At 34.5% G+C, this 121,896-nt stretch overlaps 1 protein-coding gene across 3 annotated transcripts; it reads left to right on the top strand.

Annotated features, from left to right (window-relative positions):
- Positions 1–535: 535 nt before the first annotated feature.
- Positions 536–117,004, top strand: LOC127857773 (F-box only protein 9-like). 3 transcript variants are annotated; one of them, XR_008038624.1, is made up of 16 exons: positions 536–676; positions 8,091–8,212; positions 9,364–9,445; positions 10,193–10,250; positions 11,010–11,121; positions 13,324–13,420; positions 14,163–14,264; positions 18,410–18,471; positions 19,442–19,527; positions 20,040–20,153; positions 20,792–20,910; positions 23,179–23,289; positions 25,253–25,332; positions 34,574–34,691; positions 36,278–39,503; positions 116,945–117,004. XR_008038624.1 is itself a non-coding variant. In XM_052394430.1 (15 exons), the coding sequence occupies exons 1-14, from the start codon at positions 674–676 to the stop codon at positions 34,689–34,691; spliced, it is 1,266 nt and encodes a 421-aa protein (XP_052250390.1). In that variant the 5' UTR covers positions 536–673; the 3' UTR covers positions 36,278–40,242. The 3 variants fall into 3 exon arrangements, 1 of the variants encoding a protein (XP_052250390.1); XR_008038625.1 differs by lacking the exon at positions 116,945–117,004 and adding an exon at positions 110,794–110,830 and having other exon boundaries at positions 36,278–36,399; XM_052394430.1 differs by lacking the exon at positions 116,945–117,004 and having other exon boundaries at positions 36,278–40,242.
- The last annotated feature ends 4,892 nt before the right edge of the window (positions 117,005–121,896 follow it).

Below are 121,896 nucleotides of genomic sequence, written 5' to 3'. Positions count from 1 at the left end.
GTCTTTCAACGGTGTTATTCCTGTTCTCTCTTTTCTTAGTGATTTAATATATATCCAGAATCTGTTTTGTTTACTTGGCTGGCTTACATATCTGAATCTTCAATCTCTATTATGTTATTTATATATGCCCAGTATGATTGTCTTTCCACTTCCTGGGCTTGTCTTTTTGATTCTTTATACTTTCTTAGGTCACTGAGATCATGATTATCTATCAAATACTATTATAAGAATAAACAGATTTCGATTGTGTACTTGAAGTTTATGAACATAAGAAAACACGACAACAAGTAATTGATATCCAACGTGGTTGAAAACATTATAATACATAATAAATAACACATTTAACAAAGGAAACAAAAACTTTATGACTTTCGCATTGTGTCTTTTATTGTCATAATATATATTATATGAAAGATTTGACAAATAAGTATACATTTTGACTGAACTTAATTGGGCCCGATGATTTCCGTTAAACGTTGCGGCATCGGGCAATAAACATACCCTGCGCTGGTGACCGACTAACAAAATCCAAACACACGGAGCAGGGAACCATCTATCAAATTTCATAACAAAATGGCAGCTGTCAGACGAGCCTTGATTTTTGGTTCTGTTATTTTGTATACTTTCCGTGAACTAGCCATCTGATTGACTGCTGGACAATCTCAGTTTTAAGATGGTACTACAATTCTTCATTCTGCGTTAAATTTTGTATGAAAAGTATAAAGTTTAAATGGTTTTTGGTTAGTTTGCAATAATGCAACTCCCTGCCAGTGCAACAGCCTGAACAGGGAAGAAAAACTCTACGACTACATATACTATAACAGTATACAAGAGATAGATACAACTATCCAAAGATCTATTAATAGATCTTTGAACTATCGAATTTCCTGCACAACATCACGGTCTTAACAAAAGCAAAAAATCGCTTCCAAAAGCATTGATTACACCAAATAAACGGTATCCTCTATTCCTTTAACTTCGTGCAGCCCTATAAGATCGTGTACCTTTTTATGACATAAACTTATGAGCAACATTCGAACGCACGTGCCCGAAAACTGTTCACTTTTGTAACGTGAGAATTTCCACAGCCGATAAGACAACAATCATGATTAAAAAAAAACAATAAATATGATATAAATTATCCGTTTGTCTGACCTCGTTCCAAAGAAATAGCCTAAACAATGTTTAAAATCTGCACATTTCCTTCACAAGACGGCTATGTTTGTCAATGTTTTGATCGTAAAATGTTGTAAGAGTAGTTTCCCTTGGAGGCCCGTCTCGAATTTGTATTTTGCTCTCTGTATTTTGCAAAACAATACGATTAAAGTATGCTGTGTATGCGGAAAATTTTACCCACACATGATGACACGAGACCATACGTTTTATCGTGTCCGGCCTATTGCGATAAAGGTTCTCACTGCGTTAATTTGGGATTTTGTCACAAAACAACTGCCGTTAGAAGAGGTGACAGCCTTTTATGCCCCCATTGTGAATAGAATTTTATTTAGCTATTTTCCGTTAGTAAATACATTTTATCTAGACCTCTGAATACAGTTTTCACAATTCATATTTCGTTTTTATGAAGACCAGTTTTGTTTAAACCATTATTTTCAATACAGTTTATTCACGAAATTCATCTAAAACAACACATATTAAATACAAATTAATACATATTCACAAAAACATATATCGGCTATTATAAACACATCCCAGGGCCTCGCTGTGATGTCATCAAAATCGGTGCACGATCTTATAGGGTAATTCTGTGTGACGCAGACTACCATATACATGAATGTTTAAAGGTACGTAACTCCATTATTATTATCTGTCAACCAACATATTTCACTCGTTATTTGTTAAACAAAAGATAAATCATCAAGTATATATCAAGTTTAGTTATTGTCTAATAATTTTTCATGAAAGATATGCTATTGAAATTTAAGGTGCACGAACTTATAGGTTTAGAGGCTAGTCGGTATAGACGAGTTAATTGTTATTGTTTACATTCGTGATTTTCCGTGCATGCGCACTGACTGGTTGGCAAAAAACACTGGTAACAGTAACGTAAAATATGTATAAAGGGCTTTTGTTTAGTGAATAAATTTGATAATAGTGCAAATATATCATATTTGGTACCAAATAAATGTATATTCACAAATAAAATGTCATCTTCATAAAAATACCAAGTAGTTATAATTAAGCAAAAAGAGTAACCGTGTTCGGAAGACTAAATACTGACAATTCCACAAGACAAAACAATAAATTAGCTGTATTCTTCCTGATAATAAGACTTGAATTAATTATATTTTAACACTAATAAAACATATATTAATTTTATTATAATTATATGTGGTGTGGAAAGTGTTAATTTTCATCAGCGATCGATAGTGTAAGAGGCGCATTTGATCAATTATAAAACAAAGTCCTAAAAAGGGGAATACATTGCTTTTTTAAAATATTGTGGTAATTTTATTTAACATTGAATGAATTTTTGTTTCGTTTACATTGAATGACAATATAAATACAATTTAGCATACAAATGGAAAAACCCTGCATAATAATTATGCAAATTGAACTGTCTTTGCATGTATATATTGAAATCCCTTTAATAAAAATAAATTAAGGAGTGATAACAAATGTAACATTTTATGATAAATGCGTATATTTAATTTATTTAATGAAAGTAGTTTTTACCTTATTGTGATTGCTTGTGTTCATGATAGTGTTTCGTAGACTCCAGAAATGAAGAAACTTTACACGTAATAGCAGAGTTTACTTTTGTCGGTACCCGTTAAATACCTGAAATGTGTAGCAGTAAAATTTAACAATATTTAAAATGTATAGTTATTTAACAATGTATTATTATGATTAAACTGGCTAATCGATATAAACACTAGTTCCTGTTAATCCATTTCCCAATAATGTCTCCATTTTTGTTAATGTTAAAAATATTTTCATTGAAGCAACTGATCAGTATTTTTTAGCTTTAAAATTTGACTTAAATGATTGCTCAATGTGCCAAGAGATGACATGGAGGTATCGTAACTTATGTTTACTGACCCGACACTCGTCTGCAACATGTGGTTTATGCAGAGACCCAAGTATAGGTCCCAGGGTTTATGACACCATGTTTTGTTTGTAATTGTCTGGACAGTATCCGATCATAACGAGATAATCGGTTTGTGATAACAAAGGTGCAATTAAACACCGGGATATAAATGCTTCAACGAAGAGTGTTACAATTAGTGTGAACAATTTAATAAAACAATTTCATTGAACAAGAGAATTTATTTAATGTGTAAGGAGGTAAGTTGTTTAGACACATAAAGGTTCAATTCAGTTACACTATGTCGCGTACATTAAATCGACCTATTGGTTGTTTATTTTCATCCTTATTTGTCTCAGTTTAGTAAATTTAATTTATTCTGAAAGAATTTAAATTTCTGAGAATTTATTTAACTAAAATGGTCGCGAAGAAGTGCCAATTAGAGAGATTTTTGTGTAACCACATACCGAGCTCTTAGATTGTGTTCCACTACCGAGTTCGTTGTTAGTAAAAACAAATAATAATAACAATATAATTGGATCCAAAGATGCATTTCCTTGCATGCTAATGTTTTATTCAGACATAATTATAAAAATTATATTTGATATTGTGCATGATTATCATTTAAAACGCTGATTTTGTAAACCTTCTCTATATGCCCTTATAATATGAATTGCACCTCATTTTGCCATCCAGTGGGCGTAGTCTAAACTTTGCAGGTGCGTGTGACATCACTCGTTAACTCGTCTATACCAACAGCCAAGACATTAATCTTTCAGAAAATAATAAACTATTGCAATAAAAAGTATTGAACAAAGCTCTGAAAGTGTTTCTCATTTGTGTTTATGCATAAATTACTGGTCTAACCCCATTAACACATCAATAGTTTGAATAGGGTACGAGTTAACTTGGATACGAGTTGACTTCCATGCGAGTTTACCAAACAACGTGTACCGTGCGACTTGACTTAGGTACAAGTTGACTGTAAACCACGATCATTCATTAAATTAAAACAAAACCTTTTATTCAAAAAAGCTAAAAAAATCTGTACTTGGACAAAGGTGCATGCCGTAACTGAAATCTGATAATTCTAGTTGTTATTTCCATATTCCTGTGAAATAAACCTCTTTTGAAGGTGCATATTTATTACTGGCTAGTTTCTTTTCATAGTTTAATATTGCATAATTACAATTAAATGTGATTGTTTGCTCGAAATTCGTATAAAACTGCTTCAATGCTACGATAAGAATTGTTTACTTTCATTTTGGATGATACACTACATGTATTTCAAACATGCAATTTGATCGGGTAATTCTCCACTGCAGTAAACAGCTAGTTGCCAATCACTCGCGTTCCATGTTACATTACTTAACATATTGCATACACATGCTTGAAAATTGTAGATAATGTAAACAATTTAATATTTACGGCGTTTTTACACTTATGCAGTATTATTAAATTATGGATCAAAATGTGTCCATTTGGTTGTGCACACCTGTGTCCGCGTTCGCAAATTTTTACATTTTTTCGTGAAACTTCTGTTTCAAACAAAACTATTAACGAATTTACTGCCATAAATATAGTTTTATTTGGAAAGATAAATGTCTTGGCTGTTGTTATACAGTTTATTTGGTGCAATTATTGCTTTTGGAAGCGAACATTTTGCTTTTGTTCAGACCATGGTGTTGTGCAGGAAATTTGACAATTGTATCCCTTGTATATATTTGTAGTATGTAGAGTATTTTTCTTAAATGTCCCTGTGGCTAGTGCAAATGACCAGCAAATAACAACCATGAACCATCATATTTCAAAAGCACTGCAAATAATCAAAAAATTGCTAATGTGCTGTTATTATTACTCCACTTCGACACTATCATTATTGTTATTATCAGTACTGATATAGGGATTGACTGTTCAGAATGCACATGGTAGGTTCTTGTTGAGTCGTGGGTTCATTTTGGCTCGTGGTTATAGAGCTTGCATGAAATCACGTGATATAACGTTCCTAAATGATGCAGTAGTTACGGAAAAAAGTTTAGACCAGGTCACCATCCTTTTGCTGTTTAAAAAAGCGAGAAAAAAAGGTCAATATTGTAATTCGTCAGAACTCTTCATCAAATATTTCCTATTTTTTGGATTGTTCTAACAGTTTTCCTAAGTAACACACTATTTTTCATTTATGAGTATTTTTCATACTACATCGTCTGTTGACATTTTTTCACAAGAAATTAACCTCCTCTTCAATGTCAGTATAAAGGCTATTTACAATATGCAAATCTTGAAAATGTTATTGCCAGTCAGAAAACACGGCTCAACAAGAAACTGTTTTCAAGATGGTGAAAAGAAACTATCAACCTAATTGATTATTTATTTTTTTAATTACAGACAATAAACATTTGAAAAAAACAACAAATATAAAGACCAAAGGTTAATAATTATGTTTATAATGATTCATAGTCATACCGGTATTTCAAAAATATTGGTGATGTAACAACGTTATGAAAATTACCCACGATCTAACAAGCATACATGTATAGCGTACTTTGCTTGATCAGGACTTATTTCATCTCGGAACAGGGCTCTATGTACTTGCCCTGACCTAAAATTAACTTGCCAGTGCATGTTATAGCCTATCAGGGTTTTTTATTAACCAGGTTTTCCGAAGGAAAAAACTGGTTATTAGATTGGCGAATGCGGGCGGGCTGGCTGGCGGGCTGGCGGGCTGGCGGAATAAGCTTGTCCGGGCCATAACTATGTCGTTCATTGTCAGATTTTAAAATCATTTGGCACATTTGTTCACCATCATTGGACGGTGTGTCGCGCAAAATAATTACGTCGATATCTCCAAGGTCAAGGTCACACTTTGAGTTCAAAGGTCAAAAATGGCCATAAATGAGCTTGTCCGAGCCATAACTATGTCGTTCATCGTCAGATTTTAAAATCATTTGGCACATTTGTTCACCATCATTGGACGGTGTGTCGCGCGAAATAATTACGTCGATATCTCCAAGGTCAAGGTCACACTTTGAGTTCAAAGGTCAAAAATGGCCATAAATGAGCTTGTCCTGGCCATAACTATGTCATTCATTGTGAGATTTTAAAATCATTTGGCACATTCGTTCACCATCATGGGACGGTGTGTCCCACGAAAGAATCACGTCAATATCTCCAATGTCAAGGTCGCCACGACTAAAAATAGATTTAAAAAAAAAAAAAAACTTACAAAGGGGGTTAATTTTTTTTGGTCATTTCAAAAGTTCAGTTTGAGTGTTCTCCCTTTATCAGATTTTTTTTTCACAATGAAAACCTGGTTTTGTGACAATTTTGTCCCTTGTTATTTGATTTTTGGGGAAAGGGCCTGGCCTTTTTTGAGGGGAAAAAAAATGCGCGAAATGCTGGATTTTGGGGAAAAAAATGGGCCTAAACGCAGGATTTTGGGGAAAATAAGTAAAGTCTTAAATAATAAATTTAACATATTTTACTTGTTTTTAAAACAAATTTAAGGCAACAGATAATTTAATTATGCAATATGTTCTATTTTCTACACTGGATCAGGTTAACTTATGTATTTAAAGTGTAAAAAAATATTACAAAAAAAAAAAACAAATTAGGGGGGGGGGAAGAAATAAAATCTGGGGAAAATTTACTTGCTGAGGGGAAAAAAATCTGAGGAGAAAGGGCATTTCACAAAGAAGGAAAAAAAACCTGCCTTTTCATTATTATTGGAATCTTCGTTGAGCAGTGGCCAACTTGACCTCTCAATAGATTTTATGTCTTTTTTCTGATGCATAAATCCTAGGCACCAGTTTCATATGAGCGTCTTGTAATTAGCATCCCCTGCAAAATCCAATAATCCATTCACAGATAGTAATTTTCTGACGGTCATTTTTTTTAGGTCACTAGGTCAAAGGTCAAGGTCACGGTGACCCAAAATAGTAAAATGGTTTCCGGATGATAACTTAAGAACACCTATGCCTAGGATCATGAAACTTCATACATGTAGGTACATTGATCATGACTCGCAGATGACCCCTATTGATTTTCAGGTCACTAGGTCAAAGGTCAAGGTAACGGTGACCCGAAATAGTAAAATGGTTTCTGGATGATTACTCAAGAAAGCTTATGCCTAGGATCATGAAACTTCATAGGTACATTGATCATGACTTCCAGATGACCCCTATTGATTTTCAGGTCAATGGTCAAGGTCACGGTGACTCAACTTAGAAAAATGGTTTCCGGATGATAACTCAAGAACGCTTACGCCTAGGATCATGAAACTTCATAGGTACATTGATCATGACTCGCAGATGACCCCTATTGACTTTCAGGTCACTAGGACAAAGGTCAAGGTCACGGTGACTTGACACAGTAAAATGGTTTCCGGATGATAACTCAAGAAAGCTTACGCCTAGGATCATGAAACTTCATAGGTACATTGATCATAACTCGCAGATGACCCCTATTGATTTTCAGGTCACTAGGTCAAAGGTCAAGGTCACAGTGCCAAAAAACGTATTCACACAATGGCTGCCACTACAACTGACAGCCCATATGGGGGGCATGCATGGTTTACAAACAGCCCTTGTTATTTATATATCAGATTAACGAGAATACAATTTTCTTTATTATAATTTTTATTTTGTCAAAATATATCAAGGATTAGTGCTATAAATCGTTGTCTTATTATTGAACAATGCAGATTATCGCTATTTTCACACGTCTTCATTATGGCGGACACAGTCTGGTGTCGGTGGGTATTTTCAAAGACCTATAAAATACAATTTTTATAGGTCTTTGGTATTTTTCACAGGTTTTGTATTAACGTATATCCTAAAGAATATTTATGAAATTAAATAAACCAATCAGATGATAAAATCACCTTCATGATGATGCAACAGTGGAATATCATGGGTACACTGTAGCTTGAGATTAATGTCATTATTATCATGGGGACAATAAGATTAAAAATATACCATACCTGGTCACAGTGGTGCTAATGTTACTGTGATTTCTCAAAGACTGGATTCATTATTGACCACTGCAGGAAAGCAAGACTGTTCCAAGCCTGCTGGAAGTGGGTGGGGAAGCTGAACCCCCAGATATTGAGAGACTGGACAATGATGATGTTGAGTATGAAGACGTGGAGGAACAATTGGAAAAGTTTAGGTGAATGTCTGGTTGTTGAGTTTTCATCTATAAATTGCTCTGACATTTGAGTTTTAACCCTTTGAGCGCTGGAACCGCATTTTGAAGGCCTTTGCAAACAGTTTGGATCCAGATGAGACACCACAGAAAGTGGCGTCTCATTAGGATCCAAACTGTTTGCTATTCTGATAGTATTCTTTGAAAAAAAATCGAAGAAAATGCTAATTTTAGAAATTTAGCAGACGACATTTTAGCAGAAGACAAATTTCCTAGCATGCAAAGGGTTAAAAAGGAACCAAGATGTGTAATTAGTAACTAGAAATGTATTTGATTAGATCAACTGCATCAAAAGCCTCACACTTATTGAAATACAAGAGTCTCCATCTCCTGGGTGAAACCAGTACTCTGGGTGTCTTTAGGGGAGATCTCAAGAATATCCCAATGTTAACCCTTTGCATGCTGGGAAATTTGTCGTCTGCTAAAATGTCGTCTGCTGAATTTGTAAAATAAGCATTTTCTTCATTTTTTTCAAAGAATACTATCAGAATAGCAAACAGTTTGGATCCAGATGAGACGCCACGTTCTGTGGCGTCTCATCTGGATCCAAACTGTTTGCAAAGGCCTTTAAAATTCGGTTCCCGCACTGAACGGGTTAAGATTGCACCCATGACCTCTGGGTTGTTAGACGGACACTGTATCCACTCTTCTATGTCCACCTCAGTACATTCAATAATAAGTAAGTCATGGAGTATTGCTTAACACATTAACTCTTACAGTGCTGGAACTGAATTTTGAAGGCCTTTGCAAACAGTTTGGATCCAGATGAGACACCATCGAACGTGGCGTCTAATCAGGATCCAAACTGTTTGCTATTCTGATAGTATTCTTTGAAAATAATTTAAGAAAATGCTAATTTTAGAAATTCAGCCGACAACATTTTAGGAAACGACAAATTTCCCAGCATGCAAAGGGTTAACCAGTTTATCTAAATTATGTTGACATATTTGGAGTATTTAAATTTGAATGAATAAAAAAACGGAATGTAAAGCATATTGGGGATGGTATTGTTTTCAGAAACCAAATTTCCATATAGCACACATGCTGCAAAGCGAGGTAATATACCTCATGTTGAAATCAACTCTTCTTGTAAATGTCACTCAATTTAATTGCAGGAGACAATGGAAAGAAGAGCTCACAGGCCATCAATCAGGCCAGACTGTCAGTGAGAAGGTAGCAGACGATGATGAGAAGGAGGTATGAATTGTGATATGGCTTAACTTTATAAGGGACCACTAGATCACTCTTCCATCTTACCCAATTTCGGAAAGATCCAATGTAGGCACAGATATTTGTTAGTTTTACTGTCTGCTTAAACTTCCTGTTCTTCATAAAAGTGCCTAAAATACGACACTGTTGAATGAGGATATCATTCATTCAAAGTGAAGAACCTCTACAAATTTTATGTCTTAGCCAAGGGGAGGTCTATTACAATAATTTGAAGAATTGTATCTGAGTAAATATTTGTATTGGGAAATTACTGAAAAGGAGCTATAATTAGAAAAAAATAATTGTAGTAGCCAATGTAATTGGTTTCGCCATAAATTCCTCAGAAAAATGTTAAAGGATGTACGGTATGCTTTACTGTAAATTACAGTTACTTTAGAAAGGTTATATAATTAATGTGGCAGCTGGCAATATAGTCTACCAGTAATGCTTGTGTTTGTATTTTATACAATATTATACAAAATATTCTAAATATATGATAACAGTCCCTATATATTTTTTATAGTAACTTCCTCTAATTTTGTAGTAAGCTCTTAAAATAAGCAACATATCTTTAAAAAAGAATGCTATTTTAAAGGCCTAATTAGTGAACCTGTTTAGGTAGTTTGTGGTATTTAGATTTGTGTGCTTTTATCTGAATTGTTAATATTTTTTATGTAACTTCTCGTGTTTGGCTTAAATTGATTTCTTTGAAGATATTAAACACATTTTTAAAAGGCTGCAGCATTATTCCTGATGGGGTCAAAGCTGGAGCAAGAGGGTGCTTTATATGAAGGTATGGTAGCACACATACGATACCCGTTCATGACATAAAATAGTATGACCAACATAAAAACATGTTAACAACCTGTAAATTTGAAGCATAATGATGTAAAAATATACATACATTTATGTTTGACATTGGGCCTTAATAATGATTAGAACAGGGAATATTATACCATAAATCTATATGGGTCAGAATTTGTGTCATCACATATGTTTGGAAATGTTCATTTATCCAACAGTACAATTAACCTGATGCCTCGGGCCTGGGATATCCTATCCAGAATCAAACATTTTAAAGCATGGGCATACAGTTTTGTCCCAGATAAGCCTGTACAGTCAACACTGTGTAATCAGGGACAACACTTTCCGCTTTTATGGAATTTTTCATTCGAAGGATGACTATTGTTAGCAAAAATCCTGTTAAGGCGGAGAGTGATGTCCCTGATAAGCCTAATCTTGGACAACACTCTACGCATATGCATAAGCCCTTTACCACTTGGATACGTATTTTGACGCATTTGTAGTCCCATTAAAAGTTAAATTATTAAAAACCTTTCTTACTAAATTCAAGTTTAAAGGCTTCATTTCCAACTATTAGATACTGATGAGCAGCAAACAGCATAAAACCTGAACAAACTGTGAGTTACTCGCAGGCTGTTCTGGTTTTATGCTGTTTGCACATAGCCATTTTCACTTTGCCACTGAGTGGGAAAGGGTTAAGCCCAGTTTTCCCAGGTTGACACTCATGTAAAACATCTTGTTTTTTCAGCGGTGAGTTTCTACCGGCGGGCCATGCAGCTGGTACCTGACATAGAGATGAGGGTGAACTTTCCAATGAAAAGTCCTCGTGAGCGACAGGAGAGTGAAAGCTCTGTCGACAGGTGTGTGCTGCAGTTGCTTTTGATTATGATGTAATTTTAATGTTTGTAATTCAACTATGAGCAGTTCAACTTTATTCAAAATCGAACATTATGCAGTTGATGAAATGTCTTATTGTCTGGTATGATCAGTATATATGATTGTTAGTTGTAATTATCTTAAACTTCAGGGGGTTTAATTAAGACCCTGGAGGTGGATAAATAATCCTGCCATTTTTATTAACATATTTAAAATACCTGGCTTCTTTGTGAAGCTTTACTGAATATTTAATTAACCCCGATCATTTTGGAAGTGTCGGCAATTTTTAAAACTTAATGAAACCCCTGAAACTATGTCAAAGTGGCTTTCATATCAGTTTGTAAACATCTACCGTTAAAATGCTGTAAACGTTTAGTAATGAAATGCCTCTTTTATTTGTAATTAATTTATTAAAGAGCGGCACACATAATGTTGACATCTTGTGCAAAGAATTGCCAAAACTGGGGCTTAAAGCATATGTGTTAAATGTCGTCCCAGTTTGGCATGTGCAGTCTGCATAGGCTAATCAAGAACTACACTTTCTGTCTAAACTGGGTATTTACTTAGAAATAAATACTATAAAAGTGGAAAGGGTTGTCTCTGATAAGCTTTAGCAGACAGCACAGGCTTATATGGGACAACACTTTATGCAACACTTTTAATCCGCTACTGTGCTACCGTTTGCGCTCTGTGCGGCAGTCAGTCTGTCTGTCACACTTTTCTGGATCCTGCGATAACTTTAAAAGTTCTTCATATTTTTAAACTTAAAACATGGACAGATGGCAATATGCACATGGAGATTATGCACGTCATTTCATTTTGTTCCTAGGTCAAGAATTCCGGTTGCTATGGCAAAAAAAAAAAAAAAAAAAAAAATCTGAAAATAGTGGAGTTTCACTGGTAGGGGGCATCATTTCTTGGCAATAGTCTTGTTAAATCCGTTTTCTGATAGCGAGGCTCCTATGGCCAACTGTCAATCAGATTCCTATCTAAATATCGATCAACTAATCCGCGATAAACGGTGCGCGCTGGTTGCTATTGACCTGTCCGGCATTTTCTAGACAATCCGAATACCTAGTTCTCATCTATTCAACAAGTTTCATTTGTTTTGTTCGAAAAAATAGGAAATGAAATATAAAGAAAAGGTGTAAATAAGGTATATGTAACAGTCGGTATCCAGATAGATAAATTTGAGGAATTTAATGCATACAATTTCCAAAAGCAGAAATGTGGTCTTGATAAGTGAGAGTAGAAGGTTTGATGTGTAGAATTACCAAAATCACCCTTATAGAAAATTTATTTATTTCAGAAACTGAAAATGTTATATAAGCAATATTAAGTATGAATTATATCACGTACATATTTAAACTAATAGGGAATATTGGTATTTGCAAAACTTAACAAAATCAACGATAAAAATCGCTTTTCATGTCAGAAACAAGTGAAAACTATTTTATGTTACTATTTTTTGATAAAAAACGTACAGATGCAACAGTTTTATTGTTCTGAACTTTATATTTATATATTATAAATATTGATTAACGCCAATAAGCAATGTTTAATATTATTATTATCACTTTTATAGGTAATAACATGGGGGATTTCGGTTCCCACTCAGTGTAAAAAAGCGTGTAAAACTTTAACGAAAATCCAGTTATTAAAGCGCTATTTGTGTCAAATACATGTGGACAAAATGTTTCGTTAGTATTTTTGTAAATAAAATGGTAAATTACAGTGTAGAGTTGTTAATTTATTCCTAATATCACCATTAAACGTAGTAACAGGATAGATTTCTAAGCGCACAAGCGTTAAGGAGAGTGTTTAAAGTACCAAAATACTTTTATACATAGCTAATGTTCTTTATAAACTAATATTTGTTGGCATTTTCATAATGAATATATGAAACAGATGTTATAAGGGGTGGAAAAAGTCCATAAAAATCATCCGGAATATCGCGTAATCTATAGGTGATCTATTGGCAAAGAAGCCACTTTGGTGTTAGCTTGTCTAGGTTTCCTAACTGCTAAGCCACGTGACTTAGTGGGGGGAGCGATCATCGTCCAGGCGAGATGTCAATTACCTCATAACTGGTTGTATGAACCCATTTTTATAACTGGTTGTATGAACCCATTTTTATAACTGGTGGTGTGAACCCATTTTTACTGGTTGTATGAACCCATTTACAGTTTTGATGTTGAGGATAGAGAGGCTGATCTAGTGATGAAATTCCACCATATGCAGCTAGAAGAGAAACGACTCTGCTACCCAGAGTATCAGCAAAGGGTAGGGCTGGGTTTTTTATGTGAACATTTATGTGTGATGGTACTTTAATGGAGCTATTTCAAGCAATAATGTACCTGATATTACCAATTATTGGCAATTTAGTGTCTTAAAGGCAATGGTTAAGAATGTGGTAGGGAAATGTATGGTATCTATTTGCCAGAGACCAGGGTTTTTTTCCTTTTTATAGAATGGTCGTTTTTCACAAATTTGAGAAGTGCACGACTGTAATTTTCACAATTTCAAGAAGTTCGGGACTTTTCCAAATTCACTGATATTTTTCCCACAATTTCGAACAGTTTATGACTCATTTTTTCTAAATTTGGATGGTTTACAGCTCATTTTTTAACAAGATAAGGGCGCCAAGGCTGCTTCACAAAGATGTAGAAAAAGCCTTCGAGACTGAATATTCCAACTGCAAGGACACAAAGCCCTGTTTCTACCCAGAGATGTTTCTCAAGAAACCTCAGTCTTTTATGACATTCAAGTTTTGTTTGTGTAACACTCAGTGATCAATCATTAACACAATCAAGATGGAACAATTGCAATAAAAACCTTGCAAAAAATGTAAGCAATTATATATAGAACATTTAAATCACTTTTAGTTTTGCTGTTATAGAAAAATAAAGCCAAATACTTAAAAAAAAATATTTGGAAAAATAAAAATTTTGATAAATTTAAGCCATTCACTTATCTCAATAATTGAAGATGATGCCGTGATTTTTTCATGTTCTATTTCCATCAGGCCACGCACATTTCCGCTCTGCCAGTTGAGGTGCTGATATACATCTTCAAGTGGGTGATATCCAGTCAGCTGGACATGAGGTCACTGGAGAGTATCTCCATGGTAACACAGCTTACAGTTAACTTACAGGGTTATAGACATTAGAGCTGTAACGATTCACCCATCGTTCGATTCAATTCGATTTCGATACCAAATGGTCCGATTCGAATATTTTCGATTCGATTCAAATTTAACTATTTGCTGCTTATTTTGCAAACTATTTCATCATTTATTTTCACGTTTTGTATGTCCAGGGCATGAATTAATATGTTTGGTATTTGTTACTAACTTTTTATGTTGTACATTTAAAGTGTTTATTTTTTTTAAACAATTTAAAAACGCAACATTGTTTTATAAGTAACAAATTTATTGAACGAAACTTCTTGATGAGTTATTCTTAAATAACATAAAATGCACAATGTATCACATGTGTTTATCAGAAAAAAATCATCGTGGGAGATGAAGATTTTACATCTGAAATATCAACCGAGTGTATTCTCTTTAAGTGTTGTCTCAAATTTATAGTGCTTCCAGATTTAGGGTAATTAACGTCAACACAACACGTTTTGCAAGTTGCCTTTAAATCAGAACCTTCCCGAAACCCGAAGTGTTCCCATACTTTTGATTTTAATTTTGACGGTGCGTCTTTCAGCGTGGTTGAAGAAGCCATTTTACCGGCTGATGTAGTGCTCAGCATGTTATTAATTCATTCATTGGATGCCATATTGGCTATTGACCAATCACAAGACAAATTACAAATGACAAGAAAGTTTAGACGACGGATTTGGAAAGTAAGGTTTAAAATGCGGATCAATCGGGATTGCAGTGAATCGAATAGAAATCGGCCGTATTGGTATCGAAATCGAATTGGCGGCGTTGAACCGGTTTTTCGATGCATCGAACCGAATCGTTACAGCTCTAATAGACATCATTGAGCCTCTAATTAATAAAAAATTGAGGTAATGCACATAGTGTTGTCCCAGATTAGCCTGTGCTGACTGCATAGGCTAATCTGGGACAACACTTGATGCACATGCCTTAGACCCCATATTCACAGAGCGAGGCTAATATTATTTTTAGCTCACTTGTCACAAAGTGACATGGTGAGCTTATGTGACTGTGTGATGTCCGGCGTCCGTTTTGCGTGCGTGTGTGCGTGCGTCCATCAACAATTTGTTTGTGTAGACAGTGGAGGTCACAGTTTATGAAATTTGGTCAGAATGTTTATCTTGATGAAAATCTGGGTTGGGATTACATTTGGGTCATCTGGGGTAAAAAACTAGGTCACTTGGTCAAATAATAGAAAAACCGTCAACAATTTGTTTGTGTAGACAGTGGAGGTCACAGTTTTCATCCAATCTTTATGAAATTTGGTCAGAAGAATGTTTATCTTGATGAAATCTGGGTTGAGACTGTATTTGGGTCATCTGGGGTCAAAAACTAGGTCACTAGGTCAAAAACTAGGTCACTAGGTCAAATAATAGAAAAACCTTGTGTAGACAATAGAGGTCGCAGTTTTCATCCAATCTTTATGAAATTTATTCAGAATGTTTATCTTGATGAAATCTGGGTTGGGATTGTATTTGGGTCATCTGGGGTCAAAAACTAGGTCACTAGGTCAAATAATAGAAAAACCTTGTGTAGACACTAGAGGTCACAGTTTTCATCAAATCTTTATGAAATTTGGTCAGAATGTTTGTCTTGATTAAATCTGGGTTGATATTGTATTTGGGTCATCTGGGGTCAAAAACAAGGTCACTAGGTCAAATAATAGAAAAACCTTGTGTAGACAATAGAGGTCACAGTTTTCATCCAATCTTTATGAAATTTGATCAGAATGTTTATCTTGATGAAATCTGGGTTGGGATTGTATTTGGGTCACCTTGGGTCAAAAACTCGGTCAATATGTCAAATATTAGAAAAACCTTGTGTAGACAATAGAGGTCGCAGTTTTCATCCAATGTTTATGAAATTTGGTCCTTATGTTTATCTTGATGAAATCTGGGTTTGGATTGTCTTTGGGTCATCTTTGGTAAAAAACTAGGTCACTAGGTCAAATCATAGAAAAACCTTATGTAGACAATAGAGGTCATAGTTTTCATCTGATCTTAATGATAATATCTGATTTTGGATCGTATATGGGTCATATGGGGTCAAAAATTGGGTCACCGGGCCAATTCGAGTAAAACCTTGTGTAGATGAAAGAGGTCACAGTTTTCATCATGTCTTTAGAATATTTTGTCAGAATGTATTAATTAATTAAATCTTTCCTGGGATTGTATATGGGTCTGATAGAATTTAAGTTGATGTAGCAAGGTTAGTCAGGTGAGCGATTCAGGGCCATCATGGCCCTCTTGTAATATACATTAGGCCACATTTGTGCTTTTAAGACTTTTCGCTTTAAGGATGTATCATAGGAGATTTCTCAGAAAATCAAAGGCTTTACACATTTTTTTTACAGCATTTGGGCTTGTTAGGTTCCTGCAAATATTTAAGCTTATGGTCTTATTACAAATTTGTGGAAGTTTTTGAAAAATAGAATCCACATTTTATGAAGATGAATTTGTTGGAGTCCACATTCATTTAATTATGCCCCCCTTTGAAGAAGAGGGGGTATATTGCTTTGCACCTGTCGGTCGGTCGGTCTGTCGGTCCGTCCACCAGGTGGTTTCCGGATGATAACTCAAGAACGCTTGGGCCTAGGATCATGAAACTTCATAGGTACATTGATCATGACTCGCAGATGACCCCTATTTATTTTTAGGTCACTAGGTCAAAGGTCAAGGTCACGGTGACCCGAAATAGTAAAATGGTTTGCGGATGATAACTCAAGAACACTTAGGCCTAGGATCATGAAACTTGATAGATACATTGATAATGACTCGCAGATGACCCCTGTTGATTTTGAGGTCACTAGGTCAAAGGTCAAGGTCACGGTGACCCGAAATAGTAAAATGTTTTCCGGATGATAACTCAAGAACGCTTAGGCCTAGGATCATGAAACTTGATAGGTAGATTGATCATGACTCGCAGATGACCCCTACTGATTTTCAGGTCACTAGGTCAAAGGTCAAGGTCACAGTGACCCGAAATAGTAAAATGGTTTCCGGATGATAACTCAAGAACGCTTAGGCCTAGGATCATGAAACTTCATAGGTAGATTGATAATGGCTGGCAGATGACCCCTATTGATTTTCAGGTCACTAGGTCAAAGGTCAAGGTCATGGTGACCCGAAATAGTAAAATGGTTTCCGGATGATAATTCAAGAACGCTTATGCCTAGGATCATGAAACTTCATTGGTACATTGATCATGATTTGCAGATGACCCCTATTGATTTTCAGGACACAAGGTCAAAGGTCAAGGTCACGGTGACCTGAAATAGTAAAATGGTTTCCGGATGATAACTCAAGAACGCTTATGCCTAGGATCATGAAACTTGATAGGTAGATTGATCATGACTCGCAGTTGACCCCTATTGATTTTCAGGTCACTATATCAAAGGTCAAGGTCACGGTTACCTGAAATAGTAAAATGGTTTCCGGATGATAACTCAAGAATGCTTATGGCTACGATCATAAAACTTCATAGGTACATTGATCATGACTCGCAGATGACCCCTCCTGATTTTGTGGTCACTAGGTCAAAGGTCAAGCACATGGTGACCCGAAATAGTAAAATGGTTTCCGGATGATAACTCAAGAACACTTATGCCTAGGATCATGAAACTTCATAGGTACATTGATCATGACTCGCAGATGACCCCTATCGATTTTGAGGTCACTAGGTCAAAGGTCAAGTTGAAGGTGACCCGAAATAGTAAAATGGTTTCCGGATGATAACTGAAGAACGCTTATTCCTAGGATCATGAAACTTGATAGGTAGATTGATCATGACTCGCAGATGACCCCTATTGATTTTTAGGTCACTAGGTCAAAGGTCAAGGTCACGGTGACCCGAAATAGTAAAATGGTTTCTGGATGATAACTCAAGAACGCTTATGGCTAGGATCATGAAACTTCATAGGTACATTGATCATGACTGGCAGATGACCCCTATTGATTTTCAGGTCACTAGGTCAAAGGTCAAGGTCACAGTGACAAAAAAGATATTCACATAATGGCTGTCACTACAATGGAGAGCCCATATGGGGGGCATGCATGTTTTACAAACAGCCCTTGTTGTACTTAATCTTGTCTCTTATCCAGGTCTGTAGAGGATTTTATATCTGTGCTAGAGACGAAGAGTTTTGGAAACTGGCCTGTCAAAGGTAAAATAAATAAAACATCTTTTACAAAACTTTCTTAGGCTTGTGTTAACAATCTTTTTTGGGTATAATTTTTAGCGAGGCTGTTTTCGGAGAAAACCCGAGCTATTGTCATAGCCAGCTCGTCCGCCGTAGACGTCGTGCTAAAACCTTAACATTGGCTCTAAAATCAAAGTGCTTCCACCTACAACTTTGAAACTTCATATGTAGATGCACCTTGATGAGTTCTACATGCCACACCTATTTTTGGGTCACAAGGTCAAAGGTCAAGGTTACTGTGACGTCTAATATCAAACTTTAACAAAAACCTTAACATTGCCTCTAAAATCAAAGTGCTTCCACCTACAACTTTGAAACTTCATATGTAGATGCACCTTGATGAGTTCTACACGCCACACCCATTTTGGGTCACTAGGTCAAAGGTCAAGGTCACTGTGACCTCTAAAAAAAAATTCTGACAAGCTTTCGCAGCCGAGCGTGGCACCAATTATGCGGTGCTCTTGTTACTTTTGTTGTAAATTGTATTGATTGAAAATGTCAGATGATATTTTCAAGTTAAAGTGGTATGTTTACTGCATACATACTTTCAATCACCTTAGCAATATCTTCTAGCTTTAAAAACATTTTACTTAAATATTCCAAAATGTGAACTAGGGTTAGAATTCAACATAAAATTTGTAATAAAATTATGAAGAGAAAATCGGGACCTTAAAAAACTTTGAAATGATTAGGAATTTGGAATAAAGATGTTAAAAATAACATTGATCCACTGTCACAAACACACAGTATTTAAACATGCAGAGTTTTGGTAAACCCAGTATTAAAAGGGGCTAGTGTAATTTCTACCAATTAAGTGTATCATAATTACACCCCTAAGTCAGTCACACCTGTTTCATTGTAATTTATCAAAATGTAAGGAAAAAACATATAAAAAAGTTAATAGGTGAATTGATAAATTGTTCATGTGTTGCAGGTTATGGGGCAGCAACATTGGCAAGGTAAAGAAGTACGGTACCTACAGAACTATGTACCTAGAGAGGCCCCATCTACAGTATGTAGGTGAGAGTAATTAAACATACATATTGTAACTGATTTTAGTGCTCCTTTTGGGTCATTTTCCAACTGGCAAACTTTTTTTTTTCAAATTTAGTTATAAAAGTCCAAATAATTGTTTGATGGAAGCTCATGATGTAGGGTCATTAGTTCATACTCATAACTTTGATCTGTGATGTAACAGACTTATGCCCTTTTTGTTCTTAGACAATTCAGGTTCCGGTTTGTGTGCAACAAGCTCATAACTTCTACAGATATTAAATTGAAACACACCTCATATAGGAAGGTCACTGAACAATGGCCATTCCTCAATCTTGCAATTTAGCATAAATATCATACTATTTCTACTTGTTTATGGGAAAAACTGTTTTATCCTGATTGGGTAAATTTCCAAGTTACAAGATACTGTTGCTTGCAGACAATTAGATTTCTGCAATAAACATGTCCATAGACAAGAAATAAATTCCCATATTTTCACTCTGTTGATATCAATATATCAAGGCTGATTGTTCCTGCAGGCTGCTACATCAGCAAGATGTCGTACATTCGTCAAGGGGAGAACAGTGTGGATGGTTTCTACAGCCCCTGGCATCAGATAGAGTACTACCGATACATCAGGTTCTTCTCAGAAGGTCTGTGATGTCTTCTTCATAGAAAAGTATTGTTGATTTTACTTTTTCACCAATGTTCAGGTGCTGTGATTCTACTAATTTATGTCTTAAAATAAAGTCAGGCATGTATTCAAATTAGTACATGTATGTTAACCTCACACATGAAGGTGAGCTCTATGTCTTCAGCCAATGAGTCTGATACACAAACTAACTGGTATACATTCTTTTTGCTTGTCAATTTGAAACCAGGAATATGTACTTTTGGTTTAAAAAGGTCAGAAAAGGGTCTGGGTCAGGATAAATTTTATTTTAAATTGTAAAGTAAAGACTGAATTTTTAGTTTAAAACAAACACACATTTATCTGTAATATGTTTCCAAAAAATAAAACGTTTGAAACAGTGAACGCAATAAATAGAATAACTGAGAGGTTAAACAATAGGTTTGTTCCTAATGATAATACTTCTTCAAAAATTGCATTGTAATTTATTTTTTTTGCACAGTGTTCGAGAAGACATGGTTTTTGAATCACAGCGGACAATTACTCCTTTTCCATGTGCCTAAAGTGTTTTCCTAGAATAGCCTGTGCAGTCCGCACAGAAGAATCAGAGCTGATACTTTTGGCTTTTATCAAATTTTCAGTTTTTTTTTCTTGTTCCAGGCCAGGTGCTGATGATGACAAGCCCAGAGGACCCCTACATGAGCCTACCTCTCATGAAATCATTCGACACAAGGTCTGCTGGCATGATGAAAGGGCTCTATAAGCTGTCCGGGAATAGGGTATGCCTTTAATTAGTAGGATTTGCAATCGCTGGCAGTGAATATTTTCCTCCGTTTTTGGAAAAAATTCGGCCCCATTTCCCTTTAACAAAAGTGTTTTTATGGTAACTCCAATATAATGTGATTGAAGGGGTCCAAGCAAGGAACCGGCATTATAATGCAATATTGTTTATCTTATGATGTCATTTGCCAATAAATACATATAAACCCTATGGTATAGATTATTGGATACATACGACTTCGTGAATATGTATATCTGATAATACCAACTAATCACAAGTTCCATTTAAAAAAGTCTGGGCAAAAGTGGCAAATAATGTATTTAAGAATTTCATAAACACCATTGTACCCCATTTTCTGTTAGTGTTCAGTGAAAAGTGAATTATCCATTAGTTTTTTCCCAAATATAATAGTATTAATTGTATGACATGATGAGCATGTATGAGGTAGTGTTCAGATTTTGTTTTAACAACCTATTGACCATTGAATTTATATTTTAATTAAATGCAACATGTACATATTTATGCCCCCCTTCAAAGAAGAGGGGGTATATTGTTTTGCTCATGTCGGTCGGTCGGTCCATCCACCAGGTGGTTGTCAGACGATAACTCAAGAACGCTTGGGCCTAGGATCATGAAACTTCATAGGTACATTGATCATGACTTGCAGATGACCCCTATTGATTTTGAGGTCACTAGGTCAAAGGTCAAGGTCACGGAGACCCGAAAAAGTAAAATGGTTTCCGGATGATAACTCAAGAACGCATACGCCTAGGATCATGAAACTTCCTGGGTGATTGATCATGACATGCAGATGACCCCTATTGATTTTGAGGTCACTAGGTCTAAGGTCAAGGTCATGGTGACCCGAAGTAGTAAAATGGTTTCCGGATGATAACTCAAGAACGCATACGCCTAGGATCATGAAACTTCATGGGTAGATTGATCATGACTCGCAGATGACCCCTATTGATTTTGAGGTCACTAGGTCAAAGGTCAAGGTCACGGTGACCCGAAATAGTAAAATGATTTTTGGATGATAACTCAAGAACGCATATGCCTAGGATCATGAAACTTTATAGGTAGATTGATCATGACTCGCAGATGACCCCTATTGATTTTCAGGTCACTAGGTCAAAGGTCAAGGTCATGGTGACCCGAAATAGTAAAATGATTTTCGGATGATAACTCAAAAACGCATATGCCTAGGATCATGAAACTTCATAGGTAGATTGATCATGACTCGCAGATGACCCCTTTTGATTTTGAGGTCACAAGGTCAAAGGTCAAGGTCACGGTGACCCGAAATAGTAAAATGATTTCGGATGATAACTCAAGAATGCTTTTGCCTAGGATCTTGACACTTCATAGGTACATTGATTGTGACTTGCAGATGACCCCTATTGATTTTCAGGTCACTAGGTCAAAGGTCAAGGTCACAGTGACTAAAGTCGTATTCACACAATGGCTGCCAGTACAACGGACAGCCCATATGGGGGGCATGCATGTTTTACAAACAGCCCTTGTTTCTATTAATAATCAGCTTATATCTGTACATTCTTAAATTATCTGGATTATATATTTGTCTTCAATACCTGTTGCATTTTACATAAGGAATTTAGCAGGAAATAATGTAATACAAATTGAGACTAACTTGTCTTCACAAATTTATTTGCATGGATCTATAGACTTTTAAATTTTTACTGTCTCCACTCCAGCAGACCCTGTATCAGTTAGCACATCATTTATTATTAAGGTTTGTGTCAAAAAGGAGCGCTATGTATTGGATTTATTGTGTAGTTTTCCTGTACAAATGAAAAAATTCCCTTTGAAGATAAAATAAAAACCCAGAGTTTATTAATTAAATTTTATTTTAGTATAACAAATATGTACAAAAAGCCAGCATGCAAAAAAAATTATTCCCTGAATTTATTTCAATAAGGATGGCAATTTAAATTAGTGGAAGACCCCGGCTCCATTCCACCAGGATTGAGAATATGCCCAACGATGTGATTAAAAACATTATCGGGAATTAAGTTCATGTCCATGGTATATATTATAAATTATATGGCATTTTGATTTCACAACATAAGTAATACATCTTTCTTTATCACAGTTTCTACCAACTGTATTAAACATAGATTGACCTTTATAAAAGCTTTTCCTCTATGCCATTTCACAATTGTTAAAGATTATTTGAAACGTGTTTCAGTCTGCAAAATTGTGGAACTTTGTTGAAGGATCTGACATGAGGTTATTTTCCACACAGGTCACTGCTGTGCTGAAGAGGGTTCAAGTGCAGGAGACTACAAACAACCGGTACAAGCGTAACTATAGGAACCAGAAAAACAACAGCGATATGCAACAGACCTTTCATATTGTACGTACATGTTAAACACTACGTGCTTCCTTTTTTGCCATGTTTGTGATTGAATTATCTTATTAGTCAAGGTTTTCCTAAGTGTATTAAATGGCAAACAAGTAAAATTATGAAAGAAAAAGTAAAATATATTTAATTATTAATTTCATGTTTTACTTCTGTTAGAAATACCTTTCTGTTAGTAAGCGAATGTTACATTTTTGATGAAGTCATTTTGTAATTCTCCAACATTCAGTGGGATAGGGACCTAATATTTGAACGTGCCTGTTCCATGGGTCCTTTTCTCTTTCTCTTCTGTCATGCGGAAGTTAAACAATATTACTGCTTGAATGATTTAACTTGGATGGGTCCAGTTATTGCACATGTTTTAGTGACATCAAGCACAATATGGGGGTGTTGAAAAGTATAAATAAATATTAGTAAATATTAAACACTTTGTGTTGTTTTTAATATTATTGCGAGTATCTTTAGTTAGCTCTTATATATAACTTAGACTGTTGCCTTAGTTGTATTATAGCTAACATATAGTTGAATCTAACCTATTCTGAACAAGTGCACATAACATTCAATCATTCCAGAGTTTTTTTCCAGCTTTTTGGGAAGATAGCCCATGGCTTTAAATTGGGAATTTTATCGGCATTTTCAAGAAATTGGGAAAATAAATTGGGACTTAAAACTACATAAAAGCGTTCAACATCTAAAATAACTAGCAACACAAACACCATCATGATAAACAGTTTTGCACATAATAACCTCACACAAAGTCTTCAGTCACAAACTTATTTCTCTAGGCACCTTTTTATTACGAGGAACTTCATCTTCTTCTGAAGAACTACTGCTTTCAACAAGATTGAATATCAGTCAGAACTTGCTGTTGGAAATCAACGATGACAATGCAAAAGAGTCACTTGTTATTAAATTGCTATCATTAAAAATGAATAGATTTTCAATGGGAGGAGTTGTAGTTGTTGCCGATGTTTGTTTATTTAATGACGCTTGCTTAAAAAAAAAAGTTTTGTTTGGCCACGTTTTTGCTAAAGGAATATTTCTCACGTAATATTTCGAATTGTGCAACATATTTGTTTTCCATTCAGCCAAATCACAAAACACTTGAATTTCATCGCAAATATAATAAGTGCCTGAACTACAGGGAAAATATTCGGCACACGAGTTAGGCAAATTTTATCCAAATCGAGGTATAATCTAAAGCCCCTACGAGACTGGATTGGACTATGCTTTGCTAAAAATCGAAACAGCAGATGCCATTAGCGTTTTTTTTCCCGATTGGGAATTTTTGCCAATTTTGGGGAAAAAGTATACTTTTTGCGATTGGGAATATAGCTGAATTTTGGCTATAAAATCAGGCCAAAAAAAGCCCTGCATTCGCTTCAATATTCAGTTTTTCTGTTGAAACTGGTTTCAGGCTGCCATTATATTTTGCATGAGACATTGTATTATTTGTGTACAATATTTTGTATGCCTGCAGGTAACTTGTTTAAATCTTTTATTTATTTTCGTAATCAATTGTTTGTATTTTTATTTAAGAAATCTGACAGTTACGGTTGTGTTTAATAGATATTTATTAAAATAACTTATCATTAGTAAAATAAACAGTAGTCAAATAAATAGCGCCATGCAACACTAGACATTATAAATGTTTATTTTCATTTGAATGCATACATATATTATTTTACTGTTTTTATTTCAGTAACCTTATCCCATCAATTTAAAAAAAACTTTGATTGATTCAATTGTTTGTCTCTCCAAACCCAAATACACAAAATGCGAGTGGCTAGGTCGGCAACAGGGCCATATGTGTCCCATGGAACCTTGTCTTGTTTACTGTCCATTTAAGCCATGAGAAGTGCATGATATGTTACCTTCAAATCATGACTGTCCAACCGTATGCTTAAATTAATAACAAACAGGGTTGAGTCCTTCAAAGTTTGTTTGTTTGCTTCAGGAATTAGAGATCCAGAGCTCAGGGAAAAGAAATGGGCACAAGCTGACGTGGGTGACCTACTCTGTGAGAACTTGTTATAGGTAAGCAAATTTAGGGATTAAAATTTCAAATAATGGTTTCGTATATTCTATGCTGATAAAGATTGAATGTAGATAATTGTGATAATGTTAATACAGTGGAAACCCTCTAAACCTGATCCCTCTCTTTACCGGAATCCTCTCTAAACCGGACCAACTGTCCGGTCCCAGTTTCCATTTCTATAAAACCATGTGTAAAATATCTCCTCAAGACCGGAATCCCCTCATTTCCGAATACCTACCATACTTTGGAAAAAAATAAGGTAATTACACACGTAATTGTACCTCTCTAAATCGGTCAGGACTGGTTTAATGCACCCCAGACATAGAGGCAAAAAGTTGTGAATATCGGATTAAAGACGCGTGAAATTAATTAAAGTGGTTACAAATTTGGCAAACTGTAAAAATCGCAGTGGGTTATAATTACTGATAACAAATATAGGGTTCTATAGTGTTTTTTGTTTTTATACCCCCACAATCGAAGTTTAGGGGGATATATAGGAGTGAACTTGTCAGTCGGTCGGTCGGTCTTTCTGTCGGTCTGTATTAAGTGTCTGCTCTCTAATTCAAGTAGTTTTCATCCGATCTTCACCAAACTTGGTCAGAAGTTGTATCTACATGATGTCTTGGCCAAGTTCGAACATGGGCCTTGTCGGGTCAAAAACTAGGTCACGGGGTCACTTAGTGCGTTTTAAACATTCAGCATGTTGTCCACTCTCTAATATCTACATGATGTCTTGGCCAAGTTCGAACATGGGCTTTGTCGGGTCAAAAACTAGGTCACGGGGTCACTTAGTGCGTTTTAAACATTCAGCATGTTGTCCGCTCCCTAATTCAAGCAGTAGTTTTCATTCGATCTTTACCAAACTTGGTCAGAAGTTGTGTCTAGATTATCTTAAGGCCAATTTCGAACATGGGCCATGCCGGGTCAAAAACTAGGTCACGGGGTCACTTAGTGTGTTTTAAACCTCACCATGTTGTCCGCTCTCTAATTCAAGTAGTTTTTATCTAATCTTCACCAAAATTTGTCAGAAGTTGTATTTTGATAATGGGTAGGGCAAGTTTGAATATGGGTCATGCCAGGTCAAAAACAAGGTCAAGGGGTCACTTAGGGCGTTTTAAACATCACAATGTTGTCCGCTCTCTAATTCAAGTAGTTTTCATCCAATCTTCACCAAACCTGGTCAGAAGTTGTATCAAGATGATGTCTAGGTCAAGTTTGAATATGGGTCATGCCGGGTCAAAAACTAGGTCACAGGGTATCTTAGTGCATTTTAAACCTCACCATGTTGTCCGCTCTCTAATTCAAGTAGTTTTCATCCAATCCTTACCAAACTTGGTCACAAGTTTTATCTAAATGATCTCTTGGACAAGTTTGAACATGGGCCATTCTGGGCCTTAAACTAGGTCACGGGGTCACTTGTTGCGTTTTTTATAACATTCAGCATGGTGTCCGCTCCCTAGTTCAAGTAGTTTACATCCGATCTTCACCAAACTTGGTCAGAAGTTTTATGGAGATGATCTTAAGGCAGAGTTAGAACATGGGCCTTTCTTGGTCAAAAACAAGGTCAAGGGATCACTTTGGGCGTTTTAAAAATTGAGCATGGTGTCTGCTGTTTTTTGTGAAGACCACATGCTAAATAGTATGTGTCAATGCTGCATGTTGGGGTATTCGTCACGTCTGTGACAAAGCTCTAGTTGATGTAGGAAGCCGCTCTAAATTTTAATGCTATTTAATTTTGAATTGTCTATTACAATAGCTAATTTAGTTTTATATAAATGTTGATTTGTAGTGTTTTTGAAGCAGTTGCATTTAGATATTCATTTAGATTCTCAAATCAGCAATTTAGATAACTAAGACCAAAGATGTCCGAAACTCCTTTTAAGCGAAGGCGCGTGGCATTGTCTCCGAAGACAAAATCAAACTGATCAAAGAATCAAAGATGTTGGCTAAAGCTACACTCAAGGTGCTGTCAAAAAGAAATATGGGGAAGGAAAGTCGACGATCAGGGATATCGTGCGAAAAAATTCTGTGAACATATGCCTCAATGGGAAAACAACTCTTCACCCAAAAAAGTCGGTTTAACAATGAGATAGAATTAGAAAAATAACAAACTTGTATGGGACTGGCTCTGTATTGTAAACGCTAAGTCATTTCCTATCTCTGGTATATAAATTTGATAAAAATGTGTGTTTTTCCACATTAGGCTATGTAATTGGCCTTCTGAAAGTAAAATAGTCAATATCCCCTCTAAACCAGAATCCTCTCTAAACCGGAATTTTCTCTCGGTTCCGGGGGTGTCCGGTTTAGAGGGGTTCCACTGTAGTTTTAAATGAAGCCTTACAAAACTCCTTGGATTATATTGTCAATTTTCATCAAAGAATACTTTTGCAACATACAACCCATGCAAAAGACGTCGGACCCCAGACATTTCCGATAAAATTTGCTGAGGTCTGGGATAATTCCCCAAACTGTCAGACCTTGTGTCAGAAAAAATATATTAGGAAATTAATATGCTAAAAAATGCGAACTAGTGTATGTTTGTTTTACTTTGATACATTTTGTAGATTATTTAAATTTAAAATCTAAACTAATTTTATTAACCAGTCGAACTTGCTATCTTTGCTGGTGATGCAGGGTTTTCACTGACACCCAAAAAAGATGTCGCCACTTTTTTGCGACGAGAAACCTTCGGTTAATCTGACCTTATCTTTAATGACAATTATTTAAAAAAAACTTACAACTAAATACTGTCACTGACTATGTTATAACTTTAATAACTATAATTTCCTATAATTACCCAAATTACAAGAAGTAACTTAAATAAGTCTTAATTCGCTTTATTTGTATACCAATAAGATAAACATCACAGGTGACCAAAATAATCATATAATGTTAAGTTGAGACAAGCTAAACGTTTAATTGACTTCAACCCAAGAGTTGGCATGGACTAGAAAGGAGTCCTTGGACACCATGGAGTGGTTCGCTGCAACAGCAATGGTCTTTTTTTTTCTCCAGACATGTGATGAGCATGAACTTCTGATCACAAACACTATCTTGCCCCTTCACACCCGTTACCGAACGTCATGGATGCATCCTCGCTCAAACCACCAGTATCTTATTGACTATGTTATCTTGAGAAAGAGTTACAGATGGGATGAACATTGCCAAGTTAAAGACTGCCAGCTGCAAGCTTTCCTTTGTAAATGCTCTGGAAGCGCGTTAGATTGGGCATTACTCAGAAAACTTATTTATGCTACAACCACAGACACCCTTGGGGCAAGAAACACAAGGACTGGTTTGATGAGAGGACATTAAACAGTTATTGGATGAGAAACGCCACCTCCACAAAGCCTACCTCAGAAACCCAAAGTTTGTAGCCAGGAATGATGCCTTCAACAAAATAAGCATAAACTTTGTCAGATACAAGATGCTTTGATCAGAAAAAAAGCCGTTGAAAGCTATGCCGATAGGAACAATTATAAGAAATGTTACGACGCGTTATTTATCAAGCTGTTTCTATCAAGCTTGCAAAGACATGTGCATGGGATAAACACTTATGACCCTTTGTTATTGAATATAGGGCCTTTTCCGCCCTATGCCACGGGTCCGAAATTCGGCCCCATTCCCAATGCAAATCTGGTTGTTCTTTTTCCCAATTGAAAAAAAATCCCAATTCCAAATTATTAAATTTAATTTTTTTTTTTAAATATATACGTTAACCTGATCAAGTTTAGAAAATAGAACAAGGCTGTTTGTAAAACATGCATTCCCCCATATGGGCTGAAAATCAATAGGGATCATCTGCCAGTCATGATCAATGTACCTATGAAGTTTCATGATCCTAGGCCTAAGTGTTCTTGAGTTAACATCCGGAAACCATCTGGTGGACGGACCGACCGACCGACCGACATGTGCAAAACAATATACCCTTTCTTCTTCAAAGGGGGGCATTCCGGAAACCATCTGTTGGACTGACCAACCGACCAACCGACAGACCGACATGTGCAAAACAATTTACCCCCTCTTCTTCGAAGGGGGGCATAAAAATATTGCATAATTAAATTATCTGTTGCCTTGAATTTGTTTTAAAAACAGTAAAATATGTAAAATTGATTATTTAAGACTTTCCTTCTTTTCTCCAAAACCGGTGTTTCGCGCGATTTATTTCACCTTAAAAAAGGCCAGGCACTTCCCCAAAATCAGATAAAAAAAACCTGCACAAATCACACATGTTCATAATATTTTGTGAAATTTTAATAATATGTTATCAAAATAGTCGTTATTTACCAGTTAACGGCTTCTTTGAAATATAAGAAACACTATTTACATGTGATTATTTTCCCTAATTTTTTGCGAATAATTTTCCCAAAATGGGGTTTTTCACGACGCGAATTTCCCAAAATTCCAGTGTAGTTTTTCCAAAATGGAGCGGAAAAGGCCTGGATATATAACAGAAACTCGTGTATTTGGAACAGTATGGGTTAAAAGAAATGTTTTCTGGAAATTTTAAGTATTACAGACCAACAAACAGACACATTAACTAAGTGATTTTAGTTTCCCCACATACACACCTATTCCCAGTGGGTATATATGAATTGCCTTTTGAGGAAAACTATGTACAACAAGCAAATTTGTTGAATTGATATCCCCCGCCAATATGCTTCTGGACACAAAAGTGTTATATTTAACACTCAAAAAAGAATTTTTTCAAGATACAAAGGGCCATAACTCCGTTATTAACAGATATTGTACAATGCCATTTGGCGTGCCTCATCCTCTTATTGATATACAATATATATATACTCCTACCAAGTTTCAATGAAATCCGCCGAAGTATTTCCAAGATATGGCTCCGGACACGCAACAAAAGCATTTTTTCAATATTCAAAGGGCCATAACTCCGTTATTAAGAGATGGTTTACAATGCGATTTGGTGTGCATCATTCTCTTATCCATATATATACTCATTACAAGTTTCAATGAAACCCGCCAAAGCACTTCCAAGATATGGCTCTGGACAGACGGACGGAAAGACGGACGGAAAGATGGAATGACGGACGGACAACGCCAAAACTATATCCCAACGCCTATGGCGGGGGATAATTGTATGAGTTAATACATTGCTATTAGGTGTTTTAATTTTTTTCTACAACAATTTTGCATTCTATTTATATTAGGTCATTGCACAACATTTTAGAACTACCAATTATAAAAACCTGTTAAATTGATATTGATAAACAAAAAAAATATCCATAAAACTTAAATAATTTGCCTTCAGTGATTTTGGCATGAATTTTCAAGCTTTAAATATTCATGAAGTACTCTATAATCAAATTCAGTAGCATTGGTTATGTTTCAAGCCATCAGTTACCTGCATTTAATGATTTATGTTGAGTATTGACTCCTTAGCAAGTATTAAACAATGTGTTATCTCTGTTTCATCTTATATACCGGTCACTACAAAGTTTATTAACAACAGTTATCAAACAGGTATATAAAAATGATCAATTATGAACAATGACAATTTGGGTGAATAAATCACTTGAATAGGCTTTTGAATTGTCGTAATTATAGTGATATGTAAATATACATAATTAAAGGGGTAGAATGATGGTTAATACCTTATTATATTTTGAAAAATAATATTAAATTTAAACAAGACTGGATTAAATGGTTGCTGGACACATTTGTTTGTATAATGTCTCCATGTTATAAAAGCTCATTAAAACATTCGGATACCTAAATAAGAAATTGTCGCTACGGAGACTTTTAGTATGCATGGGACAATTGGTAGTAGTAATAATATATAATGAAATGTACATAAATATCCACGATACACATGCACACTATTACTAAGAGGACTTAAGTGAAGTTAAAATTTCATGGAAGTAGGTTTTGTGTAGGCATAAGTTTGACTCCCACTAAAGGCATCTATGTAAAACAAGAAATAAAACATCTTTTTTAGATAAATACCGTTTTGAAAACAAAGAATATTCATTGTCATGGGTAAATACTTTTCATTTGCCCCTTTAAACAGTTTGGATTTTCTGATAAGATCATTCACTCAATTAACAAACTTTGATTCAAAGAGGTGAGGTTTTTTGGAGCCTAAAATCTTTTTGTGCCCACTGATGTCTAAAGATTCTGTTCAAACCTTTTGAATATTTTTATTTTATCATAGAACAATATAACATTTATAAAGGCGTATGTGTCACTGCTTAAATTGTTTTCAACAGAAAGGGTCAACGAGGCTAAAGATAAATCACAGACCAGAATGATAATAGACCAGTATTGGTAGTGCTTTTGTCATTTAATTATGGCTAGTTAATTCAGACAGTTTAACGAGATATGATCCATTGTTTAAATATGCTTTGTAACTGAATGATCCCAGAGCCCAAATTACAGCAATCATGGCAGAGACCCATTTGTTATTATGTTGCAAAAAAGTATCACCGCTCCAGGGGATTTTTTTATTAGTTTTAACATAAGGCATTTTTTAAATACAAAGATATTGAAATATTCTTTATAAATTGTAAGGGCTGGAAGGAGGACAAACTTTTATCCAAAACTTACGCTGCAGTGTCCTTTTCGTTAAAAATCGGGTCCGGTATTCGGCCCCAAATCGGGTCCGGTATTCGGCCCCATTCCAAATGGAAAAAAGTGACTTAGCAAGCTCCAAGTGCCATTCTAAGAACAAGTCAAATATATTGCACAGTGCTTCGTGACGCATTTTTTGTGGTTTAATTGCATTTAACTGGCTTCAATCCTTCTGATCATCGTAAACCCAAAGCGGGGAACCACAAGACCGTTGCTTGTTCCTTGTCAAGATTGTATGCAACAAGAGATGTGTTCGTCAGAAACACAATGCCCCCTACTGCGCCGCGTTGAAATAAAATTTATATTTATCATTTGGCAGGTATAGAAATAATCTCCTTTTAAAGCTTATTACTTCCCTTGGATTTTGTTTTTTGACCTTTAACATTGAAGGATGACCTTGACCTTTCACCACTCAAAATGTGCAGCTTCATGAGATACACATGCATGCAAAACATCAAGTTGCTATCTTCAATATTGCATAAGTTATGGCCTTTGTTAAAGTTTTTGGACAGACGACTGACAGACAGACAGTTCAACTGCTATATGCCATACTACCGCGTGGGGAGGGGAGTCTGTAGACAGTCAAAATTGACCAAGTCAGACATCGCTGACTACCAAGGCCTGTGGTTTATCAAAGAGATCATAAGGTTTATCAAAGAGATCATAGCCACAGTTCATCTTGTATCTATATATAAGTCCACAGGTAAGTAATGAAACCAACCATTCACAAATTAGTACAGGAAAGAAATGATATTATATCATTTTAAAAAAACTTTGACAGATCAATCATTTAAGTTATAAATAAACAAAATACAAAATCTTAAATTCTTAGTAAGGAAATATATAATCTGAGATTTATAATTATATAAATTACTTCCCTTGAAAATAATTGTCTCTAACAAATCTCTATTTTTAGTAGCAAATAATTATAAGCCACTACCGTGACTGTAGATCCTCAGGTAACCTTAAAATACCTAAGATACTTGTATGCCCAAAAGTGTCATTGTGTGCTTGGCTTGACCATAAAATGTCATTTTGATTATGCTTCAGTTGTATGGTTTAATATTATTATATATATATATATATATATATATAATAATTATCTCCCTTTAAAGCTTATTACATCCCTTGGATTTGTATTTTCGACCGTAGACCTTGAAGGATGACCTTGACCTTGACTTTTTACCACGATGTGTTTGTCAGAAACACAATGCCCCCTACTGCGCCACTTTGATTTTTTTGGAAAAATATATAATTTGGCAGGTCAGATAATTATCTCCATTAAAGCTTTTTACTTCCCTTGGATTTGTATTTTCGACCCTAGACCTTGAAGGATTATCTTGACCTTTAAATTTTACCACTCAAAATGTGCAGCTCCATGAGATACACATGCATGCCAAATATCAAGTTGCTATCTTCAATATTGCAAAAGTTATGGCCAATGTTAAAGTTTTTTTCCGGACGGACGGACAGACTGACATACTGACTGACGGACAGTTCAACTGCTATATGCCACCATACCGGGGGCATAAAAATTAGCAGTAGAAGCGGCTGTTTCAACGATTAAGTAACTTGTAATGTTAAAAAAAACCTCAAAAAGCTTTCAGCAATTTTAATTGAAAGTTTTACCCCATTTTTTATAGAACAGTTTTGTTAAGTTGTTATTTTATTGTATTTAATATTGTTCAAAATTGTGAATGTCATTATAATAAAAATAAACTCTATACAGTGTAGAAGGTATTTTCTTTTGTTTGGTTAAAGAAGAATAAGGTCCGGGAAAACCTTGTAAGGTCCGCTGAATTTTAAAAAGTTTTCGGACCTCATGTACCGTAAGATTTTGTCTTTCGCATGGGTTGAACATACACATGTGTTTATGTCTGTATATTGCAAACAAAACATGACTATGAAGATATATTTTGCAAAAGCTTGTGTTTTTTTTGTTATGTTTGTTTTCCACATTTGCTGTGTAACATTAAAAAAAACATAATTGTTGTCTTTTCAAAGTAACTAGCTCTTAGAAAAATGTTGTTAGCACTCTAGATGTAACATTTATCATGATGGACATTGGTCAGAATACTTATCTTGACAACATCTAGGCCCAGTTCAATTTTGGGTCATGTTGCTACGCATGTCATAAATTTATATAGTTGAAAACCTTTTTACCACTTGAGAAGCAACATTTATCACTCAATTATGATGAAACTTGGTCAGTATGTTTATCTTATATTTTAATTGGTTTCAAGTGGGGTCAAAAACAAGGTCACTAGGTCAAGTCTTTGACAATTGGTGTACATTGTATTTTGAATTCACGTGTGAGCTTCCGAATCATGTATTTGTTACCAAATGCACTGTGATTTTGTTCCTTGGGATCCATTTTCCCCCGTTGACATATTAGTTGAATCTTTGAGGATAGTGCAAAACACAGGTAATGCTCTATTACAGAGAATGTCACCTCTTTGCTTGAATTACCTAGCACACTGCATTTCTGTATAACATCCTATGTGAAGGACAACACAAAGGTTATGTTTAGTGAGAAATCAAACCTGTTATCTATCGATTATGAAGCCAGTTAACCTCAAGAGAACCAATATGCTTCAGCTTTAACCTTGTCTTCAATTGCTTGTTTGTTTATACTTTGAACAGGACAACATCTGAGGAAACGGAATCGAGCTTTGAGCTGACCAACCAGGCCTATCCCCCTTTGCTGTTCTCACGAGTTAAAAGTTTTGCCACCAGCTCCAACAGCCCAATTCTTTCATAGGTAAGTTATTTGTTGGGCTGTTTTGATATGAAAAAGCGCAATTTATTTAAAAAAAAAATTGATGAACTTTTGTTGAAGAGATATGTAGAGCGATTTTTTTACTCCTCAAATGCAGGCATATGGTACTGTCCACTCCTCTGCACGTAATGTGTTTAGTATCAATTGTGACCAGATATGTAAAGCTCAGGCTCCTTAGTCAAAAAATTTGGTTGACATTTAAGGTCAACAGTCTTGGTGAAAGTTTAAAGTCAATGGTCTTGGTGACAGATTAAGGTCAAAGGTCTTGGTTACAGTTTAAGGTCAAGGTCTTGGTGACAGTATAAGGTCAAAGGTCTTGGTGACAGTTTAAATTCAAAGGTCTTGGTGACAGTTTAAGGTCAAAGGTCTTGGTGACAGATTAAGGTCAAGGTCTTGGTGACAGATTAAGGTCAAAGGTCTTGGTGACAGGTTAAGGTCAAAGGTCTTGGTGACAGTTTAAGGTCAAAGGTCTTGGTGACAGTTGAAGGTCAACGGTCTTGGTGACAGTTTTAGGTCAAAGGTCTCAATTGTTTGTCTTCCTCATATAGCTTCTAAATGTCTGAAAGGAGTACAAAATTACCTTGCATTATCATTCCTAAACATAACACTCATAAGAACACTCTTAAACTATTGGGTCTCAATCAAACTTTCAGAGTGTTATGATGTGCAGACATTATATTCATAGAACACTCTTAAACTACTGGGTCTCGATCAAACTTTCAGAGTGTAATGATGTGCAGACATTACACTCATAAGAACACTCGTAAACTACTGGGTCTCGATCAAACTTTCAGAGTGTAATGATGTGCAGACATTACACTCATTAGAACACTCGTAAACTACTGGGTCTCGATCAAACTTTCAGAGTGGAATGATGTGCAGACATTACACTCATAAGAACACTCTTAAACTACTGGGTCTCGATCAAACTTTCAGAGTGGAATGATGTGCAGATGATACTTAAGAAAGGAATTTTGACTGTGACAAAGTTTTTGCAGAATTTTTGGTATTTTGTCTCTTGTTCCACTGCAGAATATATCATAAATTGTGTGCTTTCAACTCATCTTTGACTACCGAATGAAGCTCACTCAAATTTCTACAGTTAAATTATTAAATGATTGTGTAGAAATTATTTTTTCTGCAAGTTTTTGCAGAATTATGGTGCTTTTTCCATTTTTCCATAAACAAATTAAGTCTCAAAATTTTGTCTTTGCTAATCATCTTTATGTGTTTTGTGAATCTGGCTCAAACTTAAGATTTTAATAACCTTAATATGAATAAGATTGTAAAGAAAGTAATTTTTGTCTTTGTTAAGTTTTTGCTAATAATTGCTGATTTTCTGTTTCTAAACTATAGTAAATATAGTCCCAAATAAAAAAAAATTAACATGGACTACAACTAGGTCGACTTAGCTCAAATTTTAAGAGCTGATCGTGTACATGATCTATAAGGGAGAAATTTTGGCTCCAACTAGTTTTGGCTTAATTATGGTATGTGACACATTTTCTAGTTAAAGCTTCATTTTAATTATATGCAACAATTAAAGTTTCATTTTAATTCTTTTCCAGCAATTCTAGCTGAACTATGAAGACAATTTACTGCAGGATGAATTTATGACGTTATGGATATGAAGTGTCTACATTTACTGACCACAAAAGTGGACAAGGACACCATGTGATTATTACTAGTGGACATGTTTGTGTTATTTTTTACGGCTGGATGAACCCACAACACCCATCTACATACTGCCAAATTGGTGGTCAATTTAATTGAGATGATCTGCTTCAATTTTATTGGTTTTGACTGCTGAAAAATTATTTTCTAAAACTTGCTTATGTTTTTTATACAAGCGTTTTTGCTTACATTAAATTTTTGAAAAGTGGATTGCTTGTGTGAAGTGGAACATGTGATACCTGTTTTGGCATTCCTACTACAGAAATGCTTGTTTAACCAAATACTTAACCCATTTATGCCTAGCATCTAGAAAAAAGGCCTTGGCAAACAGCATAGACCCAGATGAGACGCCACCTGATGCGTCTCATCTGGGTCTGCACTGTTTGCTTAAAGGAATTTCTGTTAGAAATATTCTAAGTATAGAAATATATATACTAGACATCCCTAATTTTTGAAATAAATTGATCCATTTTAGAAGAATGGGAGAGTCCACTAGGTATAAATGGGTAAAACTGATTCTTTACAAATTTGATGAGGTTCATGTATGTTGACCTGGGCTGGTATTCATAAAGCTCCTAAGGTAAATCTTAACATAAGCTGGATTTAAGGGGACATTTAAAAATTCAATTTTCTATTGAAATTCTGATGATTTCAGTTTTGTAATGCCCAAATACTGTTCTTTTATGCAAAATTTACCTGAATAAACCTATTAAATGAAAAAATACACCAAAATGAAAGAGCAAAAGACTTAGGGAATTTTTAATTATTTAAGGAATTTTCTTAAGTTAACCTTTAGGTATTTATGAATACCAGCCCAGCTTAACATTTCCATTTATAAAAACTGCAAATAACTTATGAGTTGTGTTCTGAGAAAACTGGGCATAATGCATGTGAGTTAAGTGTTGTCCCAGATTAGCCTGTGCAGTCTGCACAGGCTAATCAGGGACGACACTTTCTGCCTAAATTGGATTTTTGCTTAGAAGAGACTTCATTTTACTGAAAAATGTCATAAAAGCGGAAAGTGTCGTCCCTGATTAGCCTGTGTGGACTACACAGGCTAATCTGGGACGACACTTTACACAAATGCATTAAGCCCAGTTTTCTCAGAACACGACTCTAGTTATTACTCCATCCGTGTAGTTCAGGTCTTCTGCATAAGTTGATAGTTTCTAATGTGTACCAAATGCTCCATACAAATCATGCACAGTTAGGCTTAGTAGCTTGTTATCCACCAACAGCAATTGTAAGTAAAGAAATCACTGGAATATGATTCTAATGAGATAAATAATAGTATTACATTAATCATTAGTAGATTATTGACCTGTTCATTTATCATATAGTGCATACTTTTATTGGCACAAATAAGCCTTACTTTGTATACATGTATGCTACTTTATTGGTATGATTTTAAAGACATGAATAATTAAGTTACATTTTAATTGTGATTTTAAAAATGCATTATTAAAGGCTCTATATAGGTGATGATCCGTAATTATTTACCGATTTTTTAATAGATTTTCAATGTTTTGTTTATAAAGGTTATCAAAAAACAATATATATATATGCTATTGGACATAACCATAAAAATATGAGCAATACAACTTGTTTTGAGCTCAAAATACAGTGTCCTCAAAGTCAATCGTGTTTACAAACAAGCAGTTTATTTACATCGCTGTTTACTCGGGAAGGTGAAAGTGAAAGTGACTCAGGTCACCAAAAATATATTGTTGATTTTCAACGTTTTCTGGTATCACTCACAAAGTAGGTCTCTTCTCAATGGTTAAAACGTTTGTAGTGATCTAATAAGTTACTTTCTGCTGGTAAAAAGTTGTTTAAAAAAGAATTAAAATTGAATGTTCTTTCAGCTATTTTAGCATACGTCACCGCTTTGGGGCTACACATCACATAAGTTGCAAAGTTGTAAACATTTCTTCCAATTATGAAACGGGTATGTATCTTCCATAATTGTTGACAACGATGCACCTAAGCTTTGTTATTAGCATCTCTAATGCAAGAGTAACTGAAATCCGGTAAAAATTAGACCAGTTTATATGCATAATAATTGGATTTGTCACCTTTATAGGGCCTTTAACTGAATGCTTGTATTGTTGGTTTTAATTTAATTTGTATTACAAAAAGTAATACATTGAATCTTGTATGAATGTAACAAGGAATGTTCATGTAAACTTTATGAATACAAAGGGAGGTGTAACAAATTTGAACATACAGAAACAGAGTGCCTATATTGTTTAAACCTATTTATTTTATCTCAATTGTATAGAAAGCCAAAGGCATATTATAATTGAGCAGATAAATGCATGAGTATTCTTTGTAAGAGATTACACAAGGATTCTAATATGTAAACAAAACATGTGTTAAAATCAAATTAATGTTATTCTGTTTAAAACATACAAATAACATACCTTTTCCAAAATTTAAATTTACTCTTTTTCATGGATTGCACAATATTAAATAAATGTGTTCTATATAAAGACTTAAAGTCATTTAACCTTAAAGTACCAAATAAGCATCCTTCAGCATCTTTTTAACAGAATGTATACCAACTTCTTAATTGCTTAACCAGACAAGACAATGTCTGTTAGTGTATATAGTACTTCTAATTGTATTATTTACGTAACAAAGCTAATTTTAATTAGTAGAACATATGTAATCTTGATAAACAATGTTTAATTTTATACCATTTTAAATATTTTTTTCTCGTACATTTGTGTTGGCATTTGGTGGTTGCAGATATTTAATCTCCATGAACCTTTGGGTTTATTTCTTAATTTTGTTATTTCTTTAAAATCATTCTTTGTTGTCATGTTGCAATTGATACTAATTCTAAAGAGAAGCAGAAACCGATTGTTCCAAAGTTTATCTCGCCATGTTTCGCATCACTGCATATTTTGTTTCTGATTAATAGGTTTTCACAGTTTAATTGTGCAGATTGTTGCTTTATACAATTTTATAATTCTCAAGCTTGTTTCTAATCAAAGAATGCACTTGATATTGTACACAACTATGTATGCATGTTTTAAGTGGGTTGGTTCTTCTGGGATAATTTTATTGCTGATCTGTCTTTACATATTGATATATTTTACATAGGATTGTTCTGATGTGTGGTTTGATTAGCATGCTGCTATTTTAGATTTCAGTCATGTAAAGATAAGTGAATTTTTTACATGAGAAATTTATAACATGAATATTTTAAGATGATTAAGTTAGTTCACAGTGTATCCAAAACATTCAGTTAAGAAAATTTAACACATTTATGCCTAGCGTCTAGAAAAAAGGCCTTGGCAAACAGCGTAGGCCCAGATGAGACGCCGCATGATGCGGTGTCTCATCAGGGTCTGCGCTGTTTGCTTAAAGTAATTTCTGTAAGAAATATTCTAAATATAGAAATAAATATACTGGACATCCCTAATTTTGAAAATAAATTGATCCAATTTAGAAGGATGGTAGAGTCCACTAGGCATAAATGGGTTAACTTTTACATACATGTATAAAGCTGATGATGTTTGTAAACAGTGTATCCAAAACATTGTTTAGAAAATATAACATGTACATTTCACGCTGATTAAGTGAGTACACTGTGTATTCAAAACACTCAGTCATGCATGTAACTTTCATCATTTTAGTTGAGATATTGTATATTGGTTAATATGTTATAAACGTTTCTTAACCTTCCTCAGTGGGATAAAGGCACCCAAATTGTTTATTATGTGGGATATTCTGATGCTTACATGGTGCATAATGCAGCCACGGAAATAGCCCGGTAAGTGTAACCCTTGTTTTGTTGAATTTGCTTGCACTTGAAATTGTGTTTGTTTAAGAAATAAATTACGAAATCAGATGCTGTTTCTGTTGTGAAATGTTTTACAGTTTGAGGCTTAATAATGAACAGCTTTTAAGCACACATGAACACCGCCTGATCAAAATTTGCACGTTGATAGCTTATATGATCACATTTTGTCGTATGTACGTCGTCCGTCGCGCGTCATAATTATAACCCCACAAACGAAGTTTAGGGGGAATATAGGAGTGAACTTGTCTGTCTGTCGGTCGGTCTGTCTGTCAGTCCGTATTAAGTGTCCGCTCTCTAATTTAAGTAGTTTTCATCCAATCTTGACCCAACTTGGTCAGAAGTTTTATCTAGATGATGTCTAGGTCAAGTTTGAATATGGGTCAAGCCGGGTCAAAAACTAGGTCACGGGGTATCTTAGTGCGTTTTAAACCTCACCATGTTGTCCGCTCTCTAATTCAAGTAGTTTTCATCCAATCCTCACCAAACTTTGTCACAAGTTTTATCTAAATGATCTCTAGGACAAGTTTGAACATGGACCATTCCGGGCCTAAAACTAGGTCACGGGGTTACTTAGTGCGTTTTTTAACATTCAGCATGATGTCCGCTCTCTAATTCAAGTAGATTACATCCGATCTTCACCAAACTTGGTCAGAAGTTTTATGGAGATGATCTTAAGGCCAAGTTAGAACATGGGCCTTTCTGGGTCAAAAACTAGGTCAAGAGGTCACTTAGTGCGTTTTAAAAATTGAGCATGGTGACCGCTGTTTTTCATCGTTTAAACATAACGCACTGATGTATATATTTTCATAACAACCCACGCATATTTGGCATTTTGTTTACCCTAAACTTCATAAAAGAGAACGTAAACTGAATTACCTGTTAATGTAAATGGAAGAACCATTTGTATATTGTCCGTTTTATATTACGAACAATTTTTGGAATTAGAAAAAAAATACTGAAATTAGATGCATTTATTCGAGTCTACTGGCGGAAATTGATATTTAAGTTTTATTGGACTCTTAAGGTGAAAAGTTAAATAGCTGCATCGAAAAAAGCAAAGGAGCAACACATAAATATACAATCATCATAAATATCTTAGAATAACAAGTTACGTACGAAACGATTTCTTCTTCTATTTATTAATGTACGCGTGATTTGTGTTCATGGACCCCAAGACATAAATAAGTTGAATACACCCAAACAAAAACGTTTACATGTTATATAATGTTTTGTAACAAGGTCATAATTTGATAATATGGTGTGTTTATCATTAAAAAACCAAACAGGTTTTGTGTAGAGTATGCACTTCTCGTATGTGTTCACGTGAAAGGGACTTTTTCAAAAGATTGTCGTTCTTTTGAACAATGACATTAAATTAATATACTAACACAACTGAAATATTTGTAATAGTCTTATTTTTTATAATCAGAATGAAACTATATTCACTTTTTGTATTGTCTATAAAAAGCATTACAGACGATTTATATTTCTCGCTTTCATTTGATTATCATCAATAAACGAACACAAGTTTTCATTCGTGAGTGTTGAATCGCTTGATTTAATACAATGCATTTGTATTTCTTGAATATATTGCAATATGCTTAGAAAATTATCAATTCGCAAAAATTCCTATGAGAAACAAAGAAACACTTTCAAGTGCACTTATTTTGTCTATAAACATACTACTTACTTTTGTAATCTAAATATAAATATAAAGCAAATCATTGCACAATCAATTAAAATCAAATAATATCACCTTACTTTTTATCATGTCTTTATATATGTCAGTTAGCTGTTTATTAGGGCACATTGTACTATGTTGGTCTGTAGTTCAATACCTGATAAATGTTTTGGGATAAGAAGGAAAACAATACACCCCGAAAAACATGACTTCGAAAATGACGGAAACCAATTAAGTAAAGACAAAGGAATGCGGTCAATTTGTATGTAATCGTCAACCATAGTTTCGTGATCTGATCCTACTGCTCATGTTATGATTAACCAAAGAGGCTCTAACAAAGTGTAATACAATCATAAAAAGCTTTTGTTCTATACGGTCATTTATACTGTCACCGGAACAAAATGTCAATCTACTGTTATCGTATTTCACGCAGTGTTTATTGAACCAAAAATCTATATTTACTGATAGACCGTTTGTTAAGCTAGTAGGGTTTTCAAACAAAGCTTTCAATGCAATGTGTTCTATACTTAGCCTTCTTTGATATCATTTGCTATCATAATGAACAAACACATACTCTGTCCGGGAAAACGTTATCAAATTGATGTTTTAATTAATTTGTTGTTAAGGAGACATCTTTTTCATTATTTTTTATTATATATTTTGGATTACCTTCCTAACGTACTATTGACATGCTTAATACTTACTCCAATGTATTATATTATGTAAAGAATGTATAAGTACCTTAAGAGACGTATTGAATGCTTTTACGTTATTATATATACATAGATTGTCTTTTATAAAAAGTGTACAAACTGGTTGCTTTGTAATGATTCCAGCTTTGATCTTTTTTAGTTAAATGTTAAATTAAGTATGTCTTTTTATGTATTCATTTGCACGACTGAGCAAGCGAAAATCGTTTTCAATGTGATTGAGAACAAAACACTTTCAAATATTGTAACCCAAAGCAAGAACGGTTTTCGTATAACGTTTTTTGTAGTAATGTATTTTTCATATTGGTAAAGGTTTACACTTATGTGGCTTGAATGTAGATAATACAACATGAACACTAGTTTCGTTGTGTACATCATTTTTCATACAATTTTACTTTCTATAATTATTTCTTATATGAATTTTTATGTTTGTACTATATGTATTAAGAACAAAAAAGATTGTATGAATTCTCCATATTTAACATCCACGTACACAAAATAGAAACCAAACTGTACGCATATTTTAGCTTGAGATGTCCTAAATTTAAACTTATGAACTGAGCTGGGTCGGTATCTTTAATATTTTTAATATTGACTAAGTCTGTCTTTTTTGTTGTTTAGGTCTCTCTACATTAATTCATATTTAACATGTTTAAGGCGCTTTCGGTAAGATTATCAATATGATATCCTTTTGTAAGCAGACAAACTATGGATTATGTATAGAACATTTGATATAAATCTTTTGCTTCAACACAACATGAGTTAAGATGAGTCGTGAACTTCGTAAAAAACCGGCCTGACCGCATAAACCGTTATTTATATACAGAATTTTCATAATAAAGGTCATGAGGTGGTCCATTAGGATAGAAGTACTCTGAAGGCCTAGTCGCATGAAATCGAAAAAAACTTCTTATTGGCAATCCGATTGACTTTCGTTGTATTTATCACATATAACGTCGGGTTTCTTTTAACAACGTCTGGTTTTGTGTTCATTCACGCAATGTCAGCACAATAATATACTCACATTTGCTCTAAAATTGACAACTCGCATAATTGACCACTCCGCCCACTAAGTAACGTGACCTATATATAAGAAGTACTCGACAATCAAAGCTCCAAAATTGCTGACGAGGCAATGCTTAATGATGTAACAAGAGACTTCTTTGAGTATTATTTTCGTAAAGAGAGAGTTTACGGCAACACATTCACATAAAGTTTCAGATTTGTAACGGTAGAAACTTCAAATTCGACGGAAAAGCCTCAGCAGTTTTCAAAAGAAAAACGATGGGCATATCGGTATCGGATTCGATGTTTTCGTCTTAAGCAGTGTAATGTCTGTGCTCGTGTTTGGTAAAAGTTTCTCTGAGTGTGGTGGCTGATTTGTGCCAATTTGTTTGACGTGAAGACGGGTTTGAAGGTCGTCAAAACAATAAATAAAGGCGTTTCATACTTGTGATATTTGCGACCATTGTGTCTCTCTGACTGGTATATTTCTAACTTTCACTTGTATGCATGTTAGCTGGTTTGAAAATCTCGAAAAAGACTTTCGCACGAGCGAGAAATATACCAGTCAGCGCGAAACAAAGACGTCATTATAATTTATAATTATCGCATTTGCACCTTCAATTGCCATCGTTGTGGGTATATTTGTCATTCCAACGCGTTGGCGGTCTTATTAAAACCCTCCAAGAGAACAATATGGAGAAAATCCGCCACAATATCTGCGCACTTAAAATGTCGTATGTAAAAATGTATTATGCTATCTTCCAGATATATTACAGAATATGCAATAATTCCTAATATTGTAAATTAACAAACCTAAAATCCACTATCCATAACATTTTATTAGTTGTACATGTTACCCTTTACATAAGAAGTATATTTCAAATATGAAAATCTATCACTAATGCACAGCAAAAAACACAGGTATATTATAAGTGAAAGTAAATAAGAACTGTTAGTATTAAGGTACAGCTCTAAGTATTGTGTGCAATCGAAAGAAGTACATCTTTTGACACAAATTTACAAATTCAAACTTAAAAATAGTTAGAACGTGATCGATTGGTTATAAAATAATAGTACTATAGTAACATCGATAACAAAAGCGAAATCATATATATAATAATCACGTATTTTTGGAAACGGGTGAACTTCAAGTTTGAGAATGCTATTTTGAAAACATGAGACAAATTTAGACTTTTTATTAAACAACGCCAACCTCTGAACTGTCCATGCAACTCTCGTAATGTATGTATTCGTTTATCTCCCGACATAGCACCGGCTTTCTTTCAGTTGGCTTGTAAACGGTTTCGATAAATCTAAAATGTTACATTTATAAACGAGTACCGTGAGAACCGGAAATACAGAAATATTACATGATATATTCGCATGGATGTTTCTATTTAAATATCAGTTGTAACATGATAATGGATGTTTTAAGACATATACGCGGTATAGGCCAGACAGGACAATCTTTCGTTGAGATACTAGATAACTTATTATTATTGAACAACACTCTATTGTGATTATTTGTACGATTAAGCTCAATTTATTATTGGACGAATGTTTTGTTGTAGTTTGTTTCAATGCAAATATTGACATTAAGTAAAGTTAAGCAAGGCATATGTGTATCCAGGTTCAAAATAAAAGAAAACCAAACAAAACTAAAATTCACTCAAAATAATCAACAGCACACGCGAATGGTTCACATAAGTTCTTATATAAACATCACATAATTACAAACACAAAGTACATGTCATAAATAAACCCAAAAAAGAAACCTGACAAAAGTAAAAGTTACTATAACAGTTTATAAGTGAGACCATGTACGTACCTTCCAATGTTTTGCAAAAATATTATCTTTACAGATATGATGATGAGATATACAATTTAATTAACTAGACATACTTACACAGTACATAACGGTATTTGATCGTAACTTTTTTAGAAACACGTCGTAAAAAGTGTCATACACACAGAAAAGTAAAATGAAACGATACGTTAAAAATAACAGGTATATACTTTTCATGACAAGGAAACAACTGCAAGTGTGTACGTGTTCATATCATTAAGCGTTAACATAAAAAGCTAGTACGTTACACAGCTATTATGTGGTCAAATATACCAAATATTAAGTAATGGTGAAAGTGGAACTCACTTACATTGATTTTATTTAGAAATAGCGTGTTATTGTTTGTTGTCTTATCTGCCAAATAAGACATAAAACAATAAAATATATTTGTCGAGATGATTTTTTCAAATTCAATATGCTTATAAAAGCAAAGATTTATTCATGTATCTAGTGGCCATTTCGACAATAGGATAAGCGTCATTTATTAACATCATTTATAAACTTATCTAGTGGTCTTTCCGACAACCGGTGTTGCGTCATTTACAGTTATCTAGTGGTCTTTCAAATTTTTATTTATTTTTAATGATATACCTCACAATAAGTCGTTTTGTGTGCATTTTGCGACAAGAATAATTTCCCACGCATTCATCAAGTAACATAAAACTTCAACAATTAGTTATTATGACGCCCTAATATGAAACTCTATTATTTGCTTCGATAGGTCATCAGTAATTTTCTCCGTGCAGAACGTTCAGTTCGGAGCTATTATTTGGTCTGATTGGATATCCGTAATTTTGTCCGTGCAGAACGTTCAGTTCGGAGCTATTATTTGGTCTGATTGGATATCCGTAATTTTGTCCGTGCAGAACGTTAAGTTCGGAGCTAGTATTTGGTCTGATTGGATATCCGTAATTTTCTCCGTGCAGAACGTTCAGTTCGGAGCTAGTATTTGGTCTGATTGGATATCCGTAATTTTGTCCGTGCAGAACGTTAAGTTCGGAGCTATTATTTGGTCTGATTGGATATCCGTAATTTTGTCCGTGCAGAACGTTCAGTTTGAAGCTAGTATTTTGTCTGATTTATTGCATATTCGTTATATTGTCCATGCCCAACGTGCAGTTCGAAGCTATCATTTTGTCTGATTTGATATCCGTTATATTGTCCGTACGGAACGTTCAGTTCGAAGCTATTATTTGGTCTGATTGGATATCCGTTATATAACGGATGTTGTCCGTTCACACTTGTGTGGTTGGCATAACCCGTCCTGCTTTTTTTTCGCAAGAACACGTGATAAATGTTTTCAAACAATTTTGACCAGCTTTACGTCTATCCTTTTTTACGCACAAATATATAAATCTTTGTAAAAGTCCCAAACAATCCACCAAGACAGAACAGAAAGCAACTATCTGGTTCGTTTTTTTAAACGCAATTAATTCTTTGTTATACAAAGCAGTCAGTGTAATGACATTTATTACATCGGCCGAAGTTATTGCTATAAAGCATGTCCAATACACATTTTCTTTGCAGAATGGTCTTCTGTTCGCAGCACTGCCTGCGCTACATTTGCAAAACCATGCACACACAAGAAAAGGTATTATGAACAAATACACTGTGATACATACACCCAAATGTACTTTAAATATTATTTGCGAGCATGCTTCATCAGCCTTGCAATAATATTCATTTACCACAAATTCGGCGGTCGTAATACAGACAAACACTGCAAATCTCCATTTCATGACTTTGCGTTCTCTTTTTGCGAAATCTTCCACTATTTTCGATAATACCAAATCGATCAAAAAAACAATCAGGTCAGCATAATCACACGCCATGTTTAATCAGATGATTACTGACCATTCACAAATAACGTTGTATATTATTACATAGATATTCCAAACATAAATCGCTTTTCATTCCATACCCATCAAATGCCGTATTGGAATAAACAGTTCGCACACAAACGATCGATTATGCAAAGTTACTGCTATTTAAGACAGCAATACGGCCTAGTTTCTTACAAATTTACAGCCACGTAATCTACTGTTTGTATCGAATTATTTTTGTAATTCAAATGTAAAACCCTTAATCTATGGTTATTTGCAATCAGACTGGTATGCTCAAATATTTTGTTCATATGTTTGATAATAATTGTTTGTGTTAAATAAGTTGTAATTATTCCAAAAGGTAACGGAAGTTAGCTTTTATCGCAGTTAAAGTTTTAAGCAACCGGTTAATTGTTTACTATTATATCGGGGATGGGACAGAAGTTCTCAATGTTGTTACAATCAAACTTTTAACCTGTTTTCCTATTTAGTAACATATTGAATAAGCAACACTTTTTTAAATGAATGACCAAAATAATTTTGTATGAATATTGTAAAAATAATAGCAAACAGACAAAAACACACATACAGACCAAACACAATATGCCCTCCTTTGTGCTATAACTTGTGAATTCTCTTCAATTTGAAACTGCTATCCACACAGGTTTGTGGTGGCTGTAGTACGTTTCTAGTTCACAAACACCTTAATAACTTCCAAAGTTCACAAATATCAAATCGATTCGTGGATTATTGTTTGTTGTTACACCTGAAACAATATGTTTGAAGTGATATTTCTCCATCATTGAACAAAGTTGTCTTTATGTTGTACTGTTTGTGTTGAAGTCCCCTATGACAACTGACTTTTCAAAACTACATAATGATTTCAACTTTTGTTCTACAGCATGTTCAAATGGTTTCCATCTTTGATAAGGAGGTCTCTAGAGTCCTAAAGTCTAAGATATTCTTATAATCTTATAATAATAAAAATATCTGAAGGGACACAGTAGTTATGATCCTTTTCTAATCGCGGTCGCATATTTCGAAACCTGAACCCTGACATCAGGTTCAAGGTTAAGGTCTAATTCCTGAATGAGGTCAAGGTCAACACGAGGTTGGATGATGTGGATGTGTTGAGGGTGATCAGAGACAACATCTACCCAAGTATCAAAGCTTAGTAGTAAGCGGTATTGATGATAGACGAAACGATCAAAATGGGTTAACCAATAAATCGGTCCATTCAAATAAGTCTAAGTCCAAAATAAGGTCAAGGTAAAGGTCAACATGAGGTTGGGTGATGTGGGTGTCTGGAGGGTGATGAGAGACAACATCCATGTAAGTATCGAACCTCTGTACCAAGCGGTATTGATGCCAGACAAAACCATCAAAATAGGTTAACCAAGAAATTGGCCCATTTCAATAAGTCTAAGTCCAAAATAAGGTCAAGGTGAAAATGAAGTTGGGTGATGCTATAGACAGAAAGATCGATACGTAACTCCGTTCAATTTATCATGGTATACTATTCTATTAATAATATATATTAATACATCGCTTTAACAATCTAAAAGTAGAAATAATTCTTTTAAACGGAGTTTTTAATAACGAAAGTGAAAACAACGGAAGTTGGATGGATATTCTGTGAGATGCACTTTGGCTCCAGAAAAACAATACAAATAAACTAAAAAAGACGTGTGGGGGACAATTTTCAGTTGGAAAATATTTAAAATAGGGTAAGTGATGATATCTCTCCTTGGTCATTTCTGTTATTTAGTGCGATCTCTTGCTGATTAATGGTAATAGTTTTTTTACTAGTTGCTACCCAACTGTCAAAATAAGTATGTGTTTTCTCAGGTATGTGTATACACATACCCGGTTTTCTCACCACTGCACGTGGTTTCGACCGATTTGTTTTGCACGTTTTTCTACGGAGCACGGCGAGTGCCACGCTTTCAAAATGGGTAGCAGGAATCGAAATATAAAATCAATCGGTTTGCCAATTCCTTTATATTCCTTTACAATTTTATATGTCGTCTGCAATCTATTTCAATTTGAGATGGTTTAAAATTTGCAATTTGGTTTAGAGGTAAATAACAAAATTGTTAAGCCTTTTAAATATAATTTTGACTCTTATTATTCACCATACCTGGATTTTTAAAAAGTAGTTACGTTTTAGTTATTTTTAGAACTTTGTTTAGGAAATTTATCCAAAAAAAGGCAGTTGAATAAAAACTCATTTGTTGTTTTATGACAATGATTTTCTGTGAAATGTTGCTAACTTGACCTTGTATATGTATATAGCTTAGTATTTATTCAACTTAATGTAGTGCATATCCTTCCTAACTTTAGATTGAGATTTTGTAAATTAGTGTAAAAATGTATTGGTTTTAAACCAATAAATGAATAAAGCACACAAATATTGAATGTCAAAAATGTGTTTATGTTATTCAATCCGTCTTTAGCTTTAAAATGATATATAGTTTGACCATATTGTACCACATTGAATGAAGAAAAACCAAAGCGAAGTTTTAATGAATTTTATCCCTCCCATGAACCTTAAAGGAAAGTAAGATCAACACACAAAGACCCAAATTTTCATGTTCAAATGAATAGAATTTCAGCCAGCTTGGTCGAGTATCGAGGTATATACATATTTATGCACTTGCATATAAACTGTCAATATCTTATAAAACCTGTAGATGATGATTTTCTGTGTTTATTAACGACTTCTATGGTGTGTAAAATTGCATTTTTTTTACTGTTACTAAAGTGTTGATTGTTGAATTTCTAATGATGTTTAGGTAAAATACGTATGTTTGGACATATTAGATGTAGCATATGTTTTGTTCTTACTGTGCATATACAAGGGATAATTTACGAGGGCTTTGTGTAACGATTCCGGATGCATTTTCTTAAAGTGCAATTTCAAGGAAGACAAATGTGACAATTTTCAAATCAGCACAATGAACTCCCTTGTTTTACGAGCTTAATGCAAATGCTATGTATACCGTTAATACTGTTTTAGCTGTGACAGATCTATGCTACTGTTTATTTGGTTTTGTGCATAATACTGTCTTGTATTTTGTGCTAATTAAGATGTATGGTCTTTATGCTCCAAACTACTACTTCGGCGCGTACCCATCCAACCATTAGCCATCAGGGACGTTTGTAAAATTAATCCTTCAAACAGGCATATGCAATTACGTTATGTTTTGTTTAAGAATGAATGTAGTTATATTTCACGGTGCCAAATGTCTTCAGGGTAATCGTTAAATACTTTTATAAATCATAAAACGTAAATATTTATCAGGCCTTTCGTCAAGTTTTTAAAGCACAGTGGTTCAAGTGTGCGTACATTTCTAAATCATTGCTGCTGCCAAGGCTTACCCCTGAAATCAGTTTACACAGCACTGAAGTTTGAGTAAAGGGGTCACAGCTTATTCAAATAGAAATAAAATCAAATCATATTCAGCCAGGAAAACCTGCATTAAAATGAATGTATGTGATTGCTTGTATTATATCTGAAGTCCTGTTGATCTTTATTTAGATTTATGGAACGCATAATAAAAGAAACATGACAGGAATAACTACTTCACCCAAACACACTCACACCACAACTCCATTCTTATTCCGCTGTGCCATTGCAAAATTTCAGAGATCATTACTTTGAGGCAACTGATTGATAAGGACATACTTGATGCAAATTGCGAACATCGATGCGTATAGTTACCTGAATGCCGCTAAATGTACTTTTGCAAGGATCTACTTGGTGTAATCAGTGATAAAGGGAACCATTGGAGGGCTGGAAATTTAAATATTTCCCTACGATATTGGATCAGCTCTACTTTCAAATAAACTCTACATTAAGGATTTTGTCTTGGATTAGCAATACTGATCAAAATAAGGACACTTCATATACTTTATATAAATTTTGGGCGCCCCCAAGGGACAAGCGTTGGCCAGTGCCCGATGTGTCCCCGTTCCTGAATATACGTGTCTTTATTATTAAATGATAAAAACATCGCATCGCAATTTCAAGATATGATCGCATCATAATTTCGCAATATGTGATCGTGTTTATTTTCCAAAAGATGCGATATTGCGTGCATACGATGCGTGATCACAACAATGTTTTGAACTTAGAATCGCGATATCGATGTAATTCGTGTATTATAGATCCATGTTGTGCACTATCGTCTTCCGATTGCATAATCTCAAACTAGTCATTTGGTTAACTGTTTTTAGCTTGCATTTCTTAGTATATTTCATAAATATGGATTTTAATTATTGTTCATCTGATATGTTCGTATAATAATTTAGCGTTTAACAGTTTTGCGTGAATATGTTATAAATGATGATTACGCCATTAGTAGAAAAATAGTTTAACGCTCCATGTACGAAGTTTTGTGTGTGCAACATATCTTATATCAACTGCCAACGAAACATGATTCAATACATTGTGAACGCGCATAATTGCACTCAATATCATTAAAATATTTCTTTGATAAGAAGTGCATTTAATTTTGTTGAAGTTTCAAAACGATTTGGTGCAAATGGAGAGAACACGAAAACACGACGCAAGAACACGGGATCGTGATATTTCGTACATGACTTCGCATCATAATTTCCTAGCGTAATAACGCTCCCTTGTATTGAATTTCCTTGTTAAATAGAAGTCGAATATGCGGACATTGAAAGACCCCAACGGAACACCATACAAGAACGACACAAGGCAATTAAGATGTTTTTAGATATATACCATTATTTGAATGTTGTAAAACACACATCAGAATTTTACAACATACATATGGACATATCGCACTTAAATCAGAAAGTTTGGAACACAAAAATAGTTTTTGCTACATAAATATGGCATTAAAATGAATGTAAAGCGTTGCAAAATTCAATGTTGCTTTATCTATTAGCCTCGTTTTGTATTTAGATCAAATTAGTAGAACTGAAATGAATGATTGTATGTTACTTTTGAAACTATGCAATGATGCTTCCTTAAATATTCGTCAACATCATTTGAATCGATGTGCTTGCGGGGATCTTACGACGAGCTTTGACACATATTTTTATTCATACGATTCATCAAATTGTTAAATGAATCAGGTTTATCAGTAAATTGGTGCAATAAAGTGGGTTATGGTTAAACAATGTTCTTAAAGATACGTAATCGTCAACCATTGTTTATTGACGTGAAAAGAACTTCCATCTAAAGTTTTGATGGTCCTAATGGGCTGTGAACAAGAGCTTATATTCTATAAAGTTATGTACACTGGCACAGAAACTATATGTCAAGCTAATGTGATTGTCTGTGGCCGAATGTTGGTTTAACCAAAGATCTATGTTAACAGATTGATCTTTTGTTTAACCAGAAGGCTTTTCATGAACTGCTTTTAACTATCAATTTGTTCAATACGTATTGTTGTGAGATATCTTTTGTATCATCCTTCAGGTATACACAGGCTCACCCGCATAGACCCAATTATGCGTAACCAACTGTATACTTTAATTGATTTTAAAACCATTTTCTTGTTATGAAAAAAGCTTTTTAATAATTGCATTCCCATGTATATTTTTAATTACCTTCTCTTCTAACTTATTAATCTTAAACGTTTGCGCATACAAATAAATAAATAAATAAATAAATAAATAAATAAATAAATAAAAAATAAATAAAACTATTATATATATATATAACTAATTATGCAATATTATGTAATTATGTATCGGATGTAAATGGGCGTTTTGAAAGCTTTAACTGTATCATATTTTCAAAAATTGAATATCGTTGAATCACACGCTATCATAATCCGTTGACAGGTTGCCCGCAGCACCAGCAGCATCAATCAAAGAAAACTATGTTTATGCAAATAAAGCGGGTGACACAAACATTGTTATAATAAGAAACATTGTATCAACTAAAGCGGATAACAAAAACATTAGTATCATTTTAAACATGGCATCAACTAAAGTAGCTATCCCAAAGATATTATTATTAAAAATGTGTATGTTTTTATTTTAAAAAGGATGTGGCATCTCTATCCGTTTACATGATACCAAACTTTATCCCAACCCAATCAAATAGTTTTTCGTCATTCGACAAATCATTTGTCTGACATATTTTGAAAAATTATCAGCTCAAACGATTATCAAAACATTTTTCGGTAACAACATCTATGTGATAAGCAATAATATCACAAGCGTACTATAATAAAAAGGTGCAACCAATTTTCAAGATTCATCAAAATGCATTGACATTTAAATTCAATGTCTTATTGCGTTTAAATGAGCCTTAATATTAATCCTAAATAGTATATGCAGGTGTCTTGTATTTTTGTCACTGCTTGTTTATTTAAGTAAAAAATATATGAACTGTACATTTGTAACAATGTAATATCTGCAACATGTGCGATACGAACGAAATTATTTTCGTCATTCTTTCAATAAAAACTGCAATGGAAATTGACTTATCATCTGAAAGAAATACACAAAGAAACGCCATCTATTCTTATTAATATTTTGAATAATTTATTGTTAAAGCAATCTTGTTAATTTATTGTAGTCGAAATATTCCGAAATGTGATATACGTCGGACAACGATTGAATGTATTGCTGACATGCGAGTGTCTTTGTTCCTTTAAGATTACGTAAATACGTAATATAAAACACACAAAACAGGTCTGTTAAGCTGTATAATATTATCTGTTTAACCCTGTTACAAGTAGCATACTAATCAGGTTAGTTATCCATGAACAAATATTTTAAGTTAAACATTGTATTGGCTAGGTTAAACCGAAACTTGATGACACGAAATTTCCGAATGCTTCAGAAAGACAAAATTAACGTTGTACATTTCAATGTCTGACTTCCGATTTCTCAAACCTGATTTGTTTGATACTATTAAATCATATACGTATATTATACAAGTAGCACGCTTTTATTGGCTGCTTTAAAATACTTCACCGTTCTACGTTTGACTAACATGTTCACTGGATCGAAATAGTCGTTACTCTGAAAAGTAAATAGTATTGTTGTTGAAGCAAAGTAATTTGTTATTGCCTCAAACAGCTAATTAACTATAAACGTGTTATGTTTTATAAAATGAGTAGGGTTTCAAAAGAAGAATATCTGACATATGTGTTGTAAACGCGAATGCTTTTCATGAATACATATATTTAACAGTCACATTTGGAACACCACAAAATCAAAAAGATTTTTAATGCATTTAAAATGGTTTGAAAGTGCTAAATACAAATGGAATTATCAATGAATATTTACTATTTCGATGTGTGAGGAGACGATCTCTATGACTATTCTCATACGGCCACAGTATCAGACTCTTACAATGTCACTGATATTCTATGGAACAGTCGTCTGTGGTCACAGTAGTAAGTTATGAAGTAAATATATTTTCTTATTAACACAGTAGTTAGCAATTGAAAAAGCGCATTTGTTCTTTAGTCCTCATAGGGCAACCGTACGATGTTAGCAAATAAGGCACACTGATTTGGAGCGATGGTGGCATATGACTACAGTAGTTGTTTTTTATTGCTCTATTGAAAACACTTGACAAAAACCTTCACAATAGCAGTTCACTAGCAATTGCGTGTAAATGGTCAACTTGGAATTGTGTCAAAAGTTTGAATATAGTCTTTTATTTTAATAAATTAGTGTTCAACTTGAGTCAAACAATCGATTAAACAAGTGTTTGTTTTATCAGCTAAATATCCTGTAGTGGTTGCATTTTACATGTTATCCTTGAATGTTCTGTGGATAGTTGATCATATCGATTGCTACGTCTGCTATAGCCTTTACAGAATTTACGTTGTGGTATTTTTTTTTTAATTTAACACTCTGCCTGTCACAGTAGGTAGGGGTGTTTTTAATTAGTTTTTTCTATTAAGGCCATTTACATTTGATTGCATGTTTAGCCCCCACGACGATCTTTGAAACCTACCAACCATGTAGAAACATTTTGAATTAATAACATTATCACATGATGCACAACTTAAATAAATTATTTTAGTTGTTACATGACAAGTATCACCCTTGTTTGCAATATTTAAAGGAAACGGCAGTATATAGCAGTCAGTCAGTCCGTGCGTCATGACGCGTGTGCGAATGCCCGTCTGAAAATATCCTTTCTCCACCATAACTTTGCCATATGCAGATAAATTTTAATATAATTAAGCATACAATTTCGACCAACATAAGTCGAAGTGTGCTCTGTAATACCCGTTTCCCTACCGCCTATTCCAAGGAAAACTCGGAAATATGTGCCCTATCGACACATTTCATTTGTTATAAATCAATACAAGCAAAATTCATGAGTGCTGTAAAACAATCAATAGTTTGAGGAATTGTTTATGAACGAATTAACGTCAGACACTCAAACACCTTCTCACCAGGGGACGCTTGGCAGAGCAATGAATGTGTTAAATCAAACGATAGTACAGCCGTTATCCCCATGTTATTGATATAATGATCAAAAGACGTTGGTCCGTACATTATCGATAAAATTGTAATTTAATGACTTTAATAGTCAGAAAAGAGAATACACAGAGAATACACAGATAGCATTGTTTATATTACTGCTCAGTAAAATTGTCTAATAATGAAGAGAAAAGGTTATATTAAATTATATTAATTCCTTAAATATGCCATTGAGAGCAGCAGTGGTAACCTGTATTACCTATAAACATGGATCAATAATTTTGTTTACACGTTTTTTCTTTTTAAATTTTTTGAAAATTAATATCATAACTGTGAAAAACTACAGTATTGATATATGAACTAATTTCAAACAAACTACCAAATAACTCGAAAAAAGCCTCTTTAACTACTCAGTCATTTAAACATCACCATGTTATTTTTCTGTTCAGTAAGTGAAATTTGTATTTTTCAAAAAGCATTTAGGGGTAAAATAAACACTGTGTTACTCACGTCATTTTATTAAGACGATTATATATAAAGTAAATAAACAACATGATATTTATGCAATTGAAAATAAGTCAATATGTAAGGTAGTCATTCGGTCAATCGTTATACCATTTATTGTACACACAATATTTATTAGGTTATGCTTTGACCGACACTAATACATATTAGTGGGCCAATTACTTAGGATAAAATGGATAGCTCATTTGTTTTATGGTCAGCAAAATAGAGGTCAGGGTCACAGGGGATTTTTTACCTACTAAAGATATAAAACACGATATCTTCTAATGATTAAGCCTGGATCCTTCATTTTTAAAAGTGGGTTAAGATTATCACAAACCCGAAGCAAATAATATGTTTGTGGACATTGGATGAAATGAATGTAACGTTTTAAGTCCAATGTTATGGACACTGTAATATGGGGGCTGTTTACCTCATAGAACATTTCGTGTCTTAAAGATTCGAAAAGAAAGCTTCAATTAAGAATACTTTAAATAAATATGCTATTCTAGAGGAAAAATGGACACGTATTTCGGTTTGAGGCGTACCGGTAAGAGGACAATGTCACAAGAGTTTGCAATGTGTTTGAAACAATATCTAGTGCATACGTACGTATTACATTATACATTCGTATGCTTGCTCGTCACGAGGGAAATGTTAGTTCTTTAAATGTTTATACCAATTCATCAAAGATCCTACGCCATATTAATTATCATCGAACAACTGCACTTATTGATGACTTTATCAAGAGAAATACATGTTTTACCTTGGTATATCAAAGATCAGTGGAGTGAGATGAGTTTATCTAAAGATATTTCACGTATGTAAGATGTGTTCTTCATAACATTTATTTGATAAAGTTTCATAAAAAGGAGCTGCATGTTTAATATGCATGAATTTATATTGTAAAATTTCAAAAATGGTCAAAAGCTGCAAAGACTAGAGATTAGATATTTGCATGAAACATCATCTAGCCCTAGTTAAATTCAGTTACAGAGCATAGTATAATTCTGATATTATCTTTTGCCACCAACTGGATGCGATACTCGTTGTGTGGTGACATATACATGGGTTTGATATATCTTTGGTTTAAATGAACTGAACTTCGTTGGACCTTTCTTTGCTACAAATGTGAGCATTAAAAATACAGCTTTAACAAGTTATATGAAACAAAAAGGATTGTATAGCTAAAAAGTCTCAGATATCAGCCGCCACGCAAGAATGTAAGGTTGTATTAACCCGCTATGCGGTGAGTTTGATTGGTAAAAATGATATATAAAAAAACATCCTACATACTTTGCATTTCCAAAATAATCTATTACGGGATATGTGCATTAGATTATTCCCTATTAAAATATGGAATATGTCAAGGAAAATACCTATACGTATTGGTATTGTTGATACTTAAACCAACTTGATATACCATTTTAATAACTGTTATGAATAATGCTTTTTTGCGATTGGAACATCAGCTATTATCCGTTGTTTGTGACTATTTATAAAGCAAATTCATATGATACTGTAATGTTGAATATACGCAACTTATATTTTTGTACTTTGTAAATATTTGTATACCTTAACATTCACGACAAATTAATGACGGGAATTATTTATTGGGAATTTATCATACTTTTTGGTGTCATAAACATTTACCTTTTAAAGTAATAAAAGTAATAACAAAAAATATGACAACAATATAGTGCTTTGTAAAATAGTTATCAAAATAAGGCACTGTTATAAGTCCTCAACATAGCATTTGAACTGTGACCAAAACTAGCGCCCGTTTATCTATTGTACATGGATTTATTCCTTACATTACTGGTAATTGTGAATTTTCGGGTGATAGTGTTTCCTCTTTGTACACCTGTTAGCCCACAAATAAAAAAAGCAAAGCAACAACACATGTATATGCAATGACATAGAATAATAAGTTATGTAAGCCACAATTCCTTCTGCATTTTAATTAATAAACACGGGATTGATTATGGTTACCAAAAATAAGAAGCTATCTAACACTGGACTCAATAATTATTTAAGAATATTGGATACATTTATGTTTAAATAGTGCAAAGGTGTTCATATACATACGTTTCTGAATAACAGAAAATAAGGTAAAGCGGTTATAATGCAGCTCCCCAAATGAGGACAAATTCACAAGGTTGGCATTTCTTACATAATGTTATACAAGGGGAAAATACCTGCAAAAACCCATACAACAATATGAATTACAATCAATTACACGCAGAAATAATCATACTAAATCATAATAATATTGAAATCCTTACTTTTTACAAAGAAACTCTAAAAACCAAACCGCATGATTTCCTATTAATTAAACCCATTATAATATTGTTACATAGTAACTGGTACATAACAACTATCTACGTTACAACACTGTATGAACTCACGAATACGTACGTCGTATTAAAGAAAATAAAGAATCATCCATGTTGACAAAGTTCGACAAATTGGCATTTCTGTTGTTTGTTTTCTTCAGCATTTAAGCAATGTTTTAGGTTGTTAAAAATAATTATTCAGTCACAATAACATGTTTTATACTGCACAATGATCATCTGGATAAGTGAAAATGCACGAAAGAATAATTCATCTTATTCATCAGTACATCATATACAATTTATTATTTATATCATTATAAAGCTCTATTTACTCGTCTGACCTTTTTACTTTTAAAACGAAATTCTGCAATTGAGATGAGATAAAATGTTGTTTTTGTCCATGAATTCCTCTATCCGACAGTACATATGCTTTTAAACGTCTACAATGTCCATATCATTATGATCAAGCTCATGAGCAACCGCAGGATAAATTTTTATGCGAAGACAATGTACCGAAGAACAAATTTCTTCCCTTTTGCTATATGCAGTAAAAGGTCCGCATTTTGCAAACTGACTGATTATTGCAAGTATGTCTACGATTATTCCGACAAAGTCGATCACGAAGGTCACTAAGGCTATCACTCATTTCGTTGAAGAGGGTTCAAATAAATCTTTTCCATATAAAGAAACCAGCGCAATGAGTATTGCAATGTCGCCAACAATCATCGTAACGCATGTAAAAGTTATTATCATTTCGATTTGGTTGTTCATGTGGTCTTTGTGATAACATATGCAACATAAACATATTTGTATGGATATCACCAGCGAGAAGACACCTATTACACAGCCAAACAGTATATACTGAGTTTTTACAATGAAATTGTTACACTTGATACCATCGTCACAAGGTACCATGTTTAAATTTAACTCGATACTCAACATAATTATGCGGATAAACCCTCGGATTGGCATTTGACATTTCTTCGGAAATCGCTTAATTTTTGAGCATGAACATTCACATTTCTTCGGAATTCGCGTAAACTTTGAACATAAACATTGTATCAAGTTAAGGAATATTTAAACAATCATCAAAACCAAATCCGCAACTCCATACATTCTTCCAATAGCAATAAACGAATAAATACAAACTTTACATGAGTACACTACACCACATAGCGGATAATTCGTGTTTTATATTAAACACTATTTCAATATATATTCAACCTGTTTACATTTTGACAGAAGGTTTGACGAAGTTTTGAATTTGTGCCGTAGATTCCATAATAAATAGAAAGCTGCGTATAAAATAATACAATAGCACTATATTAGTAATTATCAGACATTAATAACATTTGACGAAGTTCGACTTGACAAGATTAACTGAAGTGGAATTGCCGATTGCTTTAAGCGTGCATTTATTTAATCATAGAAGACTGACTTTTTGGCGAAGGATATTGTGTCAAAAAAATTAAGTTACATATCGCCTTGTCGCCTTACTTTATAGTTAAGTTATAACGGACGTCTCAATTATGAACAATAGTGTCAATGCTGATTAAGTTGCTTGTCTTCAGAATAAATTAGACATACCAGCCTTGGTAAATTATTTAATCAAATATAATATTGTTCAATTAATCATTACCAAGGAATTGAAATTGATATGAAATTGTAAATACATGTAGTTGTATTAGCTATGCCATCAATGGCCATTAAAATTTTATATATGAATATAAATAATGCAATTTTTTAAACAGTTATACACTGTCACTCTATGACAAGTAAACAATTAGTTGCTAAAACATGTACTGCACTATACATGTTTGAACACTTATATGTGCAAAAGAATCCGTCAAACATACATATAAAATGTTTTATACTAAATTAACTATTTATTTAAAAATAACTATGGCCTATGTGGTCAAAAAATAGGTATAAATGAAAAATAGATACATGCGTCCAAATATACAGATACATCCAATCGACTCATAGTTGAAAAGAAGCAAGTTATCAAAATATAAACGAAAATAAGTCTCGAAGTGTAATATATGTAATATAGGATACCATTCACCGTTATAAGTATTCATAAAGCAGACACAAGAAGACAATGATATATCATTCGGGAAGATCTACATCATGCAATATTTGTAATTCGATCTTAAACGTGACTTCTGATTTATTTATCACCAATGGACTAAACGATCGATCCAATAAAACGCTCATTTTCGTTGTGAGCAGCCTCTTAAATTTTCACTGATAGCGATTTTCTTATATTCGGAGTGGTTTGGGCAGAACTAGTAAAAAGTACTCCACCAGTGAACGGCATACACACACTCTTTGTGAGGTCCTTGTGCGCCTGAGGCGGCATTATAGCAGGACCTGGAGTGTGTCTAAGGCCCCCTACCTACCTGAATTAATAAACAAGACTCACCAAAGTTGGGACTACGTTCAAATTATAGCTGCAAGCTCTAACTAATTAGTTGTTTGTTCCGAAAGATATACAAGGTTTGTGTGGATTATGCTTTGGGCGTTAACAGGAGTAGCCGGTGGATGCCTACTTGTCCGTTCTGGTGACAACCGACCAAGCTCAAATACGCCGGGAGCGATCCGAATAACTGTCACACGGACACATAACTCTGCATATGAAATTCACTTATTTCTATCCGTATAATGCTTATGAAGTGTCATGGCTGTATGTTGGTTATATTGATCACGAACTAATTGTTTGGAACTTTATGTTTCTTTCCAATCCAAATGACTTCTGTTTTATCAAAGTTTACGTTAAGTCAAGAAACAAATAAGAACTTATACAACTTTACGTAATGCTTCATTCAGACTTTTGTCAGTCTCTTCCAAAATAAAAGTTGTGTCATCAGCACCATGTGAACGTTTTTTTTCTTGGTGTTTTATTAATGTGTATAACTTTGATGTCGTTATTATTTCTTATTGTGAAAGATGCTATGTCAGTGGAAAAAAATAAAGCCATTAGAGGGAAATGGGTCCAACACCGAATAAAAAATAATTCTGATAAATGGCCGAACTGTTTGACAGGGGATTTGGCATCTTTGTAAGATATATTACATCAACGTTTGATTCAGGACCAAAATTGAAAGAATAACGTATTACATCAACAAATGAACATGATAGAGGATCAAAAGCATTTTCGAATTCAATTAAATGCAACATATGAGCAATAACTTTCTCTTCAGTAAAGTTTAGAACACCAAATATAAGTCTTGTATTTTCACCTTCCTTGTGTGGTAAATTTACTGGTGTGTAACCGGAACAGTACGGCAGAGACTAATCGATTGACCGGAAACGAATGCAGATAATCAGCAGTCATACTGTAGCCTTATACCTAGACGGACGTCTATTTTTGTATCGTTGATCATCCTATGTGTTTTGTGTGTCTACGTTCCTGGCCTGAGGGATCTGGGAACAGATACAGCTTTATTTCAGGTAAGTACTACCAGTATTTACTTCACTGGCGCTGCGAGCAATAATTTTTGCAACTTTCGCAGTTCCAAAATTTGAACCTTTGCGGGAAAATACCCGCCATTGTGGTTTGATTTTCTGCTGTAGTATGGCTCATTTTGTTGTCAAGATTGTGCAGAAACTGCACAATAGTGACATTTAATTTTGCATTTTATGAAAGTGCAACAATATTTTGATATTTGTGATATTTTTTGCGATTGAGGCTTTCGCGGAAAAATTGTCCGCCATCTTGTTTTGACACATGTCGTCAGTCATTATTGACGATTGCATTGTACATTTGTTCATTTATTCTATTAATTTTGTGAATTAAACTTTTAGTTCATTATTCTGGAATAGTTGCATGGTTTCAGAATAGTTTCTGGACTAAACTCAGGATTAAACAGTAAACGTACGTGTACTTTCATGCAATAGTGAAAGTCATCTTTGGTTAATCTGAAAGTTTGTAGATTTATTCTTTTGAGAAGTTATTTCATTAGAATAATTGGTATTTCACTGGGAGTTTTTAAATTTCCCTGATTTAACAACCATCTATAAATAGCTCTGGATACCCCATTTTTCATTGGTTGTTGCCATGAGCAAACCGGAAACGGAAATCGTTCCATTGTTTACTTTCCGGTAATTGGTATTATTTCACTTTCTAGTGTGCGATATCCAGCATATTGACCGGATCACCCATGGATAGTTTGTATTATTTCGCTTTCTAGTGTGAAGTATCCAGCATATTGACCGGATCACCCATGGATAGTTTGTATTATTTCGTTTTCTAGTGTGAAGTATCCAGCATATTGACCGGATCAACCATGGATTGTTTGTATTATTTTGCTTTCTAGTGTGAAGTATCCAGCATATAGACCGGATCACCCACCTTGTTTATAACCTCCTTTGTATTGACTATACCCGGATCCCATACTTCCCGTGTCTTCTCATGTCTTTTATTCCATGTTTTTGTTAAGAGGATCACATCATCTACGTCCTCCAAATCAAGATCCAGGTGATACTTGTTACACTCCCCCACGATGGTTTCCCTGGCCAAAACATCATGATTGCCATTCTTTGCACCTGCCCTATGATTAACCATCTTTGTCCTGAACTCCATGCTACTTTGCTCCAGCTCTTGCTCTTTGAGAAAGAGGTCTGCTCTGGGAGTGTTCAGTGTGATGATGGGTTTGTCCAGCTGCACTTGCCCCCCTACCGGAGCCTTCTGTAACTCAGTGGCCGGACTGGCTGACTCACTGACCCTCGCTTGGTCTCCACTAGCAGCCTTCATCTGAGCCTTGTATCCACTGACTACCTCCTGATGGTCTGCTACATGTTCTTCAGCCTTCTCCTGCGCACTGGTCTGATGCTGAGTCTGCATCTCAGCTTCAACTTTCTCATGGTACGCAGCCAACTGGGCAAGACTAGCATCTGACATGAGACCAGCTTCATCTACCGGTCTCTCGTATTCCTCCTTCTGACTATCGGCCTCAACCTGCATCTGATGGACCAACATATCCAACTCACTTCTATCCAGAATTGTGTGGTTGTTTTGTTCATTCATCTTTCTGAAATTTTCCTCACTTTGTACCAGTCTCGTTTGCAGTTGGTTATTTTCTCGTTCCCTATTCTGGAATTCATTGCCCTGCTTCTGCAGGTTCTCCTTCTCCACTTTCATTTTGTTCTCCGTCAGTCTCGACTTCCTCTTAGCAATGGCATCTGACTTCTCTGCTTTCAAACGCTTGAAGATTGCACGAGCTTTCGCCAACTGATTTACTCGGGCTTTCTCCAACTGATTTGTTGAAGCTTTCTCCAACCGTTCAATGCATTTCTTCAGCTGCATGTTTTCGTGACCAAGTGATTGTGCCTGTGACCTTGACCTTAAGATTTCTCCATCTTTTCTCTCCAGCTCCTCATGCACTTGCTGCTTCATCTCTGCAATAGCTATCTGTCTGTCTTTCTTTAACTGTTCTATCATCTCCCGTGCCTGTTGTACCTGCTGCTGTAATTTACTCTCGATGGAACTCTGCAGTTTTTGAAACTGGGCTTGCAGCTCCCTTAATTCTTGGTCAACGCGTGCTTTATCAGTGAGCATAGCCGCCTGCTGTTCTTTGCTCTCTTTCAAGAGTTCTATTATCCCTACTTTGTCTTCTATTTCCTGGTTGACTTTCACCACCAGGTCTCTCTTTGCCTGCTGTTCCATGGCTATCTGTTTTTTCATCTCAGACATACGTCGGGAAGCGTGGTCTTGACACTGAATCATCGTCGACTTTAACTTATCTCGTTTTTGTACCACTTCTTTGTATACGGCCATCAGGTCCCTCTTAGAGACGTTGTTCAGGTCCATCCCAATCTCATCCATCTCTGACTGTAGATCAGATGAGAGGCTGTTCTGCATGTGACTGAAGCTAATGTTGGCGCGGAATGAGCCCTTGTTTGTTGAGCTGATGGTTGAAGTGTTGGAACCAGAGGCCCGAGACGCGACATCACCTTCCCCTGTCTGATTGTTGGGTGAACAAACAGGTATATCAATCTGCTGCTTCACATGTAAACTGGCCGGGCTGCCTTCTAAAGACTGTTTAGCCGTAACATAGCCGGACGAATAAAAACTACTGAACTTGTTACTGTCTTCAGGGACTGCTTTTGTTTTCGGCGTGCTCTCTGCGAGTGGGAGGTCACCCTCTTTAATCTCAGCTGTTTCGGGGAGTTCCTGGCAACCAAAACGCCTCTCCAATTTCTCCATGATTGCGTTGTAGGTAATATCTGGTGTCTTATTGGTAATAAGTGTATGGTAATCCCTCGCCGTGTCAGTGAGACACAAGCACAAATAATCCTTCTTCTCCTTTTCACTCCAATCATTCACCACCACATAGCGGTTAAACTTGCTTTTAAACGACTTCCAACTACCCTTTCCACTATACACCAGTGTTTTTGGTTGTTGGGTCAACCTTTGTCGTCTATCATCATGTTGGTGGGTTCGACCAGCATTATTCTCTCGTTCGGGAACGATGACGCCCTTAATTGCCGGTTGAACATTTGGTTGTACATTTGTACCTGCAGGTAAAACATTAAGTTGTACACTTGTGCCTGACGGTTGAACATTTGTTTGTACATTTGAGCCTGCCGGTTGAACATCTGTACCTGCCGGTGCGAATCCATGGTTTGTTACACCAGCTTGTATTCTGATCCCTTGGTGCCCCTCCATATTAGTGAAAGGCTGTAACTGTCCTTGGGCCGGGTACCACTGCGGATAAGGGTACCACCTGTATGGGGACCCATTTTGTGGCGGTCCTTCCTGCCATGGTGGGAACTGCAATGGTTGTCCAGGGTATGGCTGCTGTTGGATTTGTGGGTACGGACCAGTTGGTTGCACAGATGGGTACTGGTAAGGAAATGGTTGTTGTGATTGTGAAATTGGTCGTGTCTGTACTTGAGTTGGTTGCGCTGACGGGTACTGATGAGGAAATGGTGTTTGTTTTTGTACATTGTGTTGCAATGGTTTCATTTCCTCAAAATAAGCTGAACCTAAATCAATAGTTCTCTCAGCCATGGTCCGTCAATGTCAATTTACTGTCCAAGTTTAGTCAAGTATTTCAAATGAAGTACACCACACACACACATTTGCAATTAAATGCAATGATATGTAAAACTAATACAAACAAGTATTTATCTAACTATTCCTGGCTCACAAAAACTTTGAATTTCAATATTTATCACACTCACACCCCACCATACAATCAATGAATACTCTTTCTCCACCCAATCAAAATTGGGAGCAAATGAGCACAAGTGTAATAAAACAAATTAATGGCCATCACAACTCAAATAACATATACTAGAAAATTAAACACCCAGTATTTGGTACCGGGTATTTGTTCTTTAGTGATTGTGATTATTAATAGGGTCAAGTATAAATATTGTTCAATAGTGTGTGGTTATCTAAATGACTCAAGTGTAATAATATTAAATTGTTGAAAGGAATAGGTTTCAATCACGCACAATACTAAATAGTAAATCTATTTCTCAACCTAATAAAAATGAACACACAAAAATGGAATCAAATAGACATAAATGTTATAAAGCAAATGGCCATAAACACCAAAAATTTACGTATCCAAAATAGAACACCCAGTATTTAATGCCGGGTATTATAGCCGTAGATAACTCTCAGTATTGATAGAGACCTAGTATGAATATCCATTTAATGGTATGCAATTATTTTAATGACTCCAGGATAATAGGCAACTATTACAGGAAATGGATTGGGTTTATACCTATAACCTCAACTCAACCAGACACTGCCGGTAAAGTATGATGCAGGTTATGCGCAATCCCCAGCGTTGCCGGAGAACCGATAGTCTCTCTGCTCACTGCGACTTCGCGATCCCCAGCGATGCCGGAGAACCGATAGTCCCTCTGCTCACTGCGACTGCTTGACCGCAATGCACGTCTCCTCTGTACCCTCAAGGCCAGATACCTCCGGAAATAATACCAACTATCGGTTAAATGGAACGGACCGGGGATGGTGACACGGCTAATAATTATCTTCTTATCTATACATGCATACTTACAGAATTCACACTTTTGCCGTCTTTCACGCTCTGCATTGTTAAATGATCGCAATCAGTCAACAATGTGACGGATATCAAAAACATTAAATACATGTCACTTAAATGTCACACCCATAGAACAAGAAACGGAAAATAAACTGTGTTGTATCTTAATATTATTTTATTTAGTTATTTTCTTGCATAAGAATGTGGTCAAAACAAGGAAGCGTGATCGTTTGAAAATCTGTCACGTAACTTATCTCCCAAGTCTGGAAATTGACCGACCGACTGGACACTGTTGACAGTGATGTAACCTATTGTGTGTGTAGACAGCCAGATGACGGTTTTATGATCGAGTGATGTTGGTGTGATGAGTGGTTTCACGGGAGATGTGTGAATGTGAGTGAGGAAAAAGGTGTGAGAATAAAGAAGTATAAGTGTCCGAATTGTTGTAAGACGTAACTCGCTCGTGTGCTTGAAAATTTAGTTTTATAGTGGTTATAGGTTTTAGCATGTCTGAATCCGGCTCTGTTGCTGGAGAATATAAAAAGTGTGTCAATTAGCTAGTAGATAATTCTGTTAGACAGTACATTTAAGTTTATGATATGCACTTGTAAAATAACATGTTTTAAAATACCATGTATTCTTCCTTTAGTTGATTTGTGTGAAGTATTGTCTTAACTATGACTACTGTATCAAGATCATAATGTTTAATCTGTTGATAAAAGGAATATTTGGAGTAAATGCTTTTATACTATTTCGAAATAACTTGTTAATATTAAATGTGATTAGGAGAACTCTTAAGAATTATTATAAGTTACAGAAATTATGATTGGCTTTATACAACAAATTGTTTATTATTAATCTTCATTATACTTTGTACAACTTTGGCACATGCTGAATTATATAGCAATTGTTCATACTTTGTGTACACCTTTTAACCATTTCAGTAATAATGGATTTCTGATAGATTACCCAGTCTTGAAATTATTTCACATATTTTCAAGGAAGTACTGGTACCATTTGACTTGATAATATATTAATGTTGATGTTTAGTGGATTATATATGTTCTCCATTATTGCACAATGTAACACGAAAAGTGGTTTTAATTATAATATACATGTAATGTAAAATCTGTAGTTGAAGAAGTATGTTAAGAATTCAGAGTTTTATAGCCTTTAATGCTCCTTGATCTATTATGGAATATTATAACAAAGCCATTGTTACATTAGAAACTGATCTGACTACTGAATATGCACTAATTAATGTCAGTTAAAACATGCTTTCTTCATTGCTTGATTGATTTCTAATAAGCCACATGCAAGTTACATGCACGTGTGTTTTAATTGCTGATGTTTGCTAAGATATTCTGATTAGTTTCTTATTATGCTGTGGTGTGTTTTCTCATTTTATTGGGTACTGGGTACTCCAGAAATTCATCTTGGGCAATACAATTAGGATGCAAATTTTCCCAATTCAAGAATAAAAATGTCCAACTCGACACAATAAAATAGTTGGATGTATTGAATTTTACAGTTTTGATCATGTTTCAGGGCAATTTTGTAAAACATACTTCAAAACCACATATGGTTCTTAAGGCACTTTGGTTCCATGTTTAACTAGCACCAGTACTATTCTGAAAGGCTGAGAAAAGACACTAATTCTTTTGGAAATGTACACAGATACATGTCTGTCTGTAAATTGTATAAACACGAGATTATTGATGTACAACTTCATTCGGCAAACGGGCTGAGTGTTGTTTAAATATTATTTGATTAAAAACAATATGAATCTGGCAATAAGATCTTAAATAAGCATTATCACAGAAAAGACACTTGTGATGTTCGTACGTTTAACACTCCGGATTTGTCTGGAGGCTACATAATTTTTATATAACGACTTAACGTACATTTATATATGTTCAGGATAATTACTCCGGTGAAAGGCTGGAGGTATCAATCCCACCATTTTTCTGTTTAAGCCTGCATTTGTCTTGCTGCAGGTGGTAGAAATCAAGATTCTTAAAACTACCCTGTGCGGCTGCTGAGAATGTCATCTTCCTCCAAGCTTGAGGTTTAATGCAAGCTGAAAGTGACCGGAGACCGCTGGTTACGACATGACTTTTCAACAGGGTTTATCCGACATAATTGTGTTCATGTTCTCCAGTTACATCCGAAGCAATTGGAGGACAAAAATTCCTTCATACGTTGTTATCCCTATTTGTACTCACAATATGGGTTCAAAACCAAAGATGAAGGGAAGAGGAGGAGAAATAGCATGGGGTCATTAGGAAGAATGGCGTCCGGCGAAAGCTGGAAGTTGAGAAGCCTCCTATAGGTAGTCATGTACCATGGCCAGCTGGACGACTGAGTACTTTCTCGGGTCTACTGTTCGGCTTGGTACCCTGCTGGACTTTGCCCATAAGCATGACTTAGGAATCAACGCGGAGGTGTCTCTAGCTGAAGTAGATAGACAGTGGTTGTCCGAGTTCGCCCGTCAATCAGGATGGCCGGAAGTGGACTTCGACATTCAACATCTGAACTCGCAGGCTCTTCTTGCCCATTGGCGTGTCCTTGTCGGTCTACTGAAACACATTCCAAGGGATCGACGAGTTTACTTCTTCAACCTGGACAATCAGCGTACCTCTAGTACCGTCCCGGCTGTGGCTGGGTTACATGTTCAAATCCCTGACGTGGAGCATCCAAGTACCCCGACCCCCGGTTGTGGCAGTGACGGAACCTGCAGGAAGTGGAACGGCTCATGCTGTTTCTAATGTACGGAACATGTCTGTTAGGGAGTATCTGGCAGTATCCGGACAGGCAAACCTTTCGTTGGCTAGGGGGAACACATCCCAGGCGTCAGGGCGACCAGTAACGACCAGGATTTCGGCCTTCGATTCTCATTTTCACCTGGACCAGTCTCTAGTGAAATTGGGTATGCCGTATTACTCAGATATCCGGACCATTCTGGATGCAGATGTAGGGATCAGACCCCAAGTTGAAGTGGATGTGGTAGGAGGTGTCCTGATCTATTGTGACCCCGAACCGAACCAGCAGATACTTGGGGGCTACAGGAGGAAGTTCTGACAAGGATACTAGAGTTGTCATCCCCTTGTCAACCAATCATCCTTCATATCCGGGATGGGGAGGATCGGCAGTCCGGAGTGCTCTATCTGGAATGTCTTGAATTATTAAAGCCCAATGTTGCTCGGACGCAGAAAGTGGTGCTGCATTGTTTCACCAGCGCGCAAGAGGTAGTGGTCAGCTGGTGTAAGGCATTCCCTAATTGTTTCTTCAGTACTCGACTTTTCACGGAGGCGCAGAAACAGGCAGTCCGGAGGGTCCCGGCGAACAGGCTGTTGATCGAAACTGACTCGCCATACTTTCGACCAGCTGGGGCTCAGATGTGCACTCCATCCTTTTTAGGGGACGTGGCCAACGTTATGACGTCATATCGGGATAGCGAGGTCAGGGACGTGTGCCAGCTGACCTTGAGGAATTCCACTCAACTGTTTGGGCTATAAATAGCATAATGTAATATGACATTCGTGTGGCCAATTATTGAATTTTGAATATGGAGTTTTAATATTTTAATGTTTAGGACACTAATTTTAACAGAAAGGATCGCAACTGAAGTGTATAGACAATGAATGGAAGTAAAAGTTTGGAAAAACTCCGTTGTTAATTAAAAGTTTAAAGAAAAACTATATGCTGGGCACAATTTACTCCTCTAGTCTGTGTTAGTGGACAATTAATGGAGCATTGCAGAATTGAATACAAAATAAAGTATCACCAGGGCCCGGAACTTTAGTGTAGGCCAAATTTTTGATGAAGTAACAAGTTACCAAGACCGAAAAAGGACTCTATGGCTCTTTCCCGTTGGATAAAATGGGGAGGAGTGTGGTAAATTTACTGGTGTGTAACCGGAACAGTACGGCAGAGACTAATCGATTGACCGGAAACGAATGCAGATAATCAGCAGTCATACTGTAGCCTTATACCTAGACGGACGTCTATTTTTGTATCGTTGATCATCCTATGTGTTTTGTGTGTCTACGTTCCTGGCCTGAGGGATCTGGGAACAGATACAGCTTTATTTCAGGTAAGTACTACCAGTATTTACTTCACTTGTTATCCTTCTTTGACAAAACCTATTTATCAAAATGTATAAGTTTGTATGCATATTTTCCTACTGTTTGTAATAACATCTTTGCCAATTGTTTAAATAGTATTTAAAAAAAGTGGAATCGGTCTACAATTTGTTTTAAACAATACAGATATGTGACCTTTTTAATGCATAAAATTTACCATTGTGTTTGAGTAACAGGTTACATGTACTTCCCCACCTTGAATTAGTTTATTGAGAGATCTTACTTAAAACGTACCAGTTTGTTTTCCAGACCTAAAACTACTCAGCATAAAAGCCTGAACTGCCAAGACTTTTATTATTAGTAAATGTCAAAGACATTGTTGCTTCTGATAAAGATATATTTCCATGTAGTTAAAGTGCTTTTGTATGAATAATATTATGACCAATGAATAATATTATGACCATTTATGTTGATAACTAAATCTGAAAAACGTTTTAGTGTCGCAAGTCTGATTGCTTTTTGTAAAAACATTGGTAAAATATATTTAACCTTCTTTGAAATTATTTTTAGATCACACATAACATTTTCATGTTCATCCTTTAATTTATAAATTGTTTTACAAGGTGCGCTTTGTTTTTCAAAAAAGTTCGTTTGTTTTAACTTCGATAATCCATTTCGACTTTGCTCTAGTAATACTAGATATTATTTTCTGTTCGTTAATATGATCAATTTCTTGTTTAAAATGTTCGATTCTTCAATATTTGCATTTTAAACATATTGTTCTAGATCATTTAATACAACAAGGATATATGTTCATGTTTAGCACGAATTTGATTATAAGTGGCATATTTTCATCGTGTTTACGTTTGCTGAATCTGTAACTTAGTATACATACACAATTGAAGGGACATTTCAACACAATTATTCAATAAAATTGTGTTTCAAAAATCAGTTGTCAAATACCTTTTTTACGTGGTTAATTTATAGACAGACATACAACGACAATCAACTTATAACTGTGTATTTTCTTGTGTAGTTTCCCTTTTATTTCCGTCATACATGAAGACACTGCATTCCACTACAACCGTCAGGAATGGAACTATGGGTCGCTGTGTTTGAAATGAAAACAAGTCCATCTTAAACAAATAACACATCGCAATAACCACATCAAAATAATTGAAATGATGCAGGAAGCATTTATGTACTGCTTGAAGCAATTGGCACAGCACATGTTAGGACACACACATTCTAGGAATCGTTCAACGAAACAGAACAGTAGTAACATCGATACCACAAGGACGTTAATTATTCCAAAAACGAGAAACTGAGTGTTAGAAATGTGTTTTCACAGTTCTGGATTTGTTTACACGAAAACACATTAGCAAGGGACTCCGCTGTCAGAACTGCAAGAAAAGCGACGAATCTCGATTTCATTCTATGCTTGTAAAAAGTACTGTCCCTGATGCCACCGACTTTATCGTTCACAAAATCAATTGCAAACATCCTCCAATCCGCATGGTCATCAATTTCGGTGAGAAAGCGGGAGTATGTCGTTTGTCTTATAAATGTACAGTTATTTCAAGATAAATTTCGCGGACGACATTTAGAAGAAACGTTACGTAAAAATTAGTCGTATACAATCCAGACTATTTATGTATTTCAATCTTAGGGTTTCAATATAAATTTAAATACATTTTACTGGTCAAAGGGAGGCAACCCAAACAGTTTAACCTCATGCATGATTTACTAACATTATAGTTATCTAACCCTGGTTCGTGATTCACGTGTACGAAAATCTCAAGAGTTACTATTCATTGACGTATTTCTTATTTTTTGGAGGACACAATATATATTATATTTTATTATGTAAGCTATAATTTTATTTGTTAACTATTACATTACATAGTATTGTGGCATGTATATACTATTTTGTATTGTTTGCATTCGACATTAAGAAACCGTTTATTGTATTTAATTTTACATAGACGACTCGCACCTACTCTTCGTGTATGTGTAGTTTTCTATCGCTTTCTTAAAATACATATTCTTGATGATACGTATGATTTATTAAATATTTGTTTCAGAGAAATTCCTTTTCATAACATCGGAGAATGGTCAAATAACAAGAAAATATATAAACATTTCATCTGGGTTCACAAATTTAATGCTTGCCAAATACGAACCTCGAAACGTAATCAACAACTGTCCAATATGATTAAATATGAAACAAAAGAAGACACATGTAATGGTTAAATCGTCGAATTTATTTATTGGCCTTGATACAAATATACCAAACCCGAACCCAACCAAATGCATAAGTTTCTCATTTTAATTAATATGGTTGATAATTTGACAGGTTTTGATGACACAGCATATGTTTTGTATTGAGTGTACCGCTGTACCGCTGTTATTGTTTCAATGTTAAAAAGAACAAGGTACAATGCACTTGATAAAAAAGGCTATCGATTAGTTTTACAGTATGTCACACATTTATTACCCGCTCGCGTATTAATGAACAGTTTTCAAAATATTGCTAAAATCATCTTTTTTAATGTACGCATATTAGCTATTTTGCATAGAAATACGAAATATTTGAATGTACATGTTTTTACATATTAAAGGGACCATCATGATTTGGCAAAATGACATTTTTCAAAAAATGGATAAAGGCTTAGAAGAAGAATATATGGTTTATGTTCTTACAATGAAGGACATTAGATCAATAACATGATTTCATGAAATCATGAGCTTTGTACATAGAGTATAGTTGTTTTATAAGAGTGGAAGATAAAATTTATGTCATCAAGTGAGCACCAGATGTAATATGTTCATGAGGGGCGACGCCATGAGTGAAAATGTCATGTCTGGTGCTCATGAGATGAAATTAATTTAAAGCTTCCATCAAAATACACATTTTTTTTAATGCTATTTGCTTGACAATAGTAAGCATAAAATAAATAAGTGTATTACAATAATGTTATCATTGATACAATGTCACATAACAGTTGCAAGTGAAAATGTACACTAAAGTCTTTACATGGCAGGTATCTTTAATATTTACATAAGTAGATTTACCTTAAGTAATATCAAATGGGAATATGTTATTTCCTTTATATTTTTTTTTTAATGTAGCAAAGATTTGTTTTATTTCCATTGTATGCCATTATACTAAAATGCAATTGACTTTGTTATATTCAAACTATGTATAAAGAATACAATACAGTCATTTATTTGCAAAACTTGTGAAATAATTAGCAATTGATATGTAATTAAAAGTCTTCATTATGCAATTAAAACATTTATTGTCATAATTACACACTATTCCTATACTTTTAATGTTTAGGTCCATAACTTCATTATAAACAAACAAAACAAAAATCCAAAACATTAACATGGTCCTTAATATTTACATCCAAACAGTCATTTATCAGTAATTTTCACACAAAATTTTCATGGGGGAGGAGAAAAAAGAATGAATGGTGGACACTTTGAATGAATATGAGCTTTATAAAGCATTAATAGGTCTCTGTATTTTGCCCATTTCAATTTGATTGGGGCACTTCTTAGGTTCTGCAATTTAATTCCTTATGTGTCAACAGAATCCCCTATAATTTTCTTGGTAATTGCATCAGATTTAACTCATGAACCGGACCAGCATAATCGTAATGATAAAACACCTGTACCTGTGTAAATTTCAACACCCTAAATGTTATTTATCATAGTCAGCAATACCATACGTTGACTGATTTACCTGTGTAAACTCAAACATCCTAAATGTTATTTACATGTATCATAGAAAGATATACCATACCTTGACTAATGTACCCTTGTAAATTCAAACATTCTAAATTGTATTTTTCATAGTCATAAAAACCATACCTTAACTAATGTACCCTTGTAAATTCTAGCATCCTAAATGTTATTTATCATAGTCAGAAATACAATACTTTAACTAATGTACCCGTGTAAATTCAAACATCCTAAATGTTATTGTTCATAGTCAGGAGTAGCATACTTTGACTAATGTACCCGTTTAAATTCAAACATTCTAAATGTTATTTATCATATACAGATATACCATACTTTGACTAATGAACCTGTGTAAATTCAAACATCCTTAATGTTATTTACAATAGTCATAATACCATACCTTAACAAATGTACAATGTACATAGTTGAAGGAGCTACATACTATACAACAATTTTACAAAGTGCATCAATAGGTACATAGTTGAAGGGGCTACATACTATACAACAATTTTACAAAGTGCATCAATAGGTACATAGTTGAAGGGGCTACATACTATACAACAATTTTACAAAGTGCATCAATAGGTACATAGTTGAAGGGGCTACATACTATACAGCAATTATACAAAGTGCATCAATAGGTACATAGTTGAAGGGGCTACATACTATACAGCAATTTTACAAAGTGCATCAATAGGTACATAGTTGAAGGGGCTACATACTATACAGCAATTATACAAAGTGCATCAATAGGTACATAGTTGAAGGGGCTACATACTATACAACAATTATACAAAGTGCATCAATAGGTACATAGTTGAAGGGGCTACATACTATACAACATTTATACAAAGTGAATCAATAGGTACATAGTTGAAGGGGCTACATACTATACAGCATTTATACAAAGTGAATCAATAAGTACATAGTTGAAGGGGCTACATACTATACAGCATTTATACAAAGTGAATCAATAGGTACATAGTTGAAGGGGCTACATACTATACAGCAATTATACAAAGTGCATCAATAGGTACATAGTTGAAGGGGCTACATACTATACAGCAATTATACAAAGTGCATCAATATGTACATAGTTGAAGGGGCTACATACTATACAACAATTATACAAAGTGCATCAATAGGTACATAGTTGAAGGGGCTACATACTATACAACAATTATACAAAGGGCATTAATAGGTACATAGTTGAAGGGGCTACATACTATACAACAATTATACAAAGGGCATTAATAGGTACATAGTTGAAGGGGCTACATACTATACAACAATTATACAAAGTGCATCAATAGGTACATAGTTGAAGGGGCTACATACTATACAACATTTATACAAAGTGAATCAATAGGTACATAGTTGAAGGGGCTACATACTATACAGCATTTATACTAAGTGAATCAATAAGTACATAGTTGAAGGGGCTACATACTATACAGCATTTATACAAAGTGAATCAATAGGTACATAGTTGAAGGGGCTACATACTATACAGCAATTATACAAAGTGCATCAATAGGTACATAGTTGAAGGGGCTACATACTATACAGCAATTATACAAAGTGCATCAATATGTACATAGTTGAAGGGGCTACATACTATACAACAATTATACAAAGTGCATCAATAGGTACATAGTTGAAGGGGCTACATACTATACAACAATTATACAAAGGGCATTAATAGGTACATAGTTGAAGGGGCTACATACTATACAACAATTATACAAAGGGCATTAATAGGTACATAGTTGAAGGGGCTACATACTATACAGCAATTATACAAAGTGCATCAATAGGTACTTAGTTGAAGGGGCTACATACTATACAGCAATTATACAAAGTGCATCAATAGGTACATAGTTGAAGGGGCTACATACTATACAGCAATTTTACAAAGTGCATCAATAAGTACATAGTTGAAGGGGCTACATACTATACAGCAATTTTACAAAGTGCATCAATAAGTACATAGTTGAAGGGGCTACATACTATACAACAATTATACAAAGTGCATCAATAGGTACATAGTTGAAGGGGCTACATACTATACAGCAATTATACAAAGTACATCAATAGGTACATAGTTGAAGGGGCTACATACTTTACAGCAATTTTACAAAGTGCATCAATAGGTACATAGTTGAAGGGGCTACATACTATACAGCAATTATACAAAGTGCATCAATATGTACATAGTTGAAGGGGCTACATACTATACAGCAATTATACAAAGTGCATCAATAGGTACATAGTTGAAGGGGCTACATACTATACAACAATTATACAAAGTGCATCAATAGGTACATAGTTGAAGGGGGGCTACATACTAAACAGACATACAATAATTAAATGTATAGATATGCAAACACGTAGAACACGTTATGAAATAAAACTGTTTCAATATTTCTTGAATGAACAAACAAAGTTTCCTGTACGTACTGTGGTTGTGAGAATCGATGGACATTAGCGATTTAAATTTTATTATATTTGGTCTCGTGTAATATTTTTTATCAAAGAACGTTTTCTTATGTTGATGAGGGAATTACATTCGAGTAAATAATGAAATTCATCGCCAATATGAGTATTGGAGTTACATAAACAACACAGCCGTTGATTCAATTCTGTCCCATGCCAACTTCCAGTTTCGACGGGTATAAAAACAGATGTACTGGAAAAAGACCCTTTAATTAATTAATTGCCACCAATTATCGCAGTATTTGTAATATTTAGTATTTAATAAATTAATACTCTTAAGGAAAAGAAATCACACAGCGTCGTGAAAAAAATCTATATTAACACAAAGAAATACATATATATTTTCTATTTTTAAATATATACCTCATTTCCACACAAGCATAGAGGTCTCAGACACAAACAACGAATCATTACATCCGTATAATATTACGCACGGACTTGTAAACGTTTACCCGTTAATTTTTTTTTTCAAAACTATCGGTAAGATCGAAAATATATGCTAATATTGTTAATATAATCCGATCTACAAGTGTAAGGGAACTGATCAATGTTATTTTATGCTTTCTGGTGGTTTATCGAAAAATATCAGTGAATGAAAACTGTTAATTCACCGTTTAAAACCGTACAATTACCAGTGAAAATAATTGACATTTTTAATTGTTTTACCGGAAAAATATTTTGGAAAAAAATACCAAAATAACCATTTGTAAGCATAAAATAAACATAACATTTGTTGGATTCGATGAAATATCGATTTTAAACAAGGCCCAGAAGTTGTAAACGCGAATATTTCGTTAAAAAAGCTATATTCAATAAAATAAGATTTGAGAAACGTGCCATTGTAAATTAAGACAGAGAGAGAGAAACATATATTTTCAGATTTTTTCTAAATTTAATACTTCTTTTCTACAAAAAAAGAAGCATTATTAAACGCGTACTTGTAAACAGCTTTCAATGGTTTTCCTCAAAACTATCAAGATCGATACAATATGCTTACATTGATTTTAAAATATAAGATTTACAAGTTAAGGGCAACTGATCAATGTTTAATGATTTAATTCAATTTAATAAAACGCAAAGAAATCACACTGCCAAGGAAATATTAGCTCACTTTAATATTAGCAACACATGTATTTGCTTAGCGTTTATTATTTGTTACACAACAAAAATTTAATCGTTGATTTGCAAATTAACAGACTATTGATTCATTTATGAACATTTGGTAACTAAATAACGCCCATATGTTTTACACGCAAAACATAATAAATATGTCGTTAAAGAAGATAAAGTTAAGATCTAGCAAACGTGCCATTTTATAAAAATTGAAAATACAAATTTTATTTTTCTATCTATATATACACAACATTATCTATACGGTCGGCGTTTTATCGTCTGCCTTTTAACGAGCGCGCTATAGTTTTATTGAAGTCAGTCGCAATTGCCGCAGAAACATGATTTTATTTTACTTGATCTCATACCATAAAGACTCTTACATAGTGCATAACGTAAAGTTTATCATTTTTTATCAGTGTATTAAAAGTACTCGAGTTATTAAATCATTATATAGATTTTAACATTAGATTATATTTTTTAATGAAACGACGGCAATGATAGCAAGAAATATCTTTTTAAAAATGATGTTCTTCATATATCCTGATTTCGATAACCAGTACATGTACGCGTCTATCCAAAGTGCATGTGTACGTAGATTTAACTGATACTGCTTTGGATCTAATCAGACGTTTATGCGTTTGTTTTCAGCGCGTTTTCTAAATTAAAAATCAAACCACAATGACGGTGTAAAACGTCCTGTTAATTTTAATGTACTCAAAAATTTAGTAATAAATGACATCATTCATGAATGTAAATCCAATTGAAATCTCGCCTGGACACTTAATCACGTGGCTAATGCCTAAGTCACAGATAGACAACGATCACCGTCCGATCAGCGGCCGACGTATTTTTCCGCTAATCGGGCTGGCGACCGGCCGATGATCGCACGGAAACCGGCCCAATTTGTAGCATCGGGCGGCGTCCGGATTAATTTTAAGTCTCACTTTAAATTTTACCCGACGTCGGGCCCGGGAAGGAATCGAGATGAGATCGAAACAAGATCGGACGATCAACTCACGGGTATCGCCCGGCGATCGCCCGACATCGGATTCATTGAACGTGTATCGACAAAAGTAAAGGTATTTCCCAGAGGCATATACATCGGCCGGCGATCGCTTGATTGCCGGTGGGCCTCCGCACGATGCCCGACGGACGCCGGACGATGCTCGTGATGATGCACGTACAATGAATCCGATGTCAGGCGCACGCCGGGCGAAAACCGTTCGTTGATCGTCCGATCATTTTTCGATCTCAACTCGATTCCTTCCCGTGCCCGATGTCGGGTAAAAAAAACTATGATATAAAAAATATTCGGGACGCCGCCCGGTGCTACAAAATGACCCGATGTGCGTGCGATCATCGGCCGGCGCCAGCACGATGAGCGAAAAAAAACGTCGGCCGCTGATCGGACGGTGATCGGTGTCTATTTGTGACTGAGGTTTTAAACTTTGTCAATCATCGGACGGCGGACGGCTCCGACATGTCCAGTCTTCCCGATGCCTGTAGATCGGACACATCGGCCGGGGACCGGATCAAAGTGTCTTCTTTGCCTACAGATTACGCGATATTGCGGGTGTTTTTGTGGACTTTTTAATCCCCTATAACACTGGTTAAAGGGGATTGTGTCATTATGGTATAATGGAAATGAAGAAATTATTAGTAATAAAAAATATTAGCTATCTATAACGGGTATTCCGGTACGCTAAACACGCTCTTAAACGCGTGCGCGTTTACCGAAATCTAGCGTGTAACTAGGTGTAAATTAACACGTCTTCACTTGTATGTACACATGTTATACATGTACTAAAATATTAACGACACATTTTACCCCCACATATTTTATACACGAAAAAGCGCTGTATACCTGGCATTTCGGTTAGATTTTACACTCTCTCGACGCCGAGTGGGTACCGAAATCCCCATGTTCTAACGTATAAAAGTGGATTTCGTTAAGTTACGCAAGGTGGGTACCATTCCATATTGTTGTTAAAATACACGTGAAATAATCCACACTTAATAATGCTTATGTGTCATTAAAAGTTATGAAATATATTAATGTTGTTTAAGGGAGATTTCGGTAATTCTAAACATCACGCCGGGTATGCGAATACTTCGTTGACGGATGGCACTTCACTAACAGAGAACAACAAAAGCCACGCGCGAGAGTAGACTTCTTCAGCTATTTTGTATGTATGTTCTGTTTATTTGGTTTTTAGACACAGAACAATGTTTGGGTGATTAATGGTATAGCACTTCGTATTGCGAAGAAAGAAATTCGCGGAAAAACGGTGTATTATTAAAACAACGATAAAATTCCATCGATAATCAGCATGAATTGAATGATCAGTACATATTTTAACAAAATAAAGATACTTGGAAATAATTAAGAACGTGCTTACTATTCGAAATTAAAAGATCAATATATCCAGTAATGTTACAACATGTCACATTTTAGTTTACTAATGTATTTGAGAAAATTCAAATGTTTTAAGAGTCGCATGCACATTTTTCATCTGCACTTCGTTTACCGATCATCTAAAAAACAATGGCACTTCGTTTCCCGACATCTAGACACTTTTTTCCAGATATAACACACTCGTTTTTTGTGAATAAAAAATGCAGAATTCGCTGTGGAATACTGTTAAAGTAAGCAGGCAATAAATAAAAATGTATGTACTTAGTACGCAAAAAAAACGAATTACCGAAGCATGTTCTTATCCCTTTGAACTATGATTATGATTTGGTATAAATGTGAAAGATAAATGTTAAACAAATTGGATAAGTCTAATGAGTAAAATTTATATGACCATATATTTTAAATTACGTTCTAAACGGTTGATCTAAAGCATTTATCTTTATGTCCAAATGAAGGTACTAAGGTTATTCACTTATATATTAGATAGCATGTCATGAATAATCACTCTGCTCAAACTGCCTCTCAGAGATTAAGATCAGCAGCGATGCAGGTCCGAAATTCTATTGGAACTTTTTGGCTCAATGCCAGAAAACGAAAATAGCAAAAAAAAGAACGGGCGGGGTCGATTTAATCACACGACAGTGGTGTAAAAAGTTATGCATATCCGTCTTTGTTTTTAATATAAACACAACACATGCTGCATATGAAGTTGCATATAAGTGACACAATTATTTATTACAGGATGAGTGAATCGGAGCTTATGAATGCCGCCGACGGTTCGTTGTTGGACATTAGTTTAGAAGAAGAATTGTGTACCAGCGATTTCATTTTACCCGTGTGTCTTTAAACTCAACCAATACATTGATTTAGGGTCAGGTAAATCGCACTTCGAGCAAACGTTAGCGTTGCGTAAAGGGAAGTGCTCCCTATAAGCAGGGCTCAAACTTATGGGAGTTTTACCATTCTCTTTTCAATTTTGTTGCTACGCATAAGTATCGTCTTGATGATGCGATTCAAATAAGCACAACCGACATAGGATTTTATGAAGAACAAATGTGTATTTGCCTCATAAAGACCCCTTCACTACCGTTATCTAGAGCCCTGCTACAAGTAAAAATTAAACACGATTGTGTTGATCCGCATTATCCGTTGTATTTTCATTTCTCTGAATCTCAAGTTACCAATAAAAAACAAGTTCATTATGTACACATTTATTTAATAATAAATATTATCTTATTTGAAAATTGCAATTATAATAAACATAGTATAAATTAATAGTAATGTGACTTTTGAAAAATATATTTTCAAACTGTTTCGTATGAATAGCCATAATATAAATAAATGCATTTAAGGTAAAAGATAAAACTCAGTTATTAGAGTGCCCGCTTTTTTGAAAGTCTCCGTAATCTGAAGTGTCCTTTATCGGTAAACAAAGTGCCTGCAACTTTATGTATGCCACCTATTACAACATGCACTATCTTTGTTTATATTTCAGTGAATACTATCAAAATTTCAGTATTTGAAGCACAGTGATTACTCTACATGCTGGAATAGCAAACAATTTCTTGCAATAATTCTAAGTAGTTTTATTTTGTTAAAATGTTTACTGTTCATCCAGTTTATGCTGTTTTCCGATCGAATTATCTATTTTTTGGGCAAAACTGTACCATTCTTCCGTGAAATTGTGTATTCCCAATACAAAAGGATACACCATTTATCAACTCGACCATCTGTCTTGTCTTAAAAACTAATCTTTAGGGTATAACTTTAAATAAAACAGAGGAACTTACCTCTCGCGCGTGGCGTTTGTTGTTCTCTGTTAGTGAAGTGCCATCCGTCAACGAAGTATTCGCATACCCGGCGTGAACATTGAAGCTTACACTCGCGCTTGTCAAGACCACATTTTCGCGTTGGAAATGGTACACATAGAGAATACTAGGTTAGCGTTGAATACAGAGACGTTTATGTTGCCAGGCTTAGAACGCCGGGAGCGCGAGCCTTGGCGAGCGCTTTCGGTGTTCGAGCCGAGCAACATAAACTTCTCTGTATTCAATGCTAATCCTAGTATTCTATTTATCCCATTTGATTTTTTTTTAACGTGACATTTAACTAACCTTAACTTTACAATTAGTTTAATTCATTCTTAAAAATCGCTTAAAATCTAACGAATGTAACCATGCGTAGTGATATAAATGTATTTGTTCTGGTACGCAAAATAGACACACAAACTGTAAAACTAGTAAAAATATCACCATATACCTCGATTCAATTTTACGCAGCATGCGAATTGTAACACATAACGACCGCGATAAGAAGATTTTACTTTACTATAATTCATTTTATTTTCGAAAGAAAATGATCAAAATCCAATATGGCGGCGATTGCTCCTGACAAAATGATGTCGATGTCAACATAGATTATACTGTACACTATTGACGAGTAAACAGACAATTGCAGCGACTGACGCTTAATTTGACTTAATATGCAGGGCAATACGTTTTCCGACTTCGGACGACAAATTTAAGGACGCGCAGAACGTGTTTTTTATATATAATGTTATGGGTATGCCGTGTGTGATCCAATGCATCAATGGCCCCCATGTTAAAATCATTTCCCCGAGAACAGGGAACGACAAAAGTACAAACAAAAACCAAAACACGTTCGAACTAGTATCTTACCTTTAATTATCCTTTAAAATCCATCTAATAATCCATTTAACTCAATAATTGGCGATTTTGCATCTAGGGTCTTTAATAAATATTTTAGCATAGTTAAATAAAGTCCCTTATGCCGTCCTATCACTATTTTCAAATGAATTCGTTAAACTTTCTCATTCGTCACACGCTACGTCATGTACTCTATGAACATTACTGCTGTTAAAATGAACCGGAGCAGTTTATCAAATAATAGCCGTTGGTAAACTCGGATGCATTTGCAGATTTCTGCATACAAACATAATTATGTTTAAACTATTATTTGTCTATGATAAATGCCCTTATTGTGTACAAGAAAATAATGTAATATATAAATACACAAAGAATGGAAAACATTCCATTACACAACAGATAAATCAGTAAATAATACCCGTGTACAAAATTGGACGTTCCGAATTCCAGTGTGGTGTTATTTTTACCATCTTAAACTTTACACAGCTCGCTTAAGGTTCATGGGGGGGATAAAATTCATTAAAACTTCGCTTTGGTTTTTAACCAGGTTTTCCGAAGGAAAAAACTGGTTATTAGATTGGCGAATGCGGGCGGGCTGGCTGGCGGGCTGGCTGGCTGGCGGGCTGGCGGGCTGGCGGAATAAGCTTGTCCGGGCCAAAACTATGTCGTTCATTGTCAGATTTTAAAATCATTTGGCACATTTGTTCACCATCATTGGACGGTGTGTCGCGCGAAATAATTACGTCGATATCTCCAAGGTCAAGGTCAAACTTTGAGTTCAAAGGTCAAAAATGGCCATAAATGAGCTTGTCCGAGCCATAACTATGTCGTTCATCGTCAGATTTTAAAATCATTTGGCACATTTGTTCACCATCATTGGACGGTGTGTCGCGCGAAATAATTACGTCGATATCTCCAAGGTCAAGGTCACACTTTGAGTTCAAAGGTCAAAAATGGCCATAAATGAGCTTGTCCTGGCCATAACTATGTCATTCATTGTGAGATTTTAAAATCATTTGGCACATTTGTTCACCATCATGGGACGGTGTGTCCCACGAAAGAATCACGTCAATATCTCCAATGTCAAGGTCGCCACGACTAAAAATAGATTTAAAAAAAAAAAAACTTACAAAGGGGGTTAATTTTTTTTGGTCATTTCAAAAGTTCAGTTTGAGTTTTCTCCCTTTATCAGATTTTTTTTTCACAATGAAAACCTGGTTTTGTGACAATTTTGTCCCTTGTTCTTCATTGAATGTGGTACAATATGGTCAAACTATATATCATTTTAAAGCTAAAGACGGATAGAATAACATAAACACATTTTTGACATACAATATTTGTGTGCTTTATTCGTATTTTGGTTTAAAACCAATACTTTTTTACACTAATTTACAAAATCTCAATCTAAAGTTAGGAATGATATGCACTACCTTAAGTTGAATAAATACAAAGCTATATACATATACAAGGTCAAGTTAGCAACATTTCACAGAAAATTATTGTCATAAAACAACAAATGAGTTTTTATTCAACTGCCTTTTTTGGATAAATATCCTAAACATAGTTCTAAAAATAACTAAAACGTAACTACTGTTTAACAATCCAGGTATGGTGGATAATAAGAGTCACAATTCTATTTCAAAGGCTTAACAATTTTGTTATTTACCTCTCAACCAAATTGCAAATTTTAAACCATCTCAAATTGAAATAGATTGCAGACGACATATAAAATTGAAAAGGAATATAAAGAAATTGGCAAAACGATTGATTTTATATTTCGATTCCTTCTACCCATTTGAAAGCGTGGCCATCGCTGTGATCCGTAGAAAAACGTGCAAAACAAATCGGTCGAAACCACGTGCAGTGGTGAGAAAACCGGGTATGTGTATACACATACCTGAGATAACACATGCTTATTTTGACAGTTTGGTGGCAACTTGTAAAACAACTATTAACATTAATCAGCAAGAGATCGCACTAAATAACAGAAATGACCGCGTAGAGATATCATCACTTACCCTATTTGAAATAGTTTCCAGCTGAAAATTGTCCCCCACACGTCTTTTTAGTTAATTTGTATTGTTTTTCTGGAGCCGAAGTGCATCTCACAGAATATCCAACCAACTTCCGTTGGTTTCACTTTCGTTATTAAAAACTCCGTTTAAAAGAATTATTACTACTTTTAGATTGTTAAAGCGATGTATTATTATATATTATCAATAGAATAGTATACCGTGATGAATTGAACGGAGTAATCTAGATCTTTCTGTCAGTCTGTAAGCGTACTATTTTATGCGCAATAATAAAGTATATGTGATTCGACAACGATTGTAAACATTGGTGAAATGCTTCTTACATAGTTATTCTTTTGAGTGTTTATGAGGTCTGATCGTGCAGTTTGCAAACATCAACGGAAAAATTACAATCCAATGCATTTGTCATCGTCAACCGTATGGAATGTCAATTAGGCGATGAGTGAGTTTTTAGCATGTTTCTTTCTATTTTATTAATTTAAAAATGGCTGCCCCCATGGTGATGAAATGACATGTGTTCGAGTTTTGATATTTCTAGATATGCAAACTTTTTTTACTATTTAAGCGTAACTTGCCCTCGTCAATGTCGATATCATTCACTAGTTATATAATTTTCCGCCGAAATACGTGGAATAAACATGATTCAGATTTTTGAAAACAATGTATATTTTAGTGTTAAAATCTCTTTGTATTTTGATTGATTTTGTGGATGTTATGATACGTTGATGTACAAAATTGGTAGCAGTTTGAAGGAAAAACATCCATTAAAGCATATATGTATACATTATCAATGTGGCACTCTTCCTTTAGTCAAATTTGAGTTCAATGCTAGGGGTCCCACATTTTTCAAAATGAAGCCTCTACATGAACCTTAACGTGAATTAAATCGGATAGCAAATATTGCAGATTATTTATGCGTTGTGCGATATTTGTACGGCTTGTTGTACATTCTTAAATGTCAAAAGTATATGCATGGATTATAAACAATGCACATTACACGAAATAAGGAAAATGTGATTAATTGATAATTCAAATACCGTATGTCGATATACAGTACATGTACATGTGAAATAAGTCGCGTTTATAATAAATCGTCATTTTTTTTTTGGGGGGGGGGAAATGACGCAATAAGTGTCATTTTAAGACGCCATCAATGAGCTGATTCATTATACGGATGGCAAAAAAATATGTCATATGACTAGATTTAAAGGTTGAAGGTCGTATAATTTTTGAAGCTTAAGTTTTCTCGACTTTATTAATTATGAAAAATCATTCAGTGGTAAAGTAAAAAGTAGTCCGTGCACGTGGCCTGTGCTCGTGACAGGGCACGTGACAGGTATATCCCACAGTGTTAAATACATGCTAGTATATTCCATAAGGTATTATACCGTCAATGTCGCGTTGAAAATGGGATAAATTCAATTCCCCTAACTTATCTTTTGATCTCCAAGTGTGGATTAAAAGCGCTAATTGATGTTACCATATGTCTGCACATGTGTAGATACCGTGATTAAGATAATATATCACTCGTCAAATTCTAATAACGTAATTCTAATTCTAAGGCTATAGATGGGTGTACAATAATAATCCAATTGAAATCGTGAACAATTTTTATTATTTAGGAATAGTAGTTTCAAACAGCGGCTCGTTTATACAAGCCACAAATACTTTATCAGCCAAAGCGCTTAGAGCGATGAACGCATTATTTACTGTTACAATTCATTGAATGTATCTGTAAAAAATTGTTAAATCTGTTTGATGCATATGTTGCCTCGATTCTAAATTATGGTAGCGAGGTATGGGGGTTTACTAAAGCCGAAAATATTGAGCGTGTCCAAATTCTGTAAATGGCTTTTAAGTGTAAAAGCTTCAACTAATTCAAATGCTTTGTATGCCGAAGTAGGGAGATACCCGATGTATATATGTCGATATTTGCGAGTAGTTAAATATTTCTTAAAATTGTTCAACGAAAAATCTTCTAACTGTATTTTAAGTAATTTTATTCGTAAACAATTTAAAGATGCATGTGATAATCCTCACTCCAAGTCATGGACATCAAACGTTCGGAAACTCTTGCAAGAGTCGGGTTTTAATGACGTATGGTTATATCCAGAATCTGTTAATGTTAACAGCTTTATTATAATGTTTCGCAATATATTAAAAGATTTGTTTATTTCAAAACGGCGAATTGATGTAAATGACTCTCCATCACTATATTTGTACAAAGAAATGAAACCCATTTTTGAAAGATCCTTTTATTTAGACAAAATTGAAAATTCGAAATTAAGAAACAAAATTGAGATTGTCTTCCCATGTTCTATTTATAGAAACTGGTAGGCACCAAAACATTCCAAGAAATGAAAGAACATGTACTTTTTGTTCACTAAATGAAATTGAAGATAAGTACCATTTTGTTCTTATATGTCCTTTATATGATAATATTAGAAATATATGTATACCTGTTTTTACAGAAGAAGACCAAGTATGTTTAAATTTTTACAATTGTTGAATGAGATTAAAAAATCTATATTGATACGTCTAGCTAATTTTTGTATAAAAGCATTTAAACTTAGAGCCGAAAATTTATAGTCTTATGAGAGAATAGTTTTTTCCCCAAAATTGTGATTTCGTAAATAATTTCTAACTGCATAATGTTTATATTTTATTTTTCTCAATCACTAACGGATCATAATCATTTACTTAACTTTGTTTAACAATTAAGAGCCTTCTCTTTCATATTGCACTCTCACAAAAATCATCTATGTGTAAAAATGCATAAACATTTGTTGTTAGTTTGACGCATGTGTATGTATATGATAAGATAAGATAAGATAAGATAATCTTTTATTATAGTGACATGTGTTTACGTACAGGAGATTAACAGACATATATACAATGCATACAAGAACACCCGGCCTAATAGGCCTATAAGTCACCTTAACAACAGTGTAAAATATAACGTGATCATTATTATACAAATAGGCAATGAAATATTTGAGCAACATACTTAGTTCAATGAATAGCATCTTCTATATAATATATGTATAAGAACATAGCAAGAGTTCAATGATAATATGATATGTACAATTTTATCATAAGTAAGAAGACATATGCCTGAAAAATGTGTAATTCGTAGTTGATACTTAGAAGCCCATTTACATAATTATATATATGTATTTATCATTGATTTATTGTTTTTGACGATGAGCTGTATATGCTTAAGTCGCAAATAAACTATCTGTTCTGTTCTGTTCTAATAACAGGTATAATGGAAATCAAGACCTAAGTCGTGCTGAGTTTGTATTACTCTTAAAATAATGCAGATTAACTTTGCTTCTATTAATAACCTTATAACTGATAAAAATATAATAAAACAATAAACACGAACTATTATGTGATGATCAGATCGATAACATTTAATATAGTTCGATCATTTACGCTAATTATTACCCCCAAAAAATTTACAATACAATCTATTCCAATGCCGATGTTGATGTTGTGTGATATAGTTCTTAATTCATTAATCGTGTTTTAATATCCATTTTAGAAGTTCTGGCTTATTTTTTTAAATAAAAACATGACTTACATGACTTATTGCAAATATTGTCCATATCAGTAACCAGCGCTTTTGCCAACCAGTGACTGCACATGCGCGAAAAAAACCGATTGTAAACAATAACAATCATCTTGTCTTAAAATCAAATCCTCAGTGAAGCACAATTATGTCGGGATATGTTTTTTGTGCAATCTATATACAAAAACATACAGTACAACCACTCCTGTCAGAAATTTAATACACGAAAACAACTGAGTCAGTAATGCAGTCATGAAGATGTTTAGTTTAAAAAAGTAAACTTTCAACTTATGTATTAATCCGTAATAACCAATCAATTAACAATCAACTATTTTACATGATTTAAATAGACACAGAAGTAAACAGTAATAGTAACACTCATAACTAACGCGTTTTAATTAAACGACGATCGTCCCACAATGCGCGAACTTAGGTTGCCGTTTTAAAACAATAGTTGTGTGGTTAGAATTATCACTGACTAATATTTTAATGAATTCTCATGTCATTATAATGTACTTACATACTATATAATCGAACATTACGGCTCTCATAGAATAAAAAACAACAAAACAAAAAACACGACACTTCTGCTTTTTCTTTCAATCTGCACGCTCATTGTAAAGGTATGCTTAAATATTTTATTTGAAAAATACTTTTTCTATCGATAATTAATTACGACACATTTCTTTGTTATCAAACACGAGAATTAAGTCGGACATCGGACAGTAAAATTGTGATCGTGTTTCACGTCAATCCCTTCATCTAATATTGAATTATGTTTATCCCACAAACAGTATCCTACAGATAATTTTTCCATTTTTTGTGTTAGCATTTGCAATAAGAGATGATATTTCTTAAATAACATATACTTTAGTTTGATACACAATACAAGTAAAAAAATAATTATAACGTTCAAACTGAAATGGATAACACACGGAAAAGCAAGGATCAATAAATAAATATTGTATGACACACCAACCTCTGTTAGGCTCCGCCCATTCAGCGCTTTTCAGCGGTATGGACAAATTCGCATGCGTAGCGATTAATCGCGTAAAATCGCTTTACAAAAGTGGTTGCGCAATTCAACGGATGAAAACGCTTAAAAACCGATGAAATCTGTTTAACACGCCTAATAACTGCCGAGAATCTATTAGGCGGTTGAATCGGTTAAAAACGCTTATTTTTAGCGTTTATTAAGCGATTAATCGCGGAACACAATCGCTAATCCTACTGTAGTGTATGTGTTTTTAGTTTGAGTAAGTAGCAGAAATTCGGAAGGATGCCTGGACGGAAGGACAGACGGACCCCAACCCATTCCTCTGAAAGTTGGGATGTAAAACGGCGTAGAAAACTGCCGCATGTTAATTCAAATCTAAAGTTAAAAACGCTATAAAGTTGAACGAGCTATTATTACGGTGCCTATACCACGTGACGTTTTAAGATCTGTGTTGGGAGAATAAAGCGCGACCCAGTTAAAATTTTAAATGTTGTCTTTTTAAATACTTAACCATTTTTAATGGGATAAATTGGAGAGCCCGCTCATTCGTGAGAGTTTTCTATGGGTATCATGATCTTTTAAACAAATAAGTATTTTTTCAGTAAAGTACAACCGCGCGTTTGTAATATGAAGTCACCACACTGATCCGACATTTGTCTAACCGTTCAAACACGCGGTTGCACGTTACTGAAAAAATACTTATTTGTTTTAAAAGATCATGATACTCTTACGAATGCCGGGCTCTCCACTTTATCCCATTAAAAATGGTGAAATATTTAACTGGGTCGCGCTTTATTCTCCCAACACAGATCCGAAAAAGGCACGTGATACAGGCACCGTGTATTATAAACGTGCGCACGTCGATAGACGGTTGCGTTTTTCGTTTCAACGAGTAGAAACCCTGACTTTAGTTACACGTTTTATTTCGACAGCTATTTCGAAATTTTCGTAATTGTTTTACATGATTTGTTTATGTGCGTATAAACTGTAAATTGTAAATAACTGATCAGATTTCAAATGTGTTCAAGCAATACACATTTAATCCTCTTTTAAAAATCCAGTAAAATAAAATGTTTGTCTATATAAAACATAGAATCTGTCCCTTAAGTTTGTCATAGGTAATCAGACGATGAACAGTTTTGCGACAAATGGGCATCTGATAACAATCTTATGTCCGACTATTCTTAAAAGTGTGTGACTAGACAAAGCTGCTTTTTTCAATTTTCAAATACAATGTTTCGGCTTCTGCAAAACATGCAATAGTCTTTTAACTGGGGCTTATGATCATATATGCTGAATATCTAAAAGCTTTTATTTAAAAATTAACGTTATTGTTTTGAATTATGTGTTGCGTAATTAGCTCTACTAACAACATACCTGTATGCAAATTTTAATTTGTGTATGCGTTTTGTTTACCCTACCTTTGCTGGACAATTTCTTGAAATTGCAATCTAGCGTCACTTTTAAATGCTGAGAAATTATCATCTGACTTAACACATCAGGGTAAAAAACGAGTTTTTTCCACTTACCCAACCTATCATAATATGTTATACTATCATAACCCATTCGAACCGTTTTTGTTTTATTTTAAGTTGAGTTTTAGTTGAATATGTTTTTGATAATTTTGATCATATTCTCTGATTTAAATATTTAATTTGGGATAAGTTTCGCTACATTCGGTTATATTATATGTGTTAATTTAACAGCAAACAAGATATTGAGACGATTTTTGCAGGTATTTTGAATATTCCTTTTTCACAATGAAATATTAAAACAAATAACAAAAAAAAGTTGTAATCGACCAAAACTTTGCAATTGTGATGGCGTGGTTTGTGGAAACAAAATTAATGTAATTTATGTTTTGGCCACACCTTTATCATGAATTCACGCAAGTAGACATTGTTTTCATTTTATGTTCGCAAAAAACAAATGTTTAAAGATAGTACTTTTTAAGTTATATAGGGAAACGAAAACAAATATCTGTTAAAAACAAACCCCATTAATTTTATACCAGTATCGAAGCAACGTAACCATTTCAGCAATTAAAATGCGACATATGTCAATATGCATCTTATTTACATAGTTAATGTCTCTAAAAATAATTATTAAAACAATCCTATACCAATACGAAGACGTGACAGAACGTGTGATCAATTGAGGCGCTAATTATCATATTATGTAGTTTCATTAAGGCATGGTTTTCACCGATACGATGCATTAAAAGGTGTAATATTATTGGGCTTATTCATGTTTGTATGATCTTAATATTTACATATATAAAGTAATAACACATGTATTAATGAGATACCCTTTATTTCATAGAAAGGGATTCAAGTAGAGTTTTGTAAAATGCTGAGGTATGTCGATCGATGTCTTGACTTCACAAATTTATACAGAGTATGAACGGTTCAAGAAAGAATAACGAAAACAAACACGCGACTAAGGTTCTACTTAAAGCTTCCCGGTGGTTTGTCAGACGATAACAGTGGTTTTAAACACATCATGGTTCACTGTTACGAAAATTGAAAAATAACAGCGTTTCCACGAAATAAATTGTTTAGACTCATGTTAAACACGACTGTACATAACATCAAAATATATTTTTTAATGATAAAATAGGTTGTGATTATGTTCCCAAAAGTTTTTAATTTATTATTTGGCACATGCATTGAACTCCAGAATGTCATTCGAGAATTCGGTTATGTTCAGACTGATTTGTAAAATGTGTTATGTATGTATTATAATTACTTATTACATAACGGAACAAACGACCGTGTTAAAAAAATTGTACTTGAACCATTTTAATCATTAATCAACACGATGATCAATTAATCATTAACCAACATATGATCAACAACACTATTACACAAGTAAACATGCACTTAAGACGGACAGAACAAATACACACACACACACAATTAATTTGTATTGTGCAGGTTTGAAGACAGGTTTGAAGACAATTGACTAGCTACTGGATTAAAACTCAGAGTTTGGTACCTTTTGTTGTAACCCATACGTTGGTAACATTAGCAACACGGCTATATGCAAACTCTGTTTCCACTTTATAGTTTAATTGCATATGACTGAAAAGTGTGCCTATTAGTATTTATACTTGAAACTGTATATTGGGCTTATTCATTAAATGATAAAAGTTAATTAGCGTGCTTTAAAGTAAGTAGATAATATGGAAGCAATACATAATTTAAGGTGTTAAGGATGGTTATGTTTAATAGTTTATCACGATCTGTAATAGACAGGTGCAAACTCGATATTCGCTGATTCAATTGGGTATTATTATAAGAGAATGTCGTTCACACCAACGCAATCATTAAATAACTGAGTCAACCAATTGATAATTATATATTATGATAATGTATGCCACTTAGAAAGAAAATAAAGCTCCCTGTACTTATCATGGATATCATAACATGATACAGGCAGTATTCAAACAGCATGTAAAAGCATGGATGACTGCCCTACAGAAAGATGCTACATACAGGCCCATAACGAGCAGGACAGGTGATTGAGAGCTGGTATAAGACAGAAGAGCGCCATCAGCGAAAGGAACTATTCTTGGGTAAAATTTGTAAAATTACAGGCCACCGCAAATTACGATAATCTACATACGAGAAGAAATTGAAAACTTCAACCGCAGTGATTTGTGATGACGTTTTATGACAGAAGATGCTGTGCGAGCAGTGGATTGATGGGTTCACATGCAGTTTTAATGAATGAAAAACGCTTCTAAATGATTTATTATCCTTAGGCGTCCGTGATCACAAATGTATATTTACTCAATTAAACTATTGCAGCTTATGTACTGGCTGTGGGTAGGAAGCTTAGAAGTATGCCGTCAGAAAAACGAAACATTTCATTCATAAATAATTCAACGTTATGTTCGAATTATTATTATTATTATAAGTCGTATTATTATTATTATTATTATTATTTTTATTAGTTGTATATGCTTATTATTATTATTCTTCTTCTTATTATTATTATAAATAATAATAATATTATTATTAGTAGTAGTACGTATTAGTAGTATTAATAATAATAATAATATTATTATTATTATTTGCTGGTATTATAATTTATATTATTGTTATTAATATTAATATTATTCGTATAAGTATCATTATTATTAGTATCGATATGTTTTAAAGCGCTCTTGTTCCGTTCAATGTATTTACATGTGCATTTATCTTGAAACATTCATCGAGCTTTGTTTAATTTGTTGTAACACGCCTTGACAAAAGTTGGCAAATTAATCACATATTGTGACAGGTTCAAAGCGGAGCTGTTTTCTGTTTATTTATAAGGAGTGCAAACTCTTTTGAAAGTTTTCTATTATCCCTCACATTGGTCTCCCCATACTCCTAGTTAACCTATATAACGTTATCTACTCCAAATACAGGACGAGCTGAATAAATAATCAGATACAGGTTTACAATAGTTATCAGAAACCATAAGCATAATATGTATACATAATTTAATATAATTTATTTATTACTCTTCGTCAGCGAAAAAACGATGTTAAAATCGACATTATACAAAAGTAAACTTATGTACACATTTGTTTGAAATATTATTTATAGGCATACAATTAAATCGAATTGATATTGTTTATGGAAATTAATCTCATAGAGGTTAATGAAAACGGTATTCATATGGTATAAACATTGAATATATAATATCATAAATATATAAGGCAATTAGAGGATACGCACATCCACATGTATTATCAAACAAATGCTGATCAAAACATATGCGAAAACAGTCTGGTATTCTATGTACGAAAACAAAATTCTAGAATAACTTATGTTTACTGTTAATGAAGTGATAGCGTATTGATCGCAACATAAGAAACAGACTGGTAATCAAGTTCCGAAAATGAAATTCTATAATACATTCTCTTTAGTATTTATGATCTCGGTGACAGAGCAAGTTTGTTATATTTTAAGCGCATTCCGTTAACCCACGATACAGGGTTTTCAGCATTGCAAAGTTTGACGCGCCTACGTGAGGAACGCTAGTACACGTATAGGCCTGCTTGTTGTTCAAGCGGCAAGTTTCACCATTGTAATGAGAAGTCTACCCGTCACATTTGAATGGCGAGTGCAATCATGAGTGCAATTTTGGGATTACTACACGGGCAGGAGGAAGATATTGGCACACCATGTTAAGCACTTGTAACACTGTACCGCCTATAAACTTGATACTACCGCTCTTATTACGAATTTTTCTCTGGGCAGCACTCTGGATGGGATTCCGAGATTGCATAAGATACATATTGGTTACCGTTCTTCGGCATTATCTGGAATAAACCAGGGTTGGTATTCCAGAAACATATTAAGTCATTTCTTAAATAATTTCACTTAAGTTCAAAATTACAATGTTTTGTATTTCTTTACTAAATAAGGAAACACATGTTTTTTGGGTATTCCTAAAATAACATTGGCATAATTATGTTATTTAAATGTATATCTTGATGCCAATCTATTGCAATATGAAATGAAACACTTACGAAAATTTCCCAATTTAAGGATAAGAATAAAATTTAACTTAAGATTCTTCTGGAATACGAACCCAGGTCTGTGCATGCATATTATCGAGAACCTGGCATCTCTGGTCGCATTTGTCACGTGTTGCCGGAGAATGCTCTTCCACTGCATCTTTGAACAAAGGTCTCACTGCTCAAGTTCATATTAAGATACTCATTTAGATTGTTCGTATGAGGTTATCTAAATAAAGTACTGATAAGTCATTGGCATTCATAATCATTGTTAAGAAATGGCATCAGTCTATTCACGAATACGTATTTGGCCAAGTGTCTACAAACATCTACAAGGAAGATTACACAGCTATCCAAAACATTAAAGCTTTCTTGCGTCAACACCTGTTTCGAGTGACTTAACATCTAACACTGCGTGTGACAAGTCAGTGCTGGTAGACATTTACAATGACTATATGGGTGTAGTATCGTATCATGTTATGAGTATTCAATGGTCTAAGGGAAGTAATTCTGTTATACCTATTACAAGGATTATTGTTAGAGTCGCATCCCCTAATATGCACATGTTTAGAGGGCGCTTATTGGATTGTGGAACCTTCAATGGTGTCTCGTGTTGTTTTGTTTATGGTTATTTTAATCCAAGTAATCGGCCTCGAGCCGGGTTTGACACTACTATGGGTTAAACGCAACGCCTGTGCGCTACCTCAAGTCCTTTAATATCCGTTTGCATGCATGTATTCCAAAATTCATATCCGTAAAGTGATAAAGGTATAACCACTGTGTGGTATAACGTTCTAAGGGTAAGCGGGTTTAAACCTCCTGGATGTTACCCACTATTCAGTAGGTTTAAGAAATAATTAACGTTTTTCGCTAGCGTCGTTCAGTGATTTGGTTATCGAAAGTGAACCGTCGCATAAAAGACCTAGTTTGTTGTACACCATTTTTTAATATAGTTGTTGCTTTCCCATATACCACTTTCTTTCACGACAATACGGCACAATGTCATTTAAGACGATACCGTCACCCTTGTCGGCTGGTTTACTTGTCACAAATGGATATGATGCAGTGTAGCCCATGGCTGGATAGAACACATATTTATAGAATGAGTTTATACATAGTAAAGCCTTAAACACTACTATAATCATCTTACCACATCCTTCCAGTGAATATTTCTATGGTGGATTTCAATAGAGAGTTACAAACTGCGAGAAGTTATGACAAGTAGCGACTTTGAACAAAAGCAGCAAACGTTATATTTCATTAATAAACAATTCATTGTGCAATTACATCAGAAATATTTTAATATCCGCTTACTTGTTGCTAAATGAGTTAAACGGTATACAATAACTATATGTGAATACACATTCGGGCGTAGTTTTGATCACGGGGGTAATTTAACGGGTGAATAGTTTATATAAACTCCTAATATACATCTAATGCACAGGCTATTTAGTACTTTATATTACCCTTAATAGGATGTAACATATCAATACTATTCTAATGTTCAGAACAATATGCGAAATTCTAAAATTCTTACTTTGCACTAACACCTGTGTATGCTCTAATTGTCAAGGTATCCGGCGGGTTTTTTACAAGTACATCAAGGTTTAAATTGTTAGTGTAAATTGGTCATTAACGAAATAGCTTTTTAAACACGCACTTAATAAATGCCTTACAATAATTTAATGGAATTTCATACCGTGAAAGCTTACTCGGTTCAATGCGATGGTCTAAAACAAGGTTATCCAATTTTTAAAGCGTGATTATTAATTTAAGCTTATAGTATTTTCCACTGTATTTCCTACGTGAGGTTGAACAATTATCGGCCGTTGGCATAATTAACGAAACGCATTCCATTCTGTCAGTTATGTGTGGTAGAATAATTGTGGACAGTATTGAATCGATAACAATAATGTGCCTTTCAAAACCGCCATTTCAATCATTCGCGTGTATAACTGTACAATAAAATCGTTATTATCTTGCCTACATAAATGGCTTCATTAACATTCTTTCAATCAATTCTGCTCTCCGCTGCGTGAATAAGATCAAGAACGTAATAACATCTCTCATTGCCAGTATTCATTCTTCTCTTGTGTTTATCAATGTGGGGGACAACACCGGTGTAGCGTGAGAATTGCAAGACCGTGAATTTCTTAAGATGAACCGGAAGTCTTGCATTTCTCACGTTACCCCCGTGAGAATTACAAACCCGCTGACCGTGAAAACATTAAGACCGATGTCCGATACAAGTAGAACTTATTTAATTTGAATTTTTAGTAGTTTTGTTTATATTAAAAGTACAAAATGACTTTACATCAAGAATGCAAAAAACTACTGTTCGGATTGTTGATATTTCCGGACATTGATTGTGAAAATTATTACTGGTAAAAATGAAAACGGTCCCGAGGTAAAACGGCCTTACAGGTTAAAACGATCAATGTTTAAAATCAATGTGCTTACAACCGGACCCAAACTTTTATGAATATGTTTATACTAAAGTGTTACCACAAGTATACTTAAAACGTTTAGATATCACACGCTCATATAAGGAAATATGGTTAATTCTTATGGTATTAAGTATCTGAAAGTGTTTAGATTGAATTATTATGATTTGTTATCTTGGTAAATTAATTAAAAAAAATCGTTCCAAAATAACTTACGATGTGGGAACCAAAAAGTGAATATTGTTTTATTGTGTAATACATTTACAGTTATTTCATCATTCGTCAAGTTATTAACCAAAATAATTGTGCTGGTGATGGAAATATTTTATATTTCTAATGGCTATTTTTAGCTTTTTCCCATTTTTTATATTCACAAAATATTGTTTTAAATTATAATTGTGGTGATGTCCTGTACGTATTTTGTAAAGCTAGTAATACGTTTATTATAATATATAATTACATTTGATTCATGTAAGAATCACTTTAATATTGACTGAAATAATGATGTTGGTAACTTGGTAGCGGTGTATTATATTTTTCATGGCTTGCAAAAATATTTGCCATTTAGATTTGCAAAACCAACTTACAGACTGGCATTACCAGTTGATAATAATTGCCCTCGAGAAGTGCAAAACCAAGTAATTGTCTGAAATAATGATATTGGTGGTGGTTGTGTCTTATATTTGGCTTAAAAAGCTAATACTTATTGCACGTGAGAAGTGCAAAAACAATCATTTTTCTAAAAAATAAAATTGGTGGTGGTTGTGTCTTAATTTGAAGATAACCATCTGATACTTATTGCCAGTGAGAAGTGCAATGCCAAGTAATTGGCTGAAAAATGATGTTGGTATTGGTAATGTGTCTTATCTTTGGCTTGACCAGCTGATAGGAATTGCCAGTGAGTAAGACCAATTATTTGTCTGACATATTGATGTTGGTGGTTCTGTCTTATATTTGGCTTGACTAGCTGATACAAATTGCCCCCCGAGAAGTTCAAGACAAAGTAATTGTCTGAAATAAAGTTATGTTGGTTGTGGTTGTGACTTATATTTGGCTTGACCTGCTGATACTTATTGCGGATCAGAAGTGCAAGACCAAGTTATTGCCTGAATTAAAGATGAAAGTGGTTTTGTATTAAATTGTGCTTGACCAACTAATACTTACTATCATTAGAAATGTGCCAGACCAAGTAATTGTCTGCTAATGATGTTGGTGGTAGCCGTGTCTTATATTTGGCTTGAACAGCAGATATGTATTACCCATGAGAAGTGCAAGACCAAGTAATTAATAAAATCATGATGTTGATTGAGGTTGTGTCTTATGTGAGGCTTGACCAGCTGATACGTATTGCACATGAGAAGCGCAAGACCAGGTACTTGTCTAAAATCATGAAATTAGTTGTGGTTGTTTGTGATATTTGGCTTGACCAGCTGATAGGTATGGCCCATGAGAAGTGCAAGACCAAGTATTTGTTTGAAATAATGATGTTGGTGGTGTTGGGGTCTTATTTTTAGCGTGACCAGCTGATATGCATTGCTCGTGAGAAGTGCAAGATCAAGTATTTGTTAGAAATAATGGTGTTGGTGGTGGTTATGTCTTATATTATTGGCTTGAACAGCTGTTTTGTTTTGCCCATGAGAAGTGCAAGAACAAGTAATTGTCTAAAATCATGAAATTTGTTGTGGTTGTGTCTTATATTTGGCTTGACCAGTTTATATGTATGGCCTGTGAGAAGTGCACGACCAAGTATTTGTTTGAAATAATGATGTTGGTGTCTTATCTTAGGCTTGACCAGCTGATACGCATGGCAGTGTGAAGTGCAAGACCAAGTATTTGTTTGAAATAAAGATGTTGGTGGTGATTTTGTATTATGTTTTGTTTGACCAGCTGATATGTATTGCCCGTGAAAAGTGCAAGACCAAGTATGTGTTTGAAATAATGATGTTGGTGGTGTTGGTGTCTTATTTTTGACTTGACTAGCAGATATGTATTGCCCGTGAGAAGTGCAAGACCAAGTATTTGTTAGAAATAATGATGTTGGTAGTGGTTGTGTCTTATATAATTGGCTTGAACAGCTGTTATGTTTTGCCCGTGAGAAGTGCAAGACCAAGTAATTGTCTAAAATCATGAAATTGGTTGTGGTTGTGTCTTATATTTGGCTTGACCAGATTAAATGTATTACCCGTAAGAGTGCAAAACCAAGTAATTAATAAAATCATGATGTTGATTAAGGTTGTGTCTTATGTAAGGCTTGACCAGCTAATATGAATGGCATGTGAACAGTTCAAGACCAAGTCATTTGAACAGTTCAAGACCAAGTATATGTTTTGCAAGACCAAGTATTTGTTTGAAATAATGATGTTGGCGGTGTTGGTGTCTTATTTTTGGCTGACCAGCTGATATGTATTGCCCGTGAAAAGTGCAAGACCAAGTATTTGTTTGAAATAATTTGTTTGTGGTGGTGGTGTCTTATCTTTGGCTTGACCAGCTTATACCTATTGTCCATGAGAAGTACAAGACCAAGTTATTGTGTAAAATCATGAAATAGGCTGTGGCTGAGTCTTATATTTGGTTTGACCAGTTAATATGTATGGCCCGTGAGAAGTGCAAGATCAAGTATTTGTTAAAAATAATGATGTTGGTGGTGGTTGTGTCTTATTTAATTGGCTTGAACAGCTGATACCTATTGCCCGTGAGAAGTGCAAGACCAAGTATAAGTTTGAAATAATGATGTTGGTGGTGGTTGTGTCTTATATAATTGGCTTGAACAGCTGTTATGTTTTGCCCGTGAGAAGTGCAAGACCACGTATAAGTTTGAAATAATGATGTTGGTGTTGGTGGTGTCTTACATTTGGCTTGAACAGAGGATATGCATTGCCTGTGAGAAGTGCAGGACCAAGTATTTGTTAGAAATAATGATGTTGGTGTTGGTGGTGTCTTCTCTTTGTCTTGAACAGCTGATATGTATGGCCTGTGAGAAGTGCAAAACCAAGTATTTGTTTGAAATAATGATGTTGGTGGCGTTGGTGTCTTATCTTTGGCTTGACCAGCTGATATGTATTGCCCGTGAGAAGTGCAAGACCAAGTATATGTAAGAAATAATGATGTTGGTGGTGGTTGTGTCTTATCTTTGGCTTAAACAGCTGATACCTATTCCCCATGAGAAGTGCAAGACCAAGTATTAGTTTGAAATAATGATGTTGGTGGCAGTGGTGTCTTATATTTGGCTTGAACAGCTGATATGTATGGCCGTGAGAAGTGCAAGACCAAGTATAATTTTGAAATAACGATGTTGGTGGTGGTTGTGTCTTATATAATTGGCTTGAACAGCTGATATGTATTGCCCGTGAGAAGTGCAAGACCAAGTATAAATTTGAAATAATGATGTTGGTGTTGGTGGTGTCTTCTCTTTGTCTTGAACAGCTGATATGTATTGCCTGTGAGAAGTGCAAGACCAAGTATTTGTTTGAAATAATGATGTTGGTGGTAGTTGTGTCTTATATAATTGGCTTGAACAGCTGATATGTTTTGCCCGTGAGAAGTGCAAGACCAAGTATTAGTTTGAAATAATGATGTTGGTGTTGGTGGTGTCTTCTCTTTGTCTTGAACAGCTGATATGTTTTGCCCGTGAGAAGTGCACGACCAAGTATAAGTTTGAAATAATAATGTTGGTGGTGGTTATGTCTTATCTTTGGCTTGACCAGCTGATATGTATGGCCTGTGAAAAGTGCAAAACCAAGTATTTGTTTCAAATAATGATGTTGGTGGCTGTGGTGTCTTAACTTTGGCTTGACCAGCTGATATGTTTTGCCCGTGGGAAGTGCATGACCAAGAATTTGTTAAAAATAAGGATGATGGTGGTGGTTGTGTTTTATATAATTGGCTTGAACAGCTGATACCTATTGCTCGTGAGAAGTGCAAGACCAAGTATTAGTTTGAAAGAATGATTTTGGTGGCGGTGGTGTCTTATATTTGGCTCGAACAGCGGATATGTATTGCCTGTGAGAAGTGCAAGACCAAGTATAATTATGAAATAATTATGTTGGTGGTGGTGGTGTCTTATCTTTGGCTTGACCAGCTGATATTTATTGCCCGTGAGAAGTGCAAAACCAAGTATAAGTTTGAAATAATGATGTTGGTGGTGGTGGTGTCTTATCTTTGGCTTGACCAGCTGATATGTATTGCCCGTGAGAAGTGGAAAACCAAGTATTTGTTAGAAATAATGATGTTGGTGGTTGTTGTTTTTATCATTGGCTTTAACAGCTGATACCTATTGCCCGTGAGAAGTGCAATACCAAGTATTGGTTTGAAATAATGATGTTGGTGGCGGTGGTGTCTTATATTTGGCTTGAACAGCTGATATGTATAAATCATTGTTTGGAAAACCTATTCAAATGTACATGAACAATAACAAGGCTTGAACAAGCATCCTTTGGATTGAAAAGCTATCACCTTATTGTTTAGTTGAATCATGAATGTCACATCTTATACATATGCCATACAAGTGCTGAAATACTATTGAAAAAACAAAAACACATTGAGGGTTTTGTGTTTCTAACGCTTATAATTTTACTAATGACAAAGGATGATTACTCATTAACGAATCTACTCTTTTGGTTTAGTCATTAGGGTATACTTCTTTCCTGTTTTTAGTCTGAGCCAACCTTTTGGAAAAACGACATTGCCACAATCTGTGAGCTCTTGTTTTTATGAAGGCATTTTGTATTTTGACTTGGAGAAGTCTGGAGAAAATTCTTCAGGGGTGTGTATCCCCTTTTTATAAGCCATGAATATTAATAGCTACAATTAAAAAATACAATAATTGTCTCATTCACAAACTCAAATGAGAAAACATAAAGTAGTAACATGTGGACAATTATACTCTAATGACTAAGATGATTTTAGTTTAATTTGTGAAGATTGATTTTCTTTATGCTGCCTAAATTTTTACACAGCACAACCAACTTTGTATTTGTGTACAACAAGTATATAATTAAAACATGTTGGAAAACCAATTAATAACAACACTTCATTTAATGTTTTATTTTACCTGCCCAGGATAGCATTCAAATGTACATTTGTGATTTTATGTATGCTTACTAGTATACAATCATTCTACTGGTGGGATTCACCAAAGCAATATTAGTAATTTTGATACATATGAACTACATGAGCTAATTTGACCATATTCTTTTGAATACATGTAAAAAAAATCTGTATGCAAATTTAATTCTGTTTTGTTTTTATTGAACATCTATATGGGAATTGATGTGCACAAATTACCATTCTGAAATATAACTGATATTTATAACCTTCAATTTATGAAATAATAAATATAAATGAGAGTTTTAAATACTTATAACTTATAATCCTGTAATGACTAACTAACTACCACTTGCAGTAATAACATTACATATTTCATTGGAAATTCCATTCATTTTTAGTTATGAATTGGGCATATGTATAATTATATCTTATTGAGTTAATAAAAATCATTTCGCAGTTGTATTCCTAAGATTAATTAACAAATATACATTATGACAAGGTACACTGTATTCTTCTAGTACCAAAAATCACCTGTCATGGGGCATCATAAATTCTTATCTCTTATTATCAACACCCCTTAGTGATATATGGTTTCTAAACCCCATTCTGTTCTGCCATAAAGCACATTCAAGGGTGAGATATGGTTGTTATCAGATAAAATTTTGATCAGACACTGGTCATGTATGGGTTAATTTGAGCATCATTTTCTCCAAAAAAGGCTTTTTTGAACATCTACAGATTTTTCAACAGGATTTAATGATATAATGCAATCTGAGATGAACAATAGGTGCATAAGCTACATATATAAATTATTTAAATAATGAAAGTAAATTTAAAGTATAACTTCAGTTGCTTGTAATTCTGAGTTTGAAAAACAATTATACAAAAAATAAAGTATTTGTAACAAGTTGTGAAGACTACAACAATTAGAGATGAAAAAGATAAAAAAAATCAAACCATATAAAGTTATCTATACAATACGATTCAATGGCAATGTAAGACGGTGCAAAAGAACAACAATCATCAAATTTAAATATTAAGTTATATTAAGTTGCGAGACAATAGCACTGAACAATTCCCATTTGCTTTCAAAGGATTCTTAGGTGGTTTTTTATGCCCCTGGTAGCGTGGCATATAGCAGTTGAACTGTCGGTCTGTCTGTCTGTCTGTCTGTCTGTCTGTCTGTCTGTCTGTCAGTCTGTCTGTCAGTCTGTCTGTCAGCCTGTGCGTCCGTCAGAAAACTTTAACATTGGCAATAATTTTTGCAATACTGAAGATAGTAACTTGATATTTGGCATGCATGTGTATCTCATGGAGCTGCACATTTTTAGTGGCGAAAGGTCACAGTCAACCTTCAATGTAAAAAAATCAGAGCGGAGCAGTAGGGGGCATTATTCTTGTGTAAGAGATATTTTGTCATAATCATATTCATACTTAATGTAATTCTTGGCTCCTGTTATGCTTGTAATGCATTTATTCATTTTACACTTGTAGAAGTTAAGCTTTATAAACAAAATAATATTAATAATGATAGCATTATTTTACTTTTACTACACAAATTAACAGGCAAAGCAATTCTTTATGCTTATGCTTGAATGTGTGCTTATTCAATGTGTGAAAAATCTGTGCTGTTATATTGTCCAGTATATGCTATTATATCTTTAAATTTCAGAATTGAGATCAGATTGTACTACGCAAGGTCCAAGAAACTTTACCATACATGCCAACCCAAATCGATTCTGGTGATGTACTCTCTACATATCGATGGACAAATGAAGCCCTCTATATGAAGAGGACAAATTACACTGGATTGCTAATGATTGTTTCATATTAAGAAATAAACAACAGTGAACCAAATGAAACAAGATTCAGTTAGGGCAATTTAATAACTGCACTACCATGATCACGAATATTTGTGCTTAGGTACAGCTGGCTTGGTTTGGACACGTCACCATGCACGACTCTCCGTACAAGACTGTACTCCAGAGCACCTCATGGTAGGGAAGCTTCCCATAAAGTTTCATTGAATTCCGGTCATTAGTTGCTAAGAAATAGCCCGGACAAGAATTGCACTATATGTACAATTAATGGAAAACTTCAATAATACTGTGGTATTTATTATGCCCCCTTCCAAGAAGAGGGGGTATATAGTTTTGCACAGTAAGGTCCGTCCCTCTGTTGGTCCGTCCACCAAATGGTTTCTGGATAAAACCCGAGAACGCTTAGGCGTAGGATTATGAAATTTCATAGGTACATTGGTCATGACTGGCAGATGACCCCTATTGATTTTCATGTCACTAGGTCAAAGTTCAATGTTCAAGGTGACAGTGACTCGAAACAGTAAAATGGTTTCTGGATGATAAATCAAGAACGCTTAAGCCTGGGGTCAGGAAAGTTCATAGGGACATTGGTCATGACTGGCAGATGACCTCTATTGATTTTCAGGTCACCAGGTCAAAGTTTAAGGTCACAGTGACTGGAAACAGTAAAATGGTTTCCTGATGATTACTCAAGAACGCTTAGGCCTGGGATCAGGAAAGTTCATAGGGTCATTGGTCATGACTGGCAGATGACTCCTATTGATTTTCCAGTCACTGGGTCAAATGTCAAGGTCGCAGTGACTCGAAGCAGTAAAATGGTTTCCGGATGATAACTCAAGAACGCTTTAGCCTGGGATCAGGAAAGTTCATAGGGACATTGGTCATGTCTGACAGATGACCCCTATTGGTTTTTAGTTCTCTAGGTCAAAGATCAAGGTCAAATACATAACGTATTCACACAATGGCTGCCACTACAGCTGACAGCCTATTTGGGGGGGGGGGGGCATGCTTGTTTTACAAACAGTCCTTGTTTTATTTAAGAAAACAAATCAAGTAAAAAAGAAACAGTTTTAAGCAATTGAAACATAATGAACCTCATATAAAACAGTTGTAAGTAATTTAAACATAGTGAAGCTCATATAAACATTAGTATTATAAAAATCATTTTTTTTAATTTTATTCATTGCAAAAATCACTTTTAACAATAAATACCACCAACAATTATTTATGTATCTTAAAATTGATGTGTATATGGAATGTAAGCCATACTGGTTTTTGTTAAGATAATTGTTGGATAAAATCTAAGATATCACAGACAAAACAAATAATAATTGAATAATGTGTAGTTTTTTGGTAAGGCAATAACATATTTTTCAATAAAGTGCAGCAGACAGAAACTGGATATCAACCACTATTTTGATATGTCCCTGTTTATATTAAACACATCATGTGATAGGGTTCAGGGATGCTATCCTTTAAGTGTTAACACATACCGGTACACAGTTTCCATATAGTGGTCAGGAAGAAGAGCCTGTTAACAAGTTTCACAAGGGCCAGGAAGTGGAAACTTTGACTTGTGTATAGATGGCATCAGAAGGGTCAGTAGTTAGGTGATTAGGGGATATATGGGTAGAGCTCTTAACTACATTAATTACAGTAACCAATTTGAAATAGGACAGTACATTTAACCATTTTAAGTTGCAGAAAGATAGTATATGTACTCAACACACATCTTCTGAAACCACATCAACACCTGTCCCAACTTTTTCCTTAAATTTTATTGGCACGCTCTCTCCTCCATACTCGATTGTCTTTCAGCCAATATCCGTTCTTTTTTTCAAAAAATATAATATGATAAGGGAAATTTCTTTGCTAAATGCATCCATCTATAAAAAGCAGCCATATTCGCAAACTGGGCGGAGTGGAGAGCGCACCTCAAAAGGCACACCGCCAACAATCTGGCCACTATCATGTGAGGCACGCGCTGATCACGAATCTCCCAACAAATGACAAGTTCACTATTCAATCTGTTTTCTGTGGTGTCTCATTTAACGAACAGCATTCCCCTCAAAATACAATATCGATATGTGCAGCTCCCACTTCAACATATCCAAATTTGTTTAAACAAATTGTTTAGTGGCCCGAACTTATAAATCGTATGGGAAGCTTCGATCAGTATTTGAAATTGTACGATGTCAATTCTGAAAAGCAAACAGTCAATAAACATTTCAATAAAACATTCTCTATTTGAACAAACCCTATTAGGGATTAATCAAATATTAATTTTGGCCAATGCTGTTTGCGACCATTCTCAACCATTAGGAAACCTTCATGAATGGTACAAAGCTTCTTTTGTTGAAACATCGTGCTACCATAATAAGTATTTTAATATCGTGTCAATGATTGTTAAATGTCAATATAACGCTTCTCTGGTGCCTAAACACAGACACCATGGCGTCAGTCTACTGTTCTATGCTACAGACGGATAAATGGGGGAATACTAAATAAACATGATGAACAAGTCATATTATTCATGTTTCTTCATGTAAATATAATGCCACAAACTGAGTAACTAAATGATCTTTTCGCACAGTAATTCCAATTTAAATCTTAAATTATACCTTAACGTTATAACAGCTCTTAAGATGTTTTGTATACATTTTCAATTTTAACGAACACACGTTTTGATTTGATCAGTGTGAAAAATACACTTTCTTTCATCGAAATATTTGATTCGTTTAAAAGATATTTGTTCTATGTAAGTTTATCAATGTGATATTTTTATTTACACTCGATCAAAGATTATGATATTAACTTATCACTAAGGTCTACATATTCTTCAATTAGTGTATTATGAACAAAAATGTATTATAAAATAAAATTGATATTTCAAACCGTGAATATGGCGACTTACAACAGACATAACACTTGTAAATGAAACACAAGTATTCCATATGACCGAACAAATATCATCTTTTTAACGAGTTCAATGGTGAAAATATACTTTTTATCAAATAATAAAACTATTTACAAATTCCATGAAGAAATATTTTCACAGGATCTATCTTACACAACATCAGATGACACACATCTGTGAATCACCAACACATTACAGCTTAAGTTCCTTTTCATATAAATTTGCATGGTTCGTGTATTTTCAATTATTGAAATTATCCTAATTAAATGGTTATGGATTATTATGCATCCAAACATGCGTAAAATACTGGTATAAAAATCTAACAATATAGTACAGTATATGGTTTGGTTTTCCTCTGTTAATATCCCCAGAAATATGATATCATTTTAAGGGGCATGTTCTCATTTAATTTGTTTTTGTATTTGAAAAATGTTATTTTTGTTTGAATCCAAAAAATAAAAGATCAATATACTAAAACACCAATATAATAATATGAATCTTATAAGAAGAAAAAAAATTGTTTTAAGATTTCAGTCTGTGAATAATTCGGATTAAAAACATACATTGGCTAGTATCAAACTTGTTCAGTACAAGTACAACATAATAAACTAGAAATGGCCCGGCAGAGGCCGGCGCGTATCCCTCTCCGCATGTTTGACCCAGGGGCGCCCCAGGGTTGGTAATGGGGCCATGCATAGGTTAGATTGACCGTATTGTCATTAGAGAAGTTCAGTATCAATTAGAAGTGAATCGGTGTAGAAATGAAGAAATTATAGTAAAAGGCAACTTTGGGTGGGCTAGGACTATGTGGGCGGGGCACCCTAGGGTTGGTAATGGGGCCATACAAAGTTGAGATTGACCGTATTGTCATAAGAGAGGTTCAGTATCAACTTGAAGTAAATCGTTGTAGAAATTAAGAAATTATAGTAAAAAGCAATTTTGAATGGTCGTGGCCTATGTGGGCGGGTTGCCCCAGGGTTGGTAATGGGGTCATGCATAGTTGAGGTTGACTGTGTTGTCTAAAAAGAGGTTCAGTATCAATTTGAAGTGCATCGGTGTATAAATGAAGAAATTATAGTAAAAGGCAATTTTGGGTGGGCTTGGCCTATGTGGGCGGGGCACCCCAGAGTTGGTAATGGGGCCATGTATAGTTGAGATAAACTGTATTGACATAAGAGATGTTCAGTATCAATTTGAAGTTAATCGGTGTAGAAATGTAGTAAAAGGCAATTGTAGGTGGGCGTGGCCTATGTGGGCGGGGCGGCCCAGGGTTGGTAATAGGGCCATGCATAGTTGAGATTGACAGTATTGTCATAAGAGTGGTTCAGTATCAATTTGAAGACAATCGGTGTAGAAATGAAGAAATTATAGTACAATTACCTAAAAAAAATGAGTAAAAATCTCTGACCAGGCCCCCCAACCCCCATAACATTTGACCCATGGGTCAGATCAAAATTCCAAATAGTGCAGGGTCGCACATATGCTCATAGCTACCATGTGTGTAAGTTTCAAGGTTCTAGTGCTAATAGTGTAGGAGGAGATAGTGGCCAGGACGGACGGACAGACAGACAGACGGACAGACGCCGGAGATTACCACAATATACCCAAGCTTTTCAAAAAGCGTGGGGTTAATAATTCAAGAAAGGAATTTCCTGTTACATGTAGATCAGATAATGATTGGACATAAATGAAGGGGTCAAAGGTTCCCTACAATCATGAGTGGTGGTGTTTCATTGTTAAATATTTTTCTATCCTATTTCAAATTAAGATTCTTGTTTTAATAGCTGCTGAGCCCGTTGCCGAGGTGTATGTGAGAGCAAGAAACAACTCTGCATGGTGATTGATACACTCTCCTTAACATATAACACTAGAATAACATTAATATGTCAAATATACTGATATTAACAGATTATGGCTTATGCATAATATCATAACCATACTAACAATCCTTTATTATAATAATTATTATTATCAGTATTAAGAAAGTTTTATTCCTGATGGAATAATTTTGACAAACTTTCTACCATTCCTTGGATAATCATTCATTAAAAAAAACACAAAACAACGGCAACAAAAAAATAATATAAGGTTTTAATTTTTTAGAATGATTGAGCAATACATTTTCATCTTTTATGAAAGATTTGCATTTGCTAGTCCTTTACTGCAGCATAATTTGTTTTAAATTTCTGAAATACATTTATAAATTAGTTATGATTTTTTCACTGACAAATACGCAATGGAAAAAAGGCCAGCAACTACCTACTTTGGGTAGGCCCTGTTTTCTGGCTCGCACTTGTTGGAAACTGACAGTTTAAAGTCAAAGGGCTTGGTGACAGTTTAAGGTCTAAGGTCTTGGTGACAGATTTTGGTCAAAGGTCTTGGTGACAGATTAAGGTCAAAGGTCTTGGTGACATGTAAAGGTCAAAGGTCTTGGTGACAGTTTAAGGTCAAAGGTCTTGGTGACAGTTGAAGGTCAACGGTCTTGGTGACAGTTTTAGGTCAAAGGTCTTAATTGTTTGTCTTCCTCATATAGCTTCTAAATGTCTGAAAGGAGTACAAAATTACCTTGCATTATCATTCCTTAACATTACACTCATTAGAACACTCTTAAACTACTGAGTCTCGATCAAACGTTCAGAGTGGAATGATGTGCAGATGATACTTCAGAAAGGAATTTTGGCTGTGACAAAGTTTTTGCAGAATTTTCGGTATTTTGTCTCTTGTTCAACTATAGAATATATAATCCATAAATTGTGTGCTTTGAACTCATCTTTGACTACCGAGTGAAGCTCACTCAAATTTCTACAGTTGAATTATTAAATTATTGTGTAGAAATTATTTTTTCTGCAAGTTTTTGCAGAGTTATGGTGCTTTTTCTATTTTTCCATAAACAAATTAAGTCTCAAAATTGTGTCTTTGCTAATCATCTTTATCTGTTTTGTGAATCTCGCTCAAACTTAACATTTTAATAACCTTAATATGTTGAAGATTGTAAAGAAAGTAATTTTGTCTGTGTTAAGTTTTTGCTAATAATTGCTGATTTTCTGTTTTTAAACTATAGAAAATATAGTTCCAAATAAAAAAAAAATAACATGGACTACAACTTGGTCAATTTAGCTCAAATTTTAAGAGCTAATCGTGTACATGATCTATAAGGGAGAAATTTTGGCTCCAACTATATTTGGCTTAATTATGGTATGTGACACATTTTCTAGTTAAAGTTTCATTTTGATTTTATTCCAGCAATGCTAGCTGAACTATGAAGACAATCGACTGCATGAGGCATTTATGACGTTATGGATATGAAGTTTCTACATTTCGTAACCACAAGAGTGGACGAGGACACCGTGGGATTATTACTAGTGCACCAATTAGTTTTATTTTTTATGGCTGGATGAACCCACAACACCCATCTACATACTGCCAAATTGGTGGTCAATTTTATTGAGATGATCTGCTTCAATTTTATTGGTTTTGACTGCTCAAAAATTATTTTCTAAAACTGGCTTATGTTTTTATACAAGCGTTTTTGCTTACATTTAAATGTTAAAAGTGGATTGCTTGTGTGAAGTGAAACATGTGATGCCTGTTTTGGAATACATATTTCCTATTTTAAAGAAATGCTTTTAAAACCAAATACTTAACCCAGTTATGCCTAGCGTAAAGAAAAAAGGCCAGGGCAAACAGCAAAGACCCAGATGAGACGCCACATCATGCGGCATCTCATCTGGGTCTGTGCTGTTTGCTTAATGGAAGTTCTGTAAGAAATATTCTAAATATAGAAATAAATACACTAGATATCCCTAATTTTGAAAATAACTTGATCCATTTTAGAAGGATGGGAGAGTCCACTAGGCTTAAAATGGGTTAAAATGATTCTTTACAAGTTTGATGAGGTTCATGTGTGTTGAGCAGCTTAACATTTCCATTGATAACAACTTCAAATAACAAGTGAGTCGTGTTCTGAGAAAACTGGGCATAATGCATGTGCGTAAAGTGGCGTCCCAGATTAGCCTGTGCAGTCCAGGCTTATCAGGGAAAACACTTTCCGCCTTATTTAGATTTTTGCTAAGAAGAGACTTCATTTAACTGAAAAATATCATAAAGGCGGAAAGTGTCGTCCCTGATTAGCCTGTGCGAACTGCACAGGCTAATCTGGGACGACACTACAAAATTGCATTAAGCCCAGTTTTCTCAGAACGCGACTCTAGTTGTTACTCCATCTGTGTAGTTCAGGTCTTCTGCATAAGTTGATAGTTACTAATGTGTACTAATTATGTCATACAAATCATGCACAGTTAGGCTTATTTGTCTGCTATCTACCTACAACGATTGTAATCAGAGAAATAATTGTGATATGATTCTAATGAGATAAATTATTGTATTACATTAATCATGAGTAGATAATTGACCTGTTCATTATAAATATAGTGCTATCTTTAATTGGCAGAATTAAGCCTAATTTGGTATATGTTACTTTATTCGTATGATTTTATAGATATGCTTGTTTATGCCCCCCTTCGAAGAAGAGGGGGTATATTGTTTTGCACATGTCGGTCAGTTGGTCCGTCGGTCGGTCGGTTCGTCCGTCCGTCCACCAGATGGTTTCCGGATGATAACTCAAGAACGCTTAGGCCTAGGATCATGAAACTTCATAGGTACACTGATCATGACTGGCAGATGACCCCTATTTATTTTCAGGTCACTAGGTCAAAGCTCAAGGTCACAGTGACTTGAAATAGTAAAATGGTTTCCGGATGATAACTCAAGAATGCTTAGGCCTAGGATCATGAAACTTCATAGGTTCATTGATCATGACTGGCAGATTATCCCTATTGATTTTCAGGTCACTAGGTTAAAGGTCAAGGTCACAGTGACTCGAAATAGTAAAATGGTTTCTTGATGATAACTCAAGAATTCTTAGGCGCAGGATCATGGAACTTCATAGGGTCATTGATCATGACTGGCAGATGACCTTGTACAATATGAAGGCATTAATATTGTCAAAGCATATAGTTTCTGTTTTCCACCTGCACAACGTTATTTGACACTGTAGCTGTATATTATTGATAACAATTTATTGATTTTATATCGACTTGTTCAACTTATTTCATGCGAGGGTCAGAATTATATTAATAATTGACATCACCCCAGTTTATTTAAAACACCCTGTATGGATTGAAGGGACCCCAGGCACATTGTTAATCTTATCTCAATTTTATTCATGTCACTACAATCAATAATTTAATTGGAAAAGCACAATAGCAGTTCTATTTACATGTCCATTCTTATTGCCACGAGAATGGTTTTGCTGAATAGATTATTTGAGTTAATAAAATGATTTGACTATTTTAAATGCGTATAACAAGCCATAAATTATTCTTTGATATAGTTTCAATGCTTTTAATCAAAACACAATAATTTCAATAGCCCAGTGAATTCCTTTACGTCAAATGGTCCGGATCAAATAACCACATGCTTTGGTATTCAAAAGTGATCATTATCTACACTTATGGTGTGACAGAAATATCAATATGATATTTGAAAACAGTTGGGACAGGGTTATAGCCATTCTAACCGACATTTAAATTAATGATCAATATAATTCAAATAATTGCCTTGTAGAATTATTTATGCAATTTTCATTTTAGGCAACTTAGATTGAAACCTGTTGTATTACTTAAATTGCACATTTTTACATATTAAACCTACATACAAAATAGCCCAAGTATTTAAAAAGAATCAAATTACATGTGCGGTATGTGTATGCAGTCAGGAATTTGGAAATGCCGTTCACATCTAATTTTTATTCCCCGCCATAGGCGGAGGGATATTATTTCTGCGTTGTCTGTCTGTCTTTCTGTCCGTCCGTCTATCACTGTTGTGTCTGGAGCCATATCTTGGAAGTGCTTTGGCGGATTTCATTGAAACTTGGTATGAGTATATAAATGGATAAGAGGATGATGCATGCCAAATGGCATTGTACACCATCTGTTAATAACGGAGCTATGCCCTTTGTATCTTGAATAAAATGCGTTTTAATATAAGCATAGAGTTTTATCTCCATTAACACATAAGCCAGAGTCATGAAACTTGCCATAGTTGTTCTCAATCATCTGGGGGTGCTTCACATTCAACACCCATAATCCTAGGAGCTAAGGTCAAAGTCACAAATTGAGGTCAGAGGTTACAAATTTGATTAATTATTCATTATTTAGTCATTCCTTTACTATGCATCAAGGGATTATGTAATAACTGTCCACAATTGTTCTCTATTATCTACCTGAGTGTCAAATATAAGATCCATGTTGCTAGGGTCAATTTGGCGGGGGATATCAATTCAATGAATTTGCTTGTTTGTTTTGAAATTTCAGTTTAATTTTAAAAAACAATAATAACGTTGACTCGGGTTTGCTTCAACTCGCTTGGCTGGAATTTCTGAATTGCTCGAAGATTCCTCGAAGGATAAATTTTGTATTTCTTTATACTCATATTTTTGTGTATGGCTAGAATTATTGAGGGTAACATTATCTGATGGCTGCATGTGATCTACTTTAAAGTCAGACATAAATAATCAAATTTAACTCCTACAATATTAAGTTTAAATCCTCAAAATTCCAGACAAGGAGTAATTTTTTCCAGTTGTTTTTTAAATATATAATATTCCCCCCTTCGAAGAAGAGGGGGTATATTGTTTTGCTCATGTCGGTAGGTCGGTCGGTCCGTCCGTCCACCAGATGGTTTCCAGATGATAACTCAAGAACGCTTAGGCCTAGGATCATGAAACTTCATAGGTACAATGATCATGACTGGCAGATGACCCCTATTGATTTTCAGGTCAATAGATCAAATGTCAAGGTCACAGTGACTATATAGTAAAATGGGTTCTGGATAATAACTCAAGAACGCTTACGCCTAGGATCATGAAACTTCAGAGGTACATTGATCATGACTGGCAGATGACCCCTATTGATTTTCAGGTCACTAGGTCAAAGGTCAAGGTCACAGTGACTCGAAACAGTAAAATGGTTTCCGGAAGATAACTCAAGAACGCTTACGCCTAGGATCATGAAACTTCATAGGTACTTTGATCATGACTAGCAGATAACCCCGATTGATTTTCAGGTCACAAGGTTAAAGGTCAAGGTCACAGTGACTCGAAACATTCAGATGGTTTCCTGATGATAACTCAAGAATGCTTAGGCCTAGGATCATGAAACTTCATAAGAACATTGATCATGACTGGCAGATGACCTTTATTGATTTTCAGATCACTAGGTCAAAGGTCAAGGTCACAGTGACTCAAAATAGAAAATAGGTTTCCTGATGATTACTCAAGAACGCTTAGGCCTAGGATCATGAAACTTCATAGGAACATTGATCATGACTGGCAGATTACCCCTATTGATTTTCAAGTCACTAGGTCAAAGGTCAAGGTCACAGTGACCTGGCTGCCACTACAACGGACAGCCCATATGGGGGGCATGCATGTTTTACAAACAATCTTTGTTTATGATTAGATTCGATTGATACTTTGACAAAACAACTCTTATCTGACATACCACAATAGACTCCACCCAAACCTCTCCCCACGCCCCCCGCCCGAATCCCCCTCCCGAATTCCCCCTCAATCCCCCGCCATTATTTTTTTTTAATTAAAGATCATCTAATAAATGACCATCACACCCTCACACTATACCCCCACCCCCACCCCAATTTTTTTTATGCCCCCAGTAGGGTGGCATATAGCAGTTGAACTGTCCGTCAGTATGTCAGTCAGTTTGTCCGTCCGTCCGAAAAAAACTTTAACATTGGCCATAACTTTTTCACTTTTGAAGATAGCAACTTGATATTTGGCATGCATGTGTATTCCATGGAGCTTCACATTTTGAGTGGTGAAAGGTCCAAGTCAAGGTCATCCTTCAAGGTCAAATGTCAAATTTATGGTGTCTGTCCGTCCGAAAATTAAACATTGGCCATAACTTTTTCAATATTGAAGATAGCAACTTGATATTTGGCATGCATGTTTATCTCATGAAGCTGCACATTTTGAGTGGTGAAAGATGAAGGTCAAGGTCATATTTCAAGGTCAAATGTCAAATATATGGCGTCTGTCCGTCCGAAAACTTTAACATTGGCAATAACTTGTTTAATATTGAAGAAAGCAACTTGATATTTTTGGCATGCATGTGTATCTCATGAAGCTGCACATTTTGAGTGGTGGAAGTTCAAGGTCAAGGTCATCCTTCAAGGTAATTTTTTTTATAAATTTCAAAGCGGAGTTCTCATGAAGCTGCACATTTTGAGTGGTGAAAGTTCAAGGTCAAGGTCATCCTTCAAGGTCAAAGGTCATTTTTGTTCCAAAGCGGCGTTCTCATGAAGCTGCACATATTTAGTGGTGGAAGTTCAAGGTCAACGCATTTTTCAAGGTTAAGGTCCTCCTTTAAGGTCAAAGGTTAAAAAAAATAAAATTTTCAAAGCGGCGTTATCATGAAGCTTCACATTTTGAGTGGTCAAGGTCAAGGTCATCCTTCAAGGTCAAAGTTATAAAAAAAAATCAAAGTGGCGTTATCATGAAGCTTCACATTTTGAGTGGTGGAAGTTCAAGATCAAGGTCATCCTTCAAGGTCAAGGTCATCCTTCAAGGTCAAAGGTAAAAAATAATATTTCAAAGCGGCGTTATCATTAAGCTGCACATTTTGAGTGGTGGAAGTTCAAGGTCAAGGTCATCCTTCAAGGTCAAAGGTAAAAAAATCCTTTTTTTTCAAAGCGGCGCAATAGGGGACATTGTGCTTCTAAAAAACACATCTCTTGTTTTTTTTGAAACATGGTTACAAAACACAAATATTTATTTGTATTATTTTATTTTTAAAATACCGTCAAACCATCACACCCAAGAATCCCCCCCCCCCCAAAAAAAAATATTTCCTTTTTGCATTTTTTTGCATTTTTGGAAGATAATGTAATAAATGACCACACCCACACACTATACACCCGTCTCCACTCAAACCCTCCCTCCTATGTGATTGAAATTGAGATAGGTCCCTACACCTTTAACAAAAAAAATAGATGAGCGGTCTGCACCCGCAAGGCGGTGCTCTTGTAAATAAATTTGTCTCTTATAAATTGTGTTTGCATTAGGTTGTTGCAGATATTTTATCTCCATGTACCTTTGGGTTGAGTCATTTCTTATTTTTGTTATTACTTTAAAATCATTCTTTGTTGTCATATTGCAATTGATACTAATTCTAAAGAGAAGCAGAAACTGATTGTATTACGGTTTATGTCTCCATGTTTAACATGACTGCATACATTGTTTCTGATGAATATGTTTGATTGTGTAGATTGTTTCTTTATACAATCTTTTTATTCTCAAGCTTGTTTCTAAAAAAAGAATGTACTTGATATTGTACACATCTATGTATGCATGTTTTGAAGTGGGTTAATGCTTCTGGGATAATTTTATTGCTGATCCGTCTTTACATATTGATATATTTTACCTAGGATTGTTCTGAGGTGTGGTTTGATTAGCATGCTGCTTTTTTAGATTTCGGTCATGCAAAGATAAGGGAATTTTTTACATGATAACTAATAACATGTACATTTTAAGTTGATTAAGTTAGTTCACAGTGTATCCATAACATTTAGTTAAGAAAATTTAACTTGAACATACATGTATAAAGCTGATAAAATTAGTTGTAACGTTATTACGTATTGTTCGTGGAGAACAAACAATAACAAACAAGGTTCATTTCTGTTTTCATCGCGATTTATTTTTGTTGAATATTTTCTAATACAACGCTTGCTAATGTTCGTGAAATACAATTTTACAGCGCGGCAGCCAATATGGCCGCCACGTCAAGAAAACGTGACAAATCTAACCGCAAAATCTAATTGCTTAATTCTGACCAAACATCTACATTTTGTTTACAGGTTAATTTGCATAAAACTCCCTTATAACTTTGATTGGTCATTAGTGTCCGTTTCTTCACGTGCTTATTGTTGATTGGTTGAATTGCTAAATGTACTGAATCAATGACACCCCGGGAACAAAGAAAACAAACTATTCAAGTATTTACACACTTATCGAATAATCCCTATGCACTCTTATAGTTGAATAAAATTACGTTTCCCAGTGCAATACTGCAAACAAGGTATTTACTGTCAGGCCCCTATGTCAATATCGTTGAACATTTTCAATTAAACCTATCTAAATATACCAGCTTTGATCTTTCAATTTGTTGAGTTAGTCCACTCCATAATGAATGCAAGAATATTTCATGTTTCTACTTGATGAACTTTAACATTTTCCTCTAATACTAAAACATCTATTAAATTTCTGAAAATGCACATATGATTTTGTCATATTATTAAAACATACAGTTATGATAATTCAATTTACTTATAGATTCCTATCAAATTATTTAATTTTCATATTAATTTTTTTAACATTATATGCTGTTATGTTACATAGTAAACAGTGTTTCCAAAACATTGTGTTTAGAAAATATAACTTGTATATTTAACGCTGATTAAGTGAGTACACAGTGTATTCAAAACACTCAGTCATGCATGTAACTTTCATCGTTTTAGTTTAGATATTGCATATGGGTCAATATGTTATAAACGTTTCTTAACCTTCCGCAGTGGGATAAAGGCACCCAAACTGTTTTATTATGTGGGATATTCTGATGCTTACATGGTGCATAATGCAGCCATGCAAATAGCCCGGTAAATATAACCCTTCTTTTGTTGAATTTGCTTTGCACATGAAATTGTGTTTGTTTAAGAAATAAATTGCAAAATCAGATGCTGTCTTTCTTGTGAAATGTTTTATAGTTTGGGTGGAATGACTTCATTATGCACAGCTTTTAAGCACCCCTGGACACCACCTGAGCACATTGTGCTCGTTGTGAACTAATATGATCGCATTTTGTCCGATGCACGTCGTCCGTCGTGCGAAATCAACATTTTCCTTGTTAACACTCATAGAAGCAAAATTGAGTGTCCATTTTTCATGAATTTTGGTCAGAAGATATGTCGGCCTAGTATAAAATTTATAAAAAAAAATAGGTGACGAGGTCAAAATAAAGATAAAGGTTTTGACACTCTCGAAGTCACATGAATGTCCAATCTTAATGAAACTTTCTCACAACATTTCCTGTAATTATATATTGACCCAGTTTTAAAATGGATATGGTCCGTTGAAAAATGAAAAACGATTGAATGCTTTAAACACACTACATTTATATGTAAATTCCTGATTTATATGGTTTTGCTAAACTATACAATTGTATTATACCAGCAACCTATCGTAAATAAGTATTTAAGCATTAATTGACTGTCAAGTTACTGCCAAGTATACAGTTCATCTAAAATTTTCACTTAATCGTAGTCATTTAATTGTATTGTAATTGTAGCAATGTCTATTGTTATTAAAAATACAGCTCTATTATGAAATTTTATCATAACATATCGGGCTTTATACATTGTTTACGTAAACAGCCCCTCTGACAATGACATTTGTTTTGTTGAACTAAAAATATATATGCTTTCTCTTGTCTCCAAAATTAACTGGCAAACTAATAAGAAATATCCAATGTAAAAGCATTTATGACATGATAAGGTTTTCGAAAGAAGAATAGCTGACATTTGTGTTGTGAACGCCTAAGTTCTACACAAATACATTTATTTATCAATTACACTTTACGACCAAAAAATCTAATAATTTGAATCTTTGAGACCTACCAACAGGGCAGGAAACAACATCAAACGACTAGTATTTGTTTCTTTTAAATGTCACAAGTACGATGTTAAAATGTAAAATGTTCAATGTCCATCATCATATTATGATAAATCACCCAAATAAAATATTTTAATGACAATACTCACAAGAAAGCGTTGTATAGCATTCGCACAGTCCGTCTGTGAGTCTGTGAGCGTGTCCGAATGTCCGTCTGAAAATTCTTCCCTCAGCCATAATTTCACCATTTACTGATGACGTTTAAAATAACCAAGCATATAAACCATTATAAGACTACGTGTCTTGTATATTAATCTTCGTTTCCTAAACTGGGCACACTTGAAGGTTAAAAGTCAAAGCTGGCAATAAAACAACTTGACCATTCCTGATACAGCCATTACCTTGCCATATATTCGTGGATTTTTTAATGATTAAGCATGTAAACCATCTTTAAACGACGACTCCCGTGTACTACCCGTCTCTCTACCTCAACGGCCAAGGACAAATGTCATTTGGGGGCATCTTTGTGCCTTTGACACATACATTGTATCTTGTGAGAAGTTAGACTCTGTTAGAAAGACTGTATTAAATATAAAACGTTCGACCATTATATATATATATATATATATATATATATATATATATATATATATATATACATATATATATATATATATATATATATATATATATATATATATATATATATATATATACATATATATTCCTTTTTAAATACTCAGTAATTCAAATTTAAACATGTGCTTTTTCGCTATGTGAATAATATTTGTATTTTTCAAAAATCATACAATCATTTAGCGGTTTAACACACACTTTGTACTCCTCTACATTTAATTATGAATATTTTACATATAAAAATAATACTGAATTGCATTCAATTAAAGTATACCATTTATATTCGGCTAAATATCTAGATAATGCTTTTACATTGGATATTTCTTATTAGTTTGCCAGTTAATTTTGGAGACAAGAAAAAAGCATATATATTTTTAGTTCAACAAAACAAATGTCCGGGTCAGAGGGGCTGTTTACGTAAACAATGTATAAAGCTCGATATGTTATGATAAATGAGTCAGAATCATTCAATTTTAATTTTAATTTAGTAAAACCCAAACCCTTGGTCATAAATATGTTTCTGGTAATTGGTGGAAAAGAAATTGCCTTTTAAAGTTCAAGGTAAAGGACTCTGACATATAAAGAATGTTTACTTATACGCGTAGACCATTCTGTTTATAAAAGATTTCATAAGAATGCTTCAAACTAGAATTATTTAAATTGGTTTGCTATTACGCGGGAGGAAAACGGTTTCTTTTTACAATGGCGATGAACGAGTTTTTCCACCCACTAGAAGAAGAACACTTTAGTCACATTCATCGTAAGTGAATCGAACTATTAAACAAAGTCTTTAAAAACAGGCTAAGAGACACAGATGTCCACTAATGATGTGCATTTACCAGGGAACGTGTTCTAGTTATAGTTATATATGATAACCATTTACCTTTAATTACTTTTGAACTGGCAATTTTCATTCTCATTTTAACAACGGTATTGTATCTTAAAAATGTTCTGCGTGTATGAACAGAGTCATCCATTACATAGAAAGACGACAGACAAATTGTACATCGAGGTCGTAATGTTTTCGTATTAACTGAAAAGGTCATGAGACGCGGAATGCAGATGGTTAACAATAGTTGCTGTGTACACGTTGAAATAACTTGGTTAACTGTTCCTTCCTATACAATTCTTACATTGTGTAGCGTTATTACTCATACAACAAACTGACGTGTATAATAATCATTTATGCAAATAAAAAAGGACCAATACATTAAAATACATTTTCGTCCATAAATGTTTTATATGCATAACTGCACCACAATCAAATACAAGTTATTATATAAATAATCAAAACGATTATAACAAAAATTAAATGAAGATAATACAAGATTTCAAACTTTCAACACAACAATGTTCAGTACGCTGTGCATGCATAATACGATTAATACAAATACACAATATCTATTTAAACATCTATAATTGTTAAGAAATAAATGCACTGGTGTTGTTTTTCGAGTACACATGTTGTTTTAAAGTGCAGACGAATTGGAAATGTTTTTTTCTTTCTTTGGAAACCTGATCAAAGCACGATATAATTATTATTAACATCAGCATAAATATAAACGTCTATTGGCAAGTGTGAACAGATGCATAACATTTTAAAACATGAAAGTCAAGAAAAAAACACAAATGAGGAAACCTTATTACAATATTTGCATGCTTTCATTTGTTAAAATGTTTACAAGCTTTCATGTGTTCAATAGAAGTAGACTTTTGTTTGCCGTAGCATGCGTTCAATATTGTGCAGATAACTTTTTAACTTAAATAATGAGAAATCAAAATAAAAAAATAGAATCTATTAATTAAGTGCAGCTGAAATAAAGCGTGAATCGATTGGCGTTATAATAAGATAAACAAAAAAAAGAAGATTAATAATTCTCCATACTATATTGATTTTATGATTCCACAATTAAAAAAATAGATAGCAGACATACACGTATTTAGTCAGGGAATTTGTGAAAATAAGTTAACTAGGACAACCAAACATAAAAACGTATATTGAATAAGGAGGTTTTGTGAAATCAAAACACACACACTTGTAGAAGAAAAGGTTTTCAGACAACAAATGAGTAAGTGTTGAAATCTGCTG

Source organism: Dreissena polymorpha, chromosome 14 (genome assembly GCF_020536995.1).
Source record: "Dreissena polymorpha isolate Duluth1 chromosome 14, UMN_Dpol_1.0, whole genome shotgun sequence".
Lineage (NCBI taxonomy): Eukaryota > Metazoa > Mollusca > Bivalvia > Myida > Dreissenidae > Dreissena > Dreissena polymorpha.
Note: the sequence above shows the minus strand (reverse complement) of the source record. Positions and strands in the feature narration are given on the sequence as shown.

Coding starts and splice junctions, on each gene's coding strand:
- LOC127857773 (XM_052394430.1), top strand. Junction 18,472..19,441: donor TGGAAACTGGCCTGTCAAAG/GTAAAATAAATA, acceptor CATGTGTTGCAG/GTTATGGGGCAGCAACATTG. Junction 19,528..20,039: donor GCCCCATCTACAGTATGTAG/GTGAGAGTAATT, acceptor TTGTTCCTGCAG/GCTGCTACATCAGCAAGATG.